The sequence below is a fragment of the Coregonus clupeaformis genome, chromosome 17, assembly GCF_020615455.1.
Source record: "Coregonus clupeaformis isolate EN_2021a chromosome 17, ASM2061545v1, whole genome shotgun sequence".
NCBI classification, from domain to species: Eukaryota; Metazoa; Chordata; class Actinopteri; order Salmoniformes; family Salmonidae; genus Coregonus; species Coregonus clupeaformis.
In genome coordinates, this window is record NC_059208.1 from 36123744 (window position 1) to 36267922 (window position 144179).

At 44.6% G+C, this 144179-nt stretch overlaps 1 protein-coding gene and 1 long non-coding RNA gene across 2 annotated transcripts; one reads left to right on the forward strand and one right to left on the reverse strand.

Moving 5' to 3' along the window:
* Nucleotides 1-31917: 31917 nt before the first annotated feature.
* Nucleotides 31918-54778, reverse strand: LOC121585753 (adhesion G protein-coupled receptor B1-like). The gene is made up of 29 exons (XM_041902062.2): nt 53922-54778; nt 52942-53091; nt 52707-52805; nt 52321-52491; nt 51888-52052; nt 49876-50040; nt 49570-49734; nt 49304-49405; nt 49072-49178; nt 48560-48754; nt 48312-48380; nt 46732-46840; nt 45672-45815; nt 45346-45415; nt 44939-45041; nt 44502-44545; nt 41432-41558; nt 37873-37976; nt 37655-37757; nt 37355-37505; nt 36984-37053; nt 36789-36855; nt 36334-36591; nt 36108-36206; nt 35928-35964; nt 34993-35657; nt 34683-34790; nt 34300-34350; nt 31918-33940 (listed from the first exon to the last, which is right to left on the reverse strand). Exons 1-29 carry the CDS (start codon nt 54637-54639, stop codon nt 33743-33745), a joined length of 4614 nt encoding a protein of 1537 aa, XP_041757996.1. The 5' UTR covers nt 54640-54778; the 3' UTR covers nt 31918-33742.
* A 12154-nt stretch (nt 54779-66932) lies between these two features.
* Nucleotides 66933-79005, forward strand: LOC121585545. The gene is made up of 3 exons (XR_006003862.1): nt 66933-67078; nt 71248-71292; nt 78654-79005. It is a non-coding gene; the product is annotated as an uncharacterized LOC121585545 (long non-coding RNA).
* The last annotated feature ends 65174 nt before the right edge of the window (nt 79006-144179 follow it).

Here is a 144179-nt window from a genome sequence, read left to right on the forward strand (position 1 = left end):
CTAAGGTAGATAAATAACAACATATCTCAGTCATAGCAAGAAATACGTTTCTGTAAACGTTTTTTTTTTGTTCGGGGGGTAGATCATCTTTAACATTGTAGTTAGATTGTGGCTTCCGTCAATGTAATTGGCATGCTTACAGTCAGGTGCCACAAAGAGGGACTTGGGAAAATTGCAGTTGGCTCAGAACAGGGCAGAGTGGAAGAGATATTGACTTCATCACTGCTTGTTTTTGTAAGAGGTACCGAGCTGTCTGTTTGGAATACTAGCACACAGCTCGGACACCCATGCAAGGGGGGGTGAATAGTTATGCACACTCAAGTTTTCTGTTTTTTTGTCTTATTTCTCTTTTGTTTCACAAGAAAAAATATTTTGCATCTTCAAAGTGGTAGGCATGTTGTGTAAATCAAATGATACAAACCCCCCAAAAATCAATTTTAATTCCAGGTTGTAAGGCAACAAAATAGGAAAAATGCCAAGGGGGTGAATACTTTCACAAGCCATTGTACGCACACATTGTGATATTGTTGTATGGTGGTATTAAACATTTTGTGTTGTAGATAGGTAGTGGTGTAATAATGTCATATGATGTACTGTTTTATATTTTATTTTATATGTAATGCAAGTGCTTTAATATGTTTGGACCCCAGGAAAAGTAGCTGCTGCCTTGGCAACAACCTGATCAACTCTATGCGAAGGAGATGTGTTGCGCTGATACTGACTGGTTTTCTGATCCACGCCCCAACCTTTTTTATAAAGGTATCTGTGACCAACAGATGCATATCTGTTTTCTCAGTCATGTGAAATCCATAAATGAGGGCCTAATTCATTTATTCCAATTGACTGATTTCCTTATATGAACTGTAACTCAGTAATATATTTTGTTCAGTGTATATAACATTCTATTGGTTGCAAGAATTTTGTATAATAATTAAAATTGAAAAACTCTTAAGTTTTGAATCCAGCGTCATTTTGTGTATCAGTTCATAAACCATGTGCCATGGAATCGGTACTTCAAAAATGTCTTCCCAACTATTTTGCAATCTATATGGCAAATGTTAAACTGGTATACTTTTTTATTTATCAACATTTTCCTTAACCAATTTTGGTCTTTAATGCAGGGCCGACAGACAAGTTCCATACTCTCTCCCGCTTCCACTTGCCTCTTCCATTTTTGCGGTAATGCTGCAATTACTTGGTTGTAATTTTGAGTAGAGCAGACATTTCCGTATATTTTTTTTAGCTGCATGTGTGATATAACTCCACCAGTCCTATTTATGATATAATTTACAAAGATTATACTGTTTTCTTTTTCTTTCATTTTTTTTTTTTTTTTAAATCAATTAGTATATTTGAGTTTAACAATAATATTTGCTGTAATATTTGTTCTGTCTTTTCTGGTGGATTAAACTGAAATTGCAAACAACTTTCTATGGCTTGTTTTAAAAATAGCTATATTTTTTAGATTATTTCATTTCAAATAACTGAAAGTGAGAGGTTGTAATCTGAATAAAGGGGAAAAAGGCCATTCTTGAACATGGGGTGAGACATTCTTACTAATCTGCTAGAGAACCAGTTTGGATTGAAGTATAACTTTTGTATGACTGAAGCCTTTAGTGAGAGGTCTGTTCTATTTTGTAATTTATTTGGTTACTTTTTACTCCTTTTTCTCCCCAATTTAGTGATATCCAATTGGTAGTTACAGTCTTGTCCCATCGCTGCCACCGCCGTACGGACTCGGGAGAGGCAAAGGTCGAGAGCCATGCGTCTTCCGAAACACGACCCTGCCAAGCCGCACTGCTTCTTGACACACTACTCGCTTAACCCGGAAGCCAGCCGCACCAATGTGTCGGAGGAAACACCGTACAACTGGTGACCGTGTCAGTGTGCATGCGCCCGGCCCGCCACAGGAGTCGCTAGAGCGCGATGGGACAAGGACATCCCGGCCAGCCAAACCCTCCCCTAACCCGGACGACGCTGGGCCAATTCTGAATTCATATTCATTACACAAATAGGCCTGTTTAATTTTGTCTGGCTTGCCGTTCCAAATAACATTTAATATTTTTTGCTCATATCATTTAAAAAACAAGTCGCTAGGTGTAGGCAAGGCATAAGCAAATTGGGATATGAGTCAATCAGGGTGATTTTTCTACAAATAGGCCGGTATTTTCCTTTCCATGGTAACAAGATCTTTTCTATTTTTGCTAATTTTTTATTAACATTTATTGTAGTGAGATCATTTCTTTCTTTCGGGATATGAATACCGAGTATGTCCACTTCACCGTCAGACCATTTTTTATTGGCAAAACCCTTGTTGGCAATCACAGAGGTCAGACGTTTCTTGTAGTTGGCCACCAGGTTTGCACACATCTCAGGAGGGATTTTGTTCCACTCCTCTTTGCAGATCTTCTCCAAGTCATTAAGGTTTCGAGGCTGACGTTTGGCAACTCGAACCTTCAGCTCCCTCCACAGATTTTGTATGGGATTAAGATCTGGAGACTGGCTAGGCCACTCCAGGACCTTAATGTGCTTCTTCTTGAGCCACTCCTTTGTTGCCTTGGCCGTGTGTTTTGGGTCATTGTCATGCTGGAATACCCATCCACGACCAATTTTCAATGCCCTGGCTGAGGGAAGGTTCTCACCCAAGATTTGACGGTACATGGCCCCGTCCATCGTCCCTTTGATGCGGTGATGTTGTCCTGTCCCCTTAGCAGAAAAACACCCCCAAAGCATAATGTTTCCACCTACATGTTTGACGTGGGGATGGTGTTCTTGGGGTCATCGGCAGCATTCCTCCTCCTCCAAACATGGCGAGTTGAGTTGATGCCAAAGAGCTCGATTTTGGTCTCATCTGACCACAACACTTTCACCCAGTTCTCCTCTGAATCATTCAGATGTTCATTGACAAACTTCAGACGGGCCTGTATATGTGCTTTCTTGAGCAGGGGGACCTTGCGGGCGCTGCAGGATTTTAGTCCTTCACAGCGTAGTGTGTTTCCAATTGTTTTCTTGGTGACTATGGTCCCAGCTGCCTTGAGATCATTGACAAGATCCTCCCGTGTAGTTCTGGGCTGATTCCTCACCGTTCTCATGATCATTGCAACTCCACGAGGTGAGATCTTGCATGGAGCCCCAGGCCGAGGGAGATTGACAGTTCTTTTGTGTTTCTTCCATTTGTGAATAATCACACCAACTGTTGTCACCTTCTCACCAAGCTGCTTGGCGATGGTCTTGTAGCCCATTCCAGCCTTGTGTAGGTCTACAATCTTGTCCCTGACATCCTTGGAGAGCTCTTTGGTCTTGGCCATGGTGGAGTGTTTGGAATCTGATTGATTGATTACTTCTGTGGACAGGTGTCTTTTATACAGGTATCAATCTGAGATTAGGAGCACACCCTTTAAGAGTGTGCTCCTAATCTCAGCTCGTTACCTGTATAAAAGACACCTGGGAGCCAGAAATCTTTCTGCTTGAGAGGGGGTCAAATACTTTTTTCCCTCACTGTATTTTATTTAAATACAATACTTTGCAAAAGTATCTTATATTTGATTTTGATACATTGGTCTTTAGGGTATTTTGTAGTTGTGTTTTGTAATTGATGCCCATCCCTGCATGTACCATTCACAAGTATTAGAGAGATCAGAAGAAATCTATGAATTGTGAGAGAGCATTATCAAGCAGAACCATGACCTGGGGGTGTTTACAAGACAACAACTATAGTTTCCTAATACAATCTTATTGACCTGCTTTGTCACATAACCCATACTTGTTTGGGATTTTATGAGGACACCCAATCACCAATTTCCTTGGACAAAAACCCCTATCCTTGCTGTAAAATGCCCTATTTCCTGATTCCCATGGTCTATGGATCATTATCTTTAGGGGACATAGATTATGGGTCTGACTCAAAGTCCATTTGAAATCAGATTAGAACGTTCCTTTGAGGCCTATCACTCTGAGCGAAATCCCACTCATCACTCATCCTGAAGTACGGTCTGGAGGTGGCATTGTGATTATACAATGGTAAACTGTCCACAATGTGAGAGGTGGTGGGTGTTTTGCACACATTTTGTACACATGTGTCATGGAAGCTAATCAAAAGGACACAGTCTGGGTGGCAAAGCCCATAAAAGAGTTTCCATCACAGCCAGATGAGAACACAGCCCACTTGCCCTGACATTCTCCATCCTCACAGTTGGGGAGGGCGGACGTTCAACGACCATGGGAGGTATTGTGATTCCTGCTCTCCACTTTGAACTGATGGGATTCTATTAATCTGGCCCGTGCGCTCGGGTAGGCATAGTTTGCACCGGGTGAAAAGTGATTGCATTTGTTTTGGAACCTGGCTGCCCCCAGGCATGAGCCGGCTGCCCCGTTCTGGCCAACGGCAAAGTCTGCTCAAAACAAAAGTGTTGTAGGTTATGCTCGTGGAGTAATGAGTAGGATTCTGTGTTTTCACATGCAAAAGTGATTGCTTTGATAAAACGCTGTATCTGCCTTCCCAATGAAAACTAGTTTGAAAATTCAAACATACAGTATATTTTATGGAAAAGAGATGTTATATGTTTCTGAAAGATGGATCATGCTGCTTTGTTGACAACATAACCGAGCCACATCGATTGCTCCTCATTGATGGAATTCTATTAACCTGAGCCGCGGTGCACTGGTCTATGAACCATGACGTGAATGGGCAAAAGCGGTGGGGGCCCTGCTCAAATCGAACAGTAATCTGCTCCGCTCGGTTATGTTGTCAACAAGGCAGCATGATCCATCTTTTCCATAAAATATATGTTCGATTTTTTCAAACTAGCTTTCAAGACATACTCCATATTTTAGAGCACACTATAAGGAGTATATTGACCCCAAGATGTTGTCTATATCATGTACGGTTCACAGATCATAGGGTCTTACAGGAGGCATGTATAGGTCTACAAAGGCCCTAAAATGGCCACTTTCATTATGATTTTCAAAAAAATTGTTTGTGATACAAATGTAAAAAGCATGTCAAACATCCTTTCTCCCGATGAAGTTACTATGTGAGAATTGCCAGAACAATCTGAGATACCAAAAATATTTTCGGCCTACGCTGGCGTGGAATCGTCCTATACAAGATCCACCTTCCCAGTACAATCGCAGACAAAGCATTTATTTTCTGAGAAATAAAGTTTCTTACACAGTTACTGTTGTTCCCCTATTCAAAGCTGATGAAACTCCATCTTCTATTGAATATTATCCTCAGTTTATCCATGTACACATTGGAGGATAGGGTAACAAATGGTGGCAGTGTCCTCTAATGCAGGGTTTCCCAAACTCGATCCTGGGGCCACCTCTGGGTGCACATTTCCTGAATCATCATTATATACATTTTCCTGAAAAGTTGTCTGACATTTTAAAGTTGGATAAAGTGATTTCATCTAGAAATGTTTGATTATTTGGTTTACAATTGGGATGAATAGCTATTCATACTGTCACAGTTCAGCTGAGAGCATTCGGGTAGCTTTTAGATATAATTGTTCAGTTACTTTGTGTCACCGGTATCTGAACATAATGGACTTCTGGTCGGAGACACAAGTGCGTCTGTTCTGTCCACTGCTGCTCACCTCGCCAGCTCAAGTGTTGCCATAGGAAATAGTATCCTGGCAACAGCACAAACCTGAGCACAGACAGAGTAAGGTCATGCAGAGCTTTCAAGATGAGGCTAAATGTCTCTGTATGAAAGATTGTCTTACATAAATGTTCTCTGCAAAAACATACCTGCAATGCATTGATTTTGTATGTCTGCTTTTCCTGTGGCTTGTATGGCTTGACGGTATTTCATATAAATTTTGCAGCCACACTATTAGCCACACATATCTGACCTTATGAAATCTCACAATTAATTGCTCACTTCCAATGCATAGCTGAGGTTTAGCTGGAGACAATGTACTCTGTTAGGGATTACAGTAGGCAACCCTCTTGCCTTACTTATTGCCATCTCGCTCTCACTCGATAAAGATTGCCAGTGAATTGAATATTCAAAATATGGGGATGCTTTTGCACCAATATATTTTAGCTGTAAACTACTGTTGCTCTCCAGTCATTTGTATTGTTTATACAAGTGTTTAGGATATTTCCTTCATGGTCCATCCATCTTTATGAATTTTCATGGCCACCCAATGGTAATGCATGCCTACTGTCAATGTGAAAGCAGTCAGTGTCAATGTAAACATTTGTATTTCAGTTATACTGCATTGTCATTCACATGGACAGATTCTGATGGGGACTCTTGGTGTCAAGCACAGAACTGGAAAGCAATCTGGGCACCCAGAATCAGCTGTTAAGATAAACTGCCGGAAGGTGACTGCCATGCAGTTGACTCATAGTTGAAGTAATGACCAAGTTGCATTGAACCACCATGACCCACAAAGCAAAACATACTGTACATGTTGTCTGATGAACTTCATTCCTCAGCCTGCTCCCATTCAGACTAATTGTTGGCATTGGCCTCGATGAGCGGAGTAGATGCTGTCTGCTTTGCCATTGGGATATTGCAGCGGAAGAGGAGCTAGATGCTTTGTGTATCCATAGGGGCCTCATCAGTCAAGCAATAGGGAGAAACCAATTGGCTGTGTCTATGGGCAGTCCTATACATCTGTTTATCAACAAAAGATCTACAAACTAGTTACCAGAGATGCATTCCGTTCATAACAAAATGTGTTGAATATGAAGTCAATTTGCATTTATTGGACATTATGGTTATCACACAATAATAGCTACACTGCTGATGCATATGTCATACTGTAGGCCTACTTGTTTTACATGGATGACAAAAATGAAAATACCACAAAATGCATGACATTCGAAAAAGAGGAATTTATGTTTAATCTTGTTGGTTCTGGTTTGTTCTTGTTGTGCTCTTCGGAGGATATAGAAGTATTCTATACTCATAACTGCCACCACTGCACCACCACCCATGCCAATGTAAACTGCAGGCAGTCTCATTGACTGTTCATTTACACTCTTGTTAGCCTGTGTACCAGACCTGTTTGTGCTGTCATTCCACTCCTTACCACTCATGCCAAACATTACCATTTTTTTTTTGTGACTAACATTTTATTTCGTTTTATCTTCTTTTTTTTCAGAGAAATACATACAAAGATAATCCCAAATCTCAGTCCTCATCCACCCACCCGCATCCTCCCTCCCCATCCGGAAACCATGTTTCCCAACACGCCTATTCATTCAGACTCTGGCCCCATTACGGACAGAAATGTAATCATTGATGCATTTAATCGTCATTTTTTTCAGCGGGCTATCTTTTTGAAAGAGCGTCTGACCCTATTATCTCTAAGAGTGGGCTAAATGTTGATTGTGGAATTTTGCAGAATGGTAGTAAAGTTTTTGCATTTTGGCAATTCACAGAAAAATAAGTCCTTGATGCCTTAATTGCTATTGATACCAATACATCCACAGGGGCTGACCAATTGGAACTGGGTCTATCTCAAGTCTGTTGCCCCCCTCATGCTGGCTCAGTAACCCATATCTTAAATCTAAGGAAATATTCAAAAAGTATGGAAAACAGCTTATGTGCTGCCACTCCATAAGGGTGAAGATAGTAGTGATCTTGATAATTATCGTCCCATCTTCAGGCTTCCATGTCTAGCTAAATAAGCATCTTCACTCTTTTTTTATCTGAGCATGGTATTTTGAATATAAATCAATCTGGGTTTAGGCCAGGGCACAGCACTATCACAGCAACCACATTAGTTGTTAATGATATTGTCAGTGCTTTGGACGCTAAAATGAATTGTGCTGCCTTGTTTGTGGACCTGTCAAAAGCGGTTGATACTGTTGATCATGTTATTTTAATGAACAATTTGTCCTTGATTGGCCTGGGCTCTGACACCTGCTCATGGTCTCATGATTATCTTAGTGACAGAACTCAGGCCATCGTTATTGTCTGAATTTCTTGAAGCACATAAAGATGTTCCGCAGGGGTTGATACTAGGACCTGCTCTTTTCACTATTTGTATAAATGCTATTGGTCAATCTGATGATCCTATTATGTACGCAATTGCGCCGATGGCTGACCTGGCTGTGACCAGGCTACAGTCCTATGCAGGAAGCCTTTACTGATTTAAAACTCGTGCTTAATACGGGCAAAACTAAATACATGTTGTTTTCAAGTTCTCGTAAGATTGTCTCAGATGGATTACATCTTCACTCATCGGATGGTTCTATAATCGAACGAGTCCCTGCATACAAATACCTTGGTATTTGGATTGACAACGATTTAACGTTTAAAAAAAAAACATATGAATTAGCTTTAAAGAGGGCTTTTTTTTACAGATACAGATCTTGACTCTATCTAGTCAGCATGAAGCAGGTTGTGCAGTCAACCTTTCTACCAGTTCCTGTTTATGGTGATACTATTTATCAAAGTGCAGCTGCCACTACTCTTAAACCCCTGGATGCCGTTTATCATAGCGCCCTTCGTTTTATCACAGGAGTTTTATTACTCATCACTGTATTCTTTACCAAAAGGTTGTCTGGACCTCTTTAAAGTAATATAGATCACATCATTGCACACTTTTTTTTACAAAGCCCCGCTCCACAAGCTTCCAATTTACCTAACTTCACTGTTAAAATTTAAAATTACAAGTTATCGAACCCGTTCACAGGGTTGGTTAACTCTGGAGACTCATTTGGTGTCTATAGAATTAGCTAAATCAGACTGATTTCCTTTAACTCAGTAAAATCGTTGAAATTGTTGCATGTTGCATTTATATTTTTGTTCAGTGTATATTATCGAGATCAGTCCTTTCGGGAGTCCAGATAATTTATTTATATATCCTATCATTGGATGGTTTGGTAGTTGGGTTTCCCAAGGGACTCCATAGGCCAGCATAGCTGACTTAAATTGTAAATATAGAAAAAAGTAGTTGCCTGGTAATGTGTATCTATCTTTCCAGTCTTGGAATGTTCTCAAACCATTACTGTCCATGATACCAGTAATGGTATGGATTCCACATTTGGACCAGTTACATAGTTTTTCAATTTTGCGCCAAATAGAAACAGCATGAGCAATAATAGGACCAAAGCGTAGTTTACATTGTTTAAGTGCATTTAGAAAGTATTCATACATGGCCTCCCAGGTGGTGCAGCGGTCTAAGGCACTGCATCGCAGTGCTTGAGGCGTCACTACAGACCCGGGTTCGCACAATTGGCCCAGCATGGTCCGGGTTAAGGGATGGTTTGGCTGGCCGGGATGTCCTTGTCCCATCGCGCTCTAGCGACTCCTGTGGCGGGCCGGGTGCATGCACGCTGACACGTCGCCAGTTGTATGGTGTTTCCTCCGACACATTGGTGCGGCTGGCTTCTGGGTTAAGCGAGCAGTGTGTCAAGAAGCAGTGCGGCTTGGCAGGGTCGTGTTTCGGAGGATGCATGGCTAGGGCTGTTGCCATGACCATATTACCGCCACACCGGCGGTCACGAGTCATGAAGGCAGTCAAATTCCATGTGACCGTTTAGTCACAGTAATTAGGCGTCTCCAAGCTCTGATGCTGCTGGTGGTCATTAGTAGCCTACCAAACTTGCTAACTGCCTGGTACTCAGCACTCTATTTTCCCTTTAATCACTCTGACATCAATGCAAATGTAATCAAAAATCTAATCAAACACTTCATGAGAGCCCATGCTAATGTTGCACAACATTTCTATAGGTTATGCAATTGCGCGAGAAAACCTGATGGCCTCTACTAAAAAGAGGAGGATCCCATCAGCTTTCTATAGGCTAGGCCTACTATATTTATTTCTCAACTTTCCCAATATTAAGCACATTGCTTATATTTACAACAGGAGTATAGCCTACCTGGCTGGCATGAAAATAAACCACGGGGAAAAGCGTCCTCCATTCGCTATTTAAGTGCATAGATGACATGTATTTTTTCCCGCTGTCCCTGTTTCGATACAGGAGCATGATAATGGTCCATTCTAAATCAAAACAAATGTCACACATATATATTATTTAGTATATGTAAAGACAAGATTAAATCAAGAATAGTCTAATGGGTGACAATATTAGCCTACGACTTGTGAATTATATATTATCACTTGTGAATGATGCCCAGCATAAGAAACAATGCCTTTCTTTTGCGACTTTTTCTAATCATAGTCTAGCCTAGCCCCTGGGCCTTTATGTTTTAATAAGGTTTGTATCACAACTAAAGTGGCCAAATTACTTTTTAAAATTAAGCACATTAATCCGCTTTACAAGGGGTGTAGAGCCTAACTGGCATACATAAGCAGCGCGTGAGTTTCAACTTTGGGGAAGATCATTTTCACCATAAAAATGCACCTTTATAATAAAAGCATTACATGCATAATTGCATTTGCGGTCACTTTTGATAATGGTGTTTTCCGCTAATTGAACATTCATGCTTATAGCCTACTACCATGTGCGCATTGCTGTGCTTATAATGTGAAGAAATAGCCTAATAGTTTATCAGCATTTTAAGCTAAACTGATCTGATCTGTTGCATCAGCCACATTGCGTAAAAAAGGTTGTATTAATTTGGGATCTATCACATCCCACAACTGTCCCAGACTATGTTTGGACTATTTATTTCTCGCACAGAATAGAATAGGTTGACTTTTCTACTATGGGGATAGTAGATTGACATAGGCTAGTGCTTTTGCTGTTCGTTATGCCTTCTCATCTTGTTGGCTGACGAAAGGTAAATGTGGACAGTTCTTCCAATATCTTCAAAATGTACCTCGGAATTGGATAAGGTCATGCGTAGTTGCATCCCCGATATGTCTGTCTTCAGCTGTAGCCTGTGAGAAAGACCTGATCACGTGATGGAGCGTGCAGCACTCAGGGAGAAGGGCACAACCGCCACTGGCCGCAAAAGGCATGGATCTTTTTAGGGTGCGTTACGGCCACACAAAGGGGATGCCACCGTGAAATTCTAGGCATTATCAAGTGCTTGTCAGATTGTGAATGAGTGGCTGATGTAGCCTGCGCAAAAAAACTAAGCAGAGCTCATGCCTTTCAAGCAACTCTTTTCAAATCCTCATTAGAGTCGCATCATGCAGCTTTAAAACATATAGCCCAACATTTGTAGAACAGCTAAAGTTACATTCATAACTCTAAATTAAGCATATAGGAATACCTATTTCTCTGTTAACCGCTCCACCCAGAATAGCTGCATGTGTGCACTCCCTCAAATCGTTCGGAGAAAATATCCTTTCTATTTTATTCAGCTTTGTTCAATTGTATTCTTCATACTTGTCACAACTTCCTCTGAAGCTGCCTCCTCTCCTTGTTCGGGCAGGCTTCGGCGTTCGTCGTCACTGGCCTTCTAGACACTGCCGCTCCTCATCTCATCATTCCATTTGTTTTGTCTTGTTTATTACACACCTGGTTCATATCCCCTCATCAGTACCTGTATAAGTGTTCCCTCTGCCCCCCTTGTCTTTGTGTGTGATTGTTTATTGTGGAGGATCGAGAAGCTCGGTGGAGCTCCTTGTATTTTGTATCGCCGGGACATTTCCCTGTGTGCCTTGTTGTTTCCAGTGTGCCTGTTTTGCACACTGGAGTGTTTTGACGCATTACTGCGTAACTCTGTATTTCGGAATAAATCCTGTTATTCTGTGATTTACCCTCCTGCGCCTGACTCCTTCGAAATCACTCATCACAGAATCACACACCCGTTCATGGAGTCAGCAGGAGAGGAGCACATGTCTGGAGTCGTGGCGCGGGTCCGGGAGCATTCTACGATGCTAGCCAGCTTGGGAGAAGCGATGGATCGGGTTCTCCAGGTCGTCCAACGCCTGGAGAGGAGAGGACCCGATCTTTCGGGACCAGCTGAGCGACCGGATCCAGCCACCCACACCCCAGCACCAAGAGGGATTCATATATCCCGACCAAGGGATTTTGACGGGATAGCTGCCCGCTGCCAGGGATTCCTCCTACAACTGGATCTATATCTATCGACCATCAGCCCGGCTCAATCGGAGCGGGAGAAGGTGTCCGCCCTCATCTCCTGCCTCTCGGGGAAAACCCTGGAGTGGGCCAACGCGGTCTGGAGTGAAGGATGAGCCGCGTTGGACAACTACGGGGAGTTCGCTCGCCTCTTCAAGGGCCGTCTTCGATCACATGCCCAAAGGTAGAGAGGCGGGCGAGCGGCTGGTCCACCTGAGGCAGGGGACGAGGACCGTGCAGGACTTTGCCCTGGAGTATCGTACTCTAGCACTGGACAGTCGACCATTAGGGTCTGGGATCGTTAGGGAAGTTACAGCACCAGTCACTATGGTTACGCACGAGACCCATAGAGAGCAAGTCACCTTTTTTATTATTGAGTCTCCTGATTTCCATGTTGTGTTAGGTCTTCCCTGGTTAGCACTACACAACCCCACCTTTTCATGGCCGCAGAGGGTTCTCACGGGTGGTCGCGACAGTGTCAGGGTAGGTGTCTATTTGTTTCTTTGGTTCAACCACGGTGGAAAGTCCAGACACTACCTCCACCGTGTGCATTGTAGTGGTCTACGACTTCCTCCGAAGCTGCCTCCTCTCCTTGTTCGGGCAGGCTTCGGCGTTCGTCGTCACCGGCCTTCTAGACACTGCCTCTCCTCATCTCATCATTCCATTTGTTTTGTCTTGTTTATTACACACACCTGGTTCATATCCCCTCATCAGTACCTGTATAAGTGTTCCCTCTGCCCCCTTGTCTTTGTGTGTGATTGTTTATTGTGGAGGATAGAGAAGCTCAGTGGAGCTCCTTGTATTTTGTATCGCCGGGACATTTTCCTGTGTGCCTTGTTGTTTCCAGTGTGCCTGTTTTGCACACTGGAGTGTTTTGACGCATTACTGCGTAACTCTGTATTTCGGAATAAATCCTGTTATTCTGTGATTTACCCTCCTGCGCCTGACTCCTTCGAAATCACACATCACAATACTATAAAATAATGCCACGGAATTCTAAGCAAATCTTGTCTGCTAAATGAACTAGTGTAGCCCACAGCCATTTGGCATAGCCAGATCAGGACCTAACATAATGACAACTCAGAGTATGCTATTCTGTTCTTCTGAAATATACATTTTCTTCATATCATGCTTCTTTAGACCTGTCTAAAATAAATAATGGATTTATTGTGAAGGTGTAGGCTATATTACATGGATTTATTAGACTTTTTTAAATGTAGATGTTCCAAAGGTCAGCATCAGTGGCTTGTAGGCTATGTGTGGAAGCCAGGAGATGCTAAATGTGTTTATGTTAATTACGGTCAATTACCGTGAGACCGACAGTTATTTGCTTGACAATCACCGGCTGACGACATTTCGTGACCGCCACAGCCATTTTTTGCAGTTTTACTTTAGTGCCTTATCGCAAACAGGATGCATGTTTTGGAATATATTTATTCTGTACAGGCTCCTTTCTTTTCACTCTATCATTTAGGTTAGTATTGTGGATCAACTACAATGATGTTGATCCATCCTCAGTTTTCCCCTATCACAGCCATTAAACTATGTAACTGTTTTAAAGTCACTATTGGCCTCATGGTGAAATCCCTGCGCGTTTTCCTTAATCTCCGGCAACTGAGTTAGGAAGGAGACCTGTATATTTGTAGTGAATGGGTGTATTGATACACCATCCAAAGTGTAATTAATGACTTTGCCATGCTCAAAGGGATATTCAGTGTCTACTTTTTTTTACCCATCTACCAATAGGTGCCCTTCTTTGTTAGGCATTGGAAAATCTCCCTGGTCTTTGTGGTTGCATCTATGTTTGAAATTCACAGCTCCACTGAGGGACCTTACAGATACTTGTCTGTGTGGGGTACAGAGATGAGGTAGTCATTCAAAAATCATGTTAAACACTATTATTGCACACAGAGTGAGTCCATGCAATTTATTATGTGACTTCTTAAGCACTTTTTTACTCCTGAATGTACTCAAGACATTTCAGCTTTTCATTTTTTTATTAATTTATAAAAATTTCGAAAAACATAATTCCACTTTGACATTATGGGGTATTGTGTGTAGGCCAGTGACAACTAAATCTGAATTTAATAAATTTTAAATTCAGGCTGTAACACAACAAAATGTGGAAGAAGTTAAGGAGTGTGAGTACTTTCTGAAGGCAATGAATGTCAGTACCCCTGAACAATTTGCCGTTTGACTTCAAAACTGGGGATTCATACAATCATGCACTGAGATCCGTTTCGGAGAGGACCCCGCAATATTTATCAGCGGCATGGGACCCAGCGTCTCCTGCTCAAACAGTTCATAGAAAATATTGCTCATGAAGGAAGTTCGGTTGCCCGCTTCCACACCAGTTTCAAGTCCTGTGACACACACATTGAATTTAAAGGAATGATTTTCTAATTTCTTTTTTAGGATATTGATTTCCCCTTCTAGCTTGGTTCGGGATGTTTCCAGGTCATGGAGTCGCCCCTCTGTAACATTGGCTGCTGTCTCCTAACTTTCCACTTCAGTTGAGTAGGTATCCACTTTAGAACTTAGCAGTGCAAGAGATTCATTTATCGGTTTTAATTGCAAGTCGGGGAAAGAGGTAATTTCTTCATGAACAATCTCTCGGATAGTAGTGGCCTCTTTCTGTTGTTGGGTGTTGAGAGCCGCCATTTTTTTGTGAATGGACAGAATATGCCAGCTACTGGAGCAAAATAGACCTGATATTGTTCCTTGTAATACAGTGAATGTCCCATATGATGTCATATGTTGACAGTTATTTGAAAATAAGTCTGTTAATTCATAGTTATTTTGCAAAAGAAAGCCACAAGACAGCCATGAGTTTCAATGCATGCCACCGGAACCGGAACCGGAACCGGTTCAAATACCAAAATGTACCTCTTTACAAAGAGTGTCAAGGAGTGGAATGACAGTACATACAGGTCGGATACCCAGGCTAAACTCTTGTAAGGTACACTTTATTTGACCTTTGTATGTCTGACTTTCGAGTCTGTTCTCTCCCTATGTCACGATCGTTGGAGGAAGTGGACCAATGCGCAGCGTGATGAGTGAACATACTTTTAATTTGATTCACCACACGAAACAAAACAACAAAACGATACGTGAAGTCCTAGGTAACAGACACAAACCATACACGGAACAAGATCCCACAAAACACTGTGGAAAACAGGCTGCCTAAGTATGGTCCCAATCAGAGACAACAAGCAACAGCTGATACTCGTTGCCTCTGATTGAGAACCACCCCGGCCAACACAGAAACACATGAGCTAGATAATCAGCCTAGAACACAAAACACATAGAAACAACACACCCTGGCTCAACATAACGGAGTCCCAGAGCCAGGGCGTGACAGTACCCCCCCCCCAAAGGCGCGGACTGCGACCGCGCCAAACATAAACCGAACAGGGGAGGGCCGGGTGGGCATTCCTCCTCGGAGGCGGTTCCGGTACCTGACCAGGCACCGGTGACCCAGGCACGGGCTGTGCCGGACTGACGACGCGCACCACAGGCTTGGTGCGGGGAGCAGGGACGGGCCGGACCAGGCTGACGACGCGCACCCCTGGCTTGGTGCGGGGAGCAGGAACGGGCCGGACCGGGCTGACGACGCGCACCACAGGCTTGGTGCGGGGAGCAGGGACGGGCCGAACCGGGCTTGACGAAGCGCACCACAGGCTTGGTGCGGGGAGCAGGAACGGGCCGGACCAGGCTGACGACGCGCACCCCTGGCTTGGTGCGGGGAGCAGGAACGGGCCGAACCGGGCTGGCGACGCACACCATAGGCTTGGTGCGGGGAGCAGGAACAGGCCGGGCCGGGCTGGCGACGCACACCATAGGCTTGGTGCGGGGAGCAGGAACAGGCCGGGCCGGGCTGGCGACGCGCACCATTGGCTTGGTGCGGGGATCAGGAACAGGCCGGGCCGGGCTGGCGACGCGCACCATTGGCTTGGTGCGGGGAGCAGGAACAGGCCGGGCCGGGCTGGCGACGCGCACCATTGGCTTGGTGCGGGGAGCAGGAACAGGCCGGACCGGGCTGGCGACGCGCATCACAGGCTTGGTGCGAGGGACAGGAACAGGCCGGACCACACTGGGAACACACACCACTGGCCTTACCCGGGGATCAGGAACGGGCCGGACCGGACTGGCAACACACCTCAGTACCTCTCGCCGTGCCTCTACATTTTCCTTCCCTCTACTCGCCAATGGCTCCCGTAACCCGGTGGCCTTCTCTCCTCGTCCACTAACTCGCCCCTTATCTGCCTCCAGCAGCCCCGTCGTCCACGGTGTGAGCCCCCCCCCTAAAAATGTATTGGGTTTGTCTCTCCCCCGTGGCTATGGCCTCCATGGCTCTCGCCAGACTCTCCATCTTCTGCTCCCAAGTCCAACCTCTCTCCTCCTCACACGTCTTGACCCAGTCGAGGTTGATATCCATTAGAGTCCTCTCTGGCGTTGGCTCCTGGAAACGCTGCTTGGTCCAGTTATGGTGGGATCTTCTGTCACGATCGTTGGAGGAAGTGGACCAATGCGCAGCGTGATGAGTGAACATACTTTTAATTTGATTCACCACACGAAACAAAACAACAAAACGATACGTGAAGTCCTAGGTAACAGACACAAACCATACACGGAACAAGATCCCACAAAACACTGTGGAAAACAGGCTGCCTAAGTATGGTCCCAATCAGAGACAACAAGCAACAGCTGATACTCGTTGCCTCTGATTGAGAACCACCCCGGCCAACACAGAAACACATGAGCTAGATAATCAGCCTAGAACACAAAACACATAGAAACAACACACCCTGGCTCAACATAACGGAGTCCCAGAGCCAGGGCGTGACACCCTAACTCTTTACAGCTATTGCAAATACAATGGGTGAAAAAAGTATTTAGTCAGCCACCAATTGTGCAAGTTCTCCCACTTAAAAAGATGAGAGCGGCCTGTAATTTTCATCATAGGTACACGTAAACTATGACAGACAAAATGAGAATTTTTTTCTCCAGAAAATCACATTGTAGGATTTTTAATGAATTTATTTGCAAATTATGGTGGAAAATAAGTATTTGGTCAATAACAAAAGTTTCTCAATACTTTGTTATATACCCTTTGTTGGCAATGACACAGGTCAAACGTTTTCTGTAAGTCTTCACAAGGTTTTCACACACTGTTGCTGGTATTTTGGCCCATTCCTCCATGCAGATCTCCTCTAGTGCAGTGATGTTTTGGGGCTGTCGCTGGGCAACATGGACTTTAAACTCCCTTCAAAGATTTTCTAGGGGGTTGAGATCTGGAGACTGGCTAGGCCACTCCAGGACCTTGAAATGCTTCTTACGAAGCCACTCCTTCGTTGCCCGGGCAGTGTGTTTGGGATCATTGTCATGCTGAAAGACCCAGCCACGTTTCATCTTCAATGCCCTTGCTGATGGAAGGAGGTTTTCACTCAAAATCTCACGATACATGGCCCCATTCATTCTTTCCTTTACACGGATCAGTCGTCCTGGTCCCTTTGCAGAAAAACAGCCCCAAAGCATGATTTTCCACCCCCATGCTTCACAGTAGGTATGGTGTTCTTTGGATGCAACTCAGCATTCTTTGTCCTCCAAACACGACGAGTTGAGTTTTTACCAAAAAGTTATATTTTGGTTTCATCTGACCATATGACATTCTCCCAATCCTCTTCTGGATCATCCAAATGCACTCTAGCAAACCTCAGATGGGCCTGGACATGTACTGGCTTAAGCAGGGGGAAACGTCTGGCACTGCAGGATTTGAGTCCCTGGCGGCGTAATGTGTTATTGATGATAGGCTTTGTTACTTTGGTCCCAGCTCTCTGCAGGTCATTCACTAGGTCCCCCCGTGTGGTTCTGGGATTTTTGCTCACCGTTCTTGTGATCATTTTGACCCCACGGGGTGAGATCTTGCATGGAGCCCCAGATCGAGGGAGATTATCAGTGGTCTTGTATGTCTTCCATTTCCTAATAATTGCTCCCACAGTTGATTTCTTCAAACCAAGCTGCTTACCTATTGCAGATTCAGTCTTCCCAGCCTGGTGCAGGTCTACAATTTTGTTTCTGGTGTCCTTTGACAGCTCTTTGGTCTTGGCCACAGTGGAGTTTGGAGTGTGACTGTTTGAGGTTGTGGACAGGTGTCTTTTATACTGATAACAAGTTCAAACAGGTGCCATTAATACAGGTAATGAGTGGAGGACAGAGGAGCCTCTTAAAGAAGAAGTTACAGGTCTGTGAGAGCCAGACATCTTACTTGTTTGTAGGTGACCAAATACTTATTTTCCACCATAATTTGCAAATACATTCATAAAAAATCCTACAATGTGATTTTCTGGAATTTTTTTTCTCAATTTGTCTGTCATAGTTGACGTGTACCTATGATGAAAATTACAGGCCTCTCTCATCTTTTTAAGTGGGAGAACCTGCACAATTGGTGGCTGACTAAATACTTTTTCCCCCCACTGTAAATACCTTCTAGGCTCGCTTCGAGGCAAACAACACTGAACCATGCATGAGAGCACCAGCTGTTCCGGACGACTATGTGATCATGCTCTCCATAGCTGATGTGTTTAAACAGGTTAACATTCACAAGGCTGCAGGGCCAGACGGATTATCAGGACGCGTACTCAGAGCATGCGTTCACCAGCTGGCAAGTGTCTTCACTGACATTTTCAACCTCTCCCTGACCCAGTCTGTAATACCTACATGTTTCAAGCAGACCACCACAGTCCCTGTGCCCAAGAACGTCAAGGTAACCTGCCTATATGACTACCGCTCTGTAGCACTCACGTCTGTGTATGCTTTGAAAGGCTGGTCATGGCTCACATCAACATCATCATCCCAGTAACCCTGGACCCACTCCAAATCACATACCACCTCAACAGATCCACAGTTGATGCAATCTCTATTGCACTCCACACTGCCTTTTCCCACCTGGACAAAAGGAACACCTATGTGAGAATGCTGTTCATTGACTACAGCTCAGCGTTCAACACCACAGTGACCTCCAAGCTCATCACTAAGCTAAGGACCCTGGGACTGAACACCTCCCTCTGCAGATGGATCCTGGACTTCCTGACGGTAGGCAACAACACATCCGCCATGCTGACCCTTAACACATGGGCCCCTCAGGGGTGCATGCTTAGTCCCCTCCTGTACTCCATGTTCACCCACGACTCCAACACCATCATTACATTTGCTGACGACACGACGGTGGTAGGCCTGATCACCAACAATGATAAGAGAGCCTATAGGAAGGAGGACTACAGGAAAAGGAGGGGCAAGCACGCCCCCATTTACATCGACAGGGCTGTAGTAGAGCGTGTCGAGAGCTTCAAATTCCTTGTTGTCCACATCACTAAGGACCTATCATGGTCCAAACACACCAAGACAGTCGTGAAGAGGGCATGACAATGCCTATTCCCCCTTAGGAGGCTGAAAAGATTTGGTATGGGACCTCAGATCCTCAAAAGGTTCTACAGCTGCACCATCAAAAGCATCCTGACTGGTTGCATCATCGCTTGGTATGGCAACTGCTCGGCATCTGACCTCAAGGTGCTACAGAGGGTAGTGCGTACGGCCCAGTACATCACGGGGACCGAGCTTCCTGCCATCCAGGACCTCTATACCAGGCAGTGTTAGAGGAACGCCCTAAACATTTTTCAAAGACTCCAGCCACCCAAGTTATAGACTGTTCTCTCTGCTACCGCACGGCAAGCGGTACCGGTGCGTCAAGTCTGGGACCAAAAGGCTCCTTAACAGCTTCTACCCCCAAGCCATGTGACTGCTGGACAGTTAATTAAATGGCTACCCGGACTATTTGCATTGACCCCCATTTTTTTATTTATTCTTATTTTTGGCACTGACTCTCTTGCACAGGCTCAATGTACTGGACTCTAACCACACACACACTACACTGACACTCCAACACACACACGCATGTTGACGCCACACACACATTAACACTCTTCACATACGCTGCTGCTACTCTCTGTTTATTGTTACATTTACATTTTAGTCATTTAGTCATTTAGCAGACACTCTTATCCAGAGCGACTTACAGTTAGTGAGTGAATACATTTTTTTTTTCATACTGGTCCACCGTGGGAAACGAACCCACAACCCTGGTGTTGCAAACGCCATGCTCTACCAACTGAGCTACACGGGACTATTATCTATGCATAGTCACTTTACCGCTACCTACATGTACATATTACCTCAATTACCTCGACTAACCCGTACCCCTGCACATTGACTCGGTACCGGTACCCTTTGTATATAGCCTCGTTATTGTTATTTTATTGTGTTACTATTTTTCCTTTAGTTTATTTAGCACATTTTTCTTACTTACTTTTTAAAAACATTGCATTGTTGGTTAAGGGCTTGTAAGTAAGCATTTCACGGTAAGGTCTTCATCTGTTGTATTCGAAGCATGTGACAAATAACATTTGATTTGATTGGATATTGAATGTACCTTATATGCTTTTCTATTCCCATCAGGCCTCTTAGCACCCCATCAGTGCCATAGCCAGTCATTAGCCACCCGCCCCCAATCAGTGGCTCCCCTGAGGCTGACTGGGCCTGGAAGCGAGGAGAGTGACCATACCCCTCCAGGGAACTACGCTCAAAAGACTGTTGGCATTTAGATGTGACGCACAAACACAGCTGTAATCCACTTCAGTTGACATTTGTCATTCATGGGTAGTAGGTAGGTATCTCGTGGGAGGCGATTTTTCTATGGCGCAATTATGGTATGTTTTTCACAATGAGAAAGGGAGAAAATGATCATTACCATGGTGGTATAGGATGTATAAGTGCTCCTTTTAGAGCAATGAACCACCAATGCCCCCCCCTCCACGCCCCTGCACCCTCCCCAGCCCCTTCCCCCGACAATCTGATTCAATAAGCGGTGTGATTGCTTTCAAATGCATGTTGATATTCAGCAGTAATGCCACCATCAGCAACAGCGCATTAGCATCTGGCCCCTTAGAATGTGTCACACTGTCTGTGTGACAGATAAGAGAATCCTCTCTGCACCAGAAAGCCTTGTTTGTTTTCCAGAGACGGAAATGATGGCCCACACAACCAAGCCAATTAAATTACGAACATTGCTGTTGAATGTCAGAGGTTTTCCCTGGCTGATTAACTTGTTTGTTGCTGTGACCACTACTGTATGAACATGGCCTGTAGCCAAAGAAGCAGCACATCCTTATCACTGGGCAGAAAGTAGAACTAGACTGTGATTGCATGTAAAGTCTTTATAATCTTGATTTATGCGAAAGCACTCATGCACATATTAATTTAGGGCTTTCTGGACATGCATTGTTGATATAGAAATTAAAATATATACAGGTTAAAAGTAATGACTAAATGTTCCACCCTTAAATATAGTTGTGAAATGTTCTTGTTTTAAGTATGATTAGTACTTTCTTAGTAGTGACTAATTATTACACTCCGAAACTGTGTGAGATGTGTTAGAATCTACTACCTGGTAATGTGTGAGTGTAGGACCAGTAAAGATTATGACATTGTGTTACTATTTAGCAATGTGAGTAGGAGTTAGACCGGACGGCGAAGAAGAAGGAGAACTGTTAAACATGGTGCAGAATATTGTGAGAACGGCGATAACTGAGGAATTTAGGGAGGAGAGAGACTATGATAAGAACATGTGTGTGTATGTATGTGTGTGTGTGTGTCACGCTGGAAACGACACCACCAGAAGCAGACCAGGACAAGGTAAGTTGAAACAAAGGTGAGTGTCTATTTAATAGATCCACGAGTGAGGCTGAATAATCCAGGGAACAGAGCGGGGGCGTGGATGGGTTGTTGAGGGTGCAGTGGTAGGTCCAGTAATGGTCGGCAGCCGCCGACCATCAGGCAGAGGTTGGGTGAAGGTTCCGGGTGAGTGACTGCAGATAGAACAAAACGGAGGTAAGTATACAGCAAGTCAAAAAGGTGCAAAACAACAAAACTAACGCTAGAAGTTCCAAGGCTGATACACGGACAAACATACTGTTCATGGCTAACGATCAGGCAGGGAATGGATGTTAGGACAGAGCCTAAGAAGGGGTGATGATCAGGACCAGGTGTGCAGATTGCTGATGGGATGCAGGTGCGGAAATCAAGAGAGCTCCCGCCTAGCAAGCGTTGCCCGGCAACCAGGCAGGGAGCGTCCAGAACCCTCGGGAAACTGGAGATCCCGAGAAGAAAAACTAATACCCAGACAGAAACCGACTCAGACTGCAGGGATCGTTACAGTGACCCCCTCCGACGAACGCCACCGGGCGGACTCCCGGAGCGCCAGGATGGAGGCGGGAAGTCACTGAATGAGGTCAGCATCTAGGATCTGTCGCCGCGAATCCAACTCCTCTCTTCAGGACCATACCCTCCCAGTCCACGAGATACTGGAAACCCCGGCCCCGCCGTCTGGAATCCATGATGCGTCGCACCGTGTAGGCAGGACCACCTCCGATCATCCGAGGAGGAGGAGGAGGAGGCGGAGGAGGCAACAGAGGACTGAGGAGAACAGGCTTGACACAGGGAGACATGAAAGGTGGGATGGACTCTGAGCGTTCCTCGGTAGTTTGAGTCGAACTGCCACCGGATTGATCACCTTCTCCACCACAAACGGGACCAATGAACTTCGGTAACAACTTCCTAGACTCAGTCCGTAAGGAAGATCCCGTGTGGCCAACCAGACCCTATCTCCGATGGTATAGGTGGGAGCGGGATCCGCGACGATTCGCCTGGAGCTGATACCGGTCCGAACTCTAAGGAGTGCCTTTCTGGCCCGATGCCAGGTCCGGTGGCAACGACGAATATGGGCCTGAACAGAGGGCACTGAGAGCTCCTTCTCCTGAGAAGGGAACAAGGGAGGTTGGTAGCCATACAGGCACTGGAAGGGAGACATCCCAGTGGCAGATGTAGGGAGAGTATTGTGGGCATACTCAACCCAAGGCAACTGAGAGACCCAGGAGGTGGGGTTGGAGGAGACAAGGCAGCGTAAGCGTGGATTCCATCTTCTGGTTGGCTCTCTCCGCCCTGACCATTAGATTGGGGGTGAAAACCAGATGTGAGGCTGACTGTAGCTCCAATGGCCAAACAGAAGGACTTCCAGACAGCAGAGGTAAACTGAGGGCCACGGTCGGAAACGATATCACTGGGCAAACCGTGGACCCTGGAAAACCTCCCTAACCAGGATCTCGGACGCTCTCCGAGGCAGAGGGAAGCTTGGCAATAGGCACAAAGTGGGCGAACTTGCTGAATCTGTCCACGATAGTCAGAACGACCGTGTTTCCTCAGAAGCGGGCAACCCAGTGACAAAGTCCAGGGCCAGATGCGACCATGGTCGCCGGGGAATAGGAAGGGGTGAAGTAGTCCAGAGCTGGGCCGATTGGTACTCTTATTCTGCGCACACACTGGACAGGCAGCAACATAACCCCGAGTATCTCGGCCATGGCAGGCCACCAAAAACGTCTGCGAAGAAACGCCATCGTCCGATCTACGCCAGGGTGACAAGCCATCTTGCTGGCGTGGGACCATTTGAGGACAGCAGGACGAACCGACTCAGGCACAAACAACCGACCGGGTGGACCGTTACCGGGACCGGGCTGCGTCCGAAGGGCCGCCATCACCTCCTCCTCAATCTTCCACCTAACAGCTCCCACGACGCAGTTCCGGGGAGAATAGTCTCGGTCTTGGACCCACTCTCCTCCGTCTTGGAGAACATCCGGGACAAGGCGTCCGCCTTGCCGTTCTTAGATCCAGGTCGGAACGTCAGGGAAAAAATTGAATCGTCCGAAAAACAACGCCACCTGGCCTGACGGGAGTTGAGACGTCTAGCCGATTGCACGTAAGCAAGATTCTTGTGGTCAGTCCAGACAATAAACGGTTGCTCCGCCTCCAACCAGTGGCGCCACTCCTCCAAGGCAAGTTTCACCGCGAGAAGCTCCCGGTTACCCACATCGTAATTCCTCTCCGCAGGCGAAAGGCGACGAGAGTAGTAGGCGCAGGGATGAGTTTACTGTCCGTGGAGCATCGCTGCGACAGGATGGCGCCAACTCCCACATCAGACGCGGGTCCACTTCAACGACGAACTGACGGGCCGTGTCCGGTTGAGAGAGAATCGGTGCGTTGGTGAATCGCCTCTTTAAATCCAGAAACGCTCGATCCGCCTCCGGATTCCACTTGAAGATCCTGATACTGGAAGTCAAGGCAGTTAACGGAGCGGCCACACGGCGTAATCCCGGATGAATCTGCGGTAGAAATTCGCAAACCCCAAAAATCTCTGGAGCTGCAATCTCGCATCGGGCTGGGCCCATTCCAGAACCGCTCTAACCTTCTCCTGGTCCATCCTAATCTCTCCCCCTGGAGATGATGTACCCGAGAAAGGATGTCGTGTGGGCGTGAAACTCGCACTTCTCGGCCTTCACGAACAGGCGATTCTCCAACAATCGCTGCAGAACCTGCCGGACATGCTGGACGTGGTGGAAGGTTCCTTCGAGAAGATCAGAATGTCATCCAGGTAAACAAACACAAAGAGACCGATCATATCTCTCAGGACGTCGTTCACCATACTCTGGAATACCGCTGGAGCATTGGTCAGTCCAAACGGCATCACCTGATACTCGAGTGACCCATCGGTGTATTGAAACCCCGTCAACCACTCGTCCCCCTCTCTGATCCGGACCATGTGATACGCATTGCGTGGGTCTAGCTTGGTGAACACCGTAGCACCCTGTAAGGAGTCGAAGGCAGAACTCATCAAGGGCAGGGGATACTTGTTCTTGACCGTGATGTCATTCAACCCCGATAATCAATACACGGTCGAAGAGAGCCATCCTTCTTACCCACAAAGAAGAATCCTGCCCCCAGGGGTGATGACGAGGGACGAACGAGACCAGCAGCTAGGGGACTCCTTGATGTAGGTCTCCCAAAGCCTCACGTTCAGGTCGGGAGATACTGTATAACCTTCCCTTGGGGTAGACAGCTCCAGGGAACAGGTTGATGGCACAATCATATGGTCGGTGGGGAGGGAGTGACAGAGCCTTCTGCTTACTGAACACTTCCCCCAAATCGTGATATGTCTCGGGAACCAGGGACAAATCTGGGGGTTTAGCCTCAATCACCTGACTGGGAACCGAATGGGGACAGGCAGTCTTGAGACAGTTAGCATGACAATCAAGGCTCCAACTTCGTTACCTTGCCCGTCACCCAATCGAACGTGGGATTGTGTTCCTTCAGCCAGGGGTATCCAAGGACCAGAGGAACATGGGAAGACGGCAGAATGAAGAATGAAATCATCTCCGAATGATTCCCCGACAACAGCATCTTAACCGGTTCAGTCCTCATCGTGATACGTGCCAGACTACTGCCGTTCAGAGTGGTCGCCTTCAATGGCTTCCGGCAATTGCTCCTTGGAAAGCCCCAGCTGTTCCACCAACTCGGCATCAAGAAAGCTTCCATCGGCACCTGAATCGATAAAAGCGTTAATCGCTAAGCTCTGATTCCTGTTCATAAGGGTAGCCGGGAAACGGGGTCTGACAGAGGTATTGAGAGGGTCGAAACTGGCTCGCTAAAAGTCCTCCCAACTTTAGCGAGCCGCGCAGTTTGACGACCGCCGGGAACAGGTGGCGAGGTAATGTCCCGAACCACCACAGTAGAGGCAACAGTTAGTCCTACGTCTGAGTTGGCGTTCCTCCTTGGTTAACCCGTGCCGCCCTACTTGCATTGGTTCAGAATCGGGAGACAGGACCTCTCCACTAATCCTGTGTGGTGACGATGATCGACGATTCTGGTCCAATCCCCGACCCGACTGGAACCTGAGAAGCTGATCGATTGGACGGAACCCATTGCTTCTCCCTCCTTCGCTCTCGGACTCGATTATCCACCCGAATAGACAAGGCTACCAAGCTGTCCAGGTCACTAGGCTCCGGATAGGAGATCAACTCATCCTTGAGCTGCTCCGACAGACCCTGGTAAAAGGCCGCTTGCAGAGACTCCTCATTCCACCCACTCTCCACAGCCAACGTCTTGAACTCGATCACGAAATCGGCCACGCTTGCGAGTTCCTTGGTGAAGCGAAAACAGGCGCCTAGCTGCGTCCCTCCTCGGGACGGAATGGTCGAAGAGCTTCCTCATCTCGGCCGTGAACCCCTGGTATGAAGCCATGCAGGGGTCTTGTCGTTCCCAAACGGCTGAAGCCCACTCCAGCGCCGACCACGCAGCAACTCAATCACAAAGGCTATCCTAGCCTTGTCTGTGGCATAAGAGTAGGGCTGTAGATCGAACACTAACCCACACTGCATAAGGAAAGAACGGCATCTTCCCAGCTCCCCCTCATATTTATCCGGCGTCGGAACCTTGGGCTCACGGAAGGACACAGCTCCAGAAGCGGCAGGCGAGATGGGTGAAACCGGTAGTGGATCCTCCACCGGAAACTTGCGCCGGTTCTGGACCTCCGTCAGACCGGTAGAAAGGTTCCGAACGGCCAACGCGATCTCCTGTAGCTCCGTGCTATGATGGCCCAACATCTTCTCCTGATGGGTAATGGCATGGCGAACAGAGTCCAGGTCCGCTGGGTTCATTACTGGCCGGATCGTTCTGTCACGGTTTACTAAGCCAGAACCCAGAAGCAGACCAGGACAAGGTAAGTTGAAACAAAGGTGAGTGTTTATTTAATAGATCCACGAGTGAGGCTGAATAATCCAGGGAACAGAGCGGGGGGCGTGGATGGGTTGTTGAGGGTGCAGTGGTAGGTCCAGTAATGGCTCGGCAGCCGCCGACCATCAGGCAGAGGTTGGGTGAAGGTTCCGGTGAGTGACTGCAGATAGAACAAAACGGAGGTAAGTATACAGCAAGTCAAAAAGGTGCAAAACAACAAAACTAACGCTAGAAGTTCCAAGGCTGATACACGGACAAACATACTGTTCATGGCTAACGATCCGGCAGGGGAATGGATGTTAGGACAGAGCCTAAGAAGGGTGATGATCAGGACCAGGTGTGCAGATTGCTGATGGGATGCAGGTGCGGAAATCAAGAGAGCTCCCGCCTAGCAACGTTGCCCGGCAACCAGGCAGGGAGCGTTCCAGAACCCTCGGGAAACTGGAGATCCCGAGCAGAAAAACTAATACCCAGACAGAAACCGACTCAGACTGCAGGGATCGTTACAGTGTGTGTATGTGTGTGTGTGTATGTGTGTATGTGTGTGTGTGTGTGTGTGTGTGTGTGTGTGTGTGTGTGTGTGTGTGTGTGTGAACTGATGGTCAGGAGAGCAGTTTTAAAGTGGAAAACTACAGCCCGCCTACAGAGGGGTGGGATTTTTGTATGACGTGTGCGTATACAAATATTGTACGACCATTTTGTGACAGAATTCTCAATGAATAAAGATCTCTGACTATTGCAACTGGGAGCTCTGTCCGTTTCTTGATCCAAAAGCCTTACAACCTTTTGGGAGACGCACAGAGACACTGAAATAGTTTGTTAAATAATTCTCATAACAATTGTGCATGAGATGGAAAATGGACGACTCTGCTCTGTGATTTGTTTCTTTCTCTACTCTGTGTTACAATAGGCATAGCCTACAGGACACCACTTTTTTATGCTGAATTGAATAATCAAGCTATTATGATTTGGATAGACCACATGCAGCCATGCTCAGCAGTCTGAACAAAACGAGTCAAATCCATATTTCTGCAACCTTCTTATACTTATGTATTTCAGTTTATTTTATTTTATACATTTGCAAAAATTTCTAAAAACCTGTTCTTCTTTGTCATTATGAGGTATTGTGTGAAGATTAATGAGAATTTTTTTTTTTTTAATCTATTTTAGAATAAGGAAAATGTGGAAAAAGTCAACGGGTCTGAACACTTTCCGAATGCACTGTATACCTCCAACGTGCACAGAAATATGCTCTATAGGAGAAAGCCCTGCCTCCAGCTGTTTGCTTTCCGCCCATGTAATGCTTTGTAGGTTAGCAGTAAAACCTTGAAATCAGCCTTAGCCTTAACAGGAAGCCAGTGTAAAGAGGCTAGCACTGGAGTAATATGATCAAATTGTTTGGTTCTAGTCAAGATTCTAGCAGTCGTGTTTAGCACTAACTGAAGTTGATTTAGTGCTTTATCCGGGTAGCCGGAGAGTAGAGCATTGCTGTAGTCTAATCTAGGAGTGACAAAGCATGGATTAGCTTTTCTGCATCATTTTTGGACAAAACGTTTCTGATTTTTGCAATGTTACGAAGATGGAAAAAAGCTGTCCTTGAAATATTCTTGATATGTTCGTCAAAAGAGAGATCAGGGTCCAGAGTAACGCCGAGGTCCTTCACAATTTTTTTTGAGACGACTGTACAACCATCAAGATTAATTGTCAGATCCAACAGAATATCTCTTTGTTTCTTGGGACCTAGAACTAGCATCCCTGTTTTGTCCGAGTTTAAAAGTAAAACATTTGCCACCATCCACTTCCTTATGTCTGAAACACAGGCTCCAGGGTAGGCAATTTTGGGGCTTCACCATGTTTCATCGAAATGTAGAGCTATGTGTCGTCCACATAGCAATGAAAGTTAACATTGTGTTTCCGAATGATATCACCAAGAGGTAAAATATATAGTGAAAACAATAGTGGTCCTAAAACGGAACCTTGAGGAACACCAAAACGTACAATTGATTTGTCAGAGGACAAACCATCCACAGAGACGAACTGATATCTTTCCGACAGATAAGATCTAAACTAGGCAAAAACTTGTCAGTGTAGACCAGGGTTCTTCAATTCCGGTCCTAGAGGGCCGAAACACCTCTGTTTTTCATCCTCTCCTTCTAATCAGGGGCTAATTCAGACCTGGGACACCAGGTGAGTGCAATTAACTACCAGGTAGAAATAAAAAACAGAAGTGTTTCGGCCCTCCAGGACCAGAATTGAAGAACCCTGGTGTAGACCAATTAAGGTTTCCAATCTCTCCAAAAGAATGTGGTGATCGATGGTGTCAAAAGCAGCACTAAGGTCTAGGAGCACGAGGACAGATGGAGAGCCTTGGTCTGACACCATTAAAAGGTAATTTACCACCTTCATGAGTGCAGTCTCAGTGCTATGATGGGGTCGAAACCGACTGAAGCGTTTCGTATTTATTTTTTGTCTTCAGGAAGCCAGTGAGTTTCTGCACAATAGCTTTTTCTAAAATCTTTGAGAGGAATGGGAGATTCGATATAGGCCGATAGCATTTTACATTTTCTGGGTCAAGGTTTTGCTTTTTCAAGAGAGGCCTTATTACTGCCACTTTTAGTGAGTTTGGTACACATCCAGTGGATAGGGAGCAATTTATTATGTTCAACATAGGAGTGCCAAGCACAGGAAGTAGCTCTTTCAGTAGTTTAGTTGGAATAGGGTCCAGTATGCAGCTTGAAGGTTTAGAGGCCATGTTCATAATGTTTATGACTGGCTATGTCAGATGTTATAATATCTTATGTAGCTGTTACAAAGGTCTTATGAATGCATACATAGGGGGCCTACAGTAAAGTGCTACCGCTATTTCTTTTCATTTTCCTCTCAAGTCTACAGAGTGCCTGTCCAGGTAGAAGTGATTATGGGAGACAATGTAAAGCACCAGAAGGAGCCAAACGCAATACAGACTAGAGCCATCTTCAGAGGACATTGCTGTTTTACACTTGACAATCTCATTACATTATTAGTGCTGACAATCATTAGGCAGGAACATGATTGCCTGCAGAAAGAACCAGTAGTGTCTCCTCTCCTCCACTCTCCGCTCCGCTAAAAGCCTCCGGGAGCCACCACCATAGCTGTCTCTGCTTACATCACAAATGGTACCCTATTCCCTATATAGTGCACTACTTTTGACCAGGGCCCATAGGGCTCTGGTCAAAAGTAGTGTACTATAAAGGCAATAGGGTGCGATTTTGGACACCAGCTGCAGTTTCCATGGCAACAGCTTTCAATTAAGTGACAGCCCCCCGGATCCCGCTGTTATTGCCAGAGAGGTGCTAATTGATACTGGATTGCACAAGAATAGAGGGAAGGAAGGAACAGTGGAGTGGCATCTGAGGGCTTTAGGATGTTATTAGCAGTGGGGCATTGATGGTGATGACAAGCATGATGTCGCATCAGGATTTCATTGTTGTTGTCTGTTGTTGTGGTCTCAGGGACAGGAGACAACACCTGGTCCTGTGTGACTCAGTTGGTACAGTAGGAGCATGGTGCTAGGAATGCCAGAGTCGTTGGTTCAGTTTCTGATTTCTGTCCTTGTCACGACTTCCGCCGAGGCTGCCTCCCCTCCTTGTTCGGGCAGGCTTCGGCGTTCGTCGTCACCGGCTTACTAGCCACTGCCGCTCCATATATCATCATTCCATTTGTCTTGTCTTGTCAATTACACACACCTGGTTCATATCCCCTCATTAGTCAGTGTATAATTGTTCCCTCTGCCCGCTTGTCCTTGTGGGTGATTGTTTTATGTGAGTTGAGTGTAGCTCGGTGGAGCTACTCGTACCTTGTATTGCCGGGGTAGATATTTCCCCTGTGCCTGTATTTTGTTGGAGCTACCCGTACCTTGTATTGCCGGGGTAGATTGTTCCCCTGTGCCTGTATTTTGAGGTCGCAATCCAGCGCAACTGTGTACGACGGAATAAACTCTGTATTCTGTGATTTACCCTCCTGCGCCTGACTCCTTCTAATCACACTCATCACAGTTCTTATACCAAAACCAATTGCTCATATGCATGGCTGAATACCTATTACTTTAAGAGGGTCGCAATATCGGAAGACCCTGTTTGAAATGGCAAATGGCTTCAGTGATGCATCATGTGTTGGAGCCGGACGTTCCTTGACAAGTAGTTTATCACCACCAATCTCATTATCACCAGACTGATTATCAGCCATGTCTTTAATTCGGTCAATGGAACAGGGCTCTAAAGCAGAGAGCTATCAACCAAACCAGCTCAGCTCGCTCTCCAGATAACCTCATATAAATGAGCAGTGCTCAACAGACTGATAATGCAAATCTATTCGTTCTCATGCCTTAGAGCAGAATTAGATGTGTTCAATTAAAATTCATGAACTCAGAATTCAGGAATTTAGATATCAAAGAGGAGACAACAGAAAGTGGCAATACTGTAGATAGATAAAGCTGGAAAGTACATTTGGGTTGTATTTTGGAAAAAGGTCAATATGCTATTTTTTCTTCTCCCACATAATACTGTACATTTATTCTGTGTTGATTTTCAGATATTTGGAATGGGTCACATCAACTTGGCACAAAGCTTACATCTCTTATGAAAATAGAACTGTGAAGCGGCGCACTTTTATCATCTTGCAGATTGCCTTTTTATCTGGGACTTGGTTCTATATTTAGGGACCCAATTGATGCCTGTGGCTGTAGTTTGACAGGATTATAAAAGCTATGCGACAAACTAAATCAGCATCCATTTTATTTAGTTACCTCTCTTACTTATTGCACTATTGTCCTATTTCTATGATATTACTTGATCTGGTGCTTGGCATATATAGTAGTACTAGATCAGTTACAATGAAGCTCAATTCTAATTCAGCTTGAAGCACCATCACAGAACATGGTGGATGATGGTCTGTGATATAAGTAGTAGATGACCAAACGGTGTGTTGGTTTTGTGGTTAACTAAAGGAAAACTTCCTTAACCTTCCAAATATCATATACAAATGAGCTATAGAGTTTAACTATTTGGTAGTAGGGGTTAGAGATAACGATCATCGTTATCATGATAATTCAGTCAATATACAGTATCATAATATGGATCTTTGTCCATATCGCCATGCTCTAGTAGGGGTGAGTGATTATACAGGCTAAGGGTTGCCAGATCCAGCTAAATTATTACATTTATTCAGGTTATAAGACCATGCCATTGCCAACATAATTGCAGGTACCAACAAGGACAGCTCACATGTAGTAATATAGATATGTTTTTATTTTATTAGAAAAAAATCACATTCATCTTGTGCTCTCAAAACTATACATTTACAACAAGAGGGGGGCGCTATGGCTAGGAAGGAAATAGGGGACAGGAAAGATTTTTGGCACATACTGTAGTGCAATATTGACAAGATTATAAAAAACACACTATTACAGAAGACATGAGGTTCAGTTACTCCACACCGTGAGGTATGGAGTCAAAACAGCTATCCTGAAGCACAGTTTTTAGATATATTCATATAGGCTATTATTAATTCTTTATACCGTCTGCTTTTTAGAATTAGAATAATCTACTAATCACAGACCTCCAAATAATTTGTAGTCTTTCGCTTTCACTCGGAACACAACCAAACCTCTATTGAATGAATGTGTTTCATTACTAATACATATTTGTTATACAATAAAGTATCTATTTGCTCTGTAAATATGAGGAACACATTATAAAAGAGTTTTGAAACATCTTAAGAAAAATCCGTCCAGCTTGAGCATCAAGCGCCCATCATATTGCACTAGTTTCACACTGATGGTTTTAAAACACAAGGATGTTGTTTTGGAGTCCTTATTAGCTGGCACTGTGGAAGTGAAGTCATGTCGTTGGCAAGTGCCTCACAGTTTATAGTCCTGGGATCTAGAGTTCTTTCTGCAAGGCTGTGTGTGTAGCAGGATGGAAAAGAGGTGCAATAGTGGGGCTCTTGTTTATTATGAACTGTAGGTGGGAATCTAATGGTCTTTGTCCACCACTTTCTGTAAAAGAGCATGATGTTCTTCCAGGTGCCTGTCATGTGCTGCAGAGGCAGAATGCTGGCAGAACCAGGGTTCCCACCACCACGCTGACTGTCCCAATGCTATGCAGTCCTTTTGGGTTTCCAATTCAAATCAAATAATGATACATCGAGTACAGTGCCAAAAACTGTAAATTCATGGACAGTAAAATGAAAACTCAGATCGATGATAAAACAATAAAACATAATACAGGTAATAATAATAATGATAATGATAATGATATAATAACAAGATAATGATAATAATATTAACAATAATGATAATAATAATGTTCTGCTCTGTAAGCATGATCAAGCCTTGTCTCCAGTGTAAGCATCATAGTCTCAGAAGAGAGTTCTCATGGAAGAGTCTTTAGATGCACTTCCAGGCGAAGCAAGAAAATAATAGCTACAACACAGCAATGAAAGGGTGTGTCCATAAACCACAGCATTGAGTCAGACCCCAAGTCTGAAGGGAGTCCAGTCGGCTCTTCTTGCCTTGTCCTAGCCAACTTGGAAGATGCCTTGGCCACAAACACAAGAGTACATTGTTCAGTTTGGTTGGAGCCCCGGGGTAGAGTGAAACCCACCGTTTTAAAACGAGTCGAAGGGCCATGTTGACCGCATGTTAACCATGTTGACCACACCTCTCCTGAGCCCAGTCGGAAGATTAAAGGAAACCTCTGTGGTCGGACCACGAACAGAACCAGAACCAGTCCTTGGAACCATCCGTCACTAACTGACACCGCCAGTCAGTATCACACTGCTTCTCTAGTGTTGCTCATTATCAAGTCCTTGCTGGAAAACAAAATCTTGACAGCACAACACAATAGCCTCCCTCCTTCCATCTCTCCATCTTTCTCTTGTTGAGGGTTTGTAGACATGGATTCTGGGTTCAGCGCTCTCTCAGCTCTCTCTTCCCCCACCTCTCTTCACTTGTTCGTTCTTGGCTTCCTCTACTCTATCCATGTGGATCCATGGCTCTCCTTTTCCCCAAACCAATAGAATAGGTGACCAAGGTTGAACTATAAGGAACAATCTCATGCTCATCCTCTCAGACCTCCGTCTGCAGGTCAATGATGTCCTGGCTGACCATTGAGATGGTGGCTCCAGCCTTCTCCCACTCCACCTGCTGCATATGCAGGGGCGACGCGGCCAGGGGCTCCAGGTCCTTCCGCACCCAGGCAGGTGGCGAATGCTGCGTCCTCTGGACCCCATCCCAGGGTCTCTCCACCTGTGGCTGCTGCTTGTCCTGATGAGGTGAAAAGAGGAAGGCCATGAGTATTGGTATCATCAATATACCTACATTAGATTCGGTATGTTCAATGCAATAAAGCTGGACCTATATTTTTATGAAAATTGTGAATCTGGTTGATAGGCAGACCAATGGTCATTCATTGTAGTATTCCTTGTTTAATCCAACGACTGTCAATCGACTAGCCATTAACTAACTACCTTTAAGGTAACTTAAAAATCATAATATAATTCTGTAATGTGGATTAACTGTTATACTGGGGGCTAGTGGAGCGTTGCAGTGCAGAGTACACCCTGTTTAAAATGCCTTAAAAGGTGTATTCAGAAAGTTAGACCAGTATGGGTAATAGGACTCACGCTGTGGTTTGTTTTGTCACTTCCTCCAGAGGACACACTCCATCTCACAGACTGTAAGGAAGAAGAAAAAAAATCATAATTATTTAAACTATCTTAAAAGACTGTTAATGCAATTAACAGCTGAGGTCAGTGGTTTGCTGAGGTCAAGTTTTCTTCAAGAACAATACTCTTATGTAAATAAAGACTCAGCATTTCTCCATGACAAATCTGATTAAAGATGTTCCATGGCTTGGAATGGTCTCTCTCTTTCTCTTTTGGTTAATGTTGTCTAGCCTAGCGACTACCATTTATTTTCTACTGTATTTATCTTAAATAAAAATAACTAATAACTGTATGTGAATCAGTATGTACACTGTAAAATAGATTTCTGTAGGATTATTTACCTTGCTGTCTGAAGCAGGGGACTCTCTGTCTTGTTTCTCAGCGTGATGTAATTTCCTGTTGAGGTCCTGGAACATGTTCTGGTGACGTTTCCTTGTGTGCATGATCTTCTACAGGACACATGGGAAAAAGCAAATGTAATTTCCTACTATCCAGATTATTGGTTAATATACAAATATGCACTTGAGATTGCTTAAATGTTACTCTTTGAAGTTATTACATTTTTATTACAAGTTTATAGATGTGTTATTAACATGATAATACAGTATTTGTTATATAATAACGTTTTGTTGGTTACATTAAGATACATACCTCAAAATCTAATTCAGCATAACGGGACTTCTGTCTCTCCAGGGAGCTCATGGACAGTGTGGAGATGGTCTCGCTCTTGGACATCATGGAGTTCATTGAGTCGAAGGTGTCTCCCAGGCTGCTGTGGGTGATATGAGACTCGCTGGACATGTTGTGGATGTTCTGGATGGGAGAGTCCCTCTCCGAGTAGGACACGCTGACCCGGTCGGATGGTAGCGTCTTGAGTCCGAAGGTGGCCTGGGGTTCAGCGAAGGGTCCGCTGAGATGAACCAGCCTGGTCTGTGGAAGCTGCTCCACGCTGATGTTGTACTTGGACGGGTCATCTTTCGCCTTGCGAAGGGTAGAGGTTGTGTTGGGCAGGAGCAAGTAGCCACTACCGTCGGGGCAGCTCCCCTCCACCTGGCCACGCGCCAGGTTGGCATCCAGCTGCTGGAAGAGCTCGCCGTCGCACACATAGACGGGTTTCCCGCAGGAGGATGGGTCCATGCCGCCATGCAGCCGGCTCTTCTCCCTCTTCAGGGTGAGGGTGTGGCTGGAGTACTCGGGCACAGCCTGCATGTGGGCCTTGGTGGTATGGGAGGGCAGGGTGTGGAAGTTGGAGCTCATGGGGAGGGGCAGCTGAGGTGGGAGGGGCATCTTCTCCTCACAGGAGGAGCTCATACCACCTAGAATAGAGAGGAGGGAAGGGGTGGGGGCAAATAGGTAAGAGAGTGCACTTACAGTACAATCATGCTGGGCATTTCTGTTGATTCACATTGATTGAAAGATTAAATCAAAGGCTGTGCTGAAATGTTTTCCTTAAGTAACAACATGCCTCTAAAATATCTTCATTCTAAATGGACAAATAAAGGCCCTATGCCCTCCAGGAATGAAAGGGCATTTAAGTATGTGAATGGAAAAATGGTTAAGGGGCTAATGAAAGGAAAGAGGCTCACCAAGTCTGTTGGAGTCAGCATCCTTCTCGAAATCAGACTGCAAAAAAAAATACAAAGATATGGTTTTATTAGTACTGATCAATAGTTTATTTATATAACACTTTTACATTGAAAACACAAGACTCAATCATTCATAACAATTTCATTCAAGACATTATAAGCATAACCAAAGACACTCACCATGAGCTGGGTGTGGTGGTTATTACGGAGGGAACTGCCAGAATCTCCATTGCCATCGTCCTTACGGTCAACAACTCTGCATTTCACTGCCTCTTGGACCTATTAGAACAGTGGCGAAATGACCAAACAGTCAGCTACATTCTGATATACCCTTTCAGAACACCCTTCAATACAAACCAAAACATAGGAAAATAATAAACGTCCGACTTGAAAATGTTGTGCTTACCTCTCTACGCAGGATGCAGTGCACCATGACGATAATGAACCCTTCCAGGGAGTCAAAGACAGCGAAGAGAATCTGGAAGAGAGCGGAGCGGCGGTCGGTCATGGCCAGGACAGCGGACATCCAGGTGAGGGCCAGCAGGGGCAGAATCACACAGGAGCTCCACAGTGATGCTCCCGCTCGCTCCTTCAGTTTGACATCGGTGATGCCGTCCTTGGACACCAGTTTGTTGAAGACCAGGATACCAATTACCATGTTCACCTGTTCAAAAGAAGTTAAAGACACAATGAGTGGAACAATTGTAGTGAGCAATGGGTTTAACTATGGTTAACAATATGTTTATAAATGGTTAGCAATTGGTTTAACTACTATATGTCATAAGAGAATGTAAGGTAAAGCATTCATTAAAAAGTATTTGAATGTTTTTTTATTTATTTTTGATATACAGGGATATATACCAGAACAACAGCAGCAGCGGGTCCAACGAATGAGTAGAGGAGTCCACCCTCTAGAGAGAGCCAGCAGCTACAGGGAACAGACAGAACAAGAACAATTATTACATGAGCTAGGGTAAGGGAGTTAGAGAGAGAGGGAGCTAGAAGAAAGAGAGAGAGAGAGGTGAGGAGGAAGAGACAGATTGAGGTTAAACTTACTAGTTGACGGTGCCATATCCCTTAGCCTTGGTAAATCCAACAGACACAGCCACCACCAGAGCAGGGAGTCCTATAAGAGAGCGAGAGAGAGAAGGAACATAGTTAGGATTGAACGAGAAGACAAAATAGCAGAAATAGAGGAAGACATGCAGTTAGAATGTCCAAAGATGGTTGGAATTAGGTGAAGTCTGGAAGAGGAAAGACAGACACATAGACACAGTGACAGACTCATACAAATATAATTACTTTAATTACTCTTTGAATGGGGATGCCCATTCTAGCAATTATATTTCTACGGACAGAAATAGTGTTTCTATATTTCTATGGACACAGTGACAGACAGACAGAAAGCCATTTATTAGGGCACGTACCCCAGCCCAAGCAGAGGAAACGCTTGCGGATGATGCGGTTGCGCAGACGGCCTGTGACAGCCATGTAGGACTGCCATGCTTCCGTCAGCACCCAGCAAAAAGATGAGAGGAAGAAGAAGTGAAGGAGGGCAGCCACCACTCCACACACCACCTGAAGGAAGGAGGGAAAGAGAGAAAGAGAGTGAGAGAAAAACGGTGTCAGTGGTGCGGTTAATCTCCAAGGCCTCAAAGCAGGAAGTCAGTCTAAGCCATAGAGAAGAAGAAAAAGAAGAGAGGGGGTTGGTTAGAATTGTGCCCTACCTTGTTGCGAGCCTGGGTTTGTCCAACCAGAATGAGGGCATTGGAGCAGATAATGGAGAGGCAGAAGTTGATGAGGATCACTGAGCGCTCCGAGCGGATATACCTGGAGGACGAAAAGGAGAGTGAGGACGGGGGGAAGACAAAGCGTGTTGCGCACACAAAGACATACGATACTACTGAAATGTCTAATAGTGGTTTTGCTTCCAGGGGGAACTTACTTCCAGACGGAGACATAGATGATGATGAGGAGCAGAAGGGTGAGAGACGAGACCCCACAGCCGACGATGAGCGTCACAGAGGGAAGCAGAGTCTTATCCATGTTCTGTAGAGAGGAGACAAGACAACACAATGCATTCCCTTAGTACGGTGCACACCAGCAAACACACACACATGAAAAAGGCTAACACCAGAAAATGTACAATGACACACACACACACACACTAGCAGTGAGCCTTGTGGGTCTGCTCTCTGCTGCGCTATCTGGAACAGCAGACGGCTCCCTGAAGGCAGACAGCTGAATGGCACAATTAGGCCACGACTAAGGCAAGGTGACCCCAAGGTGAACGTGTCAGTAAGATGGAGCGGCGAGCCAGAGACTCGGCCGAGGTCACTGCGTTTCCCCATTGAGCTTTTGAACCAGCAAATGAGGCGAGGAGGATACATAACATATATCTCCCACTAGTAAGCAGAAGGTGAGAGAGCGAGAGAGCGAGAGAGAGAGAGAGAGAGAGAGAGAGAGAGAGAGAGAGAGAGAGAGAGAGAGAGAGAGAGAGAGAGAAATATCCCGGGTGTTTCAGTTAGGCTTGCTGTTATTTTCTCCTGCCATTGTGGTGCGACAGCGGTGGCTATAGCTGCAGTAGTAACCTTCTACGTATCACCACCCAACCTTACAAGCTGATATCTGCATAGATTTATATGCCGTTGTGCCTTTCTATGAGGGGATTTCTACTGTCTGTGTGTGTACCCAGTATCTTCTCACCCCTCTCTGCAGTGGACAGGTGGGCTCTTATCACCTGTGCATTAATCTGCCACCCCCTGCCCTGCCACGTCTCTGACAGCAGCTTGGTGCCCTGCTAGTGCCATCGGAGGTGCCCGCCTTTGTCTCAGACAGCCCTGGCACACTGAACTCTCAGTGGCGGGCACATGGGAGAGGATGTCGCGCCCTTGTTAGCCCTGCTGCTGACTCACCTGTGGGGCCACGAGGGCACCAATACTGATGAGAGGGACCCAGTGCCCCCCACCCACACCCACCAGCTAACTGGCTGGGGCTTATTGCCTCGCCTACCATCCCCCTGCTTTGATATCTTTTGTGGGGCTTGAGTTAATTTAACACCTTAGATTAATCTGCATCACTGTGGTGCAAATGAGATGCGGACAAATCATGTTCAGGCACCCAAGGTGAAAGCCTTCATAGTCGAAGAGTCTAATTAGGCATTTTGATAGGGGTTAGGAATTGTGGCACTTATAAAGAGGTGGGAAAAGGCTAAGGAGCGAGCTAAATACTGAGGAATAAAAAAAAATAGGCTATCTGGGATCCTTGGGACGTCCCTTTGAAGTTGAAATGTAAAATGGTTAAGGTAAGGGTTAAGGTTAGGGTTAGGTAAGGGTTATGGTTAGGGTGGGTAAGGGTTGAGATTAAGGTTAGAGTTTAGGGTAGGGACAAGGATCCCAAGGATCCCGGATATCACTGACCAAAATGTAATTAGCTTGGCTCTCCATTTATGATTAACCCATAAAATGTTGTGTCTATAGCATACAAAATACAAAGTGCCACATCGCTTTGGCATTGCAGATTATGTCTGAGAGTCTAAAATGGGGATGAATGCAGTGCCTTGGAGGGCTGTCTCTGTCGCTATCTGCTCTCTGCGAGGACCTACCTCATATCCCAGCACAGCTGGCAAACACGGGCCTACGGCAGCCAAATACTAAATTAGCACAGCAGATTTGTTTCGAAATCTATCCAACTACATCAGAGGCTCCCAAACCAGATGGCAGATAGCGAAGGGGTGAGCTGAACTGCCTTTTGCTTCCACCTTTTGCTAATGCCAGGGAGAAAAATAACTGTGGCAGCAATATGCTAGCTTCACTATCTCCCTCCCTATTTATCTGTCTATCTGGGTTGATGCAGCCTTTCGCCATGGGCTACTGTATGAAACTGTAATTCAGCCTACGAGTTTGACCTAAAAATGAGCCATGTCTTGATTTTGCCCTTGAAGAATCCCAATGTTCCCATTTTCTCCTAAACATAGAATCTGGACGGAAGAAAGAAAAAGTCCTTTATGGTGCCTATTAAGTGCACATTTTCATTTGTGATAAGGCTTGATTACCCAGTGCGCACCGCTCTAATCGGTGGCCATTGGTCAAGGTTATCTTCACTGACTAACTAGGTGGGCCAATCCTGCCTCTTTGACTATGTGTCCAAGACACGTTCTCATTGGTGCAGGGTCCAGGAAGCAGACCTTATCAAAAGAGAGCTGAAACACTGCAGTGTCTGGCTGTTCTTTCTCCTCTCCCATACAGCTGGCAGGCGGAGGGACTGTATTGAAAATGTCTACAGTACACATCAAAGGATGGTGGGGCGGGTGGAACCATCAGTGCACAACCAGACGTCTGCCTCTCATTGGCCAGCGTCTTTTTGCCATTATTCAGAGGGGGAGGGGGGGGGAGGGGGGGAGGGTGATGGATTCAGAGGTATTGGCAGACAAAATGATTGGCGTAGCTGGCCGTTGACTATGGGGGGGTGGGTAGGGGTGGCTGGTTTTTGCTGTTGTCTCACAAACACAGGGGGCGCTGTAGCTGCCTTATCCTTTTCCAGACTGGCAACAGAGACAAATCAAATCGATGACAACAGGTCTAGAGACAAACAAAGCACAGATTGCATCTCTTATGTTCAGATTGGCAGGATCTTCCGCTGGATACAGCAGAATCATGCAGTCCAAGCATACAATATCTCAGTTACCAAAAATCACACAGATGAGCTTGCACCACAGAAGTCGTTACCAGTGCAACTAGAGAGTGAACTGCTATGGAGGCAAAATCTAAACGGGGTAAATTACACATGGTTTTTGCGCAATAGAGCTCTATACATATTGATAGAATGAATACACTAATCAAAGTATATTTTTCCACCAAGTCAATGCATGCTGTGAAAACTATTAAATGCAACTCCCTATGAATTTCAATACGCAAAATGCATGAAATAATAAATGGAAACACATTTCTGATATGTAGAACAAATTCTGATATGATTAATAAGCCTAAGTGCCTGAATCCCATATACATTTTTCAGGTGACGCCTGTAGCTATTCACTCTATTTGTAGGCTACAATTAAAACATTTAGCTTTTTTATTTAAACATTAATTTAACTATTTTATTTCATTCAATTGATAAGAATTACACAGAATTGCCTCCGATTATTAATGCACACACGGGCATATGTCATTTGCACAAATTAAATAAGAAAATGTATTGAAAACCATATTTAAAATGTAACGATTAGGCCTATTATCACCATTATTCGACAGTTATTTTGATACATATTGAATGCCATTTCTATCGGATGTCAACATGTTGCACAGTTATTTATCTGACCATTAAAATCACCAGTCTATCAAACCTATGGTCAATGGAGCCTGCACAGAGACAAAGAGGGAGAAGCTGGCAGCGCGAAACCGAGCCATTCGAAAAACAACGCCTACGTTTACATTTCATTCTATCATCACACATAACGAACATTAACATTAAAGAAACACACGGTAAATAGGCGCAACACTTACCATATCAGGGTTAAGACGCGCTAAAATGGCGAAGGTGGAGAGCCTGTCACACACGCATTTGGTTCTGAATGAATCAACGGCGACCGCTCTGCAGCTACGCGCAGACCAAGATCCAAGCAGCGAAGAACTGCACAGGGCAAGAGTGAAAGAGAAGTGCGGGTTATGTATGAGTGAGGAAACAATTCTCTGAGAAATACTTCAAATCAACCTCTCCATCCCAATCATTTGTCATTGTATACTATAATAAGACCTCATAAACTATGCCCAGAACATTTGTAGTAGCAAATCACAGGTCTTTCAGTTTTGCATGGTAATTTGAAATGTACATTTGACATTTTAGTCATTTAGCAGACGCTCTTATCCAGAGCGACTTACAGTAGTGCATACATTGTTCATACTGGTCCCCCGTGGGAATCGAACCCACAACCCCCGCGTTGCAAGTGCTATGCTCTACCATGGAAATTTATGTTTCTGATACTTGATTGATATGATATGTGATATGTGTGTGAGTTTTATCCAAATCTAAGTTCTTATTACACTGTAATGATTTAAGAATAAACCTGTTGTTTTCACAAGACAAACGGTTTTGTTATAATGAGTGACTATGAGTGACTATGAGTGACTATGAGGTGATCCCACTGGCTATAAGGTGAATGCACCAATTTGTAAGTCGCTCTGGATAAGAGCTTCTGCTAAATGACCTAAATGTAAATGTATGTCTCATTCTGTAAATGTAGTTCTAACACCTGAAATGGTGGCCCTGCTATTACATTTACATTTGAGTCATTTAGCAGACGCTCTTATCCAGAGCGACTTACAGTTAGTGAGTGCATACATTTTTCATACTGCTATGGGATGAACACTTTATTGTTGCTAATGCTATACCAAAAACATAAAATATGATCTGTCTAAATTATATTATTTGACCATCTTTCCCAAGCAGTAGTAGACATGAGATGGTGGATACTGGAGAACCCCAACAAGCCTATAGTCAATATACTGAAAGAGGAGATTGTAAAAGAGAATCCATTTCTTCTAGCACTTTCTCAAATGTATGAGTAAAATAAGAAATATGAGTGGATTTCTGTGGATGAGAAAGGATTTCATTTGTGCCTTTCTGCTAAACCTTACATGACCTCTATATGACTGACATAGGGTCTTCTCTAAACCTTTTGAATATCTATGGTGTATGCTTTTAACTCTCAGTTAAGATGGCCACTATGGATTTTCATCCAAGAATATCCAGTTTTAGGTATTGAGACAAAGGGCAATGTCTTGTCATCAATGACCACTAAAAGACATTGTAATCAGCAATCTCAGACAGAAACCATCCCTTTTCCTCATCATGGAAGCATGAGGGATGAGACACTCATATTCTGTGAAAAAATCCTTGCTATGACACATGGGGGTAAAGTGATCTGGCTGCACTGTGCAGCAGCAGATGCTGCCACCTCACAGTGTTTCACATGTTGTGAGTGTCAGGGGGAGAAAAGGGAGTGAAAAGCTGTGATTCTGTGAAAATAGAACACAACCACCAGCCAGCCTCCTACCCAGATATAAGCCCACACACTGTCATGTATAGCAGGGAGACTAGGGGGAAATTGCAGTAGTCACTAGTAGGAAGTCAACAGGAAAGTCATCTGGGAGAGGAGACTTTGCTTTGCTGCCAGTTCAGTTAAATACCTGCTTGCCTGTTAGATTTCTCAGATCGCTCAGATGGGTTAGAAGTTGTAAGGTGAAGTATAGGGTAGACTAGGAGGCATTGTTCCTTGGAAAGGTTTGTTTAACTGTAAATATCTGACTGTGTAGCTTCGAATAGGGATCAGACAGAGTAGGTTAGCTTGGAATGAGTCTTATGTCTAATATCTAATGCTAATAGCATCTCACTGAGAGGTGAACACTGATTCTAGACTAGCCTAGCTTAGCGCTAGGCCTAAATCTGTGTGTCTATAGCATAGCATAGACAGTTGGGCGTGGATGGACATGTAGAATAATGACATCCTCCCCGTGAGCCTGCCTCAAAACCAAACAAGTGCTGCTCCACAGAGTAAACATTGACCCAATCTCTGATCCAGGGCTTCTCCCTCTCTCCCTCTCTCCCGTTCCCCCCTCTCCTACCTCCATCTAGGCATTAATCACATCTGCTGTCCAAAATGAATCTAATTTAGCTGGAGGCACATACCCCCTCCCTTCTCCTACCCCCCTCCCTTCTGAAAGTGTAGGAGTTGATTACATTTTCTCCTCTTCCTCTTTATTTATTCTTCTCTCTTTCGACTTGGTCTGCTTTTCTCAGGTGGGAAGGGATTCGGAGGTGGATAGGGCCTCAGTTGAATGCATTGCAGTGCTTATCTGTGATCCACAAGTGTACAAATCTATCTAAATGCAAATGTTGGGCTGGCTGCCTCCAAAATGGCAGCCTATTCCCTATAGTCCCTGTGGAGCTCTGGCCAAAAGTAGTGCGCTATATAGGGAATAGAGTGCCATTTAGGATGCATGCACCCTAAGCCCCACGGTGATAGATCCAGAGCTGGGGGTAAACAGAACGGCGTGGGGTATTCATAATGCATTAAAATGCATGTAGACATTTTTTTAAACGTCCATGTGTCACTTCCTGTTGACCTCTGTTAACAAAATGGACACGGGAAAGATGGGAGAAGAAGAGTTGCCATTGTCTTTGGATTATTAAAATTAAACTTTACATCAATGTTGCCTCTGTGGATCCAGATGACCTGTTGATCAGTGAAAGGTGTCACAGGGGACTCTGAGGATGAGAGAGACTGCTACCCATAAAACCCAGGCGGATGGGTCATGTCAACATGATCTACTGATGCTCTGTCCCTGCTAGTAGAGATGATTGACATTACAAGAGATGCAACACTACTGCATCACAGTGACTTATATAGCTAAAGGGTGAACGCTCATATAAAGTGATAGAAGCAGGAGTGAATGAATCTTTGAGCTTGCAGGAATAATCAACTATCACCAAATGGGTTGACAAAATGATGAAAATATGGACATTTATGAATGGAAATACACAAACAGGATGTAAACAACATTAGTCACCACTTACGTTTCGCTCTCATCCCAGGAGATGCAAGTTTCATTTATGGTGTCCTGGAAAAAGAGAAAAGGCGGGGTAAGGATCTAAGAAAAAGGAAAGGCATAGGGTGCACAGTTGGAGTCCTCCATCTACCACCATATGTGTGAGATGCAACAGCATGGTGCTAACCACCATCACACGTTCCTTTCACGCTAACTTCACCTACTGGACTAAAAAATGCCACTCCTCAATACCATAATGGCACAGGTTTATTCATGCAACTTAATGTACTGTATAGCTGTGAAGTTTGTGGTTTAAAGATCAAAAAGATGAAAAAAGTCATAGTGGCACTGCAAATGTCAGTAGAGTGTACAGTAAATGTCAAATGTAGGATGCTTGTTAAAAAAAACTACAATACCCCTAGTGGACTTGTAGTTCTACAGGGCCATTATCCAATGGAAACTTACATTATGTTGGTGGGGGAACTCGATTTCCACTGGGGAGGACAGCAGGCCTGGGGTGGGCTTGACCATAACCGTGACTACCTTGGAGTTGAGGACGGTGCTGTTACTGAGGGGAGAAGAGACAGGACATTTGGTCAAATAAAAGCACAGTTTTGTAAAAGTATTGTAGGTTTGTTTCCGGTATTTGATTAATTGGCAATGAATGGCTGGCTACTTCAGGGGAATGCTAAAATGATTTTAATGTAGTTGTTTTTTTACAGTGAGTAACCATATGTCTGTAAATCACTGAGTCCTAGCCCCATTTAGGTTTCAATTGAGGACAGTCTACCTTCCTCAAGGTACGGTATATCTAGAAGGCACTGTAAAAGTGAGCTGGTATACAGTATCAGTCATTCAGTAAGAAAGGCTACCTTTGGAAGGACAGGATAGAGCTGAGGTTTCTGTAGAGAATGATCCCGGTCACAAATGCAGTGGTGCCCTCTGTAACAGACAAAACCCACAATTATTATTATATTCCACTGTTTCACTAGGAGAGAAGAAAATGGTAGATGTCAACAGGAACAGACAAGAGCTTTTGAGACTTTTTAAGTTGGTAGAATTGTTTGTTTTACTGTCTTCTATCTGTTTCCTTAAACAAATAAATACATGCATGTATATCTGTAGACTAGCTGTACAATGTATGCATCAGTGGTTGTGAATGTACACTCTTTAACTACAGTATCAATGCCATTCTCACCAGACTGGTCGATGGACAGAGCGTCGCGGGAGACAGTGATCTTCTCCTCTGAGGTCCTGACCCAGTCCATCATGCCTCTCCATCCTTTCACTGGGAAGGTGAAGTCGGTGGTCATGGTTGTGGGGCGCTTATGGATGCTCAACACTGTAGAGGAGAAAAATAGATATTAGGTGTGTATAGGATACTTTGACTCCATTAGGGTCTGGTAAGTGAAGAATCATTTCATTGAACTCTGAACAAGCGGAGCCAAGGACAGCTATGGCTTCATACGTCATGCGTCATGTCTTTAACTGTCTGGAGGAGTTGCTGCTGAATCCTGTGTGAACTGAGATCGTGAATGTCACCTTTGCTATAGCCAAGACAACATGGCAAGAAATTGCTGTCGCAATGAGAAAAATAAGCGTGAGTTCTACAGTTTGGACAGTATGTGTCTTTTCTGAGAGCTTATGTAAAACCCAATCTGCTTCTAGCTTCATCCCACATAATTGGTAACATGCAGGATGGGGTTAATCTTTGCATCTTTGCATCTAGCTAAACATTACCTCGTACCCCTGCACATCGACTCGGTACTGGTACTCCCTGTACATAGCCATGTTATTTTTACTCTTCATTTTTATTTGTTATTCACTGTGTATTTATACCTCGCGTCACTGTTTATATATATATATATATATATATATATATATATATATATATATATATATATATATTAATCGTATCTTTAAATCTGCATTGTTGAAAATGGACCCGAAAGTAAGCATTTCACTGTTAGGCTACACTTGTTGTCTATGAAGCATGTGACAAATAACATTTGATTTGATTAGATTTTTGACATATTTCAGATGCTATGGTTCTGTGCTATCTTGAAGATGGATAGCTACTAATTGGCCTGCCAAAATGTCATAGTGATAACAGATGGATTTTCCCTGCTAATCTAGAACTTCTCTTGTGACATGGTTAAGATTTATGCACTCTGTGGCCGGATAAAGGTAAAGACAAATCATTCTTATCTTGGGGTGTAAGAGCAGAGAGCGGCTGGCAGGGGACATGTGTGGCTCACCTAAATTCTCTGTGACTTCATAAATGTCTTGGAAGTCCTTCATCTGCATACCGATCATGTCCACAAAGTTCTCGACGAGCTGCAAGAACTCCTTGACGTTAGCGCCCATCTAGAGGAGAGACCGATGGAGGGAGGGAGAGAGAGAGAAGGAATAAGGGAGGAGGGGAGACCATCAATTAATATAAAAGAAAATCCTAAACATCCAGGGATTGTTCGAAGTTGGTTGAATTAACGTCATTACAACCCATTTACAACCAGAACTGGTTGTTATCTGGTTGAAATTGCGTCATTATTACAACGCCAGTTTTGCCGGCTGGGAGACTATTCGTTTTTCATAGAGGGTATTAGCATTGCTTATCTAAGCTGTGCATATAGAGGAACAATGAATGTATAGGCCTAATACTGCATTGTATATGTAATGCCTTTCATGCTCTGTTTCATTCTTTCACAATACTAATGTCCCTGAGCAGTGAAAAGCACTATTATCCACAGTGGAACCTCCTAACTTCCGGAGGGCCATACATGGGCATCAGGCAGCAGGCTGCTGATTCACTCTCCTCTTTTTCTCTCTGTTCTCTGTGGAAGGGAGGGAGGGCTCTTGCGTCTCTCTGACGCAGAACAATTGCGACGTGGGCGAAAGGTGTGTACATCTGTGTGATACATATTGTACAATGTACAGTGTCTGTGTATGTGTCCCTTCTTTACAACTACCATGGTCTGTGGGTTGGTATGGAGACGCACAGATTGGAGAGTGGGCGTTGAGATTCTCCCTGCCTGCCTCGCTCTTTCTCTCTACCCCAAGCTTTAATTTTCTCCTAACTGACACACTGTTAGTTCATAATCAGTTCATCTTCAATTTGACACGCAAATTGTTATTCCCTGAAAGTGGGGCCTTTTGATTAGTGACTTGAGTTTTCCATACTAATATATGTATTACCTTTCTCTAACCAAGTAGGTCATTGAGAACATTCTCTATTACAATAACAACCTGAGTAATCATATCCATGAGGCTGGGGGCCACAGTTAACTTGAACAGAGTTTTCATCTTTCAAGTATCAAAATAAACATATTTCTACTTATACCTATTCGTAATGGTCCATGTGAGACACACATGAGACAGATAGTATGGTGGTGTGCTATCCTTGTTTAATGGGAAACATGCTCCTAACACTATCTTTAGTATGGGATGGTGTGACGGAAGTCAAGGGGGTGTGGATTGATATGACACATGTTCTTTTCTTAATCAATATTCTCACATTTTAGCCAATTCTTTCCCTGAGTGTCCTGTTCTTCCTATGGTGTCTATTCTTTGGTAGGGAACTGAATGGGTTTTTTGGGGTGATAATGAGGTACCACCAGTTACCACTTTTCCCCCATTCGCTCTCACACTTACACACTTACACAGACCAAACTTTCTCCTCCACTCCATCTCTCACACTTACAGTTACAAAAACCTGACAAAGGAAGAAAAATGTTCTCCTCCACTCTTTTTCTCAGTTACACAGTCATACAAACATCCACTCACACCTATTAATATGTCGCATTGCATAAATACACTGTTGTCAGAACTTGTCACTCACCAGCTGTGCCTCCTCCCATTTGCCATGATGTTCCTCCTTCAGTAAGTTGCTGATTGTCTGGGCATAGTTCTGTAGAGAAGGAGATATTAGCGATAGGTGTTAGACTAAAGACTAAATCATACTTTGCTGGAGGAGTGTTAGGGCCTACACATGGCAAAATGAATAGCTTACTCTGTGTGAGTGACAATACACATTACAATGTTATTTTCAATGCTTAATTCAAAAGCAACACAGTATTTCTGGCTGACCTCCACATCAGCATTGCTCAGGCTGTATCCGACTCCCTTGTAGATCTCAGTGGTGTTCCTAAGTACATCCATGATGGACAGCAGGTCTCCGCTGTACTTGGTCCCCTCATCAGAGGTGGCCCTCAGTCGGGAGATCACCTCAGAAATCCCATCAGCCATCAGACCCTTTTGAGCCTTATTAACACCATGCTGGGCCTATGGGAAGGGAGGGTAAGTAGAGAGGTCACACTAGGTCATTGATACTCTAGCTGGTATACTGATACACTGCAGCTTGAGTACCCTGCTGGGAAATCATAGGCTGTGGAGATGTGTTTTGAACTGTCATCATATTAGGTATCTATCATTGTAATGAGACCCATCTCTAAGGGTTTGTAGTTATGACTTTAAGGGCAACATCTTCAGAGTTGCAAGGATTGACTACTAATTGTGTGATCCAACAATAGATGATAATAACTAGCAGGTTTGTTGGAGGATACATCTCCAGACACTCCTTTTTGGCGTAGTGAACTTACCAACAAGGAAATGTCCTGGTAGTTCTTGGAGATGCACTTGATGTGGGTCGGGTTCTCCCAATAAGCAAGGCCTACAGCGCCAAGGGTGCATCGGCGCAAGATCAAGCCTATGTGTACGACAGAGTACTGGAGGTCAGCATGATCATACACAGGGATGATAACATTACTTAAAGATGTGAAGTAAATGTATATCTTATAAGAATAATGTGCTACATGTGTTAATGTACTGTACCTGTGGAGTCTGTAGGGCAGGTCACGGCAGCCATATCTCCTGCTGGGGTTCTCTTCCACACAACATCGCCGTCGGTCTCCTCCTGACAGATCTCATGGGGTTCTGAAAAGAAGAGAGGGAGACTTGGTCACATACTTTGTTGCATTGAATCAAAGTATTGCTTGGTTTTCTGTGGCCAAGTTGGATTTGAATACTATTGTTTTGTGTTGAACCACTGAATTGTATTTCATCCCACATGTCAGCCATGTTTGTTTTGACTCACTGACCTGGGCATCTTTTCTCGTTGCAGCGTCTCAGCTCTCCTTTCTCTCCAGGGCATGTCTCTCCACCGAAGTAAGGTCCTTCACACATCCTCTGCCTCTGCTGGCTTCCTCCCCCACAGGTCTTACTGCAGCTTCCCCATGAGCTCCATGATAACCAGCGTCCGTCAACTAGAGAGAGACAAAACACAATGTTACCCCCTGACCCTCAACAGACTGACCAGTAGCCAGTGCCCCTTCACCCATTGACTACCCCTGGAACTGGTTACTTGACAAGTTATTATGACAAAAGAGATTTCCATTTCAAACTACCTGGGCAATCTTTCAGGAAACAGTTGTTGGTCTCACGCCAATCACCACGGCACTCCGAGCCTCCATAGGACGGTCCGTTGCATTCACGTGTTCTCTGCTTGGTGCCATTGGAGCAAGAGACTGAGCAGGTGGTCCAACCGGACCATTCGTTCCAGGCACCATCCACTAGAGGGAACCAGAGAGGGAGGTGGAGTATTAGGACACCATCAAACATCGGGCCATTATAGTAATCATCATGGCACAGTGATGCTATTAACATTTTAACATGTCCTACTTTGAGACTGAGTAGCAGTGAAGGCCCAAACTCTGTTCTGTTTTGTCCTTCATGCACCACTGCAGTTGTCTCTAACTCTAAAAGGCTCTCATACCAATTGCCTTCCTCAAACGACACACAAAACCTCCAGTTGTTGGTGCATAAGAACGTCATCAAGTGTACTGTATTTTAAGGAAGAAAAATGGCTGCTCGCTCAATGCAGGTCGTATGGGAAGAAAGATGATGGGCCTATTTTTCTAATGAATGCGTCCCAAATGGCACCCTATTCCCTAAATAGTGCACTACTTTTGACCAGAGCACTATAGCTATCCTATGGGCACTGGTCAAAATTAGTGCACTATATAGGGAATAGGGTGCCATTTGGGACACAGTCAATGTTTCCCAACACAGGATGGCAGGCCTAATTTGGAGTCTCTGGAGGACATCGCATTCCATCGCTCCCAGAGTTCCACCTCATTAAGTGAGCCCTTCAGCCTACACGGGTGAGCAGGAACCTTTTTTTCTCACTGCCAAGCCCAGTCTTTTGTTCTAATGGGAATGGATGGGGGACTTGATTCAGTGCAACACTATACTTTTAATGCTGCTCTAAGCACTGTCCTCTTTGTCTATTCTTGGGTGGGCAAGGAGGGAAATTGACCTGGTGAAAATACATGACAAGGCAGTTTGAAATAAAAATAAAAGTGATCTTAAAATGTCATGAATTTCATTTCTAAGATAACAGTCTTCCAAAGGGCAAGACAATTAGTCAGAAATGGAATCAATCATTATTAATGGATAAAGAGACAAAAAAGGTTAATTACATTTTAGAGAGTCTGGCTATTCCCAAATGTTTCTTTTGGAAGCCAAAGTAAGTATTTTATTATTGGGTTGAATAGACTATTAAAGATGATTTGTCCTCAAAACCCCTTCAATTTCAGGTGAAATATGTATTCGCTTTAGAAATTAGATTTTCCCAAAGTTATGACAGTCATTTACAGCGGTCATCTCTTGGTGGTGCATATTGCCATCTGCTGTCCACAGTATAAAACTACATGGCCAGGCACATTAAATTAACCAACTCAGTTGTTTTGAGGAGCGACAGAAAATCAGTTATGTGCTAAGTGAATAATGGAATTGCAAATGAAAAGCCATTGTTATAATATTTACAAAAACATCTAAGTACCAGATGGACTGAATATTTATGTACTGTCAGTGGGCGGTGTGTATGTATCAACAGAGAGAGAACTGAAGCTCCAACATGTTTGTGTGAGTGAGGAGTGTATGACTCACTGCCTGTATGGCCAATGACTAAGTCCTGCAGGCATTTGTTCTGCAGATACAGTACGTCAGTTGTGATGCCAAACCAACATTTGACTCCGCGGATAACCACCATTACTAAAGCATTTAGCTGTGTCAGAATGGGTAGGAAGGGTAGGAAGGAAAGAGGGAAGAGAGAAGCCTTGAAAGTGAAAGTACCTTAGTCAGTCAGAGTTCCTCCCACAGGGGTCAGTGAGGGGGTTCAAGGCTAACCCATTGACAAAGATATACTCATTAAGATGAGTAAGTAAGTGGTCCTGTGTGGCTGAGTTGGTAAGAGTATGACGCTAGGGTCATGAGATCAATTCCTGCTAGGGTCGTGAGATCAATTCCCGCTAGGGTCACATATACTTAAATGTATGCACTCACTGTTGTAAGTTGCTTTGGATAAAAGAGTCTGCTAAATGGCATATATCATAATTAAGTAAGCAATAAGGCTAACCTGGGCAGACTGCAATGTTGCAGAACTTGGTCTGTTTGATGGGTCCCTTGCAAGGTTCTCCTCCATTCTGGGGCTGCTTGCAGGTGCGGGTGCGGTCACGGTAACCACGGCCGCAGGTGGACGAGCACAGGCTCCATGGAGACCACTCGTCCCAAGCTCCATCAACTGAAAACAAGAGGAAAAATTCAGCCCATGTCACCAAACATACATTTTTACAGTTATGTTTTATTTGTCCTCAAAATGAATATGAATTAGCTGAGTTGTAGGGACTGTGAGTTCAGGGAGGGGACAATTTCATGAGCTATCCACTAGGTGGAGTTGTGATCTTTACCATAGTTGCCAACCTATCGAGAGGCACACACACACACAAACAAACACATACACACCCTAAACACCACCCTAAACACGCCCCAGTAAATGAGCCACCACTTACCAGGGCAGACCATGGTGTTGTTGCAAGGGCGGTTTTCGCGGAGGGGGCCAGTGCATTGGGTGCTGTAGGAGGAGGTAACACAGAAACGGGTGCGGGCCTGCCAGCCCTCTCCACAGCTCACTGAACACACACTCCAGGGGGACCACTCATCTGCAACTGCAGCAGCGTCCACTACAAAGGTCAGGGGTCAAAGAGTCAGCACTGAAGGTCCGGCAGCCGTAACACTTGTTATATGGTAGATCTAAGTTATACATCACATACTGCAAATGGTCTACCGGTATCTTAAATTTGACATATTATACCAGTTATTATACTATTGTAAACACCTCTCCAACTATTCCCAAAACTGGATTTTTTATCCTTTATCCACAGAACGTGTGTCTCACCTGTTTGAGGGTGAAGGACTCCAGTGGTAGGAACATCAGCGTTGTCTCTTTTTAGGCCGACGATGGAAGCCAGAGCTTGGCTACGGGTTCGCACTTGACCTGTGGAGGTAAAAGATGATTAGTGAGCTGAAACTCAAGCTGCTTCCAAACAGATCAACACAAAGATAGACAGTAGGTTGGACATTACAGGCTGGCAAGAAAACAGATGGACAGCTAGATTGACAGGTAGACTCACCAATGCAGGGCTGAGGGTTGCAGGCCCGCCCCTCTTCGACCACGCCTTCACACACACTATCGTCTGGCTGACAGGCTCGGCTGCGCACCTGGACTCCACCCCCGCACTCCATACTGCACTCAGACCAGCGGCCCCACCCACTCCAGCTCTCTGCAGGAGAGAAGAGAAGAGGCACATGGCATACATGATACATGACACACAAGTCCAGAGAGATAATTCTTGAGGATGACAATGGTACGTAGATGTGGAGTCAATAGTCTGATGGAGCTCAGCTCATTCTAACAAAGTCTTACTGCGCAGAAATTGAGATATAGAAATTGCTACAGTTCAGTGTAAATTGATTATTCAGGTAAAGTGTTCTCAAGGATTTCAATGTAAAAACCGGAAACGGGTAATTAGTGTGTCTGTCAGGGTGCTGAGAAATGCACAAGGACAGCTCTTTGTGAGAAGCCATACCAGATAAAAAAACATCTTTAGAAATGATTGTTTGCTTTTCAGCACCCTGGAAAGCATGGTGTGCAAGACTGGCACGTTGCTATGGTTACTGCAAGTGCTTGGCTTCTATTTCCTGTGCCAGCTAACTGTGAGGGCTTTGTGTACACTGTGTGTGTGTATCTCTCGCATCCCTCAATCCCCCAGCAAAGAGCCAGTAAACATGTCTGCCATCCAAGAAAACAAAAAGGCGAGGTAACACTCTGTGCAGTTGGAGCGATCTGACCACTTAGCCCTTAAGGAGCCCCACAGTCTCTTAATAAACAGCCTTCATTTACGCCTTATGATACTGGGGCAGCAAAAGGCACATCTTCATCAGAACCCCACATTCTCTATATCAGCAAAAAGGGGGGGGGGAGATCTAGACAGAGATCTAGTCTAGACTCTACACTCTTTTTGGGATTTTGGGATAACAAAAACAGACACGTGGAGTCATGGACATTGAGCATAACACAATAAGCAGGTTAGGTAGTGGTAACTCTACTCACTTATGATCTCGGCATCGCGTACAATGTCACGTCCAGTGTCTCTGGGGGTTGGGATGCACTTCTCCAGGTAGACGCCTCCACGGTAGCAGCCGCCGGGCTTCCTGACGGGGGTCTCCCAGCACTGGCAGGGGGTGTTCATGATGCCGCAGGGGTTGGGATGGGTGCTGGTGGACAAACAATTATCCAGCCACTGGCACAGCTTCTGACAGGCTGGCATACTGGGGTTCCTCTTGCCCACCACCAGGAACTCGGCCTTGAACTCACCGTTGCTCTCTCCCTCCACAATCTCCAGGCCGTGTCTTGGCGCCACCTTGCGGAGCTGCAGGAACTGCTTGCTGGACTCCAGGTAGGTTACAGACGTTGAAGCGTCGCACAATCGGACGACTTCATCAAAGCTCTCCATACCCAGGTAGGTGCGAGAGGTCTCGATGAAGGAGTCGAACTGGAAGGTCTTGACCTGGCGGGGCAGGCAGGAGTCGGTGGGCTTGGTGATCTTCATGTAGACGGTGTAGCGGCGAGGGTCTGGGTTCTGCAGGGTCCAGGAGCACGGCATGGAGGGCAGGTTGGCAGTCGAAGAGAACAGCCCGAAGAAGCGGCTCTGCTCCAGGGTGGCGCAGGTATCAGAGGCCGGGCCGGATGGGACGCTGGAAGTCAAACCGAGGAAAAGGAGGGCCACAAGGGCCACTAAGGGCCCGGACTGGGGAGGTGACCACGTCATTGTGTGGTCGCTTCGAGAGGACGTTTCGAGGGGACTAAAATCGATTTCACCCTTTTCTCTCTCCTCTATTGATGTAATTTGTTGCGATGTGACTTCAGTTGCTTGGACCTTGTTGGTTTAGTCTCTGAGGAATTGGATGGGGCTCAAAGGCTTCAGTGGGACAGACAGACAGTCATATGTCAAAGATGTGTCTGTTGGATAAAGGGGAGACAAAAAAAGAAACATGACAGGTCACTAAGTGTAACAACTCTCTGATCAGCACCGACCAATAGGTGCCTCGGCCCAATGGTGAATTCAGGAATTCTTCAGAACTAACTAATATTAGATTTTCATATCATGATTATACTCCTGCACAGGTTGTCATTGTTAATACATATTTGGTCTGAATTGACTTAATTGACATACCTGTATAAATAAAGGTGAAATACAAAAAATCCCGGTCCTCTGATTACATTTATCCCCACTTGAGTGTTGAGCCTGTGATTAGCATTACTGTGCATTTCTGTGCAGCATCAGATCTCTCCACTGAACAAATGCACTGAGGGTCCAGAGTATAATAACAGTGTGTGGACCTGCAATTACAGTCCTACGCAGCGGACTAGCCTCCGCTCTCTCTCTCAATCTCTCTCTCTCTCTCTCTCTCGCTCTCTCTCTCTCTCTCTCTCTCTCGCTGTTTCCTCCCACACACAGGAATGTGCCGTTAATCGCTAACCAGTGTGCGTCAGGCTGACGTCTGTGCCGGCGCGTTGCCATTGGGAACAGCAGACAACGCTTATAGTCACTTATACTCTGCAATGCCCACGAAACTGAGAAGTAAGGGTACCATGGCAATGCAGGAAATGTAATCTTGTAGTGTATTTGAGGTTTAAAAAGGCTTCTGAAGTTTGTTATTCCCATTTTATAATTTCAGACTTGATTTTCCCTTACAAAAAAATGATCAACCCTAACAAAAATGTCCATTAATTATAATCCACATAATAATTCACATTTCCTGTTGCTGCAAGATTATTTTCCTTATGTAGCAAACTGGCTCAAATTAAGATCCTACACCTGTATCTGTCAAGTCACATATATGAATAACCCTATCTGGCCCTGTAGCAAAGAGCACACAAGATCAGTGTCCCTTTACTGGACTCTTCATGTGGCACTTTATACTTGATGAGGTTGCACATTGTCTAGGCGTTGTTGTGACTTGGGTTGGGGGCGTTTTTGGAGCTAAGGCGGGAATAAGGAGAAAAGAAGACTGTTGCTCAGCAACAACTTTCTCATGCATGCAGGGCAAGGCTTTTCTTCCAGCCATGTGTCACTATGGTAGCCCAGTCTTCTTGAGCTAGTGACTAACGTCCGAAGAAGCCCTGAAACATTGTTAATCCACCAAATGATGCTGAGTAATTAATGAATTTGAAAATATCATAAGTAAGTCTGTAAGGGGGCTCAAAGTCTTGGCTAAGTTACTGGGTGTGTGGAGGAGCAGGAGGTACAACCCGGTGCAGAATGATATACCAAAAAACTTGGAATGCAAAACTTCAGCATGGCCTCCTCCTTCCCTTGTTTTCTCAGTAGCGGTGCACCTGCATCCTTCAAAGCTAGACCCTATCATTCCTTTCCCCATCCATCTCGCTCTGCAAAGGCCTCCTTCCTTTACCCTACCTCTGAGGTACACCTATGCTTTGTGTGGGAGTATGTCTCTCGCGCTCTCTCCTCCCTCCGCCTCCCAGTAACCAGCCGGAAGCTCCATGAATGGGCTTCTAGTGGGGCAAGGACTGAGGAGAGAAAGGAAAAATGTCCGGCTGTCAAATTTACAGCCTCTCTCTCTCTCTTTATAGCTCCCCCTCTACTCCCCCTCTCTCGCTCTATCTCTCGCTCTATCTTGCTGTTGTCAACAACATTTCTGCAAAAGCAGGCAGCCTAGGTGTAAGCAGTTGGTAGTTATGGAAACAGCTGTTATACATTTTAGATGCATATTGGTGTAAAATTGAGAAGAGGGGAAAGGGCTCAATTACCATCAGGTGCTCTCTGTCTGGTTGTGCTGTGATACACAGTTTTCAAGTGGCACATCTCATCAGAGAGATGATGATGTGCTTTGCATAACACCATGTATCCAACAGCACTAACACCACAGTGAAAAACACTCCTGTTTCTCTCTGGGGATGTGCACTTAGGAATGTGTACAACATATCTATGTTGAAGTTGTACAATGATTCAAGACTTCACAGGAGATCTGCAGAGATAGAATGTATGAAAATGTATGCACTCACTAACTGTAAGTCGCTCTGGATAAGAGCGTCTGCTAAATGACTAAAGTGTAAATGTAAATAGAAGAAGTGCTTTAAGGCAGAAGGGCCATTTGTTTGCATGACTAATGAAAATGGAGTGCTGTGAGAAAGTAAGTGGGAGTGTGTATGTGTGTGTGGGGGGGGGAGTTCTATTGCTGCCATTGAAACCATTACCCTTAGTATGTATGTGGCTGTTTTGAACACAATCATAGATCAGTTGACAAGAATTCTGCCAGCAGTGTATTTACCTGTGGCTGTCAAGCCCTGAGTACTCTAAACAGGTTCTAATCATAGTATATTGCCACACAACCAATACATTGTTATTTGCTCTACTCTGCACTGCCTGTAATCTGTATATGAACTGTTTTAACACAGGGACATCTCCTTGGTTCTTCTGAAAAGATAACATGCAGCAAATGAAGTACACAGCTTCTGCAGGTGGCCAACAAATCCCCAAATCTTCTCTCATTTTGTATATTTTTATGCAGAGGTTGGAGAAAGGAAAGATAAGAGAAAGCAAGCTGCAACTTAACCATATGTGATTGAAGCCCTAGGGGAGGAGGGGAGGAGGGGAGGTCATTTTTATTCCCTGTCCCCATTTTTCTTTTCTCTGCAAGATTGCTGTCATTCTGCTGACTTTCATGGCAAAAGCAAAAACTTGAAGGAAGCAAAAACACTTTGCTCTCAGGGCCATCAAGTAAAAGAAATGGCTCACACTGTTTATTTTCAATTGTGTGCCATGTGCAAGCCAAGGCAGGCACATGCAGGGTACCATCCTTAAACTCTGTGGCCGTTTGACTCTCGTTTTACAAATTCATGTGACACTACAAGAAAAAGGGCGCTGATGAGGAAAATCAACACAGCCCAAGACTACATGAGCTCTTATACCCACTTGTGATGGGTGTGAGAGAAAAGGCTCTCTCCCACACTAAATGTCACTCAGCTTTTGGCAACCTTTAAATATGCCTGTTTTCATCCAAGTGTACCCCCGTTGTTTCTTTCTATGAGAGCTGACTTGTTTGTTAGCACTTAACAAATTGATCCTAATTATTCACATTATAAAGCACTACTGCCTCTAAAAGCCCTCCTTTGTTTTGGAGACCTATTGTGAGAGTCTGTTCAGTTGCTGTGGCAACTGTGTGTGTGTGTGTGTGTGTGTGTGTGTGTGTGTGTGTGTGTTTGTGTGTGTTTGTGAATGTGTGTGTGTTTTCCAAATGCACTTTTGGAGGTGAATGCTGTGCAATTCCAGCAGGCAGCAAGTTAGCAAATGAAAATCTTGATTTGAAAACAAGTCATCCATGTGTCTTAAGTTCCAAAGCATTACATGAACACTGAGTCAAAGACATGCCAAAACAACATGCACTGATATCATGCATTAGGAATGTCATGAAAGCCAGTAGACACTGTTTGATGATTATGAAGTGTTTTTCTAGTTTCATAGTCATTGAATAAACAAAAACTGAAATGGTAACCATGAAATCATACAGTATGTGCAATTCTATATTCAAGCAATATGAATAGCAAATGCTGCATGATCAAATAACAGGTTCTTAACATACGTTATTAAATCAAATCAAATTCAGAGATTCAGCAGGGTATGATTGTGACAGTCGGGAATATTGGACCGTTAAAAGGAACCATACATGAACACTGAGAAACTTGTTGATGGATGCGATGCATGTAGCTTTCTTCTGCTTTTCCATGTGACAATATATCACAACTCCCACGGCAGAAATGTTTGTGTTTAACATTAATAATAAACATGATATTATGGCCCCGTGTAGCTCAGTTGGTAGAGCATGGCGCTTGCAACGCCAGGGTTGTGGGTTCGTTTCCCACGGGGGGCCAGTATGAAAATGTATGCACTCACTAACTGTAAGTCGCTCTGGATACGAGCGTCTGCTAAATGACTAAAATGTAAATGTGAAATGATAAAACTTCATGCTGTCATCAAAATCACTTCCAATTTACAATCTCATTGCACACGGTTTCTTATGATGTCTGTCTGTGTCCGTGTCTGTAAAGTAACACTATATGAAATTAGATGTAGTGCGGAGGGACATTGAGAAATATTGCCCGGCTGAGTGCAAACTTACAAAGGAGACATCAAGTTGATACAGTATCTCCAAGGGTAAAGCAATTGAATGAAATCATTGATATGTGGAAGATCTTTTGGGATCATACAATGCAACATATACGTTCAGATCCGTGCAGCCCAAATGGATCTGGACGGCTATTCTCAAGGTGGAATGATAGTTCCTTTGCTCCCACAAAATACCTTAAAGGATATGGGGCAACACGTGAGAGACCTGTTGAAATCGTTTGCATTTGCATGCTTGTTTCACATGCATAAATCTTCTCATTTTGTGTCGTGTTGTTGTAGGCTAATCATGAATCCAATGTGCAAGTTGCTGCAATAATGTGTTCTGAAGTCACAATATTGCAGCAATAAGACGTTTGCTAACAAACGGAAAGACTTTGACAGAGCTTTAGACAGCGACTGAACCCGACTCTCCTTGTTCAGCACCATGGACAGCGACCGAGTCAGAATGTCATTGTTCAGCACCATGTTCAGCGACTGTCTCAATACGCGCAGCGCTGCACGGACTAAACTCATGCTAACATTCCAGTACCTCAACTCTCCCAATGTCTAGCAGGTTTTCACATATGCAGAGACATCTGCCTCACATAAGCTTCCATGTAAACACATCAATAAAAAAATGAACATGTACTTGCAATACATTTCTCCAAGCTCTATTGACCAAGCACAAGATTGAACTGTCAGAGCAACATAACACGTAAAAGGAATCAACCAATAGAATAGGCTACTACTGTACCTTAAGAACTTTCTCTTAGTTCACACTCTCCATCCAAAGGTCCACAATTCCTCGAGCTGGATTCAGGAAGCAACTTTCGAAGTCTTCACGTTGTGATCGCAGAATGTTCGGGCCAAAACGTTCAGCAAGGGGCGACAGCAGAAACTGTAAATGCCAAGTCCAGACCCGACTGTGTCGGATCGATCCCAAGTTCTAGTGCAATGTCCACTTCCACAAGCAAACGTAAAATAAAACGACTCTGACCAAACTCCAAAGAGTGTACTACCAACTTTTCTTGGTTGCTATATCCAAGTAAACGGACTATAGCCAAATATCGAATTGATTGTATATTGGAGCTCCAAAAAGTCCTGAAAGCATAAGATGTGTTCTTGTCTTTCCTTTACGAGCTCCAATATATTGTTGGTACTTTTACTCCCGGCTTCGGAGTCCTGCTTGTGGTTCTTGCACTGCAAGTGGGTTTCAGTCTCAGTGTGTCTTGTTGCCTCTTCTCAGTAGTATTTATCCTACCCCGCCCCCCATGCTCTGAGTCGGAATCTCTGCGTGGATAACACATTGAAGTGAATGAGCCAGCGTGAAGGTGGGGGGAGCGCGGGGGAGAAGTATGTATGTGTGCGTATGAGTGTGTAGAGCGGGAGGGACAGGAAAGGGAGGGAGATAGAGAAGCTGAGGGAGAGAGAAAGACGATGCGAGCACCAAACTACGCAGAGATGGACGCAGGAGCATGGGCACCGAAAAGGGGAGCTTACAGTAGATATATAGTCTATCATGGGAAATAATGGTATGTATCCTCAAGTGAACATAATATTATGTCACGCACCATATATGCGAAATTATGAAGGAGCCTATAGGGCAGGCTAATTTGTGATGCACCATTTCATAAAATGCGATAACTAAATGACCATTACCTTGATGATTAATAAATCATTATCATTTGGGTAAATTATATGGTTATGGGCTACAGGTGCAAGCAAAAAAAGCTTCTATTGACAGAGAAGCTGCTAGGTGTTTGGTAATTTTAGTTTAATGAGCAGAGTTTAATAAAAGCTTTAGTTAGGGGATAACGGATGCAGTGAAAATAAAACCTTTGCATGCATGTCCCTTGGCTTGCCCAACCGCAGTGCAACATGATGTGTAATCAAATAGTAAGTGCATTACTTTTCCAACGATTCTGAATTGGCCGAGCAAAATCGGAAACACGTCAATCAAAAGTTGTTGTAGGGGCTAGACTGAAGCAATGTGGTAATGTCGGAACGAAGGAAAACATGCTGCAGCAGCCAATACACTCCCCCGCCTCTGGGGAATAGGTCGCTCTAGATGTGTTTTCGGAACGCGCGGGTTCCTCCATGTGCTGCAGGGAGGGAGAGCACCGATAGGGGCGTCAGGTTCGTGGATTTCTTGGCTCCAACTGCGCTATAGGCAGGCCTATCTAAAACTATTTAAGGGGGCGGTTGTGCATGATCTGGATGAAAAACTTGGACAGCATGACTCAACATTATATAAACAACAAGCAACACGAGTTGTAGCTCCTAACTGATCCTCTCTGTTTCTTAATGACAACATGATGAGGTCCATAAAAGGACAGACACATGGCTGAATGCTCATACCGGAGTAGTAAATAGTTATAGAAGATTGGGGGCTTAAAGCCCACGTGCACTATGGAAGTCATGATATCATACAGTATGTGACATGTGTGGCATCCCCCATAACTGGAGAAAGAGACAAACATACAGTAATGACGCGTAGACATACTCACTAGTGGCTGTGGCGACCACACTCACTACAACAGACTCACTTGTGACAAAGGGGAGTTGAGTCACCGCATCTGAGCGCTGCATCGCTGACACCCTTTATGAGGTCTGAAATGCACCTTAAGGTCATTTAAGTGGCATGCAGGCAATGCCATAGAGGTATGCTGTTACAGTGAGAATCATGCTTGTGCATGCATGTAGCCATCAGATTAAACTCTGATAATTGTTTAATAACACATGTATTACTATTTTACTATGCAATAACAACAAGTGTGAAAATGTAAGCAGTATGGAGGAGCTATCTTGTTCATCAACAGAATATTGTACTTATCTGACACTGAGGTACATTAATTTACAGATAATGTGGAGATATCAAGGGTGCATCCCAAATGGCACACTATTCCCTATATTATAGTGCACTACTTTTGACCAGGGCACAGACTTCACTTAGTACCTCCATGTGTCCCAGTGGGCTCTGGTCAAAAGTAGAGCAATACATAGGGGATAGGGTGCCATTTGGGATGCATACATTGAGTTACATTAATTTACAGAACTCCTGGAGATACCAAGTCAACTCCACTAATTGTGTAATCAGATCAGTCATTAGACACTCAGCAGTGGAGAGTGGGGTTCACCCACTGTACAGGAAAACCCCCAATGTGAGACAGTGATGGCAGGCCAAATGGCACCCTATTCCCTATATAGTGCACTACTTTTGACCTGGGCCCATAAGGCTTTGATCAAAAGTAGTGCACTATGTATTGAATTGGGTTCCATTTGGGACAAAGCTGCTGATGTCAGGCCAACAGGACAGACATAGGAAAACTGTGGAGAGCTCTAACAATGTTAATTAGGATCTGAGAAGGCAGAGGAGCACATGCCTGAGATGTCTGCTGAGGGATGATAGCTTGGAACCATACAGTTAAAGCTGTACAGCAGCAAAAACAAACCATCCAACTCGCATACTGGCATGATCTAGGAAAAACTTCTGTGACCTGTGTATTTGCCTGGGCATTTACAACTCATAAGTGCTTGTATGAGTTTTCAGTAGTAATATTCATATTAACTTTTAAGGGTGAAAGGGGGACACATTGCATTCATCTAAACTAATCTAACCTCATCTATAACTCTGATCTGTCTATTTGAACTACCCTACACCCTGTATGCCCCAACATAACTTAAGATTGATGCAGGCTACTGCTACCGGTACGTACACAAATGCCCATAACGGTGGGAGGAAAAGTTGTGAGGAATCACCACCACTGCATCCACTGCTGCCTCCACGCAAGCCATCCTACATGGCCTGGGCCAGCCCTTCACTATGCTATTTCAGAGGCTGCTTGAAGCACTTGCACCCGGTAGCAGAGTCAGTGTCGTGCCCAAACAGAGGTAACCCCTGCATCATTGACAATAGAAAGCTACACATACCATGCACTACAATGTAACAATGTGCTAATATTACATAGAGAGAACATACTGCATGTATACATGTTAACATTGACAAGAATCTGGGTCTGTGGGAAACTATGGTTACTACAATATAGTAGTTAAACTAAATAGTGCTTCATCTACTACTGCTACTGCTTCTACTGCTACTACTACTGCTACTACTACTACTGCTACTACTACTACTGCTACTGCTACTACTACTACTGCTACTACTACTACTACTACTACTACTGCTACTACTACTACTACTATCTTTATCATCAGCATGAGCAACATTATTGGCAATGTCATCCATCATCATACCACCCTGCATGTATCCCACTACTGGCTTGCCTCTGAATATAAGCAGGGTTGGTCCTGGTCGGTCCCTGGATCATGAGAGACCAGATGCTGTTGGAAGTGTTGTTGGAGGTCCAGTAGGGGGTACTCTTCCCTCTGGTCTAAGGAGATTCCAATGCCCCAGGGCAGTGAAGGGGACATTGCCCTGCATAGTGTGCCGTCTTTCAGATGGGACGTTAAAACGGGTGTCCTAACTCTCTGTGGTCACTAAAGATCCCATGGCACTTACTGTAAGAGTAGGGTTGTTAACCCTGGTGTCCGTACCATCATGGCCACCTAATCATCCCGAGCTTCCAATTGGCTCATTCATCACCTCTCCCCCCCGTAACTATTCCTCATGCAGGTCGTTGCTGTAAAGAGAACATGTTCTTAGTCATCTTACCTGGTAAAATAGGTGTCAATAAATAAATAAACAGTTTCCATGGGTTAATTTTTTAACTTAGTGTTTGCACTGTATGTCTAAATGAACTCTGTCAATCACAGTACTTGTCACAACCTGCTAGATGTGCAGCACTTGCTTTTATACTGTATCTCTCAGCAGCAGGCTGCATCTCTGCCTTGTCTCCTGCTCATGTGGTTGTGAAGAGATCTCTACTCTAGAGGGTGCTGCTTTTTATATTCCAAAGACCAGAGACCTCGCTTAGAGTGAAGAGAGATGCAATGTTTTGCTCAGTAGCGTTGGTGGGTGGGCCTGCAGAAATCTTATTTTTTTGCATGTCATCTTCAAAAAGTGCAGAAAAGTGCAACATCTGCAATGGAGGCTACAACAAGTGTAACATCTGAAATGGAGGTTACGACAAGTGCAACATCTGCAATGGAGGCTACAACAAGTTTATCATCTGCAAGTGTAAACCCCCCTGTTGTTTGGTATGAGAAAGTGTGTGAGAAGCACGCACGCATGCATGCATGAGGTCAGAGTAAAGGCTGTTTCAGTGTTGTATTAATTGGCACCTCTACTTGTCTGCCCCCCTGTGTATGGTACCTATTCCCCAAGTAAAAATCACAAGAGAAGATATCCCAGAAACTGGTCAATACACTGCCAGGACAACAGACAACAAATTAGCATGACCTGCTGGTGACCCCTCAACATCCCCTACAGTCGACTGGGATGTGCTTTTGCTCTATAAATGCTACACAACACACACAACTGTTCTGATTGTTATTAAACCATTCCTAGCAGCGCTGAAATGTATGAATAGATCATTGTTTGTGAGAGAATAAAGGGGGAGCAGCAGTGGATTCAAGTGGGATATAATGCCATTTCCCATGAGGGATGTGATTTGCTCACATTGTGGCAAGAGTCCATACAACAGTCTTGATATCCCAATAATCATAGCGATTAAGCTTGGCCTAATTTGTTGTTGTATGGATGAAATATAAATGTAAAGTGCAGAAAACAATAGTGTGGGGGTAGAACTGTCTACCTGTCTGTGTGTCTGTGTCATTGTCAAATATTCACAATAGCCATGTCGCTATTTACAAACCCAGACAGCAAAATTATTATGGCCTGAATCCAGACCACTTTGACAAGGTTACACATACCATTTCATCTGAAGGCCTTTACAGTTAAAATTCCCCCTGTACTGTAGATCCATCCCCTTATTCTCCTGTACACACAGAACAATCCTCTTTAACCATGATGGGGACCAGTATCCATCTTTCTCCCTCACGATGATGATGTGGTGCCCATGACCTTTCTCTGTCTTCGTAATAGGGGTGGGTTTATTCCTGGGCACCCTTAGTGGGGACAGAGTGCCCTGGTCTACTTACTTAAAGATAAGACCTTTGCAGAGGGACAGGAGTGCAGAACAAGAGGTGAAGGGAAGAAGGTCATGTCAGAGGAAAGAGAGAGGAGGAAAGAGAGGGAGGAAAGAGGGAGGAAAGAGAGAGGGAGGAAAGAGAGAGGAGGAAAGAGAGAGGAGGAAAGAGAGGGAGGAAAGAGAGAGGAGGAAAGAAAGAGGAGGAAAGAGTGAGGAGGAAAGAGAGAGGAGGAAAGAGTGAGAGGAATGAGAGAGGAGGAAAGAGAGGGAGGAAAGAGAGAGGAGGAAAGAGAGAGGAGGAAAGAGCGAGGAGGAAAGAGAGGGAGAAAAGAGAGAGGAGGAAAGAGAGGAAGGAAAGAGAGAGAAGGAAGAGAGGGAGGAAAGAGAGGGAGGAAAGAGAGAGGAGGAAAGAGAGAGGAATGAGAGAGGAGGAAAGAGAGGGAGGAAAGAGAGAGGAGGAAAGAGAGGGAGGAAATAGAGAGGAGGAAAGAGAGAGGAGGAAAGAGAGAGGAGGAAAGAGAGAGGGGAAAGAGAGGAGGAAAGAGAGAGGAGGAAAGACAGAGGAGGGAAGAGAGGGAGGAAAGAGAGAGGAGGAAAGAGAGAGGAGGAAAGGGAGAAGTGAGTTCTGTTCATTTTTCCCTCTTTGTTGTAAGATAAGAACAAAACCTTTAATATTTAAACTAAGCCATTATATTGATTGTCTGCCTGCAGACTGTAAAAAATGGCAGTTTGTAAAAGACTTGTTATAATTTTGTACAGAGTATAATAGAATACAGTCCAAGAGAGAATACAATACATGTGCCTGTCATTTTCAATTACATAATGACACCTATTACAAACCACCTGAGTGTGCACATGCAGACACAGTATTTAGTATTTATTAGGAACCCCATTAGCTGTTGCCAAGGCAGCCGCTACTCTTCCTGGAGTTCAATCAGGAACAGTCTCACTGCTTTTTCCTCAACCCAGACGCCCTCTCTCACCTCCTCTCATCCCCAGACATCTCTGATACTTTCTCTCCTTATACAGTACCTTCCCTTCACTCCTCCTCTGTGTTGTTCTCCCTCTTGTGATGATGGCCAAGTGAGTGACAGCCAAGGGCTTTGCCCAGTGTGCCCAACATACATTTTTGTCATCAGTAGGACTAGTTAAAGGATCTACTCAAGGATTCTCTTTGTTCTTGACATTACTTGCAATGTCTTCATTTTTTAATGATCTGTAGAGGTTGATGCAGACCTGGCTGGACACTGGGCGGTGCTGGAGTCTCATGGGGGTGTGTTCCAATTGGCTACCTATTCCCTATGGGCCCTGAGCAAAAGTAGTGCACTATAATAGGAAAATGGTGCCATTTGGGACACAGCCGTGGCTTGGATCAATGACCCCATGGGAGTTCTTCTAGAAGTCATGGTGAACTCTGGGCCATTGTCCAAGGGCTCAAATAACGGTTTGCTCCACTGAATGTCAACGTTGGTTAGATAATACCTGCGAATTGGGATCAATATGAACATGTAGCGTTGAGCATTTGGCCTGATAGACTTTGCCGTTTGAAATGACAACATGAGATCGACTGTAGGAAATTGACTTTGGCTAATGCAATATCCAGCAGTGTTTACAAACTCCATACCATGTTTACCGCATAATAAGCCGAAACAGCACGGTCATTACTGTTTACTTCATAACCATATAATATGCACATGGGCCAGCTCAATTAATGACTTTTACAGGTAGTAAGATACCTAGTGTGGCAATGCAGTCTGTCAATATCACTTTCCAATTGATAACCTATGGGGCCTCAGTACTGAGCTAAGTCGATGTGGACACAACTGGGTGCTTGTGCTTGTGTTGGTATTAGTGATGATCAATAGGACGCTGCTGCCACGGACCCTGCCAACGAAGCAAACCCTGTTTAAATCTGTAAGACACCAGCCTGCTGTTCGTCTCTGGATCAACAATAACAACAGCAGTGCCAGGGAGGCATTATAATTTGGATGGACGGTATACTGAGGAACCCTTGTTTTGCAGGGAGGGAGGTAAACTGACACATTTACATTTACATTTACGTCATTTAGCAGACGCTCTTATCCAGAGACACCTTTAGGGAGACGTAGACCTACTGTGATATGAATCACTAGGCCTTCATGATTATGCAGTGATGAGTTGGAGAGGAAGGCCAATCCATAACAGGCGCCAGTTAGTGAGGTAACCAGTTGCTGGCTACGTAAAGATGCTGCACTATCTAATAGCAATTCAGTGGTGCCCACATTGAAGCAATGGGTTTGCAATAACATTTTGTTTAAATATATTTTTTTAGCTAGCCAGCTAAAATTGTTTACAGTTAGTTAACAATCGCTCCTACACTCGTATAGCTACAGTAGCGCTGCCGTGTCAATAACAGGTTCCAAAGGTGACAAAGGTGTCTCCAGTTGTGTTTACATTTACCTGACTCACCTTTCATATATTTACTTTCCATGCATATTAAAATCGATATACATCTTTGAAATAGATGAGTCAACGAGACAAGAGTGCCCTGTATGTATCTCACATTGAGTTGCATGTGACAGAGCTACATGTCTCGGCATCGAACACAGAGATATCAAAACATCCATGGCCATGGTATTGATTGATGTCACCATCTATGTGGTTAACAATGGTAAACTACTGTATGAGCTGGGTGGTTTTGTGCACATTGATCTACATTTGCATCTTCTAGCTATGACTCCCTTTACTTTCAATCATAGGAGGCGTCTCTGATTTGTCCTCTCACAATACTTCTCCTGTGGACAAACAAATGCAGTCAATCATAATATTGACGTATCAGGGACAAACTGTAGAACAATCAGCGTAGGCTCCACATACCAGTGCTCACAACATGTACACTACATGACCAAAAGTATATGGACACCTGCTTGTTGAACATCTCATCCCAAAATCATGGGTATTAATATGGAGATGGTCCCCCCTTTGCTGCTATAACAGCCTCCACTCTTCTGGGAAGGCTTTCCACTAGATGTTGGAACATTACTGCAGGGATTTGCTTCCATTCAGCTACAAGAGCATTAGTGAGGTCGGGCACTGATGTTGGGCTATAAGGCCTGGCTCGCAGTTAATGTTCCAATTCATCACAAAGGTCAGGGCTCTGTGCAGGCCAGTCAAGTCCTTCCACACCAATCTCGACAAAACATTTCTGTATGGACCTTGCTTTGTGCATGGGGTCATTGTCATGCTGAAACAGGAAAGGGCCTTCCACAAACTGTTGCCACAAATTTGGAAGCACAGAATCGTCTAGAATGTCATTGGATGCTGTAGCGTTAAGATTTTTCTTCACTGAAAAACAGCCCCAGACCATAATTTCTCCTCCACCAAACTTTATAGTTGGCTCTATGCATTGGTGTAGGTAGCGTTCTCCTGGCATCCGCCAAACTGAGATTCGTCCGTCGGACTGCCAGATGGTGAAGCTTGATTCATCACTCCAGAGAACGCGTTTCCACTGCTCCAGAGACCAATGGCAGCGAGCTTTACACCACTCCAGCCGAAGCTTGGCATTGCGCATGGTGATCTTAGGCTTGTGTGCGGCTTCTCGGCCATGGAAACTCGTTTCATGAAGCTCCCGACGAACAGTTCTTGTGCTGACATTGCTTCCAGAGACAGTTTGGAACTCGGTAGTGAGTGTTGCAACCGAGACGGTCCCGTTCTTTGAGCTTGTGTGGCCTACCACTTTGCGGCTGAGCCGTTGTTGCTCCAAGACATTTCCACTTCACAATAACAGCACTTACAGTTGACCGGGGCAGTTCTAGCAGGGCAGACATTTTCCAAACTGACTTGTTGGAAAGGTGGCATTCTATGACGGTGCCACGCTGAAAGTCACTGAGCTCTTCAGTAAGGCCATTCTACTGCCAATGTTTGTCTATGGAGATTGCATGGCTGTGTGCTCGATTTTATACACCTGTCAGCAATGGGTGTGGCTGAAATAGCCGAATCCACTAATTTGAAGGGGTGTCCACATACTTGTGTATATTTAGTGTACTTAATCTCACTGCCTACAATGGAACAAAGGACTTATCACAGTCTGCAGAAACTGTGCGTTTCCCTCTGCAGCTTTGTCTCTCCTGTCAGATCTATGGATGTAGCCTAACATGCGAGTCGGTTTGCAGGTCAATATCTGTGCACAAGGTTGCTTTTTCAACCGGTGCAGTGGTACATATTTGTTCTCCTTTTTTTTATGTCTCTATCTTTCTATCTCTTTCCATCTAGATCTCATGTTAGGCTAGTGCACGTAGGTGTCTAGCTGATGAGTCATTGGTTGCACACCTCATCGATGGCTGCCCATATTTGGGCTCGCAGGAAGTCCATTTTTGAGAGACTGGCAAATGTGCAGATGAATACTGGGGCTCTTTCTCTTCTCTTCCCCACAATTTTTCATTTGAAACAACTTTTTCAAGGGTGACTCTTGTTTATTAAAGTACAAGTACTTCTTATGTCCAGTCGTCTCAAGGACTTTCTTTGACCAGTTCTGTAAGGGGCTCACTGTGATGTCATGAGAGAAACATTGATGGGAGGGTATTCTCGGATACTGTATTTGCATTGTACTTGTGTACTTTTTATTAGAAAAGCCCACATATTTAGGAAAATATAAACACATGGACCAATGAATCATTCTTCTTAGTAACACACACATTTCTAAAGTTGACCAAGTATACAGTTTTTGAGGTTGATATAGGATGCTGTGTTAAGTTAGGAGATTGTTTCTTTGAGTCAATAACTTTTACTCGAAAAGTACCTTTCCACAACTGGATAGCCAAAAAACCTCTCTCCCATTTACAAACATGAGGAGGGTCTTTATGAAAACAGTGCAATTTGTAATTGTAGAAAGGATTTCACACACACAAATAGAAACTTCTCTGGATCAGCAGACCTGTGAGGAGAGGTTTTGCTCTCTTTTTGGATCATAAACTCAGTGGGGAATAATACATTCAAATGAAAAATCTTGTGTGCTCAACTATAGATACATCTTTGTCTTTGTATGCTTAACCCATAAGGAGTTATCCAATTTATAGCATACTGGTTAAATAGAGGAAGACCAGAGAGAAACGGTTATATGGATGGTGTATAGCTGGCGGATAGGAAGCAGGCTAAAAACAGCTCATGTTTATATGTATATAAATATATCAATATCAGGCTATACTGTATGACGTGCAATGAGGAGTGCTTTCATAATCTGGCATATATGTAACCAATCTAATGATAGGTTCACTCTATTATCTCAGCAGGGAGAACATCCTGAGGACAATGTAATATGTAATCAATGTTCCCTCTTTAATAATATTAGATTAATCAGTATCAAATGTGCCAAGAGATCTAATTGAAACATGTATGAGTCAATGTGAGCTGAATTCACTCAGAGGACATGATGGTACTATTAGAGGTGGTACTACTCACATAAAGATGATGAGTGTATTTCAGTGTGTGTGTGTGTGTGTGTGTGTCTGTGTGCACGTGTGCACGCACATTTATAGACTAGACATGTACAGACCTATCTTAATTGGATCCCTCTGCTGTCAAAGATAATTTTCCACAGGTACTTGACACAATGTCTTCGTCCCAAATGGCACCCTATTCCCTATTTAGTGCACTAGTTTTGACCAGAGCCCTATTCATTTAATAAGGTGCCATTTGGGACGCAGACAATAGCATATTATACAGTCTCCCCTGTATAATTTTTTGTGATGCATTAGAAGTCCCAGTCGTCAGAGAGGAAATAACACTATTATACACTCTGTCAGTGTGGCTACAGCAACATGAACCAATCTGACATAGACTGACTCCCAAATGGCACCCTATTCCCTATATAGTGCAGTACTTTTGACCGTGGCCCATGGGGCTCTGGTCAAAAGTAGTGCTCTATATAGGGAATAGGGTACCATTTGGGATGCAGCCATATACTTTTTAAATGTAAGAAGTAATGAATTAGAAGAAGAATAGTGGATTGACAGTAATGGAGGTTGAATACATTAGACTTGGCAAACAAGCACTACTTTGCCATTCATAAACAACATTGACAAGTGACATTTGCTTTTTTTTTCAGTCATCTGGGTGATATCACCATCTTATATAGATAAATCTTTCAAGGCAACCTGAAGTACTAATGTGTTTCATTAACTGATAATGTATTCCAAATACACCATGTCATCATGTCTTTCAGGAATGTGACTTGACTGATTATGCTACAGAGGCGTTAAAGTTATAGGTAGGTAATCAAACCACATGGCAATTTCTCCATTGATCATTGAAGTGAAAGCAGGAACTAAATAAATTATGTAACAGGTTTACACCAAAACAAGTGAGAAAGGTAACACTGTGAAAGAAAACTTTCAATGTATTTGTCAAAATTGTGGATCTGTGAGACACGGCACATTGAGGAAGATGGTTAGAAACTGTAGGATTCTATAAAAGCAACATATTTCCCTCATGTATTGAAGTGACTCAATCTGTGAATGAAAATAACCTCAGAAGATTTATTTTTATGGGTCTGGAAAGGTTAGGTAAGAAAATTGGAAAACAGAAATAGGAGCAAAATAACATTGCCTCCCAAACTACCAAATGTATACAAAGTTAATAAGTTGCTATTAAGATAAGAGTACTTCTTATTAAGTTAACAATATTATTATTAAACCGTTTTAATTAATAATTACATCTTAATAATTAGAACATTAAATTAGTATATGGTAGTAGTGCAATAACCTAGTGCTGCCTACCTCTTAATAATCATAATTGGCATAGCATGCTGACACAGCTGGCCCCTAATGATTGACACCATAATGTAGAGGGAAAATCGTAAACAAACTCTTTAAACAAGGTGTTTACCAATAAATTAAAATGTTAGTGTTAGGTGGTGGGCTATCTGCAAACTGCTTTAGTTTTCGAGATGATCGATGATCGATCACACGGGAGGAGCTGGTTTTTACATATTGTATTTATTTATTTATTCTGAACACATTTCCGTTTGTTGGCAATGTAAAAATTATTATTATTTTTTTAAATACTTACTTTTATGTTCGCTAGCTGGACAGGCAAACATCGCCGAGTACTAAACTGTAAACCAATCAAAACTTGTGTACTATCCATTCTACTATCTCTGCTGATCACGTCTGCCAATCACGTTATCCTAAGGTACAGTGGTGGAAGAAGTACCCAATTGTCATACTTGAGTAAAAGTAAAGATACCTTAATAGAAAATGACTCAAGTAAAAGTGAAAGTTACCCAGTAAAATACTACTTGAGTAAAAGTCTAAAAGTATTTGGTTTTAAATGTACTTAAGTATCAAAAGTAAGTGTAATTGCAAAAATATACTTAAGTATCAAAAGTAAAATGAAAAGTATAAATAAGTTCAAATTCCTTATATTAAGCAAACCAGATGGCACAATTTTCTTGTTTTTTTAATTTACGGATAGCTAGGGGCACACTCTGACAATCAGACATAATTTACAAACAAAGCATTTGTGTTTAGTGAATCCACCAGATCAGAGGCGGTACGGATGACCAGGAATGTTCTCTCGATCAGTGCGTGAATTTGATAATTTTCCTGTCCTGCTAAGCATTCAAAATGTAATGAGTACTTTTGGGTGTCAGGGAAAATGAATTGAGTAAAAAGTACATTATTTTCATTAGGAATGTAGTGAAGTAAAAGTAAAAGTTGTCAAAAATAGAAATAGTAAAGTAAAGTACAGATACCCCAAAAAACTACTTAAGTAGTAATTTAAAGTAGTTTTACTTAAGTACTTTACACCACTGCTAAGGTGGTAGTGTCACGATCGTCAGGGAGAGACCAAGGCGCAGCGTTGAAGGTGAACATATTTATTTAATTAATGATCACACGTAACAAAACAACAAACGATAACGTGACGTCTACGGTTTAAACACAAACCAACACGAACAAGAAACCACAAACACAAAGTGAAAGACAGACAGTTAAATATGGCTCCCAATCAGAGACAACCAGCTGACACTCGTTGCCTCTGATTGGGAGTCACTCAGGCCAACATAGAAATACAAACATAGAATGACACACCCTGGCCCAACATAACAGTGTCCCCAGAGCCAGGGCGTGACAGTACCCCCCCCTAAAGGCGCGGACTCCGACCGCGCCAACTAAATACCACAGGGGAGGGACCGGGTGGGCACTCCGCCTTGGCGGCGGATCCGGCTCCGGGCCTGATCCCCACTCCCTCTCCAACCCCCCAAAGTACCCCTGGTCCGGTCTGGCCCCGCTGGCCGGAGCTGGACTGCACACTGATGGAGCGGATTGCTCTAGCTCCGGCGTAACGCATCTGACCGGTGCCGGACCAGGCACCAGTGGAACAGGCACGGGCCGTGCAGGACCGACGACGCACACCACTGGCTTGGTGTGGGGAACAGGCACGGGCCGTGCTGGACTGACGACGCACACCACTGGCTTGGTGTGGGGAGCAGGAGCGGGCCGGACAGGGCTGACGATACGCACCACAGACTTGGTGCGGGGAGCAGGAATGGGCCGGACTGGGCTGGCGACGCGCACCACAGACTTGGTGCGGAGAGCAGGAACGGGCCGGACTGGGCTGGCGACGCGCACCACAGACTTGGTGCGGAGAGCAGGAACGGGCCGGACAGGGCTGACGAAACGCACCACAGACTTGGTGCGGGGAGCAGGAATGGGCCGGACTGGGCTGGCGACGCGCACCACAGACTTGGTGCGGAGAGCAGGAACGGGCCGGACTGGGCTGGCGACGCGCACCACAGACTTGGTGCGGAGAGCAGGAACGGGCCGGACAGGGCTGACGAAACGCACCACAGACTTGGTGCGGGGAGCAGGAATGGGCCGGACTGGGCTGGTGACGCGCACCACAGACTTGGTGCGGAGAGCAGGAACGGGCCGGACAGGGCTGGACGAAACGCACCACTGACTTGGTGCGGGGAGCAGGAATGGGCCGGGCCGAGCTGGCGATGCGCACCGTAGACTTGGTGCGAGTGGCAGGAACAGGCCGGACCGTACTGGGAACACACACCACTGGCCCCTACGTGGGGATCAGGAACAGGCCGGACCGGACTGGCAACACACGCCAGTACCTCTCGCCGTGCCTCTACATCTTCCACCCCCTCTTCGACCAGTGGCCCCGTAACCTGGCGGCCTCCTCTGCCAATCCGCTGGGCCGCTCTGCCGCGGTCTCCTGCTGGCCCGTCGTCCACGGCGTTAGCCCCCCCCTAAAAAATTTCTGGGCTTCACTCCTACCCGTGGCCAAGGTCTCCATGTCCCTCGCCAGCCGTTCGCCCTTCTGCCACAATGTCAAGCCCCTCTCCTCCTCATCCGGCTTGACCCAGTCGAGGAGGCGAAGGAGATCTGTTAGAGATCTCCCTGGCGATGGCTCCTGGACACGCTGCTTGGTCACATCTTGGTGGTTTCTTCTGTCACGATCGTCAGGGAGAGACCAAGGCGCGGCGTTGAAGGTGAACATATTTATTTAATTAATGATCACACGTAACAAAACAACAAACGATAACGTGACGTCTACGGTTTAAACACAAACCAACACGAACAAGAAACCACAAACACAAAGTGAAAGACAGACAGTTAAATATGGCTCCCAATCAGAGACAACCAGCTGACACTCGTTGCCTCTGATTGGGAGTCACTCAGGCCAACATAGAAATACAAACATAGAATTACACACCCTGGCCCAACATAACAGTGTCCCCAGAGCCAGGGCGTGACAGGTAGAACTTTTTTTTTTTATATATATTTTTTAAATTTATTTGTATTTATTTTTTCGGGGGGAATGGATCAGCTTAATATTGCAGATAGATTGTATCTTCTATCAATGTAATTGTCTGCATCACTTCCAATCCCCCATGTTTTTTTAATTGTTTTTTAAAATAATATATACTCCCCTTTATTACTTTTCAACCCCACCATCCTTTCCCTACTTGGAGTAAATTAGTGAACAACAATGCCCAGGCCTCTACTTCCGGTCTATACTTACTATCTACACCTTATGGACAGAGTTAATTTTACAATAATTCTATTATATATATATTTTTTATATATTTTTTTTATTGCTCCTGAACTTCTTCTACTCTCAACCTCTCCGATCATTTTCATGATGTCCATCCGGTTTGCTTCTATATGCCATATCTTTCTAACTGTGCTCTTTCCCAAAAGCTCCCAACATACAACCTATATACTTATTATGGACACAGTATGCTTACATTATTAGCTATCTTTGTTATTATTTGTTGTTATTTGTTATTAGTCCCATCCTTCAACTCTATTCAATACCTCCCATCTATCTCTTAACACCATCCATATAGGATTTCTATTTGCCATATATATTTCAACCGTACTGTGATGTTTTACAAAAGTTCTGAACCTTTCTATTCTCATTGCTTCTACAGATTGTGAATTAAAAATAAAATGTTTTGCTAAAAGTATTATTATATTATTGATTGATTGACTATGACTTTTCAGATCACCCAGTAATGCTATCTGCAAGGTTAGTTCCAGGTAAATATTGCAATCCTTTAGCCATTCCTGGACCTGTGTCCAAAAACATGCTACAAATGGACAGAACCAAAACAAATGATCGAATGATTCTGTCTTTTCACAGCAAAATCTGCAGAGCTGGGAAGATTGTATCCCCCATATAAATAACATTCTATTGGTAGCAAGAATTTTATATAATAATTTAAATTGAAAGATTCAAATTTTTGAATCCGATGTCGTTTTGCGTGTCAGTTCATAAACACTATGCTATGGGATCGGTACGTCAAAGATCTCTTCCCAACTATTTTGCAATCTATATGGGACGGCTGTCAATCCTTTGGTCCTTAAGTGAAACTGATATACTTTTTTATTTATCACAGTTTTCCTTAACCAATTATGTTCTTTAATGCAAGGCTGACAGACAAGTTCCTTACTTTCTCCCCTTTCCACTTTCCTCTTCCACTTTTGCGGTAAGGCTGCAATTATTTGGTTGTAATTTTGGGTAGAGCAGACATTTCCATATGTTTTTGTCAGCTGCATGTGCGACATAACTCCACCAGTCCTACCGATGATATCATTTACGAAGATTATACCTTTTTTAAACATTCTGTCAAAAAATAAAGGTTTTTTGTCAATTAGTATATTTGAATTTAACCACAATATTTGTTGCATTATTTGTTCTGTCGTTTCTGGAGGATTAAATTGAAATTGCAACCAACTTTCTATGGCTTGTTTTAGAAATAGTGACATTTGGGAGATTATTTCCTTTTCAAATAACTGAAAGTGAGAGGTTGTAATCTGAATAAAGGGAAAAAGGCCTTTTTTGAACATTGGGTGAGACAATCTTACTAATTTGCTTGAGAACCAGTTTGGATTTAAGTATAACTTTTGTATGACTGAAGCTTTTAGTGATAGGTCTAATGCTTTAATATTTAATAATTTCTGTCCTCCGAATTCATATTCATTATATAAATATGCTCTTTTAATTTTGTCTGGCTTGCCGTTCCAAATAAAATTGAATATTCTTTTCTCATATAATTTAAAAAACTGTTCGCTAGGCGTAGGCAAGACCATAAGCAAATAGGTAAACTGGGATAATACTAAAGAGTTAATCAGGGTGATTTTTCCACAAATTGACAGGTATTTTCCTTTCCATGGTAGTAAGATCTTATCTATTTTTGCTAACTTTCTATTAAAATGTATTGAAGTGAGATCATTTATTTCCTTTGGGATATGTATTCGAGTATATCCACATCACCATCAGACCATTTTATTGGTAAACTACATGGTAATGTAAAAATTGTATTTTTAGTGATCCAATACGTAATATAGTACATTTGTCATAATTTGGTTGTAATCCAGAGAGGTTAGAAAATGTATCTAGATCCTCTATGAGGCTGTGGAGGGATTCTAGTTGTGGATTTAAAAGAAAACATGAATCATCAGCGTACAATGACACCTTTGTTTTTAAGCCCTGTATTTCTAATCCTCTGATATTATTATTGGATCTGATTTTAATAGCTAACATCTCGATGGCCACAATAAATAGATATGCCGATAGTGGACAACCTTGTTTCACTCCTCTTGACAGTTTAAAACTTTCTGAGAAATAGCCATTATTTACTATTTTACACCTAGGGTTACTATACATGATTTTGACACATTTTATAAGAGATTCTCCAAAATTGAAATGCTCCAGGCATTTATATATAAACCCCAGTCGAACTTCATCAAATGCCTTTTCGAAGTCTGCTATGAATAGTAGGCCTGGTTTCCCATATTTTCCATAGTGTTCTATTGTTTCCAATACTTGCCTTATATTATCTCCAATGTATCTTCCATGTAAAAAACCTGTCTGATTAGAATGAATAATATCCGACAATACCTTTTTAATTCTATGCGCTATACATTTTGCTAGGATTTTTGCATCACAACACAAGTGTAAGGGGCCTCCAATTTTGTAAATGGACTGGATCTTTATGTTTTCCACTTGTATCCTGTTTCAGTAATAATGAGATCAGACCTTCTTCTTGAGTGTCAGATAATCTACCATTTACATAGGAGTGGTTAAAACATGCTAATAACGGTCCTCTTAGTATATCAAAAAAGGTTTGGTATACCTCGACTGGTATGCCATCCAACCCTGGAGTTTTCCCAGACTTAAAGTCTTTAATTGCATCCAGAAGTTCCTCCTCTGTAATTTCACCTTCACATGAGTCTTTCTGTGTGGCTGTTAATTTGACCTTATCAATAGAAAAACATCTCTACAATTAGCTTCAGTCAGAGGAGATGGAGGCGACTGAAAAGAAAACATATGCTTAAAGTACTTTGTTTCTTCCTTCAAAATATCATTTGGTGAATTATGGGTGACTCCGTCAATTGTAACCAGTTTCATTAAGTTCTTTTTGGTATCATTCCTATGTTGAAGATTAAAAAATAATTTTGTGCATTTTTCCCCATATTCCATCCAGTTTGCTTTATTTTTTTATAATATATTACACTTGATCTTTCTTGAATAATTTTCTCCATTTATTTTTGTTTTTCCTCTAATTTATTCTGGTGGTAGAACTTGGTGACATCTCGAGAGAGATTTCTGTTCAACAAACTGCTATCAGATAAAGTCTTGTTTATTTATTTGTAATCTAACTATTTTATTATAGAAACGTCATACAATCAATGCAAGCTGTAAAATGACTCCCAACTTAGAACAGTTAGCTAGCTAGTTGCAACAAGTAGATATGTTGCTAGCTAGCAGAAGCAGATAGCTTTATAACTAGCTTGCATGTCATTCTGGAACAAGGAGCGTTTTAGCTATCAGTTTATTCCATGTAAAAATTGAAGACTACAAAAATCTATAGGACAAGTAGTGTAAATCTAATACAGTCATCAAGGCAGGGCCCACTAACTTCATTCATACTGACAAATAAGAAATTCCACATTTTCCCTGTCAATAGTTGGAGTAGAATGATTGGAGAGCACCCTGCCTCAGACTGTCAGGATGTTAATTTTCAAGCTCACAAACTACATTCCTTTGCTGTGATGATTTATTTTATTAATTATTGTCTCTTACTTTTGTCTCACATAATCTATTCAGCTCTCCTGTGTCCTGCTCCCAGAGATCAACCAACTTCTATTCACCAAGCATTGGCTGATTCCCTCACCTGTGAGGAGAACCATCCTTCTGCAGTTTGAACTAGCCCTGCTGTCACTATTTAGACATTTGGACCACATATGCATTTACATTTGCCTGTTGTCTTTTCTTTGTGGATATTGTGTTACACAGTCTAGTGCATTTTAGAGTTGAAGAACACCCACTACAGATACACGTGCTTGTTAGAGCATCTTCATTCGTTAGTCTCTCACCTTTGTTTCCCATGATCTACTCACCAAGCCCTGCAGTTTGAACTAGCCCTGCCGTCACTATTTACAGTGCCTTCAGAAAGTATTCATCACACCCCTTGACTTTTTTCACATTTTGTTTTGTTACAGCCTGAATTTAAAATTGATTAAATTCAGATTTTTGTGTCACTGGCCTACACACAATACCCCATAATGTTAAAGTGGAATTATGTTTTTACACATTTTTACAAAATAATAAAAAATGAAAAGTAGAAATGTCTTGAGTCAATAAGCATTCAACCCCTTTGTTATGGCAATGCTAAATAAGTTCAGGAGTAAAAATGTGCTTAACAAGTCACATAAGTTGCACGGACTCACTCTGTTTGCTATAATATTGTTTTACATGATTTTTTAATGACTACCTCATCTCTGTACACCACACACACCACACCTGTAAGGTCCCTCAGTGGATCAGTGAATTTCAAACATAGATTCAACCACAAAGACCAGGGAGGTTTTCCAATGCCTCGCAAAGAAGGGCACCTATTGGTAGATGGGTAAAAAAAATATGGACATTGAATATCCCTTTGAACATAGTGAAGTTATTAATTACACTTTGGATGGTGTATCAATACACCCAGTCACTACAAAGATACAGGCGTCCTTCCTAACTCAGTTGCCAGAGAGGAAGGAAACTGCTCAGTGATTTCACCATGAGGCCACTGGTGACTTTAAAACAGTTACAGAGTTTATTGGCTATGATAGGAGAAAACTGAGGATGGATCAACACCATTGTAGTTACTCCGCAATACTAACCTAATTAACGGAGTGAAAAGAAGGAAGCTGTACAGAATACAAAATATTCCAAAACATGCATCCTAATTGCAACAAGGCACTAAAGTAATACTGTAAAAACTGTGGCAAAGCAATTCACTTTTTGTCCTGAATAAAAAGTGTTATGTTTGGGGCAAATCCAATCCAATACATTACTGAGTACCACTCTCCACATTTTCAAGCATAGTGTTGGCTGCATCATGTTATGGGTATGCTTGTAATCATTAAGGGCTGGGGAGTTTTTCAGGATAAAAAATAAATGGAATGGAGCTAAGCACAGGCAAAATCCTAGAGGAAAACCTGGTTCAATCTGCTTTCCACCAGACACTGGGAGATGAATTCACCTTTCAACAGGACAATAACCTAAAACACAAGGCCAAATCTACACCGGAGTTACTTACCAAGAAGACAGTGAATGTTCCTGAGGGGCCAAGTTACAGTTTTACATTTTTTAAAACATTTTTAGACATTTAGCAGACACTCTTATACAGAGCGACTTACAGGAGCAATTAGGGTTAAGTGCCTTGCTCAAGGGCACATCGGCAGATTTGTCACCTAGTCGGCTTGGGGATTAGAACCAGCGACCTTTCGGTTACTGGCACAACGCTCTTAACCACTAAGCTACCTGCCGCCCCGTTTTGACTAAAATCTCCTTGAAAACCTATAGCATGACCTGAAAATGGTTGTCTAGAAATTATCAACAACCAATTTGACAGAGCTTGAAGAATTTTGAAAAGAAAAATGGGCAAATGTTGCACAATCCAGTTGTGGAAAGCTCTTAAAGACTTACCCAGAAAGACTCACAGCTGTAATTGCTGCCAAAGGTGCTTCTACAAAGTATTGACTCAGGGGTGTGAATACTTATCTAAATGAGACATTTCTGTATTTCATTTTCAATAAATTTGCAAAACATTCTAAAAACATGTTTTCACTTTGTCATTATGGGGTATTGTGTATAGATGGGTGAGAGAAAAAATATATTTAATCCATTTTGAATTCAGGCTGTAACACCACAAAATGTGGAATAAGTAAAGGGGTATGAATACTTTCTGAAGGCACTTTAGACATTAAGACCACATATGCATTTGCCTGTTGTCTTTTCTTTGTGGGTTTTGTCTTACACTGTCTAGTGCATTTTAGAGTTGAAGAACACCAACTGCAGATACACGTGCTTGTTTGAGCATCTCGAAGACTAAATTCAATGTATAATATGTTTAACAGGTGACAAAACAGATTATTTTACTATTGTAACATGCAGTGGGGAGAATTATATTGTCCCCATCAGGAGCCCAGGCTTTTGCCATAGATGGTAGATTTCTCGTCTCTGGACCACACAAGCTTTAGATTGCATTCTGCTAAGGACCTCATCTCTCCCTACATCGGTCAGCTACATTGGGTGAACAGTCCAGGGCTCTACTGTATAGTGGTGGTGATGAGATGATGAGGTGCAGGTGCGCTGGAGGTGCTTAGGGTGCGTTGGGTTTCCATTCCTGTGTTTGCCGAGGTGGTGCACTCAGACCGGTGGCTCAGTAGACCGGCGAATCAGAGCGCCGGAGGGGAGCAACGGGAGGAGACGTGACACTGGGGGCAATATCTTTTTGAAAACAAACATTTTCTGATGTTCGAGATTGTGTTTTCAAATGAAAGATAGGAGGAATAGCATGTCCATAAAAACACCAACAGTGAGGACATCAGTGAGGACATCTACATCGCAGTATATCTTGATAACAGTGACTACGACGGCACCAACAGCGTCTCATTACTTCAAATGAACTGCATGATGAGCGGATGCCATTTTGGGAACACTGAAATGGCCCCTTGCCGTGTGTACCTCTGGCACAAGAGCTTAATACTGTAGATTGACAAATGAATCAAGACATACTGTTGATAACCGTCGTTAACAAGCAAACCAACATGTTTGTACCATTTTTAGAGCATGTCCAGAGTGTTCTGTAGCTCAGGGACGTTGTTGCTACACAAATCACTGTAAATAATTGCCCCCTGTATGATTCAGCTATTACTAGTCCATGCTCGAAATCGTTAGGTTGTATAACCAGGAAGATAATAACAATAACCAGTTACATGGATTGATACTTCAATAGACTCAATAGCTGAGGAGACATTGGCTGTGTCCGAAATCTGGCTTGCCTACTACTTACTTAAATTGCATACTGTGTACTAATTGTACTACATACTATTTAGAATGTACTGTTTAGTAAAAACGAGTGCAGTAAGCAACAAATATCAGCATACTAGGCTCATCCTATTGAGAATGCTTCATCTAATGCACAATTGCGTTGATTCCCGCCATTCGATCATTTTGGTACAGCGCTTTACACAACATGCCTACCACTTTGAAGATGCAAAATATTTTTTTATTGTGAAACAAACAAGAAATAAGACAAAAAAACTGAAAACTTGAGCGTGCATAACTATTCACCCCCCAAAGTCAATACATTGTAGAGCCACCTTTTGCAGCAATTACAGCTGCAAGTCTCTTGGGGTATGTCTCTATAAGCTTGGCACATCTAGCCACTGGGATTTTTGTCCATTCTTCAAGGCAAAACTGCTATAGCTCCTTCAAGTTGGATGGGTTCCGCTGGTGTGGTGCCATATTCTTTCAATTTTTTAAATAATGGATTTAATGGTGCTCCGTGGGATGTTAAAAGTTTAAGATCTTTTTTTCTAACCCAACCCTGATCTGTACTTCTCCACAACTTTGTCCCTGACCTGTTTGGAGAGCTCCTTGGTCTTCATGGTGCCGCTTGCTTGGTGGTGCCCTTTGCTTAGTGAAGTTGCAGACTCTGGGGCCTTTCAGAACAGGTGTATATATCCTGAGATCATGTGAGAGATCATGTGACACTTAGATTGCACACAGGTGGACTTTATTTAACTAATTATGTGACTTCTGAAGGTAATTGGTTGCACCAGATCTTATTTAGGGGCTTCATAGCAAAGGGGGTGAACACATACAGTGGGGAGAACAAGTATTTGATATACTGCCGATTTTGCAGGTTTTCGTACTTACAAAGCATGTAGAGGTCTGTAATTTTTTATCATAGGTACACTTCAACTGTGAGAGACGGAATCTAAAACAAAAATCCAGAAAATCACATTGTATGATTTTTAAGTAATTAATTGTCACGCCCTGACTCTGAGGACTTGTATTTGTTGAGTCAGGGTGTGTAGTTTCTATGCTGTGTTTTCTATGTTTAGTTTCTAGATCGTTTAGATCTATGTTGGCCAGGGTGGTTCCCAATCAGAGGCAGCTGTAGCTCGTTGTCTCTGATTGGGGACCATACTTAGGTAGCCTGTTGGCACTAGTGGGTTGTGGGATCTTGTTCCGTGTGAGGTATGTTATTTGTCTACCTTGGACTTCACGTTTCGTTTGTTGTTTTGTCATGTGTTCAGTACGCAAATAAATATGAATGCATATCACGCTGCGCCTTGGTCCTTCTCGTCCGTAAACGATCGTGACAGAAGATCCCACCAAAATAGGACCAAGCAGCGTGTTCAGGAGCAAACGCTGGGAATTAAACAGGAGGTTACGTTAGTAGATGTCCTCCTCGGTTGGGGGAGAATCACGGAGGAGTAGGCCGTCCGCTACCGGAAGGCGATGAAGGAGGATGCCCAGGTAGGAGAGGTGAAACGGCGCCAACAGTGCCGACGATGGAGACCGGAGAGGTAACCCCAATAAAAAAAAATTGGGGGGGGGGGCACACGGTGTGGACGACGAGGCAGCAGGAGGCAGCGACAGGGCGAATCTGCAGGTTAGGAGAGGAGGCCACCAGGTTACGGGGGCTATTGGTCCAGAGGGAGCAGGTGTTATTTGGTCAGAGGGAGGAGCTACAGGAGGCTATAAGGGAGAAGGAGAGTGTAGAGGCACGGCGAGAGGAGCTGGTTAGGCAGCAGAAGGAGCGGGGGTATATAAAGGAACCCAGTCCCGCTTCTCGCACCAAGCAAGTGGTGCGTGTCGCCAGTCCGGTCCGGCCCGTTCCTGATCCCCGCACAAGGCCAGTGGTGTGTGTTCCCAGTACGGCCCGACCCGTTCCTTCTCCCCGCACTAAGCCAGTGGTGTGTGTTCCCAGTACGGTCCGTTCCTGCTCCCCGCACTAAGCCAGTGGTGCGCGTCGCCAGCCCGGTCCGGCCTGTTCCTGTCCCTCGCACCAAACCAGTGGTGCCCCTCGCACCAAACCGGTGGTGCGCGTCGCCAGCCCGGCCCGGCCTGTTCCTGCCCCTCGCACCAAGCCAGTGGTGCGCGTCGCCAGCCCGGCCCGGCCTGTTCCTGCCCCTCGCACCAAACCAGTGGTGCGCATCGCCAGCCCGGTCCGGCCTGTTCCTGACCCTCGCACCAAGCCAGTGGTGCGCGTCGCCAGCCCGGCCCGGCCTGTTCCTGCCCCTCGCACCAAGCCAGTGGTGCGTGTCGCCAGCCCGGTCCGGCCTGTTCCTGGCCCTCGCACCAAGCCAGTGTTGCGCGTCGCCAGCCCGGCCCGGCCTGTTCCTGTCCCTAGCACCAAGCCAGTGGTGCGCGTCGCCAGCCCGGTCCGGCCTGTTCCTGTCCCTCGCACCTAGCCAGTGGTGCGCGTCACCAGCCCGGCCCGGCCTGTTCCTTCCCTCGCACCAAGCCAGTGGTGCGCGTCGCCAGCCCAGTCCGGCCTGTTCCTGCCCCTCGCACCAAGCCAGTGGTGCGCGTCACCAGCCCGGCCTGTTCCTGCCCCTCGCACCAAGCCAGTGGTGCGCGTCGCCAGCCCGGCCTGTTCCTGCTCCCCGCACCAGGCCAGTGGTGCGCGTCGCATGTCCGGTACGGCCCGTTCCTGCTCCCCGCACCAAGCCAGTGGTGAGCGTCATCAGCCCGGTCCGGCCCGTCCCTGCTCCCCGCACCAAGCCAGTGGTGCGTGTGTCCAGTACGGCACGGCCCGTGCCTGTTCCACCGGTGCCTGGTCCGGCACCGGTCAGCTACCTCACTCCGGAGCCAGAGCAATCCGCTCCACCGGGGTCCGGTCCAACTCCGGTCAGCGGATCCACTCCGGAGCCAGAGAAATCCGCTCCACCGGGGTCCAGTCCAGCTCCGGTCAGCCGCTCCACTCCGGAGCCAGAGCAGTCCGCTCCACCGGTGCCTGATCCAGCTCCGGTCAGCGGTTCCACTCCGGAGCCAGAGCAGTTCGACCCACCGTCGTCGGGTCCAGCTCCAGTCAGCGGTTCCAGTCCAGACCCAGACGTCAGCCCCTCTCCAGGTTCGGGGTCTCCCACACCAGGGTCCAGACAGGGCTTGGTACGTCGTGGGAGGAAGGAGAGGGGAAGCAGCGCGCCGAGGTCCAGACCAGACCAGGGGCGCAACAGGGAGGTGGAGAGTAAGTGGTGGTCATGCCCGGAGCCGGATCCGCCTCCGAGGCGGAATGCCCACCCGGCCCCTTCCCTGTTATGTTTATGTGGCGCGGTCGGAGTCCGCACCTTTGGGGGGGGGGGTACTGTCACGCCCTGACTCTGAGGACTTGTATTTGTTGAGTCAGGGCATGTAGTTTCTATGTTGTGTTTTCTATGTTTAGTTTCTAGATCGTTTAGATCTATGTTGGCCAGGGTGGTTCCCAATCAGAGGCAGCTGTAGCTCGTTGTCTCTGATTGGGGACCATACTTAGGTAGCCTGTTGGCACTAGTGGGTGCCAGGTGAGGCGAGGTGAGTAGTCATGCTGTACTTCGCTCCGCAGGTAATATGACACATTACATTACAATGGAACGATTTGATTAGTGTAATGTTAGCTAGCTACATAGTTGTATTTGTATCAAAGATAAAGGTGTAGTATAGAGAAACTATCGAGGTTAGCTAGCCAGCTACATTCGTTCGCAGCGACGCCGTTTTTCAAACAAAGTCAACACCGCAGCCATTGCTAGCTAGCCAACACTACCAGCTAGCAGTACTGTAGCAACTAAATACAATATCCTTTTAGCCAGCTACATTCGTTCGCAGCGACGCCGTTTTTCAAACAAAGTCAACACCGCAGCCATTGCTAGCTAGCCAACACTACCAGCTAGCAGTACTGTAGCAACTAAATACAATATCATTTTAGCCAGCTACATTAGTTCGCAGCGACGCCGTTTTTCAAACAAAGTCAACACCACAGCCATTGCTAGCTAGCCAACACTACCAGCTAGCAGTACTGTAGCAGCTAAATACAATATAATTTTAGTCAATGAGAATTTTGCAACATAAAGCTTCCCTTTCTGAACATTCGAGATGTGTAGTCCACTTGTGTAGCTAGCATGACTGACTTTGTGCTAGCTAGCCAACGTTTAATTATTGCTGCGTTATGAAAGGAACTAGACACGGACACGAATTATCTGTTTAATGTGTTAACACACTATTGGTAGTTTGTTGTAACCAAGTATTGGTGCTAAACCGTGTGTTATTGGATGCTAGCATGCTAGTTAGCTATGGCGTCATAGGATACGGTGCCCTGGGCGGTTTTTCATGGAAGAATACTGTACCAAGTTAGCTAGCTGAATAAAGTAAGCTAGAGTCTATTCCTAGAAACATTGAACCGCTGTAGTTTACAACTATTATAATTTCTAAAGTGGAAGTTGGGAGAGTTATATTCGGGTGTTTCAGTGAAACAATTATAGTTACTGAGGTGGAAGTTGGGAGAGTTATATTTGGGAGTTGTGGTGAGGGAGGCCCCGCTCTCTCCTTTCCCAGATGTTTATTTCATTTCATTCCGATCTCCTCTGCATTATTGTAGCCATTTGCTGCAGCCTGTCAACTATGCCTCTGCCTATCCCTGTTCTCTCCTCTCCGCACAGGCTACACAAACGCCTCACACCGCGTGGCTGCTGCCTCTCTAACCTGGTGGTCCCTGCACGCACCACCCACCTGGAGTTCCAGGTCTCAGGCAGCCTCTGGAACTGCCGTTCTGCTGCCAACAAGGCAGACTTCATCCCAGCCTATGCTACCCTCCAGTCCCTCGACTTCTTGGCGCTGACGGAAACATGGATTACCACTGAAAACACTGCTACTCCTACTGCTCTCTCCTCGTCTGACCATGTGTTCTCGCATACCCGAGAGCATCTGGTCAGCGGGGGTGGTGGCACAGGAATCCTCATCTCTCCCAAGTGGACATTCTCAATTTTTCCCCTAACCCATCTGTCTATCTCCTCATTTGAATTCCATGCTGTCACAGTCACTAGCCCATTTAAGCTTAATATCCTTGTCATCTATCGCCCTCCAGGTTCCCTTGGAGAGTTCATCAATGAGCTTGACGCCTTGATAAGTTCCTTTCCTGAGGATGGCTCACCCCTCACAGTTCTGGGGGATTTCAACCTCCCTACGTCTACATTTGACTCATTTCTCTCTGCCTCCTTCTTTCCACTCCTCTCCTCTTTTGACCTCACCCTCTCACCGTCCCCCCCTACTCACAAGGCAGGCAATACGCTTGACCTCATCTTTACTAGATGCTGTTCTTCTACTAATCTCACTGCAACTCCCCTCCATGTCTCCGACCACTACTTTGTATTCTTTTCTCTCTCGCTCTCCTCCAACACTACTCACTCTGCCCCTACACAGATGGTAATGCGCCGCCACAACCTTCGCTCTCTCTCTCCCGCTACTCTCTCCTCTTCCATCCTATCATCTCTTCCCTCTGCTCAATCCTTCTCCCTTCAATCTCCTGATTATGCCTCCTCAACCCTCCTCTCCTGCTTTTCTGCATCCTTTGACTCTCTATGTCCCCTATCCTCCCGGCCGGCTCGGTCCTCCCCTCCAGCTCCGTGGCTTGATGACTCATTGCGAGCTCACAGAACAGAGCTCCGGGCAGCTGAGCGGAAATGGAAGAAAACTAGACTCCCTGCGGAGTCTAGTCCTCTCTACATTTTCATCATCTGTTTCTGCTGCTAAGGCCACTTTCTACCACTCTAAATTCCAAGCATCTGCCTCTAACCCTAGGAAGCTCTTTGCCACATTCTCCTCCCTGCTGAATCCTCCCCCCCCCCCTCCTCCCTCTCTGTGGATGACTTCGTCAACCACTTTGAAAAGAAGGTTGACAACATCCGATCCTCGTTTGTTAAGACAAATGACACTGCTGGTCCTGCTCACACTGCCCTACCCTATGCTTTGACTTCTTTCTCCCCTCTCTCTCCAGATAAAATCTTGCGACTTGTGACTGCAGGCCGCCCAACAACCTACCCGCTTGACCCTATCCCCTCCTCTCTTCTCCAGACCATCTCCGGTGACCTTCTTCCCTACCTCACCTCGCTGATCAACTCATCCTTAACCGCTGGCTATGTCCCTTCCGTCTTCAAGAGAGCGAGAGTTGCACTCCTTCTCAAAAAACCAACACTCGATCCCTCTGATGTCAACAACTACAGACCAGTATCCCTTCTTTCTTTTCTTTCCAAAACGATTGAGTGTGCCGTCTTTAGCCAACTCTCTTGCTATCTCTCTCAGAATGACCTTCTTGATCCAAACCAGTCAGGTTTCAAGACTGGTCATTCAACTGAGACTGCTCTTCTCTGTGTCACGGAGGCTCTCCGCACTGCTAAAGCTAACTCTCTCTCTTCTGCTCTTGTCCTTCTAGACCTGTCTGCTGCCTTTGATACTGTGAACCATCAGATCCTCCTCTCCACCCTCTCCGAGCTGGGCATCTCCGGCGCGGCTCACTCTTGGATTGCGTCCTACCTGACCGGTCGCTCCTACCAAGTGGCGTGGCGAGAAGCTGTCTCTGCACCACGTGCTCTCACCACTGGTGTCCCCCAGGGCTCAGTTCTAGGCCCTCTCCTATTCTCGCTATACACCAAGTCACTTGGCTCTGTCATATCCTCACATGGCCTCTCCTATCATTGCTACGCTGACGATACACAACTAATCTTCTCCTTTCCCCCTTCTGATAACCAGGTGGCGAATCGCATCTCTGCATGTCTGGCAGACATATCAGTATGGATGACGGATTACCACCTCAAGCTGAACCATGGCAAGACGGAGCTGCTCTTCCTCCCGGGGAAGGACTGCCCGTTCCATGATCTCGCCATCACGGTTGACAACTCCGTTGTGTCCTCCTCCCAGAGTGCGAAGAGCCTTGGCGTGACCTTGGACAACACCCTGTCGTTCTCCGCTAACATCAAGGCGGTGACCCGATCCTGTAGGTTCATGCTCTACAACATTCGGAGAGTACGACCCTGCCTTACACAGGAAGCGGCACAGGTCCTAATCCAGGCACTTGTCATCTCCCGTCTGGATTACTGCAACTCGCTGTTGGCTGGGCTCCCTGCCTGTGCCATTAAACCCCTACAACTCATCCAGAATGCCGCAGCCCGTCTGGTGTTCAACCTTCCCAAGTTCTCTCACGTCACCCCGCTCCTCCGCACACTCCAATGGCTTCCAGTTGAAGCTCGCATCTGTTACAAGACCATGGTGCTTGCCTATGGAGCTGTGAGGGGAACGGCACCTCCGTACCTTCAGGCTATGATCAGTCCCTACACCCAAACGAGGGCATTGCGTTCATCCACCTCTGGCCTGCTGGCTCCCCTTCCTCTGCGGAAGCATAGTTCCCGCTCAGCCCAGTCAAAACTGTTCGCTGCTCTGGCACCCCAATGGTGGAACAAGCTCCCTCACGACGCCAGGACAGCAGAGTCACTCACCACCTTCCGGAGACATTTGAAACCCCACCTCTTTAAGGAATACCTGGGATAGGATAAAGTAATCCTTCTACCCCCCCAAAAAAAATAAAATAAAATAAAAAATAAAATAAAATAAAAAGTTTAAAAAATAAAACAATAAAAAAATAACAAAAAAAAACAATTGTAAAGTGGTTATGCCACTGGCTATAAGGTGAATGCACCAATTTGTAAGTCGCTCTGGATAAGAGCGTCTGCTAAATGACGTAAATGTAAATGTTGTGGGATCTTGTTCCGTGTGAGGTATGTTATTTGTCTACCTTGGACTTCACATTTCATTTGTTGTTTTGTCGTGTGTTCAGTACGTAAATAAATATGAATGCATATCACGCTGCGCCTTGGTCCTTCTCGTCCGTAAACGATCGTGACATTAATTTGCATTTTATTGCATGACATAAGAATTTGATCACCTACCAACCAGTAAGAATTCCGGCTCTCACAGACCTGTTAGTTTTTCTTTAAGAAGCCCTCCTGTTCTCCACTCATTACCTGTATTAACTGCACCTGTTTGAACTCGTTACCTGTATAAAAGACACCTGTCCACACACTCAATCAAACAGACTCCAACCTCTCCACAACGGCCAAGACCAGAGAGCTGTGTAAGGACATCAGGGATAAAATTGTAGACCTGCACAAGGCTGGGATGGGCTAAAGGACAATAGGCAAGCAGCTTGGTGAGAAGGCAACAACTGTTGGCGCAATTATTAGAAAATGGAAGAAGTTCAATATGACGGTCAATCACCCTCGGTCTGGGGCTTCATGCAAGATCTCACCTCGTAGGGCATCAATGATCATGAGGAAGGTGAGGGATCAGCCCAGAACTACACGGCAGGACCTGGTGAATGACCTGAAGAGAGCTGGGGCCACACTCTCAAAGAAAACCATTAGTAACACACTACGCCGTCATGGATTAAAATCCTGCAGCGCACGCAAGGTCCCCCTGCTCAAGCCAGCGCATGTCCAGGCCCATCTGAAGTTTGCCAATGACCAACTGGATGATCCAGAGGAGGAATGGGAGAAGGTCATGTGGTCTGATGAGACAAAAATAGAGCTTTTTGGTCTAAACTCCACTCGCCGTGTTTGGAGTAAGAAGAAGGATGAGTACAACCCCAAGAACACCATCCCAACCGTGAAGCATGGAGGTGGAAACATCATTCTTTGGGGATGCTTTTATGCAAAGGTGACAGGACAACTGCACCGTATTGAGGGGAGGATGGATGGGGCCATGTATTGTAAGATCTTGGCCAACAACCTCCTTCCCTCAGTAAGAGCATTGAAGATGGGTCGTGGCTGGGTCTTCCAGCATGACAACGACCCGAAACACACAGCCAGGGCAACTAAGGAGTGGCTCCGTAAGAAGCATCTCAAGGTCCTGGAGTGGCCTAGCCAACCCAATAGAAAATCTTTGGAGGGAGCTGAAAGTCCGTATTGCCCAGCGACAGCCCTGAAACCTGAAGGATCTGGAGAAGGTCTGTATGGAGGAGTGGGCCCAAATCCCTGCTGCAGTGTGTGCAAACCTGGTCAAAACCTACAGGAAACGTATGATCTCTGTAATTGCAAACAAAGGTTTCTGTACCAAATATTAAGTTCTGCTTTTGTGATGTATCAAATACTTGTGTCATGCAATAAAATGCAAATGAATTACTTAAAAATCATACAATGTGATTTTCTGGATCTTTGTTTTAGATTCCGTCTCTCACAGTTGAAGTGTACCTATGATAAAAATTACAGACTTCTACATGCTTTGTAAGTAGGAAAACCTGCAAAATCGGCAGTGTATCAAATACTTGTTCTCCCCACTGAATGCCCGCACCACTTTTCCGTTATTAATTTTTTTGAATTCTTTGAAACAAGTAATTTTTTTCATTTCACTTCACCAATTTGGCTATTTTGTGTATGTCCATTACATGAAATCCAAATAAAAATCCATTTAAATTACAGGTTATAATGCAACAAAATAGGAAAAACGCCAAGGGGGATAATTCCTTTTGCAAGGCACTGTGTGTTCTCTAATTCGTGTGATATTGTACGACCACTATTCCATTCATAATCTAATTTATATGATATTGTATGACCGCTGTCCCATTCATAATGCAACCTAACATAACGTAACATATCATACTAAACGGAGAATCACAGGTTTACGTACAGAGACTCCCTCCCATTAGGCTCCCCCAATTAGGCCCCTCTTTTTTTCTATAATAACGCCCTTTTGTGGGGAAAAACTCATTCTGATTGGCTGAGCCTGGCTCCCCAGTGGGTGGGCCTGGCTCCCAAGTGGGTGGGCCTATGCCCTCCCAGGCCCACCAATGGCTGCACCCCTGCCCAGTCACGTGAAATCCATAGATTAGGGCCTTATTAATTTATTTAAATTGACTGATTTCCTTATTTGAACTGTAACTCAGCAAGATCGTTGAAATTGTTGCATGTTGCATTTATATTTTTGTTCAGTATATATATAGACTGCTCAAAACAATAAAGGGAACACTTAAACAACACAATGTAACTCCAAGTCAATCACACTTCTGTGAAATCAAACTGTCCACTTAGGAAGCAACACTGATTGACAATAAATGTCACATGCTGTTGTGCAAATGAAATAGACAACATGTGGAAATTATAGGCAATTAGCATGACACCCCCAATAAAAAAGTGGTTCTGCAGGTGGTGACCACAGACCACTTCTCAGTTCCTATGCTTCCTGGCTGATGTTTTGGTCACTTTTGAATGCTGGCGGTGCTTTCACTCTAGTGGTAGCATGAGACGGAGTCTACAACCCACACAAGTGGCTCAGGTAGTGCAGCTCATCCAGGATGGCACATCAATGCGAGCTGTGGCAAGAAGGTTTGCTGTGTCTGTCAGTGTAGTGGCCAGAGCATGGAGGCGCTACCAGGAGACAGGCCAGTACATCAGGAGACGTGGAGGAGGCCGTAGGAGGGCAACCCAGCAGGACCGCTACATCCGCCTTTGTGCAAGGAGGAGCAGGAGGAGCACTGCCAGAGCCCTGCAAAATGACCTCCAGCAGGCCACAAATGTGCATGTGTCTGCTCAAACGGTCAGAAACAGACTCCATGAGGGTGGTATGAGGGCCCGACGTCCACAGGTGGGGGTTGTGCTTACAGCCCAACACCGTGCAGGACGTTTGGCATTTACCAGAGAACACCAAGATTGGCAAATTCGCCACTGGTGCCCTGTGCTCTTCACAGATGAAAGTAGGTTCACACTGAGCACATGTGAAAGACGTGACAGAGTCTGGAGACGCCGTGGAGAACATTCTGCTGCCTGCAACATCCTCCAGCATGACCGGTTTGGCGGTGGGTCAGTCATGGTGTGGGGTGGCATTTCTTTGGGGGGCCGCACAGCCCTCCATGTGCTCGCCAGAGGTAGCCTGACTGCCATTAGGTACCGAGATGAGATCCTCAGACCCCTTGTGAGACCATATGCTGGTGCGGTTGGCCCTGGGTTCCTCCTAATGCAAGACAATGCTAGACCTCATGTGGCTGGAGTGTGTCAGCAGTTCCTGCAAGAGGAAGGCATTGATGCTATGGACTGGCCCGCCCGTTCCCCAGACCTGAATCCAATTGAGCACATCTGGGACATCATGTCTCGCTCCATCCACCAACGCCACGTTGCACCACAGACTGTCCAGGAGTTGGCGGATGCTTTAGTCCAGGTCTGGGAGGAGATCCCTCAGGAGACCATCCGCCACCTCATCTGGAGCATGCCCAGGCATTGTAGGGAGGTCATACAGGCACGTGGAGGCCACACACACTACTGAGCCTCATTTTGACTTGTTTTAAGGACATTACATCAAAGTTGGATCAGCCTGTAGTGTGGTTTTCCACTTTAATTTTGAGGGTGACTCCAAATCCAGACCTCCATGGGTTGATACATTTGATTTCCATTGATAATTTCTGTGTGATTTTGTTGTCAGCAAATTCAACTATGTAAAGAAAAAAGTATTTAATACGATTATTTCATTCATTCAGATCTAGGATGTTTTGTTTAAGTGTTCCCTTCATTTTTTTGAGCAGTGTATTTATTACAAATCTCTCTTATTTACACTCATTGTAATGTGCCCCAAAATAGATCAGCCATATACCTATGTTCACCAAATATTTTTTTTTACTGTATTGATTGAACTAGTTCTGATAGCTGTAGCTCAGTTGGTAGAGCATGGCGCTTGCAACGCCAGGGTTGTGGGTTCGATTCCCACGGGGGGCCAGTATGAAAAATGTATGCACTCACTAACTGTAAGTCGCTCTGGATAAGAGCGTCTGCTAAATGACTAAAAATGTTAGTTTTGTTCATGCACCATCAACCCCTCCCCCCTGACTACTCTTTCAGAGATGATTCAACATATCAGCCACCTCCGCGGCTGAATACAGCTTATCAGCAGGGGCTGACTGCCGGGACCATCTGTGCAGCCTTGGGGTTATAAGAAGCTCCTCCGGCCCAGTTGTTTATACTTTGGACGGCCCCCTTGTTTAGCAAAGCATTCGCTCTCTGTGTGCCCAGGCTTGCTGCAGAAGGGGCACTGGAGAGGGATTAACCCTCTTGCAATCAACAGCTCTGTGGCCATACTTAAAACAGTAGTTATAATGTACACTTGAATTTTTCTTGAACCATCACCGATGAGCCTTTAACAGGTTTGGTAGCTAGCCTTGCAGCAACTCAGCAATGGTCTGATCGCGGTCACTCACAGTGTCATTCAACAACAAAATACACAGACCAACGGAGAGCGAAACTCACAGAATTCATGATTGTGACCATCAGTCTTGAGATTAGAGCGAGAACCCAGCAGACATTCCACCTCTAGAGGTGTAAACAGCTTGTGGGTAATCACAATTCTACCTTGCTCAGGGCCGTTGCTCCCCCCCTCGTCTGGTTTCACAGAACGTGATCGAGTGGTCGCGCTGCCCTGGGGCTTCTAAACCTTAGTCACAAAAGTGCACCAACAACTTGACACTCAACACAGGCTCTACCCACCAGAGGTTTATGCCCGACTTGTCTAAACTAATCTGAACAAGATTTCACCACACTGCTACACACAATACAGTAACACTGTATTTTTTGTATAGCAGTATCAAAAAGGAGACATGGGGTTGTTAATCCCAGGTCCCGAGAGCTATCACAATTGTGTGGTAACTAATACCGATATGATACTTTTCCACCAGGCCGACACCGCCGAAGCAGATGCAACTTGAGTTTTGATTTAATATGGTCTTAACTGCAGAGCACTCACATGCTCAACACCCAACTTGGGTCACACAAGGCACCGTTCGCCCAAATACACAGTTTGCGCCTCCAACACGCAGACCACACAAGTCCCCCACTCGAGGAACAAGTGTTTCCACTCTGCAGACCCCGTACCAACAGAGTACAAGCTTTTACACTCTATAGACACCGTACCAAAAGACTACGCTGTCGTACGGCTCCAGAAGTGTCTAGGAACAAGCTTTTCCACACCGCAGACCCCGTACTGCAGACCAAGCTTTTCCACTCTGCAGACCTCGTACCAACAGACTACAAGCTTTTACACTCTGCAGACCCCGTACCAACAGACTACGCTGTCGTACGGCTTCAGAACGCTGTTGTACGACTCCAGAAGTGTCTGATGGCGGAATCACTTTTCAAACAAGTCGACCGAGAGTATTACTTGACAAGGCTCTTTCACCGAAACCCAGTTTAGAGACTAAGGGAAGAAAACCTCTCAGTGAGACAAACCACAGAAGCCTCCACAAAAGAGGAGTACACACGTTTGACTGATTCTGAAATTCTGAAACTCGCTCAACAAGCACGGCTGAACACCTTAGCATTCCATCCTCGTCGCCAAAATGTAATGTGAATCTTCAGGTGAATAAAAGAGAAGAGCAGTCGTAGATATAGTAAATTATATATCAATCTGGTTTAATTACACAAGTTGCAACAGAGAGACACCTCCAGCACAGAAGCAAAAAAAATGTCTAACTTGAACTTCGCTGAGAAGACCCTTATATTCTAATTATACAGGACCAGGAAGTCAAAACAACTTTGTCAGCTGCTACAGAATCACACAGTGTTTCACAGAATACAACAATCAATCAGTGTCCTTGTTCCTTGGAACTTATCATCAAAAGGCATTATCATCATTTTCACAATTTCACAGTATTAATCCAACCTCATAGTGTGGAAATATACAGTATATAAAACACAGCAAAATCACATTTTTGCCTGCACTGGGCCTTTAAGCTTTAAGCGTAATGACTAAATACTGGAAAATTGTTGTTCACACACCATGCAGTGCGGGGCCCCCAATATTAGCAGCCCTTTCCTTGGATAAATCAAATAAATAAACATGAAAACACATTCCTCATTTTCTCCCTCTATCTCCATCTCCACCATTTACGTCTTAGCGTTGTTTTTTTTGTGTATTTTTTTTGCTGTCTGCTAAATGGAAATATCTTAAATTGAGCTGAAAATAACAAAGTCCCTGCTGTGAGACTGTGTGTGAGACCAGCAGTGAGTTGTCCCGGTGCCCAGACGTTCTGTGATGAAGGAGAGAACACTGCGAAGCCATCGTGATGATGAAATGACACAGCAGGGAGTCACTGATTAAATTAGCGCTTCCTCGCCGTCCCACGCCCACGCCACTGGACCCAGGTCCCTTACCATGCAGGCCCCTGATCATCTCAGCCCACTGCTGTGACGCATCACACTCAAAACGTTACACTCCTCTCTGTGGCATCTGACTGGCAGGCTGCATGGAGAATGTCCAAGCAACCAGGGAACCAGGCAAGACACTGTCAGACGCCGGGCACAATAAGGCTTCCTCCTTCAATGCCATTGGTAAAGCATCATGGGATCGCCTCGTGGTTGGTCTGTAACGGACATATCCCCCACGTCGCTAAGCCTCCTGTTTGATGATTCCAAATGCACAGCACAATGAGGAGTCATCATGGACACAACGTCACAAGGAGCCACCTACTACTGTATGAGGCTTGTGATTCTATTATTGGATAGCCATCAACATACATGGAGGTGTGGAACAGAGATACATCTGAAACCCTACGTCTTCAAACAGTATCTAAATAATCCTCCTCCTCACCTCGACTCCCTCCCCCCCCCGCCCCACAAAAATAAATAAATAAATAAAAATAAACCTGAACCAAAAATATTACAATCCTTGATCAATTCTCAGCTAAGATCTTTCTTATCCATTAAATGTATTCTGCATGTTCATCAGTCGGGTTATTCAGTGGCTTGCGAAAGTATTCACCCCCCTTGGCATGTTTCCTATTTTGTTGCCTTCCAACCTGGAATTAAAATGGATTTTTTGGGGGTTTGTATCATTTGATTTTTTGAAACAAGTTATTTTTTACATTTCACTTCACCAATTTGGACTATTTTGTGTATGTCCATTACATCCAAATAAAAATCGATTTAAATTACAGGTTGTAATGCAACAAAACAGGAAAAACGCCAAGGGGGATGAATACTTTTGCAAGGCACTGTATACCAGGTCATAGAATCGCTGCTGCATCCCTGGTTATTAATGATGTGGTTAACTGTATGGATAAAAGGCAACATTGTGCTGCACTCTTCGTAGACCTATCAAAGGCCTTTGATATGGTTGATCACTCATTGCTAATTCAAAGGCTGTCCTCAACTGGCCTGCGTGGCTTGGTAGCTTGTTAAAAAACAGTTAAATCAGGTTTTCTGGATATTACGAAAGGTGTCATACAGGGATCGATTCTGGGTCCAGATCTTTTTACTGTATACAATAACGATATTGGTTTGTGTGTAACATTATTTATACCAGCAGCTGTATGCAAACGACACTGTTTTGAATGCTATTGCCCCCACGGTTGACCAGGCTCTATCTAAACTATAGTCTGCTTTCATTGTTTTACAGAAAACATTTATTGACCTTAAATGTATATTGAATGCGGGTAAAGTATGTTGTTTTCTAGAGTGTAAAAAAATGACTAATGATTTAAGCAAGAAGATATTGAGACCCCTTGGCGTTTTCCACATTTTGTTAAGTTACAGCCTTATTCTAAAATTGATAAAATGTTTTTTTTCCCTCAATCTATAAGCATTACGTCATAATGACTAAGCAAAAACTGGTATTTAGACATTTTTGCACATCTATAAAAAACAACAACAACAATGTCACATTTACATCAGTATTCAGACCCTTTACTCAGTACTTTGTTGAAGCACCTTTGGCAGCGATTACAGCCTAGAGTCTTCTTGTGTATGACGCTACAAGCTTGGCACACCTGTATTTGGGGAGTTTTTTCCATTCTTCTCTGCAGATCCTCTCAAGCTCTGTCAGGTTGGATGGGGAGCGTCGCTGCACAGCTATTTTCAGGTCTCTCCAGAGATGTTCGATCGGGTTCAAGTCCGGGCTCTGGCTGGGCCACTCAAGGACATTCAGAGACTTGTCCCGAAGCCACTTCTGTGTTGTCTTGGCTGTGTGCTTAGGGTCATTGTCCTGTTGGAAGGTGAACCATTGCCTCAGTCTGAGGTCCTGAGCCCTCTGGAGCAGGTTTTCATCAAGGATCTCTCTGTACTTTGCTCCGTTCATCTTTCCCTCAATCCTGACTAGTCTCCCAATCCATACCGCTGAAAAACATCCCCAGCAAGCTTCACCGTAGAGATGGTGCCAGGTTTCCTCCAGACGTGATGGTCTGAGAGTCCTTTAGGTGACTTTTGGCAAACTCCAAGTGGGCTGTCAGGTGCCTTTTACTGAGCAGTGGCTTCCGTCTGGCCACTCTACCATGAAGGCCTGATTAGTGGAGTGCTGCAGAGATGGTTGTCCTTCTGGAAGAGTCTCCCATCTCCACAGAGGAACTCTGGAGCTCTGTCAGAGTGACCATCCGGTTCTTGGTCACCTCCCTGACCAAGGACCTTCTCCCCCGATTGCACAGTTTGGCCGTGCGGCCAGCTCTAGGAAGAGTCTTGGTGGTTCCAAACTTCTTCCATTTAACAATGATGGAGGCCACTGTGTTCTTGGGGACCGTCAATGCTGTAGAAATGTTTTGGTACATTTCTCCAGATCTGTGCCTCGACACAATCCTGTCTCGGAGCTCTAGGACAATTTCTTGGACTTCGTGGCTTGGTTTTTGCTCTGACATGCATTCTCAACTGTGGGACCTTATATAGACAGGTGTGTGCCTTTCCAAATCATGTCCAATCAATTGAATTTATCACAGGTGGACTCCAATCAAGTTGTAGAAACATCTCAAGGATGATACATGGAAACAGGATGCACCTGAGCTCAATTTCGAGTCTCATAGCAAAGGGTTTGAATACTTATGTAAATACGTTTTTTATTTTTCATAAATTTGCTAAAATGTCTAAAACGTACCTTGGATGGTTTCCACATTGATCGTGTCCCTGCTTACAAATATCTGGGCATCTGGATAGACGATAAACTGTCATTTAAAGTGCAACTGAAGGCAATAAACAACTTATCTGATAGAAAACAGCCTACGTGGCATCGATATTAGTCAGAAATATTTATTATAGTGTCACAATTGACTACAAAGTGTAAATAGGATCATTTTGGTCATAAAGTCAGTCTCGTCCAAAACAGAGTTTTATACAGTGCCTTCAGAAAGTATTCAGCACACCCCTTTACTTTTTCAAAATGTTGTTGTGTTATAATTGAGATTTTGTTTCACTGGCCTACACACAATTCCCCATAATGTCAAAGTGGAATTCTAGTGCGATAATAGCGTTTGACATGATTTTTGAATGACTACTTAATCTCTGTGCCCCACACATACAATTATTTGTAAGGTCCCTCAGATTCAACCAAAAAGACCAGGGAGGTCTTCCAACGCCTCGCAAAGATGGGTACTGATTGGTAGATGGGTAAAAAAAACTAAACAGACATTGAATATCCCTTTGAACATTGTGAAGTTATTGATTACACTTTGGATGGTGTATCAATAAACGCAGTCACTACAAAGATACAGGCGTCTGTCCTTACTCAGTTGCCGTAGAGTAAGGAAACCACTCAGGGATTTCACCATGAGGCCAGTGGTGACTTCAAAACAGTTACAGAGTTTAATGGCTCTGATAGGAGAAAACTGAGGCTGGATCAACAACATTGTAGTTACACCACAATACTAACCTAAATGACAGAGTGAAAAGAAGGAATCCTGTACGGAATAAAAATATTCCAAAATATGTATCCTGTTTGCAATAAGGCACTAAAGTAAAACTGCAGAAAATGTGGCAAAGAAATGAAGTTATTATCCTGAATACAAAGCGTTATGTTTGGGGCAAATCCAACACAACACATCACTGAGTACCACTCTTCATATTTTCAAGCATGGTGGTGGATGCATGATGTTATGGGTATGCTTGTCATCGGCAAGGAGTAGAGATTTCTTTGGGGTACAAAGAAATGGAATAAAGCTAAGCACAGGCAAAATCCTAGAGGAAAACCTGGTTCAGTCTGACATAACATGCACAATTTGAGCTACTCCAGGAAGTGACGTTGCAGGCTAGCTCAGTGCTGCCCCCTCTCATTGAGTAAGTCAAGTTGAAGGCCGACTGGGCTACTGCAGGCTGCCATTAGCAACTAAATTATCCTTATAAGGTTAGGGTTAGGGGAAGGGTTAGCTAAAAGGGTTATGGTTAGGGGAAGGGTTAGCCAACATGCTAAGTAGTTGCAAAGTAGCTAAAAAGTAGTAAGTAGTTGAAAAGTTGCCAATTTTTTCTAAAATGCTAAAGATGTCCGTGATGAGATTCAAACTCACAACCTTTATTCGCCCACATATCCACCCCGACCAACCACCCTATTATCGTTTTTGCCTTAAGTAACCATCTGTCTTATGTAACAATACCAAATATTACATATCATACTAATTTGAGTGTCCCAGATTTACGTTAATATGTTACGTCTAGTCTATGAGACCAGGCTGCTAACACAGGATACACAGCTGCAATGATGTGCTCTATGCAATCCTACCGCTGAACACACAGACAGTGAGACAGACTGCCCAGCAGCACAGCGGATCAAATCAAATCAAATCACATTTTATTGGCCACATGCGCCGAATACAACAGGTGCAGACATTACAATTAAATGCTTACTTACAGCCCCTTAACCAACAGTGCATTTATTTTTTAATAAAAAAGTAAAATAAAACAACAACAAAAAAGTGTTGAGAAAAAAAGAGCAGAAGTAAAATAAAATAACAGTAGGGAGGCTAAATATACAGGGGGGATACCGGTGCAGAGTCAATGTGCGGGGCACCGGCTAGTTGAGGTAGTTGAAGTAATATGTACATGTGGATAGAGTTAAAGTGACTATGCATAAATAATTAACAGAGTAGCAGCAGCGTAAAAAAGATGCCCTCTAACCAATTGTACTATTATGTGTGTTTTTCCACGTTATTTGTAATTTATTCTGTACATAATGTTTCTGCCATCGTCTCTTATAACCAAAAAGAGCTTCTGGATATCAGGACAGCGATTACTCACCTCGTATTGGATGAAGATTTTTTCTTCAACAAGTCGGACGTGAAGGATATCCTACAGACACCTGACAAGGCCCAAATCCCCGTCATTCGCGGAGATATCGTGGACGTAGGTCGGGGTGCCTTGTAAGGATCCGACGGCGAGCGAATAAACTGCCTCTTCCATCAATCCTATTAGCCAATGTTCAATCATTTGAGAATAAATTGGATGACCTAAGATTACGGTTATCCTACCAACGGGACATTAAAAACTGTAATATCTTATGTTTCACCGAGTCGTGGCTGAACGACGACATGGACAACATACAGCTAGCGGGCTATACGCTACATCGGCAGGATAGAACGGCTGACTCCGGTAAGACAAGGGGTGGCGGTCTGTGTATATTTGTAAAAAACAGCTGGTGCGCAAAATCAAATACTAAGGAAGTCTCAAGGTTTTACACGCCTGAGGTAGAGTATTTTATGATAAGCTGTAGGAGAGGGAAAAAAGTATTTGATCCCCTGCTGATTTTGTACGTTTGCCCACTGACAAAAACATGATCAGTCTATAATTTTAATGGTAGGTTTATTTGAACAGTGAGAGACAGAATAACAACAACAAAAATCCAGAAAAACGCATGTCAAAAATGTTATAAATTGATTTGCATTTTAATGAGGGAAATAAGTATTTGACCCCTCTGCAAAACATGACTTAGTACTTGGTGGCAAAACCCTTGCTGGCAATCACAGAGGTCAGATGTTTCTTGTAGTTGGCCACCAGGTTTGCACACATCTCAGGAGGGATTTTGTCCCACTCCTCTTTGCAGATCTTCTCCAAGTCATTAAGGTTTCGAGGCTGACGTTTGGCAACTCGAACCTTCAGCTCCCTCCACAGATTTTCTATGGGATTAAGGTCTGGAGACTGGCTAGGCCACTCCAGGACCTTAATGTGCTTCTTCTTGAGCCACTCCTTTGTTGCCTTTGCTGTGTGTTTTGGGTCATTGTCATGCTGGAATGACTTACACACAGTTCAGATGCCAAACTTATGGCGAGTCAAAAGGAATAGAAATTAAGAGCTGGCTGGCATGGTTAAGAGCTTTGGTTGACATATCAATTGCTTTCATACAACCGCTATCAACCAATGACTATATATATGAATAGACAAAGCCATCAATCACGTGAAACCATTCATTCCTATGTGAAGACTCAATAGCGAATTGAAGCCAAATTAAGTAGATTAAGATGGCGACACATGGTGACATAACATGCACAATTTGAGCTACTCCAGGAAGTGACGTTGCAGGCTAGCTCAGTGCTGCCCCCTCTCATTGAGTAAGTCAAGTTGAAGGCCGACTGGGCTACTGCAGGCTGCCATTAGCAACTAAATTATCCTTATAATGTTAGGGTTAGGGGAAGGGTTAGCTAAAAGGGTTATGGTTAGGGGAAGGGTTAGCCAACATGCTAAGTAGTTGCAAAGTAGCTAAAAAGTAGTAAGTAGTTGAAAAGTTGCCAATTTTTTCTAAAATGCTAAAGATGTCTGTGATGAGATTCGAACTTACAACCTTTATTCGCCCACATATCCACCCCGACCAACCACCCTACTATCGTTTTTGCCTTAAGTAACCATCTGTCTTATGTAACAATACCAAATATTACATATCATACTAATTTGAGTGTCCCAGATTTACGTTAATATGTTACGTCTAGTCTATGAGACCAGGCTGCTAACACAGGATACACAGCTGCAATGATGTGCTCTATGCAATCCTACCGCTGAACACACAGACAGTGAGACAGACTGCCCAGCAGCACAGCGGATCAAATCAAATCAAATCACATTTTATTGGCCACATGCGCCGAATACAACAGGTGCAGACATTACAATTAAATGCTTACTTACAGCCCTTAACCAACAGTGCATTTATTTTTTAATAAAAAAGTAAAATAAAACAACAACAAAAAAGTGTTGAGAAAAAAAGAGCAGAAGTAAAATAAAATAACAGTAGGGAGGCTAAATATACAGGGGGATACCGGTGCAGAGTCAATGTGCGGGGGCACCGGCTAGTTGAGGTAGTTGAAGTAATATGTACATGTGGATAGAGTTAAAGTGACTATGCATAAATAATTAACAGAGTAGCAGCAGCGTAAAAAAGATGCCCTCTAACCAATTGTACTATTATGTGTGTTTTTCCACGTTATTTGTAATTTATTCTGTACATAATGTTTCTGCCATCGTCTCTTATAACCAAAAAGAGCTTCTGGATATCAGGACAGCGATTACTCACCTCGTATTGGATGAAGATTTTTTCTTCAACAAGTCGGACGTGAAGGATATCCTACAGACACCTGACAAGGCCCAAATCCCCGTCATTCGCGGAGATATCGTGGACGTAGGTCGGGGTGCCTTGTAAGGATCCGACGGCGAGCGAATAAACTGCCTCTTCCATCAATCCTATTAGCCAATGTTCAATTATTTGAGAATAAATTGGATGACCTAAGATTACGGTTATCCTACCAACGGGACATTAAAAACTGTAATATCTTATGTTTCACCGAGTCGTGGCTGAACGACGACATGGACAACATACAGCTAGCGGGCTATACGCTACATCGGCAGGATAGAACGGCTGACTCCGGTAAGACAAGGGGTGGCGGTCTGTGTATATTTGTAAAAAAACAGCTGGTGCGCAAAATCAAATACTAAGGAAGTCTCAAGGTTTTACACGCCTGAGGTAGAGTATTTTATGATAAGCTGTAGGAGAGGGAAAAAAGTATTTGATCCCCTGCTGATTTTGTACGTTTGCCCACTGACAAAAACATGATCAGTCTATAATTTTAATGGTAGGTTTATTTGAACAGTGAGAGACAGAATAACAACAACAAAAATCCAGAAAAACGCATGTCAAAAATGTTATAAATTGATTTGCATTTTAATGAGGGAAATAAGTATTTGACCCCTCTGCAAAACATGACTTAGTACTTGGTGGCAAAACCCTTGTTGGCAATCACAGAGGTCAGATGTTTCTTGTACATTTACATTTACATTTTAGTCATTTAGCAGACGCTCTTATCCAGAGCGACTTACAGGAGCAATTAGGGTTAAGTGCCTTGCTCAAGGGCACATTTACGTCATTTAGCAGACGCTCTTATCCAGAGCGACTCACCAATTGGTGCGTTCACCCTATAGCCAGTGGGATAACCACTTTACAATTTTGGGGGGTAGAAGGATTACTTTATCCTATCCCAGGTATTCCTTAAAGAGGTGGGGTTTCAAATGCCTCCGGAAGGTGGTGAGTGACTCCGCTGTCCTGGCGTCGTGAGGGAGCTTGTTCCACCATTGGGGTGCCAGAGCAGCGAACAGTTTTGACTGGGCTGAGCGGGAACTATGCTTCCGCAGAGGAAGGGGAGCCAGCAGGCCAGAGGTGGATGAACGCAATGCGTAGTTGGCCACCAGGTTTGCACACATCTCAGGAGGGATTTTGTCCCACTCCTCTTTGCAGATCTTCTCCAAGTCATTAAGGTTTCGAGGCTGACGTTTGGCAACTCGAACCTTCAGCTCCCTCCACAGATTTTCTATGGGATTAAGGTCTGGAGACTGGCTAGGCCACTCCAGGACCTTAATGTGCTTCTTCTTGAGCCACTCCTTTGTTGCCTTTGCTGTGTGTTTTGGGTCATTGTCATGCTGGAATACCCATCCACGACCCATTTTCAATGCCCTGGCTGAGGGAAGGAGGTTCTTACCCAAGATTTGATGGTACACTGCCCCGTCCATCGTCCCTTTGATGCGGTGAAGTTGTCCTGTCCCCTTAGCAGAAAAACACCCCCAAAGCATAATGTTTCCACCTCCATGTTTGACGGTGGGGATGGTGTTCTTTGGGTTATAGGCAGCATTCCTCCTCCTCCAAACACGGCGAGTTGAGTTGATGCCAAAGAGCTCGATTTTGGTCTCATCTGACCACAACACTTTCACCCAATTCTCCCCTGAATCATTCAGATGTTCATTGGCAAACTTCAGACGGCCCTGTATATGTGCTTTCTTGAGCAGGGGGACCTTGCGGGCGCTGCAAGATTTCAGTCCTTCACGGCGTATTGTGTTACCAATTGTTTTCTTGGTGACTATGGCCCCAGCTGCCTTGAGATCATTGACAAGATCCTCCTGTGTAGTTCTGGGCTGATTCCTCACCGTTCTCATGATCATTGCAACTCCACGACGTGAGATATTGCATGGAGCCCCAGGCCGAGGGAGATTGACAGTTATTTTGTGTTTCTTCCATTTGCGAATAATCGCACCAACTGTTGTCACCTTCTCACCAAGCTGCTTGGTGATGGTCTTGTAGCCCATTCCAGCCTTGTGTAGGTCTACAATCTTGTCCCTGACATCCTTGGAGAGCTCTTTGGTCTTGGCCATGCTGGAGAGTTTGGAATCTGATTGATTGATTGCTTCTGTGGACAGGTGTCTTTTATACAGGTAACAAGCTGAGATTAGGAGCACTCCCTTTAAGAGTGTGCTCCTAATCTCAGCTCGTTACCTGTATAAAATACACCTGGGAGCCAGAAATCTTTCTGATTGAGAGGGGGTCAAATACTTATTTACCTCATTAAAATGCAAATCAATTTATAACATTTTTGACATGCGTTTTTCTGGATTTTTTTGTTGTTATTCTGTCTCTCACTGTTCAAATAAACCTACCATTAAAATTATAGAGTGATCATGTTTTGTCAGTGGGCAAACATACAAAATCAGCAGGGGATCAAATACCTTTTTCCCTCACTGTATTTCTCTCAAATTCTGTCTGCAAATTTGTTTACATCGCTGTTAGTGAACATTTATCCTTTGCCAAGATAATCCCTCCACCTGACCGGTGTGGCATATCAAGAAGCTGATTAAACAGCATGATCATTACACAGGTGCACCTTGTGCTGGGGACAATAAAAGGCCACTATAAAATGTGCAGTTTTGTCGCACCACACAATGCCACAGATGTTTCAAGTTTTGAGGGAGGGTGCAATTGGCATGCTTACTGCAAGAATTTCCACCAGAGCTGTTGCCAGAGAATTGAATGTTCATTTCTCCACCATAAGCTGCCTCCAACGTCATTTTAGAGAATTTGGCAGTACGTCCAACCGGCCTCACATCCGCAGACCACATGTAACCATGCCAGCCCAGGACCTCCACATACAGCTTCTTTACCTGCGGGATCGTCTTAGATCAGTCATCTGGACAGCTGATGAAACTGAGGAGTTTTTCTGTCTGTAATAAAGCCCTTTTGTGGGGAAAAAACTCATTCTGATTGGCTGGGCCTGGCTCCCCAGTGGGTGGGCTTGGCTCCCAAGTGGGTGGGCCTATGCCCTCCCAGGCCCACCCATGGCTGCACCACTGCCCAGTCATGTGAAATTTATAGATGAGGGCCTAATTAATTTATTTCAATTGACTGATTTCCTTATATGAACTGTAACTCAGTAAAACCGTTGAAATTGTTGCATGTTGCATTTATTTTTTTGTTCAGTATATAAAGCTCTTTTACAAAATCTTCCGCTGTACCTAACATAATTTATAACCTTTAGATATACGAGTTACCATACATGGTCTTAGGGATAGCTAACTCTGGAAATTCCTTCGGTCTCTTAAGAGTAAGGTAAATCAGTGTTTAGTCGAGACTTGAGTCAAGTCCAAGTTGTGCATTCTAAGAGCAAGTCAAGTCAAGTCGAGTCACAAGTATCAAGTCAAGAAAAAAAAAATCTATACATGCAACGACTTGTTCAACTACAAATATTTGTATAGTTATTGAGGCTACCAGACAGCCCTTTTCATTATTTTGTCTACAACATATCTTTATTAGCCTATGTAACTGTAAAATAGGGACCTTGTAGCAGTCATAAGGGAATGGAATCAACAGAAGGCAAGGCAGGTTGACATGCTCAGAGTATAGATTTAACAGGTAGGCCTACATAATATAAGCACTTCAAATCAAATCAAATCAAATCTGATTTGATTTTTGATTTTATTTGATTTGACTATACAGCCTTCCCTTGAGAAACCAAATCGAATCTGTCTAACAGGAGCTCAAACAGGTAAGCCTACATAATTACCCAATTGGCAATTACAACCAATAAACTGGTTCTACAATGTAAAAGGCAATGTCCACATACATTGTTACGTTGGCACATTCGTCTTAATCAGACGTAATAATTATTAGTGATATTTCAACACCATGCATACCTGGAACAATCATTTTAGCGCAGGCCACGTAGCCTATTTCTATGCACAACCAGAATGACAGACATAGGACACAGACACACGGAACTCTGACAAAACCGGGGAAATATGAACAAAGGAAACCATACATTGAATTCAATAAACAGAACTTCTACCTCATGAGTCTTGTGAATGTTCATGTGCACAATAAACATCGTGCCCACTCAGGGGGTGAGAAATGGTTGGCTAAATGAAAATATATCGTAGGCCTATCAAACATGAAACAGAAATGTCTACGTGATGCAATAAACTGTATGGGATGGAATGATTAAACACTACCAATTATTGTAGTATTAGATGGAATATACAGTAGATTTACCACATAGGGCCTATGCATTTAAACGTGTGAAAGATAGAGCAAGCGTTTCAATAAGAGAAAAAAACACCACACCGGCGAGAGTTTGGAGAGCGCAAGTGAAGAGCACACCTATGGTGTGTCTTCGCAACAGTAATAATTCATTTTAAACAAATTCCAAATGCAAGCTTCATAAGTAAATTATCAATTTCAAGCAATTGTTACCCACCAAAATACCAGTAAGGCTATGCTAGTAATTGTTGTCCCATTGCTGATGAGCTTGCAAAGTAAACAGTTAATATTCTTGATCACCACATTTTTTCTGGAGCTGCATATTTATTTATTATGGTGATCCACTCTTCCTACAATTGTGCTGCACCCGATCATATAGCAATAGTGTTACAAGATGTCGCCAATGTGTATCTTAGTGTGATACTCTATAGTATGAGTGAGCCAAGTTAGGCATTACTTACTGTGCACTGAATGGAGCTGTATGCATGCTACCCAATGATGCTGAAGTAAAGACATTCTTATCAACATTACCTTGCTCTGGTATTGAATAATCGTCATACAAAGCATGTCAGACGTCAGAACCAAATAGATATGTCCTTGACGAATCAAAATATCAAAACAACACTCAGAGAAATGCACAGTAGGAAGGGACGTGCCAACTAGCTAAACAGCTACAGAAAAATACAAATAATAAAACGACAACAATGGCTTACCTGGTAATTCCCGTACCAGAGCCTATGGACATACAGTGGGGAAATTGATGTTTCCACCCCCATGCTTCACAGTAGGTATGGTGTTCTTTGGATGCAACTCAGCATTATTTGTCCTCCAAACACGACGAGCTGAGTTTTTACCAAAAAGTTATATTTTGGTTTCATCTGACCATATGACATTCTCCCAATCCTCTTCTGGATCATCCAAATGCACTCTAGCAAACTTCAGACGGGCCTGGACATGTACTGGCTTAAGCAGGGGGACACGTCTGGCACTGCAGGATTTGAGTCCCTGGCGGCGTAGTGTGTTACTGATGGTAGGCTTTGTTACTTTGGTCCCAGCTCTCTGCAGGTCATTCACTAGGTCCCCCCGTGTGGTTCTGGGATTTTTGCTCACCGTTCTTGTGATCATTTTAACATCACAGGGTGAGATCTTGCGTGGAGCCCCAGATCGAGGGAGATTATCAGTGGTCTTGTATGTCTTCCATTTCCTAATAATTGCTCCCACAGTTGATTTCTTCAAACAAAGCTGCTTACCTATTGCAGATTCAGTCTTCCGAGCCTGCATATGCATGAAGAAGATAGAACTGACCCGGTAAAAATGATAGAGGCGCTAGAGAAACACTTTGAGCCATCCAGGAATGTGATCTACGAGAGGTACGTGTGTAATGCTTGTCAACAAAGTCAATGTGAAACATCAGAGCAGTTCATTGCAAATCTGAAGAAGCTAGCAGACACGTGAATTTGGCGCATTACAAGAGGAACTAGTTCGTGACAGGCTTGTTATAGGCACTAAAGATACAGCTGCGTGAGCACGCATGTTCAGAGAACCCAACCTCACACTGAACAAAGCTATAGTGTCGTTCAAGTGAACAAGCACAAATGCAAATCAAGAAAATTGGTGGAGGTGAACCAGAGACTGTACATTATACCTCCCGTGAGCAACGTTCAGAATCAAAATGCCAAACCTATAGTCATAAACAGACAGAGTTTACAGGGGATACTAAAAAAATAGACTGCCAAACGACTTACCCTGTCATAACTGTGGTTCAGTACATGCAAAAGCCAAATGCCCAGCATACGGTGTCACCTGTAAAGCATGTGGCAAATGAGACCATTTTGCCAGAGTTTGTAAACAAGCACAACAAAAAACCTCAACTTAATATATTAGAAGAAGACAATGAGTCAGGTGACCAAACAACAGATGCAATGTGGTACATATCACAAGGCAAACAAATGGTTAATTAACCTTAAGCTAGCTCCACTCAGTGATGAACCATTGACCCCAGCCACACAATTAAATGTCAATTAGACACAGGATGAACAGTGAATGTCATAAACTATGGGGACCTACAGCGAGTCATGCAAGATGGCAATCCTGTTCTCCTACCCAGCAAAGCTATACTCAAGCTATATGACGGCACACTGATAAAGCCAACAGGAGAATGCAATCTCAAAGCAGATCATGATGGAAAACATTTTCATATAACATTTCAGATCATGGAGACATCCCAGCTTCCTCTGCTGTCAGCTGACACGTGTGAAAGACTCTACATGTTAACCACAGCCATGTGTTAAATCACGTCGACACCCCAAGCACCACATCCACTGAGGTCATCATGACAACTGAGGAGATCATCTCCAAGTACAAGGACGTGTTCGATGGGCTTGGCTGCCTTCCTGGAGAGCTACACCTAGAAGTAGACAATGCAGCCCGGCCTGTGCAGTAGCTACCAAGACGGATACCTATTCCACTGAAGGAAAGGATCACAAAGGCCAATCATTCAATGGACAATGCAGACATCATCATAAAAGTCACAGAGCCAACACCGTGGATTAGCAACATGGTTGTCATTGAAAAATCGGATAAACTACGAATATGCATGGACCACATTGCACTCAACAAAGCCTTGCTAAGATCGCACTTCCAGATGCCCTCAATAGAAGAGATTCTACCAGAGATATGCAACGCAAAGGCATTCTCAGTACTTGATGCCAAAGATGGATATTGGCAAGTCAAACTTGATGAAGTGAGCAGCTATCTAACAACTTTCTGGACATCTGTAGGCAGGTATAGATGACTGAGAATGCCATTTGGACAACAGCTGAAGAATACCAGTGCAGACAGTGTGAAGCACTACAGGGACTAAAAGGAGTGAGTGTGATAGCAGATGACATTCTACTTTATGGATGACAAAAACAAAGAGGCGATGGCAGATCAAGACAGAAACCTCACAGCTCTCCTGCAGATACCAAGAGATGTCAACCTGAACAAAAATAAACTCAGGTTATAGCTACCTAGTGTGACATAAATGGGTCATCTTCTCACCACAGAGGGCCTTTGCCCTGACCCAGAGAAGATAGCAGCCATTCAGAACATGGGTACACCGACCGACGTCAAGTCACTACAGCGGCTGTTGAGGTTTGTGATCAATCTTGCAAACTTCATGCATCGCCTATCTAATGTGTGCGAGCCACTCAGAAGACTGACTGACAAGGACATTGAATGGACATGGATACCACAGCATGACACAGCAGTGGAGACTATGAAACAGTCAGTCACACAACACCCAGTGCTCAAATACTACGACCTGAACGATGAAGTCACACTGCTGTGTGATGCCAGTGAGACAGGTTTGGGCGCAGCCCTTCTACAGAAAGGACAACCTGTTGCATTTGCCTCCAGAACATTGACTCAGACAGAACAAAGATATGCACAGATTGAGGAAGAATGTCACTGCATTGTTTTTGCATGTGACAAGTTTGACCAGTATCTGCATGGCAGAGAGTTCATAACAATACACAGCGACCACAAACCGCTCGAGACAATCTTCAAGAAATCCTTACTCACAGCACCCAAGCGACTGAAGATAATGTTGCTAAGGCTACAAAGATACCAACTCCACATGCAATACAAACAAGTCAAAGAACTACATATAGCTTCCTGTCCAGAACAGCTCAATCAACCACAGACCACACTATGGGCCTGGCCACAACTGACCTGGATCAGGTGGATGTCAACATCTCAACTAAGACAATGGAGTCAATCAAAGCACACTCTTCCCAGGAGCCACTGATTCAGGCTCTGCACGTGCAAATCAACAATGGCTGGCCTGGAACCAAACAGGCTGTGAGTCACACACTGAACGATTTCTGGACGTACAAAGAGGATTTCACCACAGACAATTGACTGATATTCAAAGGAAACAGGGTCTTCATCCCTGACATGTTATGCACTGACTTTCTGCCCACTCAGGCATAGAGGCCAGCCTCAGAAGGCATGCTGTGATGTTGTTTGCTGATGCTGTTTCCCTTCTCCGGAATGGATTTTTAAAAAATGCTGATGAGTAGGACTTTAAACATGTGACATTATCACCGTATCACAACCAAAGCAATGGCAAAGCTGAATCAGCTGTGAAAATTGCCAAAACTGTCCTAAAAAAGGCTGCGATTGATGGTGAAGACCCATGGAAAGCAGTGTTGGCATAGCGGAACACTCCAACAGAGGAACTTAACAGTTCTCCTGTACAGCGACTAATGTCCAGGCGCACACGCACGATCCTACCCACCATGAAAAAACTGCTCAAACCCCAAGTGGTACAAAATGTCAAAGCAAGAAAACAAGCCAAAGGGCTGACAGCAAAACACCACTATGACACACATGCCTGTGACATGCCCAACATCATCCAAGGACAAACAGTAAGGGTCCTTCTCCACCCCAACAACTCAGCCAGCATTTGGACGCTGGGCATATGCACTGATCAACTCAGTGACCGGTCGTATGAACTACTAGTGAATGGTAAAATATACGGCAGAAACAGAAAAGACATTCGTCCATTGACTGAACAACTCAGGATCCCCCCGATCGACCACCAAACAAACATGGATGAGGATTACTGGGGACCATAGAACGAACCCGCCACCCCAGCGGGTGGTGAACAACAGGCTGGTGATATGGAAGCAGCCCCACTGCCTGAAAATCTAGCTCTGAGACACACCAGAACCAGAGCAATTTAAAAAAAACTAAATTAATAAAATAAAAAATAAGATGAAAGAAGGAGGTTAGAGTAGTCTGTTTATGGACTTTAAAGCTGATGCTTATTGAAGGTACTTGCATAAGAACACAGTTATATGTTTTTGTTACCAGTGTAATGTTTTTACTGGCAATGGTCTTGCCCCAGTCTCTCCTGTTTATGACTCGAGGAGGAGTTATCTTCATTTGTTGTGTAAAGGAAGATATTACGAGATGTCGCCAAGCCAATAGATGGCGCTGCTGTTATGTGGATCTTAGTGTGATATTCTATAGTACGAGTGATCCAAGTTAGCCATTACTTACTATGCACTGAATGGAGCTATGTGCATGCTATCCCATTACCTTGCTCTTGTATTGAATAATCGGCATACAAAACAAGCTGTACAGCAAATCAGCAATCTGTTTGCTAGCTCACCACTCAACCTGTGTTGATTGACAGTTTGTTGGTCCAATCAGAGTGCCGAGTGTGCGTTTCACTAGCCAATCTGTTGCAGTTTTTTTTGCAAGGGCGATGCTGCAGCTACTGTAGAGTAATCCACGTAGACTCTGTGCCACAAAATGAGTGACAAAACATTACAAAACCTGGCCAGATCATTTTAAGTCTTCAGTCTCAAGTCAAAGTCGAGTCCCGAGTCTCCAAGTCAAGTCTCAAGTTATTTTATTTTCTATGAAGTCGAGTCTCAAGTCATCAAATTTGTGACTCCAGTCAGACTCAAGTCCAAGTCATGTGACTTAAGTCCACAACTTACAGTGCTCATTCAATATGTCTCCCTTTCAAAATAAAGGTTAAATAAAAATATGATCACCTAGCCTAATTCCTCTAAGCACTATACTAAAATGAAACATAATCTTGAGTAGGGGCCCCAGGCAGAGCCCCCCCCTAGTTAGAAATAGATGATTATTCACTCCACTTTGATATTAACTAGGGGTGTAACGATCCATCTACTACATCGATGTATCGATTTATATTCCTATGATCCAACTACATCGATCTGTGCTCGGCGAGTTGGCCTTTTGGACAACATATATCAATCTAACATCGTTTTAAAATGTAATAAATCGATTGTATCGATACTAGGAAATAACCCATTGGATTTAAGCACGTCAGACTTTATATGGATGTTTTTTCTTAGCACTTTTAATGATAAAGGCTTTAAACATTACTCGATTCAGTCTGCCTATCCGTGACGTCATCGCCCGCGCCAGCAGCAGCGCAAAGGCGCAAAGACAACAAAACATAGCATGGCGGACGACAGAGGAGAAGCCGACGAGCGAGAAATTATCAAGCCACCATTGCGGTCCTTACAAGAAACAGGAATCTAGGAAACTTCACCTGCACTGTCCAGTATCCAGGTATTTATTTCAGTCACACTGGTTGAATTTTTGGCTAAAAGGTTACTGAATCGATTTCAAGTCACTGAATCGTTTCGGATCGTATCGTTCTAAATGAACCAATATCGTCCTTGAATCGTATCGACAACCACGAATCGTGATACAAATCGAATCGTTGTTAAAACGAATCGTTACACCCCTAATATTAACCCATTAAATACACCTTATACCAGTGGAGGCTGCTGAGGGGAGGAGGGCTCATAATAATGGCTGGAATGGAGTTTAATGGCTGGAATGGAGTGAACGAAATGGTATCAAACACATGATGTGTTTGATACCATTCCATGTACTCCATTCCGGCCATTATTATGAGCCGTCCACCCCTCAGCAGCCTACACTGCCTTACACATAATCTTCCCTCGTAATTTTGTTTTATAATAGTTACTTTACTCTAAAGTTTTTAGTTTTATTGGTCCTAAGGGTTGAGAAGAGGGGGGTAGTGGAGGAGGGAGACAGTAACTCAAAGACAGGATGAGGTGGGATGAATGAGTACTCACCCCGGTCAGTGAGCAGAGGCAGCAGGTCAGTGGAGTAGCTGAACTCTATGAAGGCAGTGTGAGGGCCACCTGCACAGGCTAAAGGGTCATGGATTCATGGTCAGTGCAGAGCCAATGAGTGCACGAAGCGCTCTGGTAATTTAATGTATTTCAAATGTGAATGAGACTGAGAAATTAGGCTGGATGGAGGAGGACTGAAAGAGCAGCCCTTGGTGAACACTGAGTCTTTGTGCTAAGATTACCTGTAGATTATTGTCTGGGTATTACAGGTCGTGGCGTTAGTATTAACAACACCTAATGATCTGACGCCTCGGTGCCTCTCTACTTCGTGACTTTCAGCTTGGTGTGAGGCCCACATATTCAGTCGTAATGGAGTTATTTATTTCTGCACTGGGATCACGATTCGTTGTCCTTCGGGATGTTTCGCTGGAAGCTCAATTACCATTATTGTGTTCGACTGAATACAGGCGGTCCTTGTTTCTTTTAGCCTACCAATGCTAGACATTTGTGTCAGGCCTTACACACAGCTGTTTGTTGGAATAGACCCTCAGTAGTGGTTTTATTGAGGGATGTCTTTCAGTGACATAAGATGGTAGATAAGTTACATGCTCAACATTAGGGGCTTATTTTGTGAGTTTGCAAACTGTCAGGGTTGTAAAAGGGTTAGACGTGAAATTCCCTGTTCTGAGACCATAGCGGTACATTCCATTTATAAACCACAGTTTGTCAATTCTATGATGCAGTTGTTCTTTTCATATTAACACTATCCGTAAAAACAGATACATTTAGTGGTTCCCTAATGTGTGACGTTAAACACTGTCACTGTCCTGTGAGGACTAAAACAAAAGTCCAGTCTGGCTAAACAGAAGCTAATGAAGAAAACTAATGCAGCGATAACACACATGATAATTGCCCATCTACAAGTCTCTGAGTCACCAAAATCAGCTGGAGAACCAATGACTCTTGAGTACTGACAGTGAAAAAACACACAGTCCCTGTTTACACACCAGTTAGCCAAGTCTTCCATAAGGAATATCAGGGGTTGCATCCCAAATGGCACCTTACTCCCCATAGGGCTCTGGTCAAAAGTAGTGCACTATGTAGTAAATAGGGTGCCATTTGGGACACCGCCATTGTCATTTTGCAGTCTTTGAAGTACTTGAACCTTCTGAAATTGTCTGACTGTTACGAAATGATGGAATACAATGATCTATCTACAATACCTTGGATCTTTCAATCTTGTTGACCTTTATGATTGACCCCTTAAAGGTTAACGCTGTAAAACAATCTGAGAGTAACGTGAATACATTTAGAAAGTGGAGACGTCACAAACAAAAAAAAAGAAACATTAGAAGAGACCAGGGGCGGTGTGTTCAATAGGGCGATATGGGCGACGCACTGCCAAACGGGAAAAGGAAGGGATTTTTTTTCTAATCAATTATATCACGGCAACAGTAGTTATCAGTGTTGTAATGTCCAATCAGGCTAAAGTCGTGCTTCAAATGGCTCCCCCCCCTTTTGGGGCGATTTCAGTCAGGTTGAAAATCGCCCAGAAGTCTGTCATAGACTCCCATGTAAAATCTATTTTTTTCAAATTTCAGAGCTTTCAATACAATCTCTATGGGTGTCTGAGGGCTTGCACTTACGCGCTTTCGTCATACGTAACGTAACCATGAACGTAACTAAGAAAAGAGCGGATTGTGTCTTTGAAAGAAGTTCCTTTTTGTCGGCGAACAAATGAAGATAAATTGGCAACGAAACAATTAGGACCTCCCAGACCAAATTTAATAATTCAACAGGTTTCTACTAAAGGCGGAAAGTCCTACACCCGAGGATTTTCCAAAAATTGGTACTAACGAAAAAAGAACATTGCCACTCAACTGGATGAGGGATACAGGCTAGCTGTCCGCCGCCACAACGATGAGGTTAGTGTTGATAATCACAAGTTTACTGGAGAACTGAGACCAAGTAGAGACTTTGGACAGGGTGGATATGGTATAATAAAGGCAGTTTATTCAGAGGTAAAGATATCTGGAATCGCGTGCACGGACCCGTTCGTCAAACTCTTAGGGAGCTATACATTAAGCCCCATTACTTACCATATCAGATAAGAGAAATTGCTGCAGCTACATATATTTTACATCCTGGCCCTACATAGTTCACTATTTGCATCACTTACCAAAATATTACATGTGGTCATATATGCTTGGAAAGTGGAGATGCCATAGAAACGTCAAAAAAGTAAACATTGCTGGAGACACATTGCCGTTTTGGAGAAGACATCGCGTTTGCTAGCGAAGAGATTTGTTGTGGCAAATGAACTTGGGCTGGGAATTGCCAGGAACCTCACGATAAGATATATGCATTGCGAGTCTCATGATTCTATACGTATTGCGATTCGATACTGTGATTTTATTGCGCACCATATGTCTGTTGCAGAGGGATCAGAAAGCCATGAGAACGAGTTTTGATCAGTCATGGAAATAAAAGTGCTGAAAACAAATTGGCTCCCAATGTGAAAAGATTGAGAACAAGCTATGAAGGAACAATAATGGTGTTTTGGTGCAGGTACAGCCAACTAGCGCTAAAATATTGCGATATTGTCAATACAGTATATCGTAAAGTATCACTATGTAACTCGATTTCTTTCACCCCAATCCCTCAAATTTACGGTAAATAACTGAATTGTTTGCCCCACATTTAGCTAAGATGATTAGCTTGCCAGCTAAAATGTTTTATTTAGTTAGCAGTCGCATCTACAATAGTTTACTGTCAATAACATGTCTCCAAAAATGACGTGGTGTCTCCAATTGTGTTGACATTTGACAATTGCAATGCGCATCCATGAGTATCCACTTTCTGTAGCTCAGCTGGTAGAGCACGGCGCTTGTAACGCCAAGGTAGTGGGTTCGATCCCCGGGACCACCCATACACAAAAATGTATGCACGCATGACTGTAAGTCGCTTTGGATAAAAGCGTCTGCTAAATGGCATATATTATTATTATTATTATTATTATTATTATCTGAAGAGAGCCCGAAACATTGTGTGCAGACATTTTATGCAATAAATGAAGTAGGTTGAATCTAGTAGTTCTGATCTTCTGATTGGTCCTGATGAGTTGGGCGAGGTCCCCTCCAGGCTACTGTCACTGTTGCATTGGCTCTGAGTCGGGTTCTCTGTCTTCAAATGTTCAGCCTAAGAGAGGGGATTTTTGTGTGTGTGTGTGTGTGTGTGTGTTTAACAGTGATGATGTGTGTGTGTGTGTGTTTGTGTGTGTGTGTGTGTGTGTCCTCAGAGCAAGAACTCGTGAGTTGGAAGAACTGAGAGGCCTATGGCGTGGGTGTTGTCCTTGGCCACCTGCTGACAAGGCTGACAAGATAGGACCCTTTTGTCCATTGTTATTGGATAGGAACAGAACTTATAACCAGCTCCTGACCTAAATAGATCTTAGCACAACATTTTACTCAACATATCATATTCCATATTCACTATAACAAATATATTTACTACGACATTAGCAAGAACCGCCACATCCTCAGCCGGCTAATCCAGTGTGTGAAGTTTTGCGGAGTGTTTGAGTTAGCTTTGCGAGGCAAAGATGAAACTGAGGGCTCCACCAACCCTGGTAAGCCAACACTTTTGAGATCAGTCAATAAATGCTTCTGGTATTGACTTATATGCTGCCCCTGTCTTCATGTTGTTGCTGGACATATCTTTTTTAAAATGTGTGTAGGTCACCTAAATCAGCAGAAAAATTGCCCCCCCTGAGAATTTTTTCAGGAGCCGCCACTGGAAGAGACACATTTTCAGTTTTAGAGACAGCTTTATACTTGCAAGCAAAGAGCTTTGCTGTAACTGTAGCCAACTGTAAATAAGTTTCTGTTTCTGTCACGAGGTGGAAAAGTGACAGGTTCTAGGTCTGGGTTGAGCAGGATGAGTGAAGCAGAGGCAGACAACAAAGGGACAGTTCCCAAAAATGTATTTTGTAAGGCATGGCATTGTCCACAAGAGCGGTTCTCAATATTTAGTTCCAACATGTTCTAAAATCGTCAATGTACATCATCATTCCAGTTCTTAGTATGAGTTTCGTTCCATTCCATTTATTTTACTTTAAAAAACAATGCTATTTAAAATTACAAAGAACAAACCAACACAAACCAAACATAAAGGGGCACAGAAAGACAGTGCAGTCCAGCAGGCAGATGTCCATACTACTTTCACAGTTCTTACAAACTCCATTAACCATGTGCTTTCACCAAATGAAGCCATCAAATGCTCTGCACACAAGGATCTGCCATGCCTCCGGAATGCATTCACTTCTTTTAGGCGGCCGGGGGGTTTAAATACAGAGATTGGATCACATGATCTGTCAATCTACCAATAGAAATGCTTAATTTAGTTAGCTTGCAAACAAGTCACACCTGTTACATTTCACTCGACAGTCAGCCAAGATGGATAGCTAGCTAGCTAAAGTCGTTTAGGCTACAGGTAGTAAGCAATTGCACGTACATTCTCCAAAAATGACGAGGTATCTCATGTCTTTTCATTTACAGATTGTGACACAATCTACTTTTCAACTATATTGGATGTAGTCTAGTAGTCTTTGCAGTGAAATTACAGTAGGATATAATGAGTTATCATTAGTTAGGTTTTCATTCATTTGGCAACACATTTTCATGCGTATATATAATAATCTGTATTAAGAAAATATACTAATTTTCCCACCTGTGGTGTGTTTCCACCAAACTGACTTGTTGCGGATAAAATTCAGTGCGTGATAACGTAATGCTTATGTTTTCATTTACCGAATAACAATCAAAAGTTCATTGTGTTTCCATTGCATTTTCAACTCTACTGATAGTTTGTCACAAAAACTGTTGCGTTAAGTAGCAAATGTGCCTACTCTGGTCTTGGCACATTTGCTCTGGCCAAAATCTCACAGATACAGTGTGGGTAGGCTAGTCCACATGATGAGATTATTAGGGATAAGACAGAGATTTTTTGGGGGGTCAAACGGCAGTCAAGCATCGACCATCATGTCACCAGAATAAGACCCTCAATATTTATCGGAAAGGAGCATCAAGCTCATCACTGTGCACTTTCACCACCCTGTGAAGTTCATCATGAGTTATTTAATCTGTAGCCAAATAAACTGCATGGTTTCCTGAGTCGTAGTGGGAGGACCACACACCATATCCTTGCGTGATCCAAGTTACTTCTCATTTCCACCGCCATTTCTCGCATAATTCATTTGACAGACGGAAAAAGATCCCACCATGTCGAACGACCAAATGATCTGTCGGTATTTATAAAATTGTACCGCACTTCCTGTTTCCATCATAGCTGTCTTGATTTTTAAAAAATACTGTATGACTTTACTGTCACGATCGTCTGAAGAAGCGGACCAATACGCAGCGTGGAGTGAACATGATGACTTTATTTTATAAAGCAACCACGAAAAACAACAAATGACGATAGTGAAGTCCTCTGTAACACTGACAGAAACATGGAACAAAAACCCACAAGGACAAAGTGAAAACACCCAGTATATATATGGCTCCCAATCAGAGATAACGAGCCGACAGCTGACACTCGTTACCTCCGATTGGGAGTCATATGACTACAAAGCCAACATACCCAAAAACACAACAAAACGAACACACCCTGACTCAACATACAAAGTCCCAGAGCCAGAGTGTGACAGTACCCCCCCCTAAAGGCGCGGACTGCGACCGCGCCTCAATCCAGGCTAAACAAGGGAGGGCTGGGCGGGCACACCTCCTCGGCGGTGGCTCTGGCTCCGGCCTAGACCACCACCCCACCATAGTCACTCCCGCTTACGTCGCCTCCTCCATATGACCACCCCCCAACTAAACCCCACTGGATTAAGGGGCGGCACCGGACTAAGGGGCAGCACCGGACTTAGAGGCAGCACCGGACTAAGGGGCAGCACCGGACTAAGGGGCAGCACCGGGCTAAGGGGCAGCACCGGACTAAGGGGCAGCACCGGACTAAGGGGGCAGCACCGGGCTAAGGGACAGTACCTGACTAGCTGGCGGATCCTGGCTGGCTGGCTCAGGCGGATCCTGGCTGGACCGGCTCTGGCGGATCCTGGCTGGCGGAAGGCTCTGGCTGATCCTGTCTGGCAGAAGGCTCTGGCTGATCCTGTCTGGCGGAAGGCTCTGGCTGATCCTGTCTGGCGGAAGGCTCTGGCTGATCCTGTCTGGCGGAAGGCTCTGGCTGATCCTGTCTGGCGGAAGGCTCTGGCTGATCCTGTCTGGCGGAAGGCTCTGGCTGATCCTGTCTGGCGGAAGGCTCTGGCTGATCCTGTCTGGCGGAAGGCTCTGGCTGATCCTGTCTGGCGGAAGGCTCTGGCTGATCCTGTCTGGCGGGAAGGCTCTGGCTGATCCTGTCTGGCGGAAGGCTCTGGCTGATCCTGTCTGGCGGAAGGCTCTGGCTGATCCTGTCTGGCGGAGAGCTCTAGCGGCTCCGGTCTGGCGGGACGGCTCTGAAGGCTCATGGCAGACGGGCGGCTTGCCGGCTCAGTACAGACGGGCAGTTCCAGACGGCGTTGGGCAGACGGACAGTTCAGGACGGCGTTGGGCAGACGGGCAGTTCAGACGGCGTTGGGCAGACGGACAGTTCAGGCGCCCGTTGGGCAGACGGGCAGTTCAGGCGCCGTTGGGCAGACGGGCAGTTCAGGACGGCGTTGGGCAGACGGACAGTTCAGGCCCGTTGGGCAGGACGGCAGACTCTGGCCGTCTGAGGCGCACCGTAGGCCTGGTGCGTGGTGCCGGAACTGGAGTTACCGGCCTGAGGACACGCATCTCAGGGCTAGTGCGGGGAGAAGCGAACAGGGCATGCTTGGCCTGGGGACGCACCGTAGGCCTGATGCGTGGTGCCGGAACTGGAGGTACCGGGCTGAGGACACGCATCTCAGGGCTAGTGCGGGGAGAAGCAACAGGGCATGCTTGGCCCTGGGGACGACTGTAGGCCTGATGCGTGGTGCCGGAACTGGAGGTACCGGGCTGAGGACACGCATCTCAGGGCTAGTGCGGGAAGCAGCAACAGGGCATGCTTGGCCCTGGGGACGCACATAAGGCCTGAGTGCGGAGAGGCAGGAACAGGCCGGGCTGGGCTGGCGACGCGCACCGTATCTCTGGTGCGAGAGGCCGGAACAGGCCGGGCCGGGCTGGCGAAGCGCACCGTATCCCTGGTGCGTGGAGTAGGAACAGGCCGGGCTGGGCTGGCGACGCGCACCGTATCCCTGGTGCGAGTGGCCGGAACAGGCCGGGCCGGGCTGGCGAAGCGCACCGTATCCCTGGTGCGTGGAGTAGGAACAGGCCGGGCTGAGCTGGCGCGCGCACCGCATCCCTGGTGCGAGTGGCCGGAACAGGCCGGGCCGGGCTGGCGTAGCACACCGTGGACCTGGTGCTTGGAGTAGGAACAGGCGGGTCCGTGCACGGAACACACACCACTGGCCTCAACCGAGGATCAGGAACGGGCCGGACCGGACTGGCAACACACATCAGTCTTTCACGCCGTGCCACACACACTTCCCTCCCTCTACTCGCCAATGGCTCCCGTACTCCGTTAGCCTTCTCTCCTTTTCTCCCTGTGGCAGCCTCCTGCTGCCCAGCCGCTAGGCCATGTGCCCCCAAAAAATTTTTGGGGTTGCCTCCCGTCCTTCCGACGATGGCCCTGCCGATGCCGTTGCTCCTCTCGCCGTCGCCTCTCCACCGTCTCGTTCCATGGTCGGCGATCCATACCATCCAGGATCTCCTCCCAAGTCCAGGACCCTTTACCGTCCAACAGTTCCTCCCATGTCCAGACCCTTTGCTCCTGGACGCGCTGCTTGGTCCTTTTATGGTGGAGTTTTTCTGTCACGATCGTCTGAAGAAGCGGACCAATACGCATGCGCGTGGAGTGAACATGATGACTTTATTTAATAAAGCAACCACGAAAAACAACAAATGACGATAGTGAAGTCCTCTGTAACACTGACAGAAACATGGAACAAAAACCCACAATACCCACGAGAAAACACACAGTATAAATATGGCTCCCAATCAGAGATAACGAGCCGACAGCTGATCACTCGTTACCTCCGATTGGGAGTCACCTGAATAATCACGAACAATCACCACACATAGAAATGAAACAACCAGAATACCCAACATAGAAATACACCCAAACAAGGAAAATGAACAACCCTGGCTCAATAATAAAGTCCATGGAGCCAGAGTGTCACAACCCCCTAAAGGTGCGCACTCCGGGCGCACCAGCATACAGTCTAGGGGAGGGTCTGGGTGGGCGTCTCGTTCCATGGTCGGCGATCCATACCAGCCAGGATCCGCCAGAGCCGTCCAGCAAGGATCCGCCAGAGCCGTCCAGCCAGGATCCGCCAGAGCCAGCCAGCCAGGATCCGCCATTCAGTCGGTGCTGCCCCCTTAGTCCGGTGCTGCCCCTTAGCCCGGTGCTGCCCCTTAGCCCGGTGCTGCCTCTAAGTCGGTGCTGCCCCTTAGTCCGTGCCGCCCCTTAATCCAGGTGGGTTTAGTTGGGGGGTGGTCATGTGGAGGGGGCTACGGAAGCGGATAGTGACTAAGGTGGGGTGGGGACCACGACCTGGACCAGAACCGCCACCATGGACAGACGCCCACCCAGACCCTCCCTAGACTGTATGCTGGTGCGCCCGGAGTGCGCACCTTTAGGGGGTACTGTGACACTCTGGCTCCATGGACTTTATTATTGAGCCAGGGTTGTTCATTTTTCCTTGTTTGGGTGTATTTCTATGTTGGGTATTCTGGTTGTTTCATTTCTATGTGTGGTGATTGTTCGTGATTATTCAGGTGACTCCCAATCGGAGGTAACGAGTGACAGCTGTCGGCTCGTTATCTCTGATTGGGAGCCATATTTATACTGTGTGTTTTCTCGGGGGTATTGTGGGTTTTTGTTCCATGTTTCTGTCAGTGTTACAGAGGACCACTATCGTCATTTGTTGTTTTTCGTGGTTGCTTTATTAAATAAAGTCATCATGTTCACTCCACGCGCTGCGTATTGGTCCGCTTCTTCAGACGATCGTGACATTTACTCGCACAAAAACTGGATGGAAACGTGGTTAGTGCCAGCTATACCTGAATGTACACTACCGTTCAAAAGTTTGGGGTCTCTTAGAAATGTTCTTGTTTTCGAAAGAAAAGCAATTTTTTTGTCCATTAAAATCACATCAAATTGATCAGAAATACAGTGTAGTTGTTAATGTTGTAAATGGCTATTGTAGCTGTAAATTGCTGATTTTTAATGGAATATCTACATAGCGTACAGAGGCCCATTATCAGCAACCATCAGTCCCTGTGTTCCAATGGCACGTTGTGTTTGCTAATCCAAGTTTATCATTTTAAAAGGCTAATTGATCATTAGAAAACCATTTTGCAATTATGTTAGCACAGCTGAAAACTGTTGTGCTGATTAAAGAAGCAATAAAACTGGCCTTGAGACTGGTTGAGTATCTGGAGCATCAGCAATTGTGGGTTCGATTACAGGCTCAAAATGGCCAGAAACAAATCACTTTCTTCTGAAACTCGTCAGTGTTCTGAGAAATAAGAACACAGACACTGGACAGAGGAAGATTGGAAAAAAGTGTTATGGACAGACGAATCGAAGTTTGAGGTAGAATGCCAAAGGTCTGCAAGGCTGTAATTGCTGCAAATGGAGGATTATTTGATGAAAGAAAGGTTTGAAGGACACAATTATTATTTCAATTAAAAGTCATTATTTCTAACCTTGTCAATGACTACATTTCTATTCATTTTGCTATATTTCCTATTCAAACTTATTTCATGTATGTTTTCATGGAAAACAAGGACATTTATAAGTGACCCCAAACTTTTGAATGGTAATGTATATAATATTGTGTGATCTTTGAATTTTGTGCATAATGTTCTGATGGCCCTCAAAGCCCCTTGTGAATCTCCTGGACTGTGTACTACGTTCACCATTAGCCTCTGAGGAGGTGATGAGGGCTATTTCCCCTCACTAGCTAGCTTCTCTATATGATCTTACAGTAGATGAATACTACAGCGTCCTACATGCAGTGCCATCAGCAGTATGACGGAGGTTGGAGTTACTGGTCTTGTGTTCAACCTGAGGAATAAGGTTCCCATAGTAATTACTGATCCACAGTGCACCATCTGAACTTCCTTTTTCTACTGCCTGACCTTGCATCAAAAGTTCGCTTCCATGTCCAACCCACCCACCTCCTTTAAATTCAATCACCACAGGTTGCCATGGACACCCAAAGTACTCTCTCTGACTCAGTTGAAACACAGGTTCCCATGTTCCCATGGAGACCGGGACCTATATAGCCACAGAATTAAAAAGAACAAGATAATAACAATACTATATCTCTGTCTTTTGCCTTATACACCTATTACCATGTGCAAGCTGTTGGCACTGTAACATGGTTAGAAGGCATTCTCTCAAGACAACAGGGCTATAGATCAATCAATAAAGGTAATGTCCTTATTCCCTTTACAAACTTCCCTCAGGAAAATATAAGTAGCCTTCAGAGATGCACAGCATCAGTTTTGGGGGGTTCCTATAGTGTCTGCTGGTTATGATGAGAAATGTATCACTCAAAACAAACAATCCTTTTCATTATACTTCTGTTGAATCCTCAGGCCCTAAAACACCCATGATGACAGTCATGATGGAATAGTGAATAGGATCATTTATGTTTTGAGTGGTAGATGAATAGTGTCCTTTTATGTTTCTGTTATGCAGAAATTCCACTCACTTTTTATTGGATTTATCCACTTAAATCTGTTTGTACGATCTGTGTCATTGTGGTTTTTGCTGGATAAAAGAATACAAGTAGTTTGCGCCACATTATCCAACATGATGTTACACAAACTCGTAAGATTTCTATCTATGTCTCTTCCACTCAAACATAAGACCCTGACTCTTCCCCCTTACTATGCAAAGCGCTTTGAGAACCTCAGTTGGTAGAAACGTGCTATATAAATCCAAGCCATTGTTATTAATTATTATTATTTATGGTCCAAGTCACTTTTACGATTCTGCTTTGGCCTTGAGCAAATGAATACAAAGGTAGCATTGTAAGTCACTTAGGCTACTTTGTTCTGTTTGTTAAAATAGATTAAGACAAAAATATTATGAAAGCACTGAAGGAGTGTGTCTACCTTCTAACAACTTGTGCTTACTAGCTTAGATAACATTTGTAAGGCTATGAGTTTTTTCTTGACCACATGACCTAAGCAGAATAATGTCCAAAGGCCCAGAGGTTTTTATTTTCCTAGTCAGGTCACGTGGTCAGAGAAAACTCCTGGCCCTTTTATGACCATGACATTGGTTGCGTCCTAAATTGCACCCTATTCCCTATATAGTGCAGTGCTTTTTACCAGAGGATCAAAAGTATTGCACTATATAGGGAATAGGGTGCCATCTGTAAATTGCGTTCTACATTCCACACATTTCCAGTATTTTCCTGCTTCCCAATCGATCTGAAACACCAAGTCAAAGAGGATCCACAGGAAATCCCACACGTGAGAGTCATTTTCTATTCAACAGCAGTTCTGTGGAGGAGCTGAATGCATATAGAAGGCACATCCGGTCTCACAGTATATCCTCCTCACTCCTTTCTTTTTTTAATCTCACACCCTCCTCCATTCTCTATTTTTCAATCGTGAGGTGTTTTCCTCTTTGTTGTTCAATTTGTCTTGGATGTGTTCTAACTATAACAATATCTTTGGGAAGGTTTTCCTTCATGAGTGTGCCCTATGTGGGCTGAAAGCACAGAGGGCTCGGTATGTGTAGAGGGGATGGAGTAGGAGAGAAGAGAGATGATGCGGGCCAGACAGTGGGGCATGCCAGGAGCACAGATGTTACAAAGGGGTCACCCTTTACAGTGTATGTAGGATCAAAGGCTTGAGCTGGAGTCTCCCAAGCTATGTGTGTGTGTGTGTGTGTGTGTGTGTGTGTCACGTGCACGTGCATGTGTGTGTGTGTATGATAAAAGAGAATCTCCCCAAGCTCCAGAGGAATGTGTGTTTGTATGATGATGACAGAGCGAGAGAGAGAGAGAGATTGAGGGAATCCATGTATCTGCATGAGAGAGAGAGCTTCAGCAGTGGGCACACACACCATCATGCTGCTGCAGTCTGTGCGGAGGAGTTTGAGGGGGAGTCATGGTGGCAGTCTTCAGTCTTCCCGAAGAGGGAGAGTGGGAGGAGAAGAGGTCCTCCTTCAGTCGTATTCTGGAATCTCCCACTGATGTCATCTTCCTGTGTGACATCATCCATTCAGGTTCCAGGAGAAGCCCCCATCATCATCAGGATATACCCTGCAGCAGAGCACATGGCTGTGAAGGAGCCATTGGCTCCCCACAAGAGCGCACGCATAATGGAGGAGAAGAGCTGAAAGTCAGTCTGAATGGTCTCATTAGCTGTACTCTTGAGTGGCGCAGTGGTCTAAGGCACTGCATCGCAGTGCTTAACTGTGCCACTAGAGATCCTGGTTCGAATCCAGGCTCTGTCGCAGCCGGCCGCCACCGGGAAAGTCATGGGCGGCGCATAATTGGCCCAGGGTAGGGAGGGAATGGCGGCAGGGATGTAGCTCAGTTGATAGAGCCAGGGTTGTGGGTTCGCCAGGGTTGTGGGTTTGATTCCCATGCGGGGCCAGTAAAAAAAAAAAAATGTGTTCACTAACTGTAAGTTGCTCTGGACAAGAGCGTCTGCCAAATGACTAAAATGTAAATGTCTGTAGTCTCTGAAACTAGGCCAATTGCAGACCATATGAGAAACAGGAACAATCATTTACACGTGTGGGCATTGTGAGAACAAGGCATGGGGGTAATGCTCCTCAGCAATGTGCTGTATGGCTATCCCTTTTCTCACAATCCCCCTTCAAAGGTGTAAGGATAAAGCACACCCCCTCCCCAACAGGAATCCTTTCAAGAAGCTGCAGCTTCCGTTTGCCTAGTCACACTCAGTGCAGTGAAGGGCTGTGAGGGCTATCTGAGCTCTAATGGACTGGGTCCTTTCTCGTCTTCCACAAGGTTGTTTCTTGTCTTCCACATTTCTATCAACATTTCTTTACTTCTCTTCCCTTTAAAATAAAGACATTAATCTTTCCATCATAAATACTTTCCATTCCTTTAGTGAAAGACATGAGAAATAAGTATTGTTAACGCTTCCAACAGGTGTAATGCTTGCTTTATTACTTGAATATACACTGAGTGTACAAAACATGACAGACTGACCAGGTGAATCCAGGTTAAAGCTATGATCCCTTATTGAAGTCACTTGTTAAATCGACTTTTTAAGCCTGAGACAATTGAGACATGGATTGTGTATGTGTGGCCACTCTGAGGGTGAATGGGCAAGACAAAATATTTAAGTGCCTTTGAACGGGTATGGTAGTAGGTGCCAGGCGCACCGGTTTGAGTGTGTCAAGAACTGCAATGCTGCTGGTTTTCACACTTACCAGTTTCCGTGTGTGTCAAGAATGGCCCACCACCCAAAGGACATCCAGCCAACTTGACAACATTGGAGTCAAAAATGGGCCAGCATCTCTGTGGAACACTTTTACGACACCTTGTAGAGTCCATGCCCTGGCTGAATTGAGGCTGTTCTGAAGGCAAAGGGGTGAAACTCAATATTAGGAAGGTGTTCCTAATGTTTTGTACACTTATGTATATGAGCCTTTATAATGTCTTATAATGGTATGTCTCTCTATGTAGCATCATTATGTATCATTATGCATTTATCATGCATTATACCTGTTGGTAATTACCAAAAGTATTATTTTAAATTAAATATGCTGTTGGCTTAATGATAAATCACTCAATTTTTGGAGCATAAGAAACACAACCATTTCTCTCTATGTTCTGTCTAATAGTTTTTGCAAATGTACTACATTATGTGACAGAACAAAATCAATAAGTACATTTTAAAGTTTTTGGGCCAATCCTGCCTAATGACATCCCAATGGAAATAAACAGTAAAATGAGTTAGCTACAGTGATACAGTACATTAAGTTCAATTCAACTGTGATGACAAGCAGTAGTATCTGAGTTGTGGTTTTACCCAACAACGTGCTCTTCTAATATGTTGTTGTTATGTTGTCCAATAAAGATGGTCCTCAGTTGGTCCATAAACAGCATGAATAAACATAGAAGCCCCTTTATTTAGTATCTCACGCATGAATTCAGCTACTTTATCTTGGCCATCGTATTGAGATGTGTAATTTTAGGACTTGTGTGCATGGTTAGATAAATAAAACTTGATCTGACAATATGATGCCTGACATAGCCTTGTCTGAGTGGAGGCTTTTTCATTTGTGGAACAGGTGGGTGAAATGGAAAAGCACAAAGAATGGAATCAATGGGGAACTCTCTTGAAAAGCCCACTATGGAAAGGGGAAATTATTTGTCTAGCATTTTTATGAACCTCTTACTGAGCCACAAGATAATGCTATTGGACTGATCTATTAAAATGGCTGCAAAGATGTTATTCAACAAACCTGTCACTAAGCCAACTAGGACTGCGGGAAAAAAACAGAGTAAAAATAAAACACAGCAGCAGAGACTTCCTGGAACACTCTTGGAAAACGTAAGATAAGTGAATAGCTGAAGCAAATAAGTGCTACATTATGCTCATGAGTTATTATTGGACAACACGTGCACTCAAGGAAGACTAGGAGTATCCATGAGGTAACACAAGATTGTGACACTCTGGCTCTATGGACGTTTTATTGAGCCAGGGTTGTTCATTTTCATGTGTTTGGGTGTCTTTCATTTGGTGGTGTTGGGGATGGGTGAGTTTCATTTTGTTTTGTGTCAGGTGGTGATTGGTCAGATGACTCCCAATCGGAGGTAACGAGTGTCAGCTGTCGGCTCGTTATCTCTGATTGGGAGCCATATATATTCTGTGTGTTTTCTCCTTTGTGTTCCAAGTTAAGGTATTGTTCCAAGTTCAGTGTATTGTTACGTTAGGACTTCACATTCGTCTTTTGTTGTTTTTACGTGGTTGCTTTATAAATAAAGTCATCATGTTCACTCCACGCGCTGCGTATTGGTCCGCTCCTTCCGACGATCGTGACAGAATAACCCACCAAAAAGGACCAAGCAGCGCGTCCAGGAGCAAGGGGTCTGGCACAGGAGTTATGGATGCCTCCTAGGACTTTTGGACATGGGAGGAGATTCGGGCTGGAAAGGGTTCCTCAAGGCACAACCGGAGGAACATCATCGCCCTCGTGAAGAGCTGGAGGCAGCTGCAGCCGAGAGAGAAGGTGGTCTGAGGGGGAATATCACCGCCCTCGTGAAGAGCTGAGGCAGCTGCAGCCGAGAGGAGGTGGCATGAAGAGGAAGCGCGCGGAGTCGAGGCTGGAAGCCCGTGGTTACTCCCCAAAACATTTTTGGGGGGCACATGGCTTGGGCGCCTGGGCAGCAGGGCTGCCCCACAGGGAGAAAAAGGAAAGGGCTATCGGATTACGGGAGCCATTGGCGAGTAGAGGGAGGAAGTTGTTGTGGTAACGCGCATGAGAGACTGGAGTGTGTTCCCAGTCTGGTCGGTCCGTTCTTGATCCCCAGTTAAGGCCAGTGGTGGGTGTTCCGGTACGGTCCGGCCTGTTCCTACTCCACGCACCAGGTCCACGATGTGCGTCGCCAGCCGGCCTGAACTGCCCGTCTGCCCAACGCCGTCTGAACTGCCCGTCTGCCCAACGCCGTCTGAACTGCCCGTCTGAACCGCGCCTGAACTGCCCGTCTGCCCAACGCCTGAACTGCCCGTCTGCCAACGCCGTCTGAACTGCCCGTCTGCCCGCGCCCGTCTGAACTGTCCGTCTGCCTAACGCCGTCTGAACTGCCCGTCTGTACCGAGCTCGAAGCCGCCGTCTGCCAGCTTCAGAGCCGTCCCGCCAGACCCGGGCGCTGGAGCTCTCCGCCATGAAGGGATCAGCCAGAGCCTTCCGCCAGACAGGATCAGCCAGAGCCTTCCGCCAGACAGGATCAGCCAGAGCCTTCCTTCAGACAGGGATCCAGCCCGGGCCTTCCGCCAGACAGGGGCAGCCAGAGCCTTCCAACAGACAGGTAGCAGCCAGAGCCTTCCGTCAGACAGGAGCGCCAGAGCCTTCGCTCAGACGGGATCAGCCAGAGCCTTCGCCAGCCATGAGTGGCCGAGATCCGTCAGCCAGCCATGAGCAGCCAGACCCGTCAGCCAGCCGCGAGCAGCGATCCGACAGCCAGCCGCGAGCTGGCCAGATCCGTCAGCCAGCCATGAGCAGCCAGACCCGTCCAGCCAGCCATGGAGAGCGGGATCCGTCAGCCAGCGCAGAGCAGCCAGATCCGTCAGCCAGCCATGAGCAGCCAGAGCCCGTCAGACCAGCCGCGAGCAGCCAGACACGTCAGCCAGCGCGCCAGGCAGCGGAGACCCGTCAGCCGGCCATGAGCAGCCAGATCGTCAGCCAAAGCCATGAGAGCCGGATCCGTCGCCAGCCGCGGGCAGCCGATCCGTCCAGCCCAACCGCGAGCAGCCGATCCGTGCAGCCGCCATGAGCAGCCAGATCCGTCGCCAGCCACGGCAGCCAGATCCGTCAGCCACCGCGAGCAGCCAGATCGTAACAGATCCGTCAGCCAGCCACGAGCAGCCAGACCCGTAAGCCAGCCGCGAGCAGCCAGATCCCAGCCAGCCACGAGAAGCCAGATCCGTCAGCCAGCCATGAGCAGCCAGATCCGTCCAGCCAGCCGCGAGCAGCCAGATCCGTCAGCCAGCCGCGAGCAGCCAGATCCGTACAGCCCGCCGGGATCCGCCAGATCCGTCAGCCAGCCAGGATCGCCAGAGCCGTCTGCCAGGATCCGCCAGAAGCCGTCCTGCCAGGATCCGCCGGGAGCCGTCCAGCCAGGATCCGCCAGAGCCGTCCAGCAAGGATCGCCCAGAGCCGTCCAGCCAGGATCCGCCAGAGCCGTCCAGCCAGGATCCGCCAGAGCCGTCCAGGCCAGATCGCCAGAGCCGTCCAGCCAGGATCCGCCAGAGCGTCCAGCCGGGATCCGCCAGAGCCGTCCGCCAGGATCGGCCGGGAGCCGTCCCGCCAGGATCAGCTGAAGCCGTCCCGCCGGGATCGCCAGAGCCAGCCAGCCAGGATCCGCCATCTAGTCAGGTACTGCCCCTAGCCGGTGCTGCCCCTTAGTCGGTGCTGCCCCTGAGTCGGTGCTGCCCCTGAGTCCGGTGCTGCCCCTGAGGTCGGTGCTGCCCCTGAGTCGGTGCTGCCCCTTAGTCGGTACTGCCCCTTAGCCGTGCTGCCCCTTCTGTACTGCCCTTTAGTCGGTACTGCCCCGTAGTCGGTGCTGCCCCGTAGTCGGTGCTGTCCCTTAGCCGGTGCTGCCCCCTTATCCAGATGCAGCCCCCTAGGCCGATGCTGCCCCTTAGTCGGGGGTTGCCCTTAGTCCCAGGTGGGGTTAGGTGGAGGGGTGGTCTTGGGAGGCTACCGAGCAGGTTGTGACTGTGGTGGGGTGGGGATCACGACCGGAGAGCGCCACCATGGACGACGCCCACCCAGACCCTCCCCTAGTCCTGATTTGGTGCGTCCCGGAGTTCGCACCTTTAGGACACTGTGACACTCTGGCTCTATGGACGTTTATATTGAGCCAGGGGTTGTTCATTTTCATGTGTTTGGGTGTCTTTCATTTGGTGGTGTTGGGGATGGGTGAGTTTCTTTGTTTGTGTCAGGTGGTGATTGGTCGATGACTCCCAATCGGAGTAGAACGAGTGTCAGCTGTCGGCTCGTTATCTCTGATTGGGAGCCATATATTCTGTGTGTTTTCTCCTTTGTGTTCCAAGTTAAGGTATTGTTCCAAGTTCAGTGTATTGTTGCGTTAGGACTTCACATTCGTCTTTTGTTGTTTTCACGTGGTTGCTTTATAAATAAAGTCATCATGTTCACTCCGCCGCTGCGATATTGGTCCGCTCCTTCCGGACGATCGTGACAAAGATAGCATTTTGAGTGATTAAATAATTAAAAGCTAATGGTTTGCGAAACTGTGCTACATTCTGCTCATCATTCTGCTTATAAAGAGTATATGTGTAGTGCTTCATGTGAAAAGAGTGACGAGATGTGGGCAAGTAAAGTAGATAATGAAGTTGTGATGCGAACAGCAAGCCTCTTCAAGCAAACATAAAGTTAGGAAACAGAGGGGTGAGAATGGCTGATGCTGAGCCATATTCAACATAATGACTGGTTGCTAGGCATTTTGCATGTTCTGGAACCCTCTTCCTGCCACCCACCTCCCGACAGGCACAGCAGCAGCAAATGATGACACACATGCCACAGTCTTCACCGAATACCACCTCCTTGACCTTTTAAAGCCGCTTACGCATGCACCACTCCCAAATGTCACAGGAGGCCTGTCTTGTTGGTGAAATGTCAATGGGAGGTTGGAAAACGAAACTAAGAATAAAGCATGAGCTGGTAGATTCAAAAGTGCAGTTCCGGAAGGGAAAGTTCATTCATGGTTCTACTTACAACAGCAGGAGTGGGGTCCGTAGATGGAAATATGTCTGAATCATTACACTCCCCTATCATTATCTGTCCTAGTATTAAGAATTACCTTTAAGGGAAAATGTGCAGCACTTACTGAGGAAATTCTTTAACGTACTGTACCTGTTGTCAGTCACAGTGCCACGTCAAATGACGTCTCGTAGTATAATTCCTGTAGCCTGGTCCCAGATCTGTCCGTGCTATCATGTCAGCTCCTTGTCACTCATTGTCATACCAAGGGAGTTGACATGATAGCTAAACAGATCTGGGACAAGCTATAATTCCTGGCTTAGCTTGACAAATTCCCTACATTGTTTCATTTCAAAACAAGTTATAGGGAACCCATCAATGTAAAAAACAAGACCTACATTTCTTAAATAACATACCAAAAAAGAGTCCCATAGTTCAACAACTTAAACCCAATCCAAATCTAAAAAGCAAATGTGTCAGATTAATTTGTTGGTGCAAAGACATGAAAAAAGTTCAATTAGGGGGTTGCTTGAGTATCCAAACTGTTTAGTAAAGCACTTAACAGACTAGGAAGCTGTATGACTAATATATGCTCTGAAGCAGCGATGACTAAAACAAAGTGTATCATCTACCAATAAATCTGTGTCCTCGGAACAGAAGGGCTGTGGGAGGGACGCAGGTTAATGAATTCAGGGCGGATCACTTGCTGGCTCACTGTTGGTGGCACCTCTGGTAATTCTCAGTGTGTGTTCCCCCTCACAAAGTACAGTGAAGAGGGTGTGGGACGGCGCTTTGGGGAGCACCTGTGGAGGTGCGGTGGTGCTCATCTGATGGTATGGACATTCGGCAGGAAGGGTCGTCCCGCCCCCGCAGTGAAACCCCCACTATTACCATGACAATCTGCGAGGACCTAGGAGTTGGGGGGCCAAGGCCTCCAAATGCGTTAGTCCGGCCCTGTTGGTATGCACAGCACCTCCTCCACTCTGCCAAACTGTCTATTGAGTACCACAGGAATGAGTCATAATACCCATAAAACCTAGTGATAAAACCCAGAAATGGTTCCAATCGTTTTTCCACCATTCATTTTTCAGTAGGGGATTTTAGAACTACTTCATATAAGGTCTGTTTCGCATAGGCCTGGCGTGACATTTTGATTTGAACTCACGTAACCTCTCTCAGACAAGGTCACTTTTATAAATGTATTCCCCTATAGTTACCCCCAAAAAATGAAATGTTTAATTAGCCAGCTAATGTGGCTATCATACAGAATTACACATCCTGTCGCAAGCTTTGACGTAATCACTCAAGGCTCAGGGTGGGAAAAACCTCCAAATTTCTCCATGCAAACTCACATCGACAAGTAGCAAGTAACCTAGCAAGTAGATTATAGCCTTTTTAGTTTCTTGTGTAAATAATTTATATTGTGTATTTCTCTAGCTTAGCATTTTTCAATTACTATAATTTTTTGAATGACCCTGGCCTTTGTAGCTAACTAGCTAACGTTAGATCTCTCCATTGATCAGGAACAAGGATGGTTGTGTGCTATGTAATGTATTGTAACCACTTATTCCGATAAGCACATGTGCATTTTATTGGTTTCCGACCTCTGTGCGAGAGACGTCACTGGAGGCTGTGTGATAAGGTAAGCCCTATTTGCTAGCTGCTAACAAGCTATTTTGGTTAGGGTCAAAGATCTGTGGTTAGCTGGATGCTTTTGAAAATTAGCTAGATAACCATTGACTGTAATATTTTTTTGTCATTTGCAGACGCTCTTATCCAGAGCGACTTATTGTGGTCTGCTGGCGCAGTGCCCAAAATCCTTATGTTCCATCCCTGCATGTCAGTCCCTTTCAGAAGATGCCCCTATCACTTTTGGTCCTCCTCAGTGACCTCAGGCTGAGGGTTTTAACGTTCCTCTTGAGAATTAGAATAAGAAGTACAGTCGTATAGCTTATCGCAATACTTCACGTCTTTGAGCAAATAGTACCCTAGACTGTCCTGATCATCTAGTTGATCATTCCAGATAATTCCTCCATCCCAGCAGAAATGTCCCATCCACATAGTAGGATTTTAGATGTGCAGATAGACCAAAGCCCATTCTATTTTAACGTTACTATAGTCAAGTCTGTAGGTTATGGTATTTTAATATACATTTTAGTAATCAACTTAGCTAGCTAGTAAAATACACTTTTTTTTTGTCTTTCAGATGGGCGGACCGGAAACACAGTGACAACACTTTCGGGTCTGCAGCTGCCATTTTCCGGTAGGGAAAGAGAAATGGCCCTGTGCTTACCAGAAAAGGTAGCTCATCCACCATGTGTTATGATAAACAATGCATTTTCTGTCCAGATAAAAATGATACGGCATTGAAAAAGACCCACCACTGACCAAATGTCTCTTTGTTTTCCAGTCCAACAGGAGTGCATCCCCTCAGGCTATCTGGTGTATGGACATCCTGTGCCAGTGTGATCTGAGCGCAAGCGTCCAGTTGTGGAGACTACAGCACATCGGGCCTGTGGACGGACAGTTCAGTAACTCTTCAAATATGATGCAATATATATATATATGATACAATATTGTGTAAAACATCGAATTTGTAGATGCCATTAAATGTTGACTTTACTGTATGTCCCCCTTTTCCACATGTTTTAGACAAGAGGCGTGACATGCGGAACATCAGCCTCACCCCATGAGAAGCAGTGCATGATCAATGCCACCCTCAGCAAGGAGATCTGCTGGAAGTGATGTACTCTGTCTCTCACTCTCTCTCACTCAAATCATAAAGTTAACTACATTACGCTGTGCTTTGAGCAAAACTTGTATGTAAGTATAACCTATTCTGTGAGCCTAGTGTGTGTGTATATATTTTTGGACCATAGCTTCCTGAAAACAGGTACTGACAGGAGGAGCAATATGGGAGTCTGCCAGAGGTCATCACGCTGGATGGGGATGGTGATGGAGGCTTTGGTGGTCCACACAACGAAGAAGCATGTATCTCTGTGATATGGAGTGACCTTAGACCTGGTGCCAGTAAGGATGGTCTTCGCGGTAAGACCCTCACTCCTTGATAAATCCTTCGACTTTACTGCCTCTTCAATGGTAAGGTCCTTGCACCATAGGGACACTTGACCTCCACAACTGCTGTGGTGCCCACCAGAACTGTTGGTTAAGGGCTCGTAAGTAAGCATTTCACGGTAAGGTCTACATCTGTTGTATTCGTGCATGTGACAAATACAATTTGATTTGATGCCTGCATGCCCCAGGTGCATGTGTGGTGATAGGCGTGACAGGGAGGGTAGCGGTTGTTCTGGCTCAGGTTCAAGGAGACATGCCATTCCACTGAACCTGCCCCAGAGACAGTTCCTTAGCTACTGAAGATCCTCCTCTGTGGGCTCTCGGGACAGAGGTTGTAGTCTTTGGCTGGGTGGTCTTCACTGACTGCACCTGTTTGGGCTCGCTGGTTTCCTCCACTCCAAATCCGTACGGCCGATTGTGAACCGCCAAAACAGGCTCCACGAAGACATTCGCTTGTGGTAGAGAGAATCCCTGGTGACCTATAGAGACCTGCCAAAGAAGGATGTTATGTTCCACATGTTTTTCAATGATGACTTTAAACACCTTGAAATGCATTTGTTGTAATTAATGTGCTATCAAATTAGTTTGATTTGATTGATGACATTACAGCTGTAGGATATTTAATCAACTATAATTTTCACATGAGGACAAGTGCAGTTTTTCCCACAAACCTTTAATTGATAACTTGGGATTTCATCAATTGACATATCAATCATATAGTGGGAAGGATCCTATAAATCAAGACTGTGTGAATGCATGTACCACTCCGAATAAATAAATACTGTGCCTTTGAAGATTTGTCTCTGGTAATGAAACTACAATACTGGCTGGATGTCTAAACAAAGTCAATTCTGAATGACAATAGATTTTTTAGATTCATTCTCATCAATGATAACATTCTAGCACTGTGTTATAATTTATCACTCATCTAAGTCTGGTATCCAGGGTAATCTGGTTAATGATTATATAATTGATTAAGTGGCTCTTGTAGAATGTTGACAGCTGCTATAGAACACATTGCTAGATGCTCAAATGTAACTTAATAGCTACACTACCAACACAGGAATAACTTTATCCCTCCATGCTGGCCCTGACCGAACCGGTAAGTTGCCCCTCACTATAGCTGGACTTCTCCACATGGCCAGACTTCTAGTGGTCTTCTCCCCTTTTAATGCCCTTATGCTCATCCTTGAAAAATTCCATAAGGTCTGAAATAGGCACCAAAGTCGACATACTGTACAAACAATTACCTAGGCTATGTAATACAAAAATATTTTTTGATCTACTGTTCTGCTAACTAGCTAGCTAAGTGTAGTCAGTGGCTACCTAAGACAGAGAAAGGGGAGAAGTTCAACACTTTATTCAACTCATTTAATTACAGCACATGGATTCATCATGGATTGGGCAAAGGTCTCTGATCACGCTGGTGACGGTAGCTGACAGTGTCGGCTAGAAATGACGTGCAGGAGCTTCCTGCAGGAATTTTGTAAGTCTTGCTGAGGTCTTGTCTGTTGCTAATTACCATTTGAAAATATTTGAGTAAATATGATTGGCCCCCATTCTCATTGGGTCAGAGCGCTGTCAATCTGGCTCAGATTGAAGAGAAAAGTCAGTTCTAGTTTTCCCTTTGCTGGAAGGTTTTTGTGGGCGTTGACCGGCACTCCTGGCAGGCTAATCAATGTCTCGTAAAGATCACATAATGATGAATTAGTGTTTTGCATAATGATACCGAATATAATAGCAGTACAGCATATAGGCCTATAACGTTACTGTTGACCTCAAAACACCTCATTTCTAGTGAGATTTTAGGAATGTTAGCTGAAGCTGAATGAGCCACTAGGCAGGATATATGAAGTGATTGAAACAAAATGCAAGAAAGGCTAATAGTTTGTTAACCTCTCACGGGATCGGTGTCCCTTATACGGGACAGTTGAGCTAACGTGCGCTAATGCTGATTGCATGACTGTTGTAAGTAATAGCAAACTTTCCAGGACATAGACATGTCTTATATGTGGGCAGAAAGCTTAGATTCTAAGTTAATTTAACAGCACTTTCAAATTTACAGTAGCTATTACCCCAGTGGCGCAGCGCGGTCTAAGGCACTGCATCTCAGTGCTTGAGGCGTCACTACAGACCCCCTGGTTCGATTCCAGGCTGTATCAAACCCCGGCCGTGATTGGGAGTCCCATAGGCGCGCGCACAGTTGGCACAGCGTCGTCTGGGTTTGGCGGTGTAGGCCGTCATTCTAAATAAGAATTTGTTCTTAACTGACTTGCCTAGTTAAATAAAGGTTACATTAAAAATAAATTAAAATTACAGTGAAAAAATACCATGCTATTGTTTGAGAAGAGTGCACAACAACAAAAAAATTTATCACAGCAACTGGTTTGATACATTCACCTCTGAAGGTAAATAATGTACTTACGTTCAGTAATCTTGCTCTGATTTGTCATCATGAGGGTCCCAGAGATAAAATGTAGCATAGTTTTGTTTGATAAAATACATTTTTATATTCAAATGTAGGAACTGGATTTTACAGTTTGAACCCTTGCTGTCTCTGGCTCCACACCACCCGCTCTCGGCCATCTAGATGTGTGAAAGTTAGTCTATAAGCTAATGATCCATCATGTATGACATTCCTGGGAGTGTGTAAACTTACATTTTGTATTACCATATCATTTTGTATGTTCTTGTCACGAGAATTTCTATCTCTAATTAAACTCAAGCTTGAATAATTCCCAGAGGTTGTAATGCTCTGGTTTTAATCATGACTTAAACAAGGTCCACAACCAGCAAGAATGATCTGTATTATTTAATCATGGAGAGCTCTCCCGCCAAAACACATATACAGCCTTTATACACTGCTCAAAAAAATAAAGGGAACACTTAAACAACACAATGTAACTCCAAGTCAATCACACTTCTGTGAAATCAAACTGTCCACTTAGGAAGCAACACTGATTGACAATACATTTCACATGCTGTTGTGGAAATGGAATAGACAACAGGTGGAAATTATAGGCAATTAGCAAGACACCCCCAATAAAGGACTGGTTTTGCAGGTGGTGACCACAGACCACTTCTCAGTTCCTATGCTTCCTGGCTGATGTTTTGGTCACTTTTGAATGCTGGCGGTGTTTTCACTCTAGTGGTAGCATGAGATGAGTCCACAACCCACACAAGTGGCTCAGGTAGTGCAGCTCATCCAGGATGGCACATCAATGCGAGAGCTGTGGCAGAAGGGTTTGCTGTGTCTGTCAGCGTAGTGTCCAGAGCATGGAGGCGCTACCAGGAGACAGGCCAGTACATCAGGAGACGTGGAGGAGGCCGTGGGAGGGCAACAACCCAGCAGCAGGACTGCTACCTCCGCCTTTGTGCAAGGAGGAGCAGGAGGAGCACTGCCAGAGCCCTGCAAAATGACCTCGAGCAGGCCACAAATGTGCATGTGTCTGCTCAAACGGTCAGAAACAGACTCCATGAGGGTGGTATGAGGCCCGACGTCCACAGGTGGGGGTTGTGCTTACAGCCCAACACCGTGCAGGACGTTGGCATTTGCCAGAGAACACCAAGATTGGCAAATTCGCCACTGGCGCCCTGTGCTCTTCACAGATGAAAGCAGGTTCACACTGAGCACATGTGACAGACGTGACAGAGTCTGGAGACGCCGTGGAGAACGTTCTGCTGCCTGCAACATCCTCCAGCATGACCGGTTTGGCGGTGGGTCAGTCATGGTGTGGGGTGGCATTTCTTTGGGGGGCCGCACAGCCCTCCATGTGCTCGCCAGAGGTAGCCTGACTGCCATTAGGTACCGAGATGAGATCCTCAGACCCCTTGTGAGACCATATGCTGAGTGCGCAGTTGGCCCTGGGTTCCTCCTAATGCAAGACAATGCTAGACCTCATGTGGCTGGAGGTGTCAGCAGTTCCTGCAAGAGGAAGGCATTGATGCTATGGACTGGCCCGCCTGTTCCCCAGACCTGAATCCAATTGAGGCACATCTGGGACATCATGTCTGCTCCATCCCACCACGCACGTTGCACCACAGACTGTCCAGGAGTTGGCGGATGCTTTAGTCCAGGTCTGGGAGGAGATCCCTCAGGAGACCAGCCACCACCTCATCAGGAGCATGCCCAGGCATTGTAGGGAGGTCATACAGGCACGTGGAGGCCACACACACTACTGAGCCTCATTCTGACTTGTTTTAAGGGACATTACATCAAAGTTGGATCAGCCTGTAGTGTGGTTTTCCACTTTAATTTTGAGGGTTGACTCCAAATCCAGACCTCCATGGGTTGATACATTTGATTTCCATTGATCATTTTTGTGTGATTTTGTTGTCAGCACATTCAACTATGTAAAGAAAAAAGTATTTAATAAGATTATTTCATTCATTCAGATATAGGATGTGTTATTTTAGTGTTCCCTTTATTTTTTTGAGCAGTGTATATGCCTTCACACAAAGGAACTTTGCTCCGTTCACCTTTAGGCGGCCTGTAAATTTCCACAGTATAGAATGTTTTAATAGGACAGCTTCTAAGTCTCTTTTCTCCTGGAATGTCTGTCTCAGCAGTTTCTAACCCCCTCGCTTCGGTTAGTGGGTTTACACTACATTATAACTCTAACACAGTTCACACATTTATACCGTATTTGGGGTGAAATCCTTTAGTCATTATTTTCAAAATACAAATTAATCTATCAATCCACCCTTTGACAAAATGTTTCACACTGAGGATAAATGTATTTACAAGCATGATTAACCTCAGAGAATAGCTCTGTTATTTACTTCCAACCATAGGTGTTCTTCTTGAGATTTTCCCTATGACCTTCATACGTCAGAACCAATAAATGTTTCATCCAATTCAGGTCTTTCAGGGTCAAAGTCCTCGTTCTCCACCAAGCCTGGAGGATCGTATTTCACTTCCACTGGTCAGAGTCCGGAGTCGGTCCATATCTCATCATCTGTTGAGACACTGCATGCTCCAACACCTTACTCACCAACCCTCGGACACAGGGAATAAGACAACAACACATAATACAAGCATACCAATACAGCGATGGCTGCCCCCAAGATGGTGGCTGCTATGGTTTTCTTTGCCAAACATTTCATCAAACCACCCTATCAAAGATGTATTAACTCCTGAGTTCTCAGCCCATTCTTCACTTAGAGCAGTCAATCCTGCAAGAGCTCTGGTGACCAGTACAATCCGGTGCGGTGTTGTTAGGATAAATGTGCAACAATGGCCCCCATTCTATAGACACCGGCCCCTTTCTGCCTGATCTAGAGCCAACCTATTTTCCCAAGTCATGAGTGAGGTGGCGGATAATTGTTCAGCGATCCCCTTTACTGCATCCCTAGTCTGGCCAATAAATCGTTGTTGGTTGTAATAGATATAATTAATCCAATCCACATCTTTGTTTATTGTCACCCACCAGAAGAACGTTGTAGTAAACCCTTCCCTACTTGTTTCATAGCTTTGTATTCATCCGGTACCCCCTTGGTATCTCAATCGTATTTTCTTTAAATAGGGCTATTCTCCTTCTTGTCAAAACTCCTCCTATGTCTGTTTAACCCTTTCCTTGGTTCCTGGTGACTAATTCTATCTAGCTGAAACAGTAGAACCAGAGCGCACATACCTAGCCACCCTTTTGGCATTTCTGCCTTATACTGCCTTTACTGGCACACGCCTACCACACATCGGTTACAGGGGCTGTAAGGTTCAGAATTATCTCCTGTGCTTCCGAACTTAAGTCAGTCACATTACTACTATCTCCAATTGATAATTGGTGATGTCTTTGTTTCTCTTTACCCCCCATCTGGATGTCCAGCTCATAGCAGCTCATTGCATTAATTTAGTTTCAAATACCAACTTGTTGTTGAACAAATCAAAACCTACATAAAGTTGGTGCTATCCCATCAGCATAATATTTAAAACTACCTACACCCCACTACATTCTACCTTATACCACAAATACATTTTCACCTAAAACATTTAATCTAACCCATAACACATTAATTACTACTCCTCATATTCATGCTACAATATGCAAATGTACAATAAATCCTCTTACCATCATTACTACCCCCTTTTCTGAACACATGAGTCACAACGTGATTCATGATTTCAAAAACAAAATACCAACTTGTTGTTTATTAAACCATTATAAAAATGAAATAAAAATGACAACATTTGATAATACCTCAACTTACTTCTATCCCATAAAGTAATCCAAGATTAGTACAATTGACAAGCAACAGGTATCCCTCATTCAGGGAAAGCTCTCTCTGTTCTTTTATGGTTAGAATCATTGTTATTATTATTATTTTCATTTAGCAGACGCTCTTATCCAGAGCGACTTACAGGAGCAATTAGGGTTATGTGCCTTGCTCAAGGGCACATCGACAGATTTTTCACCTAGTCGGCTTGGGGATTAGAACCAGCGACCTTCCGGTTACTGGCACAACGCTCTTAACCACTAAGCTACCTGCCGCCCCATATCATATATATTATTACCAAATTATAAACTTCTTCACACTTTTTAGAGTATTATAAATTACCCTCAACTTGGTAAAATAAACCATCTTAAAGTCCTCCTCTCATGCCTTTAGAATTACCAGTGTGGATGATCAATTCACACCAGAAAGTCAAAACAGAGTTCAGAGGCCATTGAAATCATTCAACGAAATGTTCCATCCCATAGTATACTAAACATTACCATCATTCAAAACATTTCATAAATGTTACTTATCCCAAGTGTACATTAAGTCCTCATGACATGTATTCTCATAAGAAATCATGTATACCCAAAACTCAGTCAAAACAGAAAAACTTCATAAAATTCACTGTGTGTGCTCCTTTAAGATTTATTTCCTTTGACCTGTTGAAAACCCCCTAAAATCAAAATAACAACCCTTTGTAAACATCATACTAGGTGTGTTGTGTTTTATTTGAAAAACCCAATTGAAAAACAACAAACAAAAATAGCCAGGCCCTACTTAATTTGGTAGCTCCCTTTTACGACCTAATACTGCCTAACTCCACGAAACTGCTCCCCCTAGCCCTGGGCAACATTCCAATGAGATAAGAAAATATCTTTCTCTTAATTTAATCATTGCAACCTGTTGCATTGATGTTTTAAAATATAAACCTATTGTTTAATAACTTCATACTTACAAACAATGTTTATTTAATCCATCATCCTAATAGTAACAACTATATCCCATTGTTCAACGTACCATAAACAGATTATCGTTTTTAGAATGAATGAACTGTCTGCATAACTCACTGTTGTTTAAACAAACTATATAATGTAATAATAATACTTACCAATTATCAAAGAACATTATATTCAACTATCTAGATATGTTCTTCATATCATCCCAATGCTTCCTACATATTTTGTAACATAGAAAACCCTCTACCATATCTATCATTCTCTACCGCTGACTCTCCATCTAACGATACTTCAACAGATGAAAAATTATTTTTAATTATAGTCAAAACAAACAAAACATCTATTCACAGCAATGCAACTTCAATTACTATGTTTTCCTATCCGCTATGTGTTGGTAAGACAATTCCTTTCACGTAATGTTATCAATTCATCTAGTAATCTAGGTCAATAGCATCAATGTAAAATATTTGCTTTCTGTCCCTTCCTGGGCTCGAACCAGGAACCCTCTACACATATTGACAACATTTACCATCGAAACACCATTACCAGTCACTCCACAAAATCCGCTATCTTTGCAAAGCAACCACTTCCAGTTCACAGAGCAAGTTACATCACCACATGAAACCCCACTAGCTCTCACCGCTAACTAGCTAGCCATTTCACACCGATAACATTCAACCCCCTATGACTTCCTCTTCCACAGCAACCACAGATCCCTGTGCTCCTAATTTAACCCATAATGTCCCTTACAGCGCTCTCACGTGCTCAAAATGAACAAATTAGCAGTCAACGAGTCAAATCCACATTCATTGATTTGGAAATAGATCTGGCGATTTTAATAAAACGGATTATGTTTCCCTTGCGACATAATGAAATTCCTTTATTACATCATATTCGCTCCATAATGAGTTTTATTTTGATGGAAACCCTAAATTGGCTTTGTAGAATATTATAACTTAGTTCTTTAACCACTTTACTCACGGTCAGTTTATTCCTTAAATCTTATCTCGATCACATTATCCAACTACGGTACAAACTTAGAAAACCCATATTAATTAATTCCCCACCTATGACGTACGTCTACGTTTTGGGTGAGCAAGTTTAATACAGACATGGCACTCTAATTATGATTTTGTCATTACTATTTCCACATACCACGTCACAACTCCATATAGAACGTTAGAAACTTCTAGGTACTCACATCAAAGAATCCCTTCGTGGTGTTTTTAACCAATTCTTATCACTTCTTCAAACATTTTACCAGCGGAACCAAAAAATAGACTGTAATTTCCCGGACACTGCCCTTTCCTTTATGTCTGCAGTCGCGATGGTTATGGCCTTTGTTTCAGTATTTACTA

Bases quoted from the DNA above. Each gene is read 5' to 3' on its own strand.
- LOC121585753 (XM_041902062.2), bottom strand. From the start codon at position 54,639: ATGACGTGGTCACCTCCCCAGTCCGGGCCCTTAGTGGCCCTTGTGGCC. The intron at 41,559-44,501 runs GTAAGTGGTGAC...TGCCCTGTGCAG, and splicing joins TCCTGGGATGAGAGCGAAAC to TTCTTCGCTGCTTGGATCTT. The intron at 37,054-37,354 runs GTACGTGCCCTA...GCTCTCTTATAG, and splicing joins TTTCCTCTGCTTGGGCTGGG to GACTCCCTGCTCTGGTGGTG.